At 39.4% G+C, this 106410-nt stretch overlaps 9 protein-coding genes across 13 annotated transcripts; 4 read left to right on the top strand and 5 right to left on the bottom strand.

The window, feature by feature from the left end:
* The first annotated feature begins 46030 nt into the window (after positions 1-46030).
* On the top strand, positions 46031-50827 carry LOC6564764 (inosine-5'-monophosphate dehydrogenase). Of its 2 annotated transcripts, XM_032737865.2 has the most exons (6): positions 46031-46087; positions 46293-46496; positions 46935-47085; positions 48240-48891; positions 49264-49804; positions 50629-50827. In XM_032737865.2, the coding sequence occupies exons 2-6, from the start codon at positions 46315-46317 to the stop codon at positions 50732-50734; spliced, it is 1632 nt and encodes a 543-aa protein (XP_032593756.1). In that variant the 5' UTR covers positions 46031-46087; positions 46293-46314; the 3' UTR covers positions 50735-50827. The 2 variants fall into 2 exon arrangements, with proteins under 2 accessions (XP_032593756.1, XP_001991340.1); XM_001991304.3 differs by lacking the exon at positions 46031-46087 and having other exon boundaries at positions 46098-46496.
* Positions 50828-51591: 764 nt separating this feature from the next.
* Positions 51592-57823, bottom strand: LOC6564765 (rabphilin-1). Its single transcript, XM_032738111.1, has 4 exons — positions 57698-57823; positions 52801-53818; positions 52339-52758; positions 51592-51621 (listed from the first exon to the last, which is right to left on the bottom strand). Exons 1-4 carry the CDS (start codon positions 57772-57774, stop codon positions 51592-51594), a joined length of 1545 nt encoding a protein of 514 aa, XP_032594002.1. The 5' UTR covers positions 57775-57823.
* Positions 57824-60608: 2785 nt separating this feature from the next.
* Positions 60609-65265, bottom strand: LOC6564766 (vacuole membrane protein 1). Of its 2 annotated transcripts, none has more exons than XM_032737870.1 (5): positions 65071-65265; positions 62618-63093; positions 62261-62542; positions 61642-61948; positions 60609-61543 (listed from the first exon to the last, which is right to left on the bottom strand). In XM_032737870.1, the coding sequence occupies exons 2-5, from the start codon at positions 63058-63060 to the stop codon at positions 61034-61036; spliced, it is 1542 nt and encodes a 513-aa protein (XP_032593761.1). In that variant the 5' UTR covers positions 63061-63093; positions 65071-65265; the 3' UTR covers positions 60609-61033. The 2 variants fall into 2 exon arrangements, with proteins under 2 accessions (XP_032593761.1, XP_001991342.1); XM_001991306.3 differs by having other exon boundaries at positions 60979-61543; positions 62618-63090; positions 65071-65205.
* Positions 65266-65717: 452 nt separating this feature from the next.
* On the bottom strand, positions 65718-68606 carry LOC6564767 (gamma-aminobutyric acid receptor-associated protein). Its single transcript, XM_001991307.3, has 3 exons — positions 68392-68606; positions 66468-66665; positions 65718-66405 (listed from the first exon to the last, which is right to left on the bottom strand). Exons 1-3 carry the CDS (start codon positions 68479-68481, stop codon positions 66334-66336), a joined length of 360 nt encoding a protein of 119 aa, XP_001991343.1. The 5' UTR covers positions 68482-68606; the 3' UTR covers positions 65718-66333.
* A 190-nt stretch (positions 68607-68796) lies between these two features.
* On the top strand, positions 68797-71379 carry LOC6564768 (60S ribosomal protein L22). The gene is made up of 3 exons (XM_001991308.2): positions 68797-68871; positions 69075-69728; positions 71004-71379. Exons 1-3 carry the CDS (start codon positions 68860-68862, stop codon positions 71268-71270), a joined length of 933 nt encoding a protein of 310 aa, XP_001991344.1. The 5' UTR covers positions 68797-68859; the 3' UTR covers positions 71271-71379.
* Positions 71380-72868: 1489 nt separating this feature from the next.
* Positions 72869-75515, bottom strand: LOC6564946 (basic proline-rich protein). Its single transcript, XM_001991309.3, has 3 exons — positions 75309-75515; positions 74312-75113; positions 72869-74199 (listed from the first exon to the last, which is right to left on the bottom strand). The coding sequence occupies exons 2-3, from the start codon at positions 75060-75062 to the stop codon at positions 73550-73552; spliced, it is 1401 nt and encodes a 466-aa protein (XP_001991345.1). The 5' UTR covers positions 75063-75113; positions 75309-75515; the 3' UTR covers positions 72869-73549.
* Positions 75516-76018: 503 nt separating this feature from the next.
* Positions 76019-78331, top strand: LOC6564947 (endoplasmic reticulum-Golgi intermediate compartment protein 2). 3 transcript variants are annotated; one of them, XM_032738521.2, is made up of 4 exons: positions 76088-76215; positions 76300-76471; positions 76537-77331; positions 77608-78179. In XM_032738521.2, the coding sequence occupies exons 2-4, from the start codon at positions 76351-76353 to the stop codon at positions 77994-77996; spliced, it is 1305 nt and encodes a 434-aa protein (XP_032594412.1). In that variant the 5' UTR covers positions 76088-76215; positions 76300-76350; the 3' UTR covers positions 77997-78179. The 3 variants fall into 3 exon arrangements, with proteins under 3 accessions (XP_001991346.1, XP_032594412.1, XP_032594411.1); XM_032738520.2 differs by having other exon boundaries at positions 76088-76236; XM_001991310.2 differs by having other exon boundaries at positions 76019-76471; positions 77608-78331.
* LOC6564948 (arginase-1) lies at positions 78332-103141 on the bottom strand. The gene is made up of 5 exons (XM_001991311.2): positions 102892-103141; positions 102200-102403; positions 101901-102087; positions 80074-80173; positions 78332-78782 (listed from the first exon to the last, which is right to left on the bottom strand). Exons 1-5 carry the CDS (start codon positions 103094-103096, stop codon positions 78414-78416), a joined length of 1065 nt encoding a protein of 354 aa, XP_001991347.1. The 5' UTR covers positions 103097-103141; the 3' UTR covers positions 78332-78413.
* LOC6564949 (protein elav) lies at positions 83236-91982 on the top strand. Its single transcript, XM_001991312.3, has 3 exons — positions 83236-83482; positions 87235-87553; positions 89478-91982. Coding segments are annotated over exons 2-3 (1548 nt in total). The 5' UTR covers positions 83236-83482; positions 87235-87552; the 3' UTR covers positions 91025-91982.
* Positions 103142-106410: the final 3269 nt, after the last annotated feature.

Below are 106410 nucleotides of genomic sequence, written 5' to 3'. Positions count from 1 at the left end.
AAGTCAAGCTTTGTGTTTGGTGGCGCAGCGTCTCCATTACTGTTGCAAATGCTCTTCATAATAAAACAAGAAAATACTTAAGATGATTGTACACGACTTGGAGATACCCCTTAATCATAATGTACATGCGCACACACACACACACACCTTGCTAGAAGATATAAATGAAATAACTTTTTACCCATTATCAAAACTGAATCGATTATCAAAAGCAATAACATTTTAATCACAATCTTTCTGCAATCTGATCTTAATTTGAGATGGAAATTCATGAAAACTTCTTGCTCAATTCATGTTTATTTGTTGCCTGTGGCATGGTGCATCCATGCCGGCCATTTGGCCATTTCAAATGGATACAGGGTATATCGAAAGCACAGCGCAAACTGTGCAGCAATTATGTAACATTTACCCAGTAACGCCAAAAGCAGCAGGAAACCTAGAAAAAAATACACAACAAATACAAAACCGTCCAATGAAAAGTGAAAAAACCGCATCACGAACTCTAAAAGCAACAACAACAGCAACAACAACAGCAACAGCAGCAGCAGCAGCAGGCAGGCAGCAACTGTTGCAGTTGTTTAGGCTACATAATTTTTCGCTGCGGTTGTTGAAAGGAAAAACTTGTCCAAGGCGTCAACGGCAACTGTTTAAGCCAGTTTTAGCCCACGTTAGAAGTTGGTAACAGCAACAGCAGCAACAGCAGTCGCAGCAGCAGCAGCAGCAACAACAACAACTCCTGCCACATCCAAGTCCAAATGATTGCAACAATGTTAATGTTGCTGTTGTTGTTGCGACTGTTGCTGTTGGCCGTCGTCGTCTTGTGCGCTGCCAATTCGCTTCCTTGTATGACATAACAGCCAAGTGGTGGGCAGCAACAGGCAGCAACAGGCAACAACAGGCAACAACTGGCAACAACAACAACTGGCAGCAACAAGCAACGATGACAACGTCGATCTTTACCTCCACAACGGCAGACCGTGTGCCATATTCCAGTTTTTCTTTTTCATTTGCTGTTGTTGTTGCTGTTGTTGTTGTTGGCTGAAAAATCCCGTTTGTTGCCCATTCACTGATTCGATCAGTCGGCGCGTAATGAAAATGAGAAAAATGGCAAACTAACTAACAATGCCAACTGCAACTTGTACAACAGCAACTACAACAACTACAACAACTGCAGCAACATTGCAATTTTGCCTGTTGCCAGTTGCCAGTTGCCAGTTGCCCGTTGCCCGTTGCCAGTTGCGAGTTTTACTTTCGTTTTTCACGTAACAATCAGCAGCAACAGCAAAAGGAAAATGGTGTTAGCAGGCAATGTTACCGCTGCATAAAGAGGGGCAAGTCAAAGGCAAACAGAGGGGGTGGGAGGTGAGGTGAGGTGAGGCGAGGCGAGGCGATCAATTGACAACGGTTGCAAGCCAAAGCAGGAAGTGCAACAGGCCAAAGATGCAACGATAGACACACAAAGAGAGAGACAGAGAGACAGAGAGCGAGAGAGAGGGAGACAGAGAGCGAGAGAGAAGGAGACGGAAAGCGTGATCAAAGCGAGATGCCAATTGACAAATGCATTAAACTTGCACGTTGCACGTTGCATGTTGCATGTTGCACGTTGCCTGCTGTTGGCGCATATGGCCAACGAGCTGATTTTCAATGGGGCATGCGGCATAATGGGGGTGGCTACTGAGATGCCAAAAAAAAAGAATCGAAAAACATATATGCAAATGTGAAAAAGGTAGCCAAGAAAATAACTTAAGATTGAAAGTTGAAGTTGAAATAGATATGGAAATGGAAATTGATAAAATGTATGCCTGTAAATTAAGCAACACTAATTTATAACATTATTTAAACGTATTTAATAAAATTAACTTGACTTAACTAAATAAGAGATCGGATCATAAATAAATAGAAATAATAAATAATCGAAAATAAATATATATTTTAATATATAAAAAATAAAAGATCAGTTCGAGAAAATTAACTTGACTTGGCTAAGTAAGAGAACAGATCCTAAATTAATATACATAATAAATAATCCAAAATAAATATACATTTTAATATATAAAAAATAAAAGATCAGTTTGAGAAAATTAACTTGACTTGGCTAAATAGGAGATCAGATCATAAATTAATATAAATAATGTATAAAAAATAATAAAAAATAAAAGATCAGTTTGAGAAAATTAACTTGACTTGGCTAAATAAGAGAACAGATCATAAATTAATATAAATAATAAATAATCGAAAATAAATATATATTTTAATATATAAAAAATAAAAGATCAGTTTGAGAAAATTAACTTGACTTGGCTAAATAGGAGATCAGATCATAAATTAATATAAATAATGTATAAAAAATAATAAAAAATAAAAGATCAGTTTGAGAAAATTAACTTGACTTAACTAAATAAGAGATCGGATCATAAATAAATAGAAATAATAAATAATCGAAAATAAATATATATTTTAATATATAAAAAATAAAAGATCAGTTTGAGAAAATTAACTTGACTTGGCTAAATAGGAGATCAGATCATAAATTAATATAAATAATATATAAAAAATAATAAAAAATAAAAGATCAGTTTGAGAAAATTAACTTGACTTGGCTAAATAAGAGATCAGATCATAAATAAATAGAAATAATAAATAATCGAAAATAAATATATATTTTAATATATAAAAAATAAAAGATCAGTTTGATTATTGTGCATAAATCGCAGTTTTTGGAAAAACATGACTGGTGAATTAATTAATTTAATGAATCCCATTCAATTCATATTCTGTTTATTTAGATTGCCATCATTTAATTGTCATTATCATAAAAGAGTCGATTTTTACAAATTAAAAATCGAATTCAGATCTGATCGGGAATGAAGGCATCTTCCTCAATCAAGCATCAAGTGCGCAATAGAAATTCGATAAACTACGAATAGAAAATTGATTTGAAGTCTGCATTCACATTTGCTATCGGATTGTTCGCTTTTTGGTTTGTTGAGCCCATCCTAAGCAGTTCCTGGCAAAAGTTAACCTCTTTCAATTCAGTCGCAAGACTTTCACGTCAATGCCTCCAGTTGTATTTGGCCAGCCCACATTTGGCCGAGGTCTAGGGCTTCGCCTCCTTAGATGCACTCTGTCCCTCTGTCTGTCTCTCGGCATGTCTGTCTGCCTGTCTGTCCGCCTGTCTGTCTGCCTGTCTGTTTGTCTATCTGTTTGTCTGTCTGTTTGTCTGTCTGTTTGTCCGTCTGCTGTAACAGTCGTCAAAGCCAACGTAACCGCCAGCCGCCGACTTGTGAGCCATTTTGGGACACACCAAAACTGTTCGTTGCGATCGTTAGGCAAAAGATAGGCCCAACAACAGCAACAACAGCAACAGCAACAACAACAACAATTATACACCAACAAACTGCAAGCTGCAGTTGCAAATGCAAAAAAATAAATAAATAGCAACAACAACAACAACATGAAGAAAACATGAAAACAGGTTTTCCATGAAAGCAAAATGGCAAAGTAGCAGTTAGAAAAACAAGAGTGAAATAGTCGAGAGCGCAGCAACGAGAAGATACCCTGTAAAGACCGAAAAACCAAGCCAAATTAAGCTGAATTGATAACCAAGTTGAATATTGATATTTATCGATATTAATCGATTTATTAAACAAGTGAAAATGATTGATGAAATTGAAAATAATTTACAAATGTTAAAGCAGAATATATATAAATATATATATATATATATATATATATATATATATATATATATATATGTATATATATTATTTATGTAATAAACCAAATGAAGTCACCATTCAAAAGTGGAAGCCCGACGATCAACTTACCCCGTGTGTTGCGTGTTGCACAGATGACAACGGGGTGCGGGTAGATGGGGAGACAGCGGAGAAGGGCGGTCGGACGGGTGGGGGTGGGTGGGTGTCTGGTGGTTAGTGTGTATTGGCGCTGGGGCAGTCGATTACTTCATCGCCGCAAAAACACAAAAGAGAGAGAAAGTGCCAGGAAAAACTGTTGCCAGTTGCCAGTTGCCAGTTGCCGTTGCCGTTGCAGTTGCAGCATGGTGGCGTGTCATGGCTGCCGCTGCAACATTTCCCCATTTCCCATTGCAATTGCGGCCGGTGAGTCGAGTGGCGTCGCGCCGCGTCGCGTTGCAACTTCAGCCATGATTATGTGGCATTAACTTTAGCTTACGTAACCTCCAATGCAATGCAATGCAATGCAATGCAATGAAAATTGCAAATCATATGATGGCCGACAACGACACCGACACCCCGGCCACACTGGTTATGCCCCCAAAACACCCCACATACCCTGTCCCTGTCTCTCTCTCTCTCTCTCTCTCTCTCTCTCTCTCTCTCTCTCTCTCTCTCTCTCTCGCTGGCAAATGTTGTTGCGCAAATGAAGCCAACAAGGAAAACACCACCACCACCAACAACAACAACAATAGGATAGACTTCAGACAAAGACAAAGACAAACACAACGGCGATCGTCGTCGTTGAACGTGAAAAGCGGAAAACTTTTGCAGCTTTGGCACATAAAAAAAGCACACACACACACACACACACACACGCATACACACACATAAATAGATAGACATTCAATTTAGATAACATCGAAGACAGCATTGGGGGCAGTGAAAGGGAGACGGGGCTAATCTTACAGAGAGTAAGTGATATTAGGGTGTAGTTATTGATGATCGATTAGCGTCAAATATCACATCTATATTTAAATATTCAACGAATATATAATCGATTTTGAAGCATTTCAAATTAGATTTCACATTAGAAATACATAAATCATGAAATTAACTCAGTTTTACTCAATAATAAATTATTTTGGTTTGGTTTTTAATTCAAAAAATGCAAATCAAATCATTAATAAAGACCAATTCGATAGCTGAATTCTGATCAGATTCTCATATTTAAATTGACTTGTAGGAAGAAAAAAAAAAAGAATAAAATACAAACAAAAAAAAAATAATAAATTTTGGCAGAACTTTATGAAGTATTTCTGTTTTTGATTTGGTTTTATTAAAGTGATCGTAATTTCAAACTAACAATTTGTTGGCTAAAAAATTGTGTATCGAAATCATATTTGCAATTTTGGGGCCGAAATAATGATTTTAAAAATCAATTTAATTCTAGCGAAATTATTTGAGGCATTCCTCAGCATCTTCCTGTCAATATTCCTATGGCAGCTGCATGACATATAGTAATACGATCCGACCCGACGAACTCCAACACAAAGCTTCATCAAAAACAGTCAGTTAGGAAAAGGAAAAAAGTCCAATCTTGAAGAAATCTGATCAGATCCTTACCGAAAATAAGCAAAGCTTCTATTAGACAGTAAATAAATCTAAACTGAACTAAAAATGAATAATTGAAGGCAAAAGAGATTAAAACAAATCCTAAAGCACTTGTTGTGGCGCTTGTGGAGTCAAGTGCCTGCCATTTGAAGGAGCGCCCAGGCACCTTGAGGGGCACTCGGGCACATTATGAACAGCTTATTGCATAAGCTGTTGCATAACTTCATTGCTTACACACACACACACAGAGGCAGACGCAGACATACATTGATCACTCACCTGTTTTGTGTGATCCTGCCAAACGATTGCATGCAATGTGCAGTTCCTCTGCCTGGCATGTCTGCAATGAGAAGAAGAAGAAGCAAATACACGAATAAGTATGGAATGTGGCATGTGGCATGGGGCACATGTGTGAAACGTGTGTGTATTAGCAACTAATGCTGCATATTGTCGAAATCATATAGTCATAATTGCACTGCAACTCCCTAATGCTCTCCCTCTCCCTCCCTCTCTCTCTCTCACTCTCTCTCTCTCTCACACACATTCACATACTAGAATAGCTAAATGGCAACTTGGATTGCATTTCACTCTTGTTTTCAATTTCATTTTCGTTCGCTCGGTCGCTGGGTCGTTGGAGCAGCAGTCGCAGCAGCAGCAATCGCAGCAGCAGCAATCGCAGCAGCAGCAGCAATCGTAGCAGCAGCAGCAACATGCGTCAACGTCATCAGCAGCAGCGCATTGGCAAAGCTTTTTCTAAGCTCTCTCGCGCGCGCTCTCCCACCACCGATGCTCTCTCTCTCTCTCACTTCCTCTCTTCCTCTCCCTCTCTTCGTCTAGCTGTCTCTGTTAACTGCATGTGCAGCGCTGCAGCTGACGTAGTCGTCGGCGCTAGCTTATGTTATTCAATAGAGCACGTTGCTGCTGCTGCTGCTGCTGCTGCTGCGCCTGTGTGCTTTTGTGTTTGATGTTGTTATTGTATGTGTGTGTGTGTGTGTGTGTGTTTGCTATCTGCCGCCATCGCCGTGGTATTGTACGTTGCCTATTGCCACTGCAACGGCTGAAACGACCTCCTACAGGTCTTTGACCTACTGCGACGACAACGACGACGACGACGACGACGACGACGTTGACGCGCTCTGTTCTGCTCTGCTCTGAACTGAAACCCCTCTCCCTCCACCATACCTACCCCTCCTCCTCCCCCCTTAGCCTATCGTCCCGCTTAGCTTTTCATTTGCACGTTGTTATTATTATTTTTCCTCAGTTTGGTTCGCTCGCTCTTTCGCTCGCTCATTCGGTGGACTCGTTCGTTTAGTTATTTGTACTGTTTGGCTTTGGCTTTGGCTCTCGTATGCGTGCTGTCTGTCTGTGTGTGTGTGTGTGTGTCTGTGTGTGTGTGGCTGTGTGTGTGTGTGTGTGTGTGTGTATTCCTTCTGTGTGCGTTTCCCCTTCTGCTTGCGCCTGCTGCAGCTACTTCATGTATATTTGTGTTTAGTTTAGTTTTTTTCTTTTCTTCTTTTTTCCTCTTGCCTTTTCCCCACTTGCATTTTCTATTGATGTCCGCAAAGCCCTCGCTGCCCCTTGCCACCCCGCGCTTCTATTAACCGCTGATAAAGCATCTACGCAGACTGCGCCTAATCGAAAAATTTGACTAAGTTTCTTGCTGTTTCTTTTTATGCCTCTTAGTGGCTGCTGGTTCTTGTTCTTCTTCTTCTCCCTCTCCCTCTCCCACTTCTTTTTCTTCGTCTCCATCGTCTTCTTCCTTATTTATTGCCATTAACTGGGTTAGTTTTCATTTAATATATGGCATTTGAATTGGGCAACTGTTTACATTGGCTTCCAACTATCAATTAGACTGGTAAGTGCAATGCGTTTTGTGGCATGTGGCATTTGGCATGTGGCATGTGGGCATATGGCATGTGAATTGTTGTTGCACGTGCAACGCTGACATCATCATCATCATCATCATCATCATCATCATCATCGGTATCATCAACACCTCATGAGAAACCAGTAGAGGCTTTTCCAATTTTCTTTTGTTATGTTATAATGTCCTGTCTATATATATATATATATATATATATATATATCTATACCGGATCGGACAACTATATTATATACATAGCTACCATCGAGAGATGAGCTTCAAGTTGTTGCATCATATATCCAAAATGTGACCACAAATCTAATGTGGAATCTTCAGTCGTGAAACAGAAATCAAATTTCTTTAAAAACCACATAAAATATTTAAAATTGTTGACTACAATTGAAATATCAGAATGTCAGCCAACCAATAGAAGGGTATAAATTGTTCGGCTTGCCTCAAATAGCCATTCCTATTTGTTGTTGTTGCTATTGTTGTCGCAAAGCCTTTTGCCGTGTGCTATCAACACTGACAAGAGCCTTCGACCATGCGACGACCATGTAACCACTTGAAGCAGCTGATATGAACGAACACACACAGATGCATACAGATGCAACACACACACACACAGATGCATACAGATGCAACACACACACACACACACATGCACGGAGACAACTTGCATTGAAATCTCTGCATTGCTCTATAAACTTTTAACCCAATTCTTATGCCTTATTTACAGAGCCAGTAAAGTTTTATTGTATGCCACTTGCACACACACACACACACACACACACACACATACACTGAGATATTTGTTGTTGTTGTTGCTGCTTGTAGGAGGGAATCAGCCGTTTGCCTCAGCTTCGTTTTTCCCGTTATTTATGTGCTATTCATTTTAGAAGCGTATATTTATAACTGACTCAAGCCAAACATGAAGATAGACAGAGACAGACATATATATATATATCTATGACATTTATATAGATAGAGAGATAGAGAGTGTGTGTGCGTGTGTGTGTGTGTGTGTGGCAAGAGAAGGTGACAGGAAGAAGCAGCATTCTCATTATCCCTTAACGCAATATCCCAGTTTTTCTTTTTTCATTTATCTAACATTAGCTGCTTGGCGAGAGATAAACAACAAACAATAAGAAAATAAAATGTTTTTCAAAATAAAAATAAAAAAAAAAACAAAATATTTGCATTGTTCAATGTTAGTTGCTATCGATAATATGATGAAAATGATGAGCTACAAGTGAAAATGTGAACGGAAGTTTGTGTTCAGCTTAAGTTTTGTTTGATTATTCAAATTGCAGCTGCAACATTTGTCAAACGTTTGTGGCATTTCCGAACATATTGAGTCATTTTCAATATCGATAAATGCCAGCGCGCTATCGATAACACATTCGAGAGGGAAGACGCGAGAGAGAGAGAGACAGAGAAACTTGGTAAAAAAGAGATGACGAGAGGCTAAATGAAATCCTCGACCTTTGCATCTTGGCTAACATTTAATCAACGGCCGGCAACATTAACAGCAACAGCAACAACAACAACAATGGCTTAACAAACAACTGCAACAATTTCTATGCCGAATTCGTGTGGCAGCCAGCGAAAAAGTCAATGACTTTGCCACACAAGCAACAACAACAAGAACAACAAAACAACTGCATTAATGTCTTGTCTATGTGTGTGCTAGTGTGTGTGTGTGTGTGTGAGTGCATCTATATGTGGACTGGGACATGAGCTGCACATGCAGCGTGCACCAAAAACAACAACAACAATAGCAGCAACAACTCTCGAGTGCCAACTACTGCCCTACATTCAAGGCAACGACTCGCGAGATAAGCGCAGTCACACACACACACTCGCACACACACACACAGTGCCACTGCCACCAGACACTTCTGTGAGGCCCCCAGCGATGCCCCCGCCCCTACTTCAACCGCCTGCTGCACACACAAAAACAACAACAGCAACAACAACAACGCAACAGAGCAACAAAATATTCCGCTTCAAGTTCCAGAGTCTGTTCCGCATGTGTGTGTGTATTGCTGTGTGTGTGTGTGTGTGTGTGTGTGTGTGTGTAGACATTCTAAGCGGTCATAGTCCCAGTAAACTTTCGCCTGCCGCATTTGGCGGCTGTCATGTGGGCGTACAAAAAAAAAAAAACAAAAAAACAAAAAAAAAGAAAATAAAAGCAAAATGTAAAAGCAAATGCAAATGCAAAATCCAAAACCCAAAATGAAAACACGACTGCAGCACTTGGTCTATCAGTCTGTCATTTCGTCAGTCCATCAGTCCGTCAGTCTGTCAGCCCATCAGTCTGTCACAAACAATCCGTCAGTCAGTCAATTAGTCAAACAATTGATCAATCAGTTGCTATTAAGTTACACAGCTAGCGACAATAACATAACATTCAATACTCTTTACTCTTTACTCGTTACTCTTCATAGGCCAACACGCCGACAGATACCCTGTAATACATCACATTAGAACTACTCAAACGGTCTCCATCTGTTTTCCTCAAATTGTATACACAAAATGAGAGCAAAGCAAATAATGTCTCCCTTTGCCACTCGCTCCTCTTCTTTTTTCAACGAAAATACCCCATTACGAATTGGATTCGTAAGGTACACTTTGTTGGCTACTACACTACTTTTTTTAATGCAGAAAGTATGCGTTGCGGAATGCTTTTTAATGCGCTTCACAGACTCGCTTGTCTTATCTGAGGAGCTTTAAGCGACTCCATCTATATAATCTATATACCCAAATACAAAAATGAGCGAGTAGAATATATCTACTACAAAATGTAGTTAAATGTATATTCAATATATAGAAAATTAAATTTATATTCTAGGATATATGACAATTGTGAAGTGGACATAAAGGTCCAAACTAGTATAAGCAATAATTAAAAGAGATAGTAAAACAGAAAACAGAAATCAATACATATTAAAAATAAGCTGGAGCTTACAACTTTGCAGACAGGAGTATTACAAGGTAATGCATTACATTCTATGCATACAGAATGCATACAGAATGCATACAGAATGCATACAAAATGCATCCAGAATGCATACAGAATGCATACAGAATGCATACAGAATGCATACAGAATGCATTCGGAAAAGAGTCGAAAGGGATCATTCATTAGTTTGCTGCCGGGCTAGCTAAGAAATAGGGGAAAAAATAGTAAGAAGGGCTATCTTAGACACGCCCTCGCAGAATGCAGTCAAATTTGCGATATCGAAATTTGACTAAGAACTTAAAAAACCGATCGATTGTCCGATTGTCAGCTATATGATATAGTAGAATGATTTTGCTGATATCTTGTTAAACAAAAAAGTCGTTTATACAAGAACTCAAATTTAGACGGAATATTCCTATGAGTTCTATATGATATGCTATATAAAAGTTCGATTTGTATATTAAAACGCATTTTGGGCTTATTTGTAATTGGAAATTAAAATACCTTCTACAAAGGCACTTAAAATGTGAAAATATTCAATTACAATGACAAAAACATTAACAAGCAAATTTGAAATGAAAATCTAAGCAGAGTTGAGGTGAAAAGTGGCTCCATTCGTTTGGAATGTTCATCAACAGAATCTTCAAATTCAGATTTACTCACGAAACACTTGTGCATCTGATGGCAATATACAGTTTGGACATTTAAAAGGATGTCTTCCTGGTTTTCTATATACAAGTAACAGTTGTTTTTGAAGAAGACTCGTTTTCGCACTTTGAACTTGCTCTTTCTCAGTGCAACTCTCTGCATCTCTCTCTCTCTCTCTCTCTCTCTCTCTCTGTCTCACACACACACGCATAGAGAGAGAAAGAGAGAGAGAGAGGCACTACTTCTCTGCTTTTGCATTTCATTTTGTGTTAAGCGTCAAATTTCACTAAACTTGAATTGAAAATTTTCATGATCAACGGCCAACTATGCGATGTAATCTTCCCCGCCAGCCAAAAAAAAAAACAAAAATCATCTGAGACAAAAGAGAAAAATACAATAAAAACAACAACAACAACAACAACCAAGAAAGGCCAACAGTTAAGCAGAGTCAGAAACAGAGAGAGAGAGAGAGAGAGAGATAGATTGAGAAGGAGAGAGAGGGAAGGAAAAAGGGAAAGATATGGAGTAAAAGTGAACGGGCAAGTTCAAGTTTATTTTCTGTAGACAACAACAACAACAACAACAAAAAACCCATAAGAAAGAAAGACTAAAATATGTATATAAGAAGAAGAAAAAACAACACGCACGAATTAAGCTACCAAAAAAAAAACAGCAACAACAACAACAGCAACCACAAAGACAAAAAATATGCGACAGAATAAAGCGCGAGGCGACCAAAAGAAATGAACAGACTGCAGCTGTGAGAGAGACAGAGACAGAGAGAGAGAGAGAGAGAGAGAGAGGGAGTGGGAGAGGATGGGGGTGGGAGGAGCAAGGTGTGTCAAGTAATATTTAACAGATGTGAGAGAAAAGGCGGCAGGCAGCAAAGCAAAGCAAACTAGCTGCAGCTGAAACACACACAGACACACACACACACACACAGACACACACGAGATGCGTATGTGTGTGCATGTTGACCCCCAAAAAAAAAAAAAAACAACAACCGTTTTAAGCAGTGTGTAACTGTAACCGGTTTCCATATTGACTCCAACAACAACGTTAACGTCAACGTCGCTGGGTCGCTACCCTCCACAGACCATAAACAAAACTCCAAAAATATACAACAAAATACAAAAAAATACAACAACAAAAAAGCAACAAACTAACAACTTAATGCAAATACAAATAGAAAAACCAAAAACAGTTAAGAGACCCAACCAACTAACTAACTAAGTTTGTTGGTGCTCGTTGCCCTTTGAAGTAGTTGCAACAACTAAAGCATCGTTATTATTTTGCATGACAATGTTTAGTGGGAAACTAATCTAAAATACAACTTACAATTACAACTTATTTTTGGCCAGCTAAATTCTCATTCCTTTTTATTAATTTTCCAAACTGCAATTAAGATTTGGAGTTGGAAAAGCCAAATCAAGAATGAAAATGAAAATGAAGAGTTTTCAACTTGAGCTTTGCGTAGTACGCTCAGCAAACTGTCATCAGTTCAATTTATCGATAATGTTATCGCTGCAGTCTGGATTTAAAATCAGCAACAGAGTAACAGGGTATTTCAGGTGCGACTTATGATGCCACACGGTGTTCAGCGTGCCCTTTACACTTTCTAGCTGAGGGTCGAACCGGCAAAGCCATTTAAGCTCCATCTCTCTCTCTCTCTCTCTTTCCCTCTCTCTCCAGCTTGGCTTTTCGCTGTCTATCTTTCTCTGTCATTCGCTCGACACGCTGCTTTACGGTCACTTGAACTTCCAGTTTTTTTTGGGCTTTGTTCGTTGCTCGTTGACAAGCAACCCGAAAAAAAAGCAATGCGAAAAAGGGCGTCAATTTTTGGCCATTAAGCGTTCAATGACATTGGCGCAGAGTAGCCGGTGAAAATAGATGGAGCGGGGGTTGAGTTGGAGATCGGCTTAAGCGGGCAGCGATTGAAATGTCCATTTATCTGAATCATATGTTGCAAGGAGCCATCATTCAAAATGTCCCAATAGCCAAAAAGAAAGCGACAAAAGCGAGGGGGCAAAGAGTGTTGTCAGCCTGACGATCAAGCTAGCGACTTGACAGCCATTTGAAGCGCACACGCACACATGCCACACACACACACACACACATAGAGAGAGGCGCGTAGTTGAACTTGTTCAAGTACAGTACTTCAATATGGCGTCGTCGTCGTCGTCGTCGCCGTCGTAATTGATGTGAAAGTGAAATTTTTGTTTTCGGTTATTTCTTTCTTCTTCGCTTATCTCACTCTCTCTCTCTCTCTCTCTCTCTCTCTCTTCTTCTTCTGCTTTTTTATGTGCGTTACACGGGCGGGTCGTGGCATGTGACTATATGGGGGAGGGGGCGGGGGGGAAGTGAGGTAAGGGTTTTTAATGCTGTAAATGCGAGTGACCATAACCTTAAGTTTTGGCCAAAGCGCAACGATGATCGCCGTTTTAAGCCGCTTTCGCAGTCAACGTCGGCGTCGCAGTTGGCGTCGCTATCGCCGCATTTAAACAGCAAGTCATATTTTCAATATATCAATATTCAATAAATACATTCAATAACAATTTAAATTAGAAACAAATGCGAAACTAAGTTGAAAAGCTCTTGAAAATATCTTCTCAACGATGATATGCAACATGCATGTTGCATCTTCTGTTAAAGTAAACCAATGACAATGCTCATGATTGACAGCAAAGTTCACATCATTTCAACAAATTTCTTTTCTATTTGGATTTGTGAATGTGAAAAGCTTTCTTCAAAAAAATTGAACATTTTACAATTTCTTAACTCATCAGCCAATTAAACTAAACTGTACATTTTTTAAATAAATAAAAAAAATAAATAAAAAATAAACAACTCGATCTAAACAGATCCAATTTGAAATTAATCCTTTATATATATTTCTAGTCGCCTGTAGAAGCCTACGTAATGCTTTGCCTATTGTGATTATCTAGAGATGTATGTAGGTATGTATGTATGTATGCATGTATGTATGCATGTATGTATGCATGTATGTATGGATGCATGTATGTGCAACATCTTTTGAGCCAAAGAACACGTGCTGGCTGCGGGAGACAGCGCACAGTGACAGCGACGCCAACGCAGCAGCAACGTAGTAGAGCAACCAGCAATGCTATCGTTTGCGTCTGCGTCGACGTTGACGTTGACGCGAACGTCGACGTTGACGTTGACGCCAATGCCGACGCGACTTCGTCGTTGCCGTTGTCGTTGTCGTCGCAACGGGTTCAATGGCTGACCCAATTTCGGGCAAAGCGTCGAATGAGTGTGGAAAGAAGCAGACAAGAGCGAGGCACGCACTGTGAAATAAAATAAATGTGAAGTGTACTGAAGTGGAGTGTGGAGAGCAGCGCAGCGCAGCGTATAGTGTGATGTGGTTTGAAGTAGTGTGTGTTGGTGTTGGTGTTGGCGTTGGGAATTTGGGGAAAGACAAGCGGGAATAGTTGTGAAAGCAGCAGCAGCAACAGCAGCAGCAGCAGACCAAGAGCACGTGAGAGTGAGAGCAGAACACAGCGAAAATGACCAAAATGTGAACAGGAAGAATGCAGAGAGCGCAAAAGTTTTTCGATTGCAATGACGACACAAGACGTGATGACGATCAAAAGCTGCTTGCGCTCTCTCTCTGCGCGCTCTCTTTTTGCGCTCTCTGGCGTAGTTTACGCTCTTTTGCGCTTGCATGTGCTTCTAAGCTAAGTTGAGCTGCTGTTACAGTTTTTTGATGTTGTTGTTACTGCTGCGATTGTAACTTTTGTTTGTTGTTGTTGTTGGTTGTTGCTTGATTGGCATTCATGTGATTGTTGGCTTTGGTTTTGTGGGGTTCGTTGTTACTTTTATGTAATTTCATTTTTATTTTCACTCTTTCCGTGTGCCTTGTTTGCTTCATACTTGTTCACTTTCTTTGCGCCCAAAAGGGAAGTACTAACTGGCCAAAGCGAGACAGCACTATTTCTACATGCACACTTATTATTATTGCAATGGGAGCGAGCGAGATGGATGCTTCGTATTATTGTTGTTATTATTATTTAATGGCAAAAAGAAAATTAACAATGCAATCGTTTATCAATGTTAACACACTATTACAACTATGTGTGTGTGCATATGTGCGTGTGTGCGTATGTGTGTGTGTGTGCGTGTGTGTGTATTTTCGCATATTATTGCACGCTGCATGGCGCTCAAATGTTATTGCTTGACCGTCAACCGCTGCGTATACGTAATGTGCAATGTAAATTACGCATACGCCCCCTGCTCCCAGCACACAAATACAAATATAAATGCAAATATAAATACAAATATAAATACAAATACAAATACAAATACAAATACAAATATAAAGTTTGTGCGTTCAGCATTGAATGCGGCCAATGAACAACAGCAACACACATATTGCACAGCTATCTGCTGCCTGGCTGCATCCTAACATCCAACAAAAGCAACAACAAAAGCAGCGCGCAATTTGTCGATTACGTGAAAGTTTATTGAACTTTCGATTTCGCTAACAAATTTTCAATTCAAAAGGTGGCGCACAATTGCACACCGAACAGAGAAAAAGCAAACTATACAAAGCACACTTGCATATATCTATGTACATCTATATACATGTGTGTGCCTCTGTGTCTGTGTGCCTGTGTGTGCCTCTGTGTGTGCGTGTGTGTTTGTGCACATAGTTTTGTTCAGTGAGTCGCTCGGTCAACGAGTCAATGGCGTCTGTTGGCAGTTGGCAGTCGACGCTTGAGGCAGCCGCCAAGCGAATCAAATGCAATCGTGACACTCACACACACACACACACACACACAAATCAAGTTTTCAATACACTCTGCCTCATCTCAAACATTAAAACATTTGCCTAAATAATATTCATAATTTGTTTATATTCGAAGCATTGATAATATATCGATATATCGATTAATTTATCACTGTGATTCACCTCAAACATGAAAACATTTGCCTACAAAATATTCATATTTTGTTTATATTCGAAGCATTGACAATATATCGATATATCGATTAATTTATCGCTGTGCATCATCTCAAACATTAAAACATTTGCCTAAAAAATATTCATATTTTGTTTATATTCAAGGAATTAAACTAACAACTGTTAGTATATCGATTGATTTATCGATTGATTTATCGCTATCAACATCAATGTTTGCTAGTTTTTTTACTGAACTCCTATATATAACCGATTATATATGTGGAAGTTGGAATAAACTTTCTTGCATTATATTCCAAATTTAATTACAAAACTAACTAATTAATTGATAATTTTTGAGCAACTTGGGGAATATATGTATGGATTTATGTATATATATATATATACTCCAATAACTGTAGATATAGAGTATATTTCTGCTTGTATGTGTTTTTGTGGTTTCTTTGTTGTTTTTGCTTCTTGCAATTTGTTTTTTTGTGTGTGCCTCTCTTTCTTTATTTATTTCTTTTCTTCTTTGTTGCTGTTGCTGTTGCTTTGATTTGCCTTGCCACTTTCCATTGCATAAGCAAAAGTTAATGAGAAGTTGAAAGTGGGTGAAGTTGCTTACACTAGGGAGGGTGTGGCGGGGGCAGGAGTTGGGTAGTTGGGGAGCAGTGTTTCGGCTTGCAGGTAAGTGCACTGTTCAAACACTTGAGAAATGGCCAAATGGATACTTGAGTCTCTCTCTCGCTCTCTTGCTCTTTCTCTCTCTCTCTCTCTCTCTCTCTCTCCATCTCTCTCTGTCTCGCTGTTACTGTTGCCTCGGTTTGGCGCTCATTTTGTATGTTTTTACTTCCTTGTTTGCGGCACAGCAATAACCATTTTACAAATAGACCAACAAACCCCAGCATTCTCTCCCCCTCTCTCCCTTTCTCTGTCTCTCTCTCTCTCTCTCTCTCTCTCTATCTCTCTCTCACTCGCTTGTAATGTTGACTCTATTAAAGAGGGGGGGAATTGTGGTAAGTGGGCTGTTTGAGTAGTTCTTGTCTACCTCCAACCACCGACTGTGCACCTTTGTCAAGTTTGCGCGCTTGTGTGTGTGTGTATGTGTGTGTGTTTGAGAGTGTGTGTGTGTGTGTTGCATGTCATGTTGCACATTGAAACAGTGACAACAGCAACAATGCCGGACTCGTCAACAACATCCATCTTGCTCATGCTGCCACCCTCTTTCGCAGTCTCCCTTCCTTTCTCCCCACCTCTCCTTCTCCCTCTCTCTCTCTTTGGCTCCCCCAACCCCTCTCGGCTACCAACCCCTTCCCCAAATCTGGCAAACATCTCTGCCCGCCCATCATTTCATGCGCTATTCGCCGCTGTTCACCGATTGCCGTTTGCCGTTTGCATCATCACCTTGTGCTGTTCGCTGTCAGGGCATTGGCACAGTTTTGCTTCTTCTGCCGCACACAAACACACACACACACACACTCACACTCACACACTTATGTATATATGTCTGCCTGCGCTTGTCTGCATGCATTTTTGATATTTGCCTTTTTATTTCTTCTATTTCGCTAATTCGATTTTGTGCTTCTTGTTGCAGTTCTCAATTCTCGTATTAAAGGGTATTCGTTATGTTTGTATAATATAATAATATATGTGTTTATATCTTGTAGAGTATAACTTAAGCCCAGCTTAATGTTATTGAATATCGTATGAACGTATGCGTGATATTTAATCAAAGGTTTACGTATACGTAATATTCTCTATTTGAAAGTGCACACTGTGTTATATAATCAATAATAGATTCTCAATCCTTTATTTTTAACTAAGCAATGCCTTTTTTAGATTATTTATTTAGATGATTAAAAAACAATTCATTGTTGCAGCAACAAGCAGATTATTAATACAACAAAAATATTTCAAAATTCCAATATTAAATCAAAAAACTAATTCCGGGCAATTCACAATAAAATTGTGATTTTTTTTCTTCTACCAAACGATGCACTTACAAATTATTTCAGCAGGATCAAGAGCTTTGATCCTTGTTGAGCATATTTAGCATTTTCCATAGCATACTTTTTTTTGTTTATTTATTATTGTGTATTTCATATGTATATATATACATGTATATTGTGCGATTGAGAGATTTACCATATGCATATATCTGATTGGGCAGATGCCACGTTACTCACCGATTTGACTGCAAGCGAGGCAGCGGCTGCTGTGGCAACTGCCGCTTCGCGGCGATGGAAATGGCAATGGGAATGACTGCAAGAAGACCAAAAAAAAAAAAAGAATAATAATATATATTTATATATATATATATGTAGAATACTAATAATATAATGATACGGCAGGTGGAGAGAAAGAGAGGCAATAATTGGGTGGTCAGTGGTCAGTGGTCAGTGACCGCAGTGGCAACTCTGGGCTGAAATTGTGGCGACCCTCGGTTTTATTTTTGGATAATCTGGCTAGGCTTGGTACTGCCTTTGCCTGGGTCTGGGCCTGGGCCTGGGCCTGGGCCTATGCAGCTGCTGCTGCTGCTGCTGTGCCCCGGCTGAAAATCAATGTCTCTGTCTGCGACGTACACCACACACACATAAACACACACACACATACACAGACGCACAGCGCACAGCTTTTGAGGGTCGCGGTGAGGGACGTCTGCACGCAATAATATTTGTTGCTGTTGTTGCCAGTGCATTTTATTTGTTTTTTTTTTTAAATTTTTTTATTTCATTTTGCAAATAGCTTTTTGCCTTGCACAGTGCAGTGCAGCGCAGTGTGCTCTCTTCGGCATGCAGAAAGCTCTCTCTCTCTCTCTCTCGTGTACTGCAAAAATAACGAAAAGGAAAACTTAACGAAGCATCATCGTCGTCGTTGTCGTCGCTGCTAACACAACCTACCGCCTACTCGTTGCTATTGGGATAGGTCCAAGTCCAGGCTGTGTAAGCATTTTGAGTGCGCGTGTGTGAGTGCTTTTAGTTGTTGTTGTTGTTGTTGTTTTGGGAGCTAAAAATAGCGAATGATTCCAGTTCGCATTTGTCGTTGTGTGCGCTGCTAGTTAGTCAGGCAGTCAGTTAGTCAGTCAGTCAGTCAGCCAGTCAGCACCAGCTCCTCACCATCCCCAATGGCCATGCACTTTGCTCGACTTTTCGCACACTGCATTTATGTTTATTTTTATTCAATATATACATACAATCTATGTATATATATTTTTTCTTTTTTTACCTCGCTACAATAAGAACAAAAACAAATGCTAAAAGCTCTACACTACAAAGGCATATACACACACACACACACATGTATATATATATAATAGGCCGCCCCTTTTGCCATGCACTGCACAATTTTGTTTTCATGCAAAAAGGTTGAAGACCTTTCACCTACTTTTTGCGGCGAACGTCGGGCACAGGGCGAAGAGCAAAAACTTTTTCGATGTGATAGCAGGAGAATATGGGAATGGCGGAGAGACAAGCCAAGGCGAGGCGAGGCAAAGGCAAAGTAAAAAGCTTCGGCTATAGACGACTATTCTATGCCCTTACCAACAATTTTATTATGGTGGTGTAAGTATATGTGGAATTCGTGTTCATGTTCTCAGTTGTAAAAACAAAATAACACAAAACTATAAAAATATAAACAACACATTTCGATTTAATTATGTTGATAATATTGAAATTGAAATAACTACAGCATGCAGAAATAGATGTAGCCAGCAGCGGACGAGAATTCTATGTATGTGTGTGTGTCTGAGTCTATTGGTGCGCTTACGCATGTGTTATGTGTGCATATTGAGCACATTTAGTTTTTTCGATTTGCAAATTTGTGCGATAGCTTGTTGTTGTTGTTGTGGTTCTTATTGTGCATTGAAAGCGAGATCGTTTAATGTTAGATACACACTCGTATTGTAATTCAATACAGTTCGCACAGGCAGAGGAGCTGAGCTGCAGAAATAACGGTGACTAATTAAGCAAGACAACAACAACAACAACAACAAACAACAGCTGACCCGATTCAGTCGCTTTCTTTGCTTGCTTTTGTTTCACTCATTCAGTTTGTTTTTGTTCTTTATGTGTGTGTTTGTACATATGTCTGTTGCTTGTTGTTTTTGCAAGCCAATCACAAATTATTTGGGTCAATTATAAATATTAAACGCAATTAGCAATGAAATTTCAATTTCATTATCACCAACGGCGACGGCGACAGCGACGCCGGCAGCATTGGATGAGAAATAACAACAACAAAAACAAAGCAAACAACAACACAAATGCGACAACAACAATAACAATAATAATTTGTTGACGACGCGCGCGCAACGCGAATGATAAGTAGCAGAGTGCGAGTGCGAGTGCGATAGAGACGCACAGAGGGATAGGGGAGGAGAGAGAGAAGACAGAGAGACGCAGAGAGGGGGGCGCAGAGACGCAGTTTCGGTGATGAGCTGGGCTTTTGCTCTCGCCGTCGCCATCGCCGTCATCATCGTTTTGTTCTCTCGAGCGCGCAATGTCAAGATTATTGTGTGACCTTAATTTTGGACACTGTCAAAAATTGAGCCATTGAGCGAACGAAATGCGTGTAAACAGCCGTTAGATAAAATGCATAGTCTCCTTTTCACCAACACACACTCAAATATGTAGCTGCAATGCGAATCATCCTAACATAAATAAAAATAGAAAAAACTACAACTTAAAAACCCATCCTTTGCTCCTTTTCGAGTCTTATTTAACCTGAACGGCAAATGTCAAAGCAGAAGGCGCATATTGCAGTAAAAATAAAGAAGAAGAATGTACTGTAGTGCAGAGTGTGCCCGACTAGCAGATACTCAGTTGTTTTGAGAGACCGATTATTTTTTGATTTCTAAAAACATAAATTATTTTTATGTTATTTTATTTATTTAACTTGCCCTCACTTTTTGAAGTCTCACTTGTAGAGTTTTCCATTATGTACCATTTAGTTTGTTAATAACAGGGTATAAGAAAGATAAAACAACAAGAACAAAAACTGTTCTATTGCACACATAAAGAAAAACGCCCGTCAACCCGACCGAGTTGTTGATTGTCTTTGACTTGGAAATGACCTTAAATTAGGTTAAAGCTCACCAAAGTTGCACAACTCGCGAGAAGGCGGCACTGGCAGTGGCAGGGGTTGGTTGTCGTCTTTGTGATGGGTAAACGGTCTCCGGGTGTTGGGGGGGGGGAATACGGTGCCGTGCTTTCGTCTGTACATTCGCTATAAATTTGAACTTTCTGTGCAGCTAAGCGTGACCGTAAAGAGAGAAAGAGAAAGAGAGCGAGAGAGCAAGAGGAAGAGGAAGAGACGTAATATATGTGCATACATAAATATATATGTAAATACACACACATACACACATACGCATATGTGACATGCATATTGAAATTATGCAGGAAACGATCCAATGCAATTTGATGCACAGTGGTCTGCCCACAAATAGAATGTGAATTAAAAAGCTCTCCTATATGCCTACACACATACGCACATTCAAGCGCGCATATGTATGTACATGTGTGTGTGTGTCTGTGTGCGTGTGAGTAATTATTTTCTATTTGCCAAGAGAAAGTAAAAACAAAAAAATACGAATAATATACAACAAAAAATAAACAAAACAAAAAAAACTTGACGCATTGCTCGTCAAAATTTTGATGGCAATGCTACGTTTTCTACTATTGTGTGACACCTCGTCGCTCTCCCTTTTGCTTTTCTTTGACTCCCCCCATTGTCATTGTGCCGTTTTGCGGCGTAGGCGTTAAGTCAGCTGCACAGCTGCCAGCGAGGGAGCGAGAGCAATAAAAACAACAACAGTAACGAGCATAACAGCCCATAACAAGGGCTAGCCAGACGCTTGCTTTGAGCTTAGCTTCCAAATCGGAAAGGGCGCGAGAGAGAGAGCGGGCGAGTGGGAGAGCAAAGCAGAACGTCATTTTAAGAGAACGCGAGAGCGCGTATACCGATCGCGAGAGCGTCGCGGGCAAAAGGTGAATGACTTGCTGCTGCTCTCTCTCTCTCTTTCTCTTTCTCGCTCATAGACTTTGCGTTCGTTAGCAATTCGGCTTTGACTTCGTTCATATCGAAAATGCAGACCATTAGATGTGGTTGCTGCTCTTGTTGTTGTCGTTGTTGTTGTTGTTCTTGTTGTGCTTTACATGTAGCTAAATTTGAAGCGAACTTTCAACAAAACAGTCGCACGTAATGCACAGAGCGAACGAGCACAGAACAGATAGCCAAAGCTTTTTGCAGCTCATAAAAGCTTTTGCTGCTACGTACGTATGTTCGTTCGTTCGTGCGGTCGTTCGTTCGTTCGTTTGTATGTTAGTCAAATGACTTCGGCAACGGCAATGACAGTGTAGCTATGCCTCGTACTTTACATTCTGCCTCTTAGTAGGTCAACAAAATTCCGGACAATGGCCTTTCGCTTTCGTCTGAACGTCTGCGATGCTTCGCTATTGCTGTTGTTGTTGTTGTTGTTGTTGCGGTTGTGCTGCAACTGCAACTAGAAGCGTTTGCGACGTTGGCGTCGGCGCCAACAGCGCCTGAGCAGCAAATGAGCGTGCAAATGTAAATAGAAGCGACGCGAAGGCGACCGACCGCCTGTCAGGGCAACTCACACACACACACAGACACACACACACACTCACACACATTTGCCACATGCACATTGCTTGTTTGCAGTGGCTTCAGTTCAGCCTGGCGACGATGTACATGAAGAATATGTATTTCAGCAGCACTCGTTGCAGTCTTTTATTTATTTATTTGTTTTAGTTGTTTTTTTTTTGTGCTTTTTATTTTTGTTGTTGCTGCTTTGGTGATGGCGTAATAGACATGTCCGCCTCCTGCTGTGGCAGCGTCTGCGTCTGCGGCTAATATTGATTGCCAGCTGGAAGCTTGTTGTACCGTGTACGCCATGTGCCGTGTGCCATGTGCCGTGTGCCGTGTGCCATGTGCCATGTGCCATGTGCCATGTGAACCGAAATTGCAGAAAGCATTGCACCGACCGGCCCCTTGCCACCCACTGTCCACCACAAATTATATGTAACTGTAAACAGACCGAAATTAAGATGAAGAAGAAGAAGCGCACACATTTTTCCAAATTAATTTCAGTATAAAATTATTTAACTTGAACTCGAATTTATTTGGGAACAGTTTGTGTCTAGTTTCGCAGCTAGTTGAGCTTTTTTCCGTGAATATAGTTGAATAACATCAGAAATATATATATATGCACATATTGGATAGTTAATGGAGAAACATCATGGTATATATATATATATATATATACCTTCTTTAAATAAATCAAAATTAAAAACAATAGCAAGAATGCACCAACTTTTAGATATGCTCAGAAAATAGTAATAATTATCGAAAGTCGATAATTATCGATAGGTGTTCGAGTCTTAAATAATATGTGTACATTGTAATGCACGGTTTACAGGGTATTCGAAAAAAAGAACCACCCTCTTTGCTTGCAGTTGGCTGTAATTTATGATATCCAAAGTTTTTTAGAGTTACTTTTATATAGTTAATAGTTTTAACACAAGTTGAGAGTTTGCCAGCAGTGCACAATGTGCACAATGTGTGTGTGTGTGTGTGTGTGTGTTTGAGTGTGTGTATGTAGGTTAAAGGACAGCGTTCGTTGCACTCGCAGACTGAAGGACAGCATGACGGCAGCATGGCGTTGAATTTGGACTGGGATCAAAGCCAGAACCAGAGCCAGAGCCAGGCCAACAGCAGCTGCAGCAGCAGCAGCTAATGGCTAAAGGATAAACACACATGCGAATATCCTTGATGCTGACGTCGACAGCGCTGCTGACGTCCAAGTCACGTACTGTGGAGTGTGTGCTTGAAATGGCGGCGACACGGCGACAAGCAGTGCGAATCCAATCCCCGAAAACCCCCAAGCCCCACACACAATATCCAAACTCAAACTCAAACTCAGTTTCAAATCCAAAGCAGTCAGCTGCAGACAGCAACTCGAGGAATTCAGAATGCCAACCACCAACCAGCAACCAGCAACACCAACAACCCCAAACCATCACAAACCAGCAACTCTGCATATTTATGAGGATGTAGCACACATACACATATACAATGTGTGTGTGTGTGTGTGTGTGTGTGTGTGTGTGTTTATTCTGCTTCTTGACTGGTCGAAGGTTGTTGGCACAGATATTCATGCTTTTTATGTCCGGGAGTCCATTGCACCCAGCGAAGGCTTCTCGCAAATCCTTCACAACAAACAACCTTGGTGGTGGCAGGCAACAGCCAACAGCCAACAGCCAACTAAACGGTGGCAACTGTGGCAACATTTTCCACTTTGGGTATTTTAAGTAGCGCAATTGTATTATGAATTAATCAATTCTAATTTAGTGCATCAAATTCAATCGATAAATATCGATAACAGCTCATTACTCAATTTCACACTCAATTGCGATAGATCTTCAATTATGAGTTATTAAATATGAAATATGATTTAATTTATATATTCTAAAATTAATGCATTTTGGATTTTTGAAGACTTTTCTATACTTTTATGCTTGAAGAAGAATATCAAGAATATATCCTGTATTTTAAGTTCACTCTATAACTCTAAAATATCTTGATTTTTGAAACAATACAATATCTGCCACAATAAAATTTTTCTGATTTTTGATTTTTTTTTAAATCATATTTGATTTGGTAATTTAATGAAAAACAGGGTGTCTGTGAGTCGGGCACTGTCTCTCTCTCTCTCATTATTTGGATTTAGTTGTAAGAGAATTATGATGATGATTTGTCGTCAACTTACCCGTTATCTCTGCTAGTCGCCGGCTTCCTCTGCTCGATGCTGCAGCTGCTGCTGCTGCTGCGGCTGCTGCTGCGGCTGTTAAATCTGAATCTGAATCTGAATTTGTCTCTAGTTCGTGTATTGTGTGTTGTTGTTTTTATAAATTGTTTTGACTTTGTTTTGGTAGCTAGATTCGTGTGATTAATGTAGCTGCCAATATTCGCATTGGCTCTGTGGACGCGGGCAAGACGGGTGCTGCACGGGGAGAGGGGAGAAACGGAAAGTAACGGTACAAATTAGTTGTTAATTAGCAATGGATTGTGTGTTGACTAAAACTAAGCATAGACTACAACCAGCAAGCGCAGCCGCTATTAACTAAACGTAGATGACGCCACAAAAATTTAACGCACACTGCCCCTGCATAGGCAACAGATGGCGTTAGTATAACAGCAAACTTTTATCCCAGCGCAAGCTTAGCGCACACTTAACAGCACTTGCCAACTAACATAAATGCCAGCAGCTTGCCTAACAGCACAAACAACAGCCGTAACGGCCGCTGCATACTTAACAGCGCTGTGAAAATCTGTCACTTATCATTGCAAATAACATTTGTATTGTAGCGCAGACACAAACCATGCACAACCAGCAACTTCGCCGCAACAAATATTGTTAAGTAAAGTGTTTTATTTTAATATGAATATACTTCCTGTATATATATCATTATGCATACTTCATCATGCATTCATCACACGAACCAAAATACCACGCTCTCCAACTCTGTTAGTTAGCAGAGAGCAGAGAGAGAGTGAGAGAGAGAGCTCCGCTCTCTTTGCTGTTATTGCTGCTGTTCTCTTAAAATGTGTTAAGCGCTCCCTTCGCTGACAAGTTGATTGACTTGCCTCTTGCTCAGACTCTTCTGTTTTGCTGTTGCTGTTGATGTTGCTGTTGTTGTTGTTGTGTTTGTGTGTCAATCGGTTTCATTAACCCGGCGAATGCAACAACGCCAGCGTTGACGCCGACGTCGACGTCACCAGCAACAGACACAGCTAGCGAGAAAGGTCAACAAAGTACGTTTCACAACACACACATACACACACACACATACAGATATGCATGCAGTTGGGGGCACACTTGTGTGTTTGGCCTATGGCAACTTGAACTCTAAAATGTCACTAAATATCACTTACATAAATGCAATCCACCCATCCCCCTTTGGCGGCACCTGCTGTAGCCAGCGACCCCGTCAACCTGTCGGCAAACAACAACAACAACAACAGCAGCAGCAACAATACAAATAGCGGAAGAATGTAGCGAAAAGAAAGCAACAACAATCAAAAAGAAAACAAGCTAAAATGAGCAAAGAGCATAGCAGATTTCCCGCTAAAAATTTTATTGGACAAGCTGACCCCGCCCACCGCCCACCAGAGAAGTGCTTGACACTGGAGATGAGCGCATGTCGTGACACGAAAACCATAAAAATCCATATAAAAATTTAAAGTGATAAATCGCGAAAATGATTTTATTTACGAGCTTTTTCGGAAAACCTTAACTACAATTTCTAAAAATCGATTACATAAGAAGTGAGCATGTTGTAATCGAGCCTAGCCGACTGCTGAACACTCTGCAACCGGTCGGCAGCTGATCACTCTGAGTCTAAGACTGTGGCAAATAAACAAAGATGCTCTTAGCAATTGTAGAATTGGGTAGATTACAAGCCAGGTTTTGGTAACTTTAGCTAGATCAGCAATCAGCAACCATTCAAATATGGGGACTCCATCGTAGGAAGGAAAATTGTTAGCCACTTTTAAGAGGGTTTATCGGTTTAACAAAAAAAAAAAGAGCGGCTGATTTAGAAATTTTAGATTTTAAGGGGATTCCATTTTGGAAAAGCTAGCTTTAAGTTTATGCTAAATATGTTTATCGATGTTCTCCATTTCATTTTAGCAAAGTTTAAAGTTGAAAACAGTATTTAATTTCTTGTCATATGGGGATGGGTCAAACCTTTCAGCTATATATTTATTTATTTATTAAATGTCAACTAAAGCCAGTCGACACAAAAAATATAAAAAGTGAAAAAATTTAATTTAATTAAATTTAAAATAAAATATAAATTATCATTATAATTATTAGAAGCTAAGTGCAAAATGGTTCAAAATTTGAGGAAAACCCCGAAAAAACCCAATCAGACCAACAAAAAAAAAGGATATGAATTAGTTAAAGTTATTCGCTAAATAGAACATTTAAAATGGAGTTGTTAGTTATGGAAATGGAGGACTCTGAATTGATTACACGATAGAGTTTGCTGTAGTCATTACAGAGTACTCGAAACGGTTCAGGAATAATAATTACAACGATTAAGATTAAGAGAAAACAATTATAACTATGTTACAACAGACGTAATCTGATCTAGAATCAAGCTTTATGTTCAAATATAGAAACATACTTTTTCCTCGAAACTGAATCGATGTTGAAATCGATGATTATATTTGTTAATGATTTCACTTCTAGATTGATTAGCCAACAAAAAACACAAACAAAAACAAAATGGAAGAGATTACTTAATCTTTCAGCACTTTGATTATAATAAATATTAAGCGAATGTTAAAGTTGCAGTGAAATATGTGCAACTTTGTATGCATCAGCTTCTGCCTCAGTTGCTGCTGCTGCTGCTGCTGCTGCTGTTGGCATCATTTTGTTTGTCAACAGTTGGCAGCGCTGCGTTTACATTTGGCCTTGTTGTTGCTGCTGTTGTTGTTGTTGTTGTTGTTGTGGGTTCGCATTGTGTGTGCATAACACAAGACAAACAAAAGTATCCGCCGTGTTCCGGCAGTCCTACAACCGTCCTCTGCATGTAACCATCAACAACAATGAGACGAAACGGAACGGAATGAAACGAAACGAAATGGAATGAAATGAAACGAGCAGCAGAAACAGGGGAGGGGGCAAAGGTGGTGGAGTCGACCACACGGCACCAAACAGTCAGGCCAGGCAGGCAGGCCAGGCCAGGCCAGGCCAGGCATGCATTCAGGCAGACAAGGCAAGTCGGCAGTTAGCCAGGCAGGCAGGCAGCCAGGCAGGCAGGCAGGCAGGCTAAAGGCAGGCAGGCTAAAGGCATGCAAAATAAAAATAGATTTTCTCGGTATATAGGATAACGACCAGGAACGACCCCAAAGCAAGCCGCACGGGCAACGACCGGCAAAAAAAGAAAACAACAAAAACGAGCGACGCAAAAGCAAAAGCAAAAGCGTCCCCCTTCCCCCACACACACCCCTTCCCTGGGCAACCCAACAGCACGCACTCTCTTCTGCTCCAACACTCTTCATCGCCCACTATTTCGCGTTCTCTCTTCGACAGCCCGAAGAGCGACAGATAGAGCGTGAGACGGAGACGGAGAGGGAGAGGGAGAGGGAGAGAGAGAGAGCGCGCCGGCTGTCGCTCCCTTATGCCCTGCTCTATGCTTGTATTCGCCTTTGTACCAAAACAAATTGTACCATTTACAGTTGTACACATGCACACATGTACCAAAATAGGTACATTTTGTGAAATATATTTAAAGTAAATTATTGCCATTTATGGTTTAATTATTACAACTAAATACAGCTAAATTGTTGCTGTAAACTGAACAAACTTGCTTAATTGGGTGACAAATGTATTTTATTTACAATTCGTTTTTTGTTATTTATTTATTTATATTTAAAATAATCGAAAAAATTACAATTTAGCTTATTTATTTAGCTTATTCATTAGCTGCACTATTTTTGTTATAAGCAGTCTACTAAAATATTACAAAATCTTGTACAATTTGATTGGAAATTGACAAAAAAAATCAAGATTTCTAGAAAATTTATAGAAGAATGTATTTTTATACAAAAATTGCTATTTCCACAAAGACAGAAATATTTATTTATTTATTTAATGTCAACTAAAGTCAGTTGACTCAAAAAATACAAAAAGTAAAAAAATTTAATGAAAATAAATTTAAAATATAATTTGAAATTACTTAAATATAAATTAAACAATAAGAAATATTTCGAAGATTTCTGCTTAGATTGAGAAAAACAAAAAAAAAATTTGAGGAAAAAATGAAAAAGTGTAGTTGAAATAAAGTCTACTCGTGTACCAAAAGCGTAGGTGCCACATATATTTTTGTACTTTATGTTGTACATTTGTACCATACACTTCACTGGCACAACGTGCTCTTTAGGTCCTACCGCACCACACACACACACACATACACACACACGAGAGAGAGAGAGAGAGAGAGCTGTTGTTGTGTTTTGTGTTTGTTTGTAGGGGTTGCTGACCTCTTCTCAGGGTCGCCAAAGGTTGTTCAACCCAAGAAAGGAGCTCAATGTATGCCGTTGCTGAACGGTTGCGCTTGTCTAAGCCCCCTCTCTATACCCTCTCTCCATCTCTCTCTATCTCCCTCTCTCTCTCTCTTTCTCTCTCTCGCTCGCTCTCTCTTTCTCTGTGCATAGTGTAGTAGGGAGCCTGTCTCGCCCAAGTTGGCCCACAACTTTGTTGGGCATCAAATGTGTGCTGGTCGTTGCCCTCGCTTTGCTAACGCTCCCTCTCATCCCTCTTCCTCTCTCCCTCTCTCCCTCTCACTCTCTCGTGACGTAATGTCGCAACAGGGCATTTCCCGCATCTCTCTCTCCCTCTCCCGCTCTCTCTCTCTCTCTCTCTCCCTCTCTCTCACACACTCTGTGTCGGTTTCGCTTGCCGGCATTTGGCTCGTTTGTTGTTGTCGTGTTTTTTTTCCTTACTTTGTTAGTTGGTTTTTGCGCGCGCGTTTTTTATTCCAACTTGGAGTTGGGGGTAGGTGCACTTAGGGCTGCTGCACGGTGCACAGTTCCATATATACATACATATATAGGTATATGTATATTGTCTGAGGTTAGGGTTGAATGCGCGATGCGAGCCTTCGTATGTCCTTTGCTTGATCTCGGTTCCTGTTCCTGTTTCTGCTTGCTATTTGTTTTTTGTATATATATTTTTTTCTTTAAATTTTTCCCCTTTTTTTCCAGGTATCAAATTGGCATTGTTTGTGTTTTCAGTTGTAATTCGTAATTCGTTTTGTTAGCCTATTCATGTTCTGCTTGTTTTGCATTTCTCGATCAATATTCTCTCTTCGCTCTCTTTCTAATTCGTTTATCTATTCGTTTTGCTTCTTGACCACATTCATATTTTCTTTTTGTTCCCCTTTCTCTTGCTCTTTCTATATTTTCTTTAACCTTTTTCTGTCTCTATTCTTTGAACTTTCTCGTATGCATTTCGATCCTTGTTTCTTGTTGTATTCTTCATCCTTAACTGCTGTCAGTCTATCTGAATCGTGCTCTCTCTTTCTCTCTCTCTCTCTCTGTCTATCTCCTCTCTATCTTTCTCTCTATCTCTCTCACTGTGTCTATGCAGGATCAGTTGCTGTTGCTGCGCTTGCAGTGCTTTGTCTAATCAGCTTTTCAAACGCTCGGCAATAGCGTGTGACTAACTCTCCCACTCTCTCTCTCTCTCCGTCTCTTTCTCTCCGTGCGTCCCACTCTCTGTCTGTCTGTAGCCATGTCTTAGATTGGCGACATATCAGCAATAGCAATAGCAACAGCAACAGCAACAGTATCGTTGTTGACGGCGCGTGCTCGTTTTTATCGGTCATTAGCCTCAACAGCAGCAGCAGCAGCAGCAGCAGCAAGAAAAGAGAAGGGAGTAGGGGAGAAGAGAAGGGCGCAGGGGGTTGGGGAGGGGAGAGGGAGAGCCTATGAGCTGAAGCGTCGCCTAGTGGCCATCATCATCAATGCGTCACATTCGTCCGTGGTCGCTATCAATCACACACGACGCGACGCCTACAAAAGCAGAGCAACAACAACAACAACAACTGCAACAACAACAACAACAACAAACAACAGAAACAGAAAACAAAAAAAAAACGAAAAGAAAAAGAAGGAAAAAGCCATGACCGTGAAGTTTAACGCCCTCCGGGGGCGATGCCATGGCTCCTAGCTCCCTGTTCCCAGTTCTCAGCTCCCAGTTCCCAGTTCAAGCCTTGCCTATCGCAGTTGTTGTTCTTGTTCTTGTTGTTGTTGTTATACCCTGTATATAAAATAAACTTGTGTGTATTAGATTCTGCATAGCTGCACATTTTAATAATCATATTATTTGCCCAACAACAAATCTCATTAAGCAAAAGGATACCCGAAGAAGAAAAATCATGATTCTTATTGCAAAAAATTAAAATTGACACAAGTAAAAATGATTACCGAAGATTTCATACTCTTGTCGAGCAGACATTTAAATTGTAGTCCGAAGTGCGAAATATTATTATTGTTTGTATATGTTTAAAGCTAATTCAATTTGAATTCTATTTGGTTTAACGACATTGAATATCCCACAACTTAGAAGTCAGCTTTCGACTGATTGAACCAGCTATATGATATATAGACGGATATACGCCTAGTTTCCTCTGGACAGCTTTAAAACTAAGTTATATCGACTCAACTGATTATATGGTATATATATATATGTGTACTTTATGTGGTCGATCAAGGCAAAATTAAAATGCCGTCTACAAGCGCCTAATTATTATATAAAAAAAATAATCCAAAAGAATAATTGTGAGTAAATCAAGTCCAATCGCAGTTAATCTAAATTTTAAATTTATTCTTGTTTTACATAGTTTTTTTTATTGTTAGTATATAGGCAGTTAGTAAAAATATGACTAAGTTTCAGGTGCTAAAATCGAGACCTCTTCAAAATCTTCAATATGAAGAAAATTTTCAACTCGGCAAAATAACAACAACAACAAATTATTAGTTTCCCATCTGGGAAATACAATTATTTTCCAAATACTAAACGTAGTAAAATATAATCAGATTTTGGAAAACTTCACTATTATTCCACAACTATTCAAATTGAATAAAAACAATTACAAAATAAATATAAAACTTAAAAGATTTAAGGACTTTAATTGTTGTTCTTTAGTAAATTGTGTAGTTATGCCAACTTTTAATTCTTAATTATTTTCCATATTGATTGCTTCTGTTTAAATACAATTTTTAGCATTTTTTCACAATATATTTTAAGTAAAATGTTTTGTTTTGTTTTGTTTTTTTTTAAACATTTTCCAAAACATTTGTGTTTTAGTGGCGCACAGTCAACTCGAACAATTGCTACTTATTCCAATTGTTGCTGCTGCTGTTGTTGTTGTTGTTGCTGCTGCTGCTGCTGCTGGTGTTGTTGTTGTTGCCTTTGCGTTGCCCACCCGCTTTGTACGTGGTGCGTTCTGCCCGCACAAAAGTGCCGACCCTCTCCCCTTTCTCTCTCTCTCTTTCGCTCGTTTTCTGTGTGTTTTTTGTGCATCATCTACATGCCTCGGCTCCCCTAGCAGCTGACTCGCGGCTAGCGTGTTGTCATCAAGTTCTTTTGCTGCCGCTGCTGCGGCCGCTGCTGCTGCTTCCTCTTCGTCTTCTGGCTGCGCTGGCTGTGGCTTTGTTGTTTTTGTGGTTTGACATTGAACTCGAAATTGACGCGAGCCGCTGGGCAAAAAACGCTGCTGCCCATGCTCCATCTCACTCTCATCGCTCTCTCTCTCTCGCTCTCTATCTCTCTATGTCTTCCTCTAGCTCTCCCTCTTTAACTCACTCGCCTCGCTCTCTACCTTTCGCTCTCGCTCTCGCTCTCTCTTGCTCTTTCTTGCGTATTTTGCTAGCTCACGCTCCTGTTTCCACATACGCACACACACACACACACACACACACACACACTACAGGCACACGGGCTCTCTCTCTCTCTCTCGCTCGCTCGCTCTCTCTCTCTCTCTCTCTTACTCTTTACGCTTATTAGCAATTTCGTTTTGACTATGCGACCAACTTTGTTGTTGTTGTTATTGCTCTGCTGCTGCTGCTGCTTCTTCTTTTTCTTTGTTGGTGTTGTTGTTGTTGCTATTTTGCTTCCTCCGCAGCTGTGGACGCTGCAAGTTCAGTGAACTTTTGGGTAGAAAGCGCTAAAAACCTTAATTTTTGGGTCTCTTTTTTTTGGGTTTTGTTTTTTTGGCTTTTACTGCCGTGATTTCTATGGGTGAGTGTGTGTGTGTGTGTGTGTGTGTGTGTGCGTGCGTGTGTTTGTGTGTGACGACTACGTGATAATTCGCGAGGTGGCCGTCTCGGAGAGTGACGCTAAACATCGCTCACTGATGATGATTAAGTTTGATAATGATTGTTATCATTCCACTATCACCAAACTCCCCATTTCTCTACCTTTCTCTCTGTCTCTCTCCCTCTCTCACACACTGTCTCGCTCTCTCGCTCTGTCTCACGCATATTTCATAGCTTTGGTTTGCTTAACGGATTTACTTAGTTTTATGGCCCGCAACGAACTGTGTGACCCCAAACGGGGCAAGCTCTCGCGTCACGCATAGCTTGAGTTACATTGCGTTATTTCCCTTAAGGTTTAAGGTTACGTTTTACGTGTCTCCTCTCCCCTCCTCTCCTGTCCTCTCATCTCCTCTCCTGTCCCACCCAACACCATTTTATTCCGTATTCCTTGGCATTAGTGTAATCGCTGTAGTTCTATATAGAAGCAAAGATCCATCAATTTCAGCTAGACACACACACACATACACACACACATGCATATATATCTCCCCTCGTTGTTCTGCTCTAATTTCAATTCCTTTTCAAGCCTTATACTTGAACGTTCTATTTACTTATTTATTAAGGTTAGGTTAGCAGTGTTGTTTACAGATTTGATTAGATAAGAGATTCAGATCAATCTTACAATGCATTCGTTTGGAATCGTTGGATATTTGGAATTCTTTTTACATTCTATGATCGGTTTGTAAGACTTACGATCCACAAAAGTTCATTGTCCAAGAAGACAAGAACAGAACTGCTTGTATCGGCAGATAACCATGCATGGCAAACAGAAAGGAATGCAAACTCGAACTCGAACTCGAATTCGAATTCGAAGCGGATTCCCGTGTAAAAAGACATAAATAAATATTGTGTTACATCGAACTGTCCACTTCCTTATAACATACATACAACATTATTCAGAGGTGATTCTAATTCTCAAATTAATTAAAAAGAAAAATAATGAAATGATTCTTCGACTGCAGAGGCTACAAAAGCTAAATACTTCCAGTTTTGAATGTATGCAAATTTGTTCAATGTTCAACTCTAACTACTTCCGATAGAAATCGATTAGCGATAACAATAAAAGCAACAATTTGTTACCAATTAGAACCACAACTATAGCACTTCCATACATATTACACAATAATATAAATTAGTCACAAGATATTTCGGCAATATATATAGGCAACGATGTGTATGCTTGTAAAAATAAAAGTTGAACAACGTTTAAAAATACTTTATTAAATGTGTATTCAAATGTGGGTGTATGTGTGTGTGTGTGTATTTATTAAGTATAACTGTCTGCATAGAATTTGGATGATGCCACCCAATAAAATCATCATTCATTCCTATTGCACTCTCCAAATTATTCCAAAACTGACTTTGTTACAATTTATATGCATATGAAAATATGTATGTATGTGTGTATGTATGTATGTGTGTATGTATGTATGTATGTATGTTGGATGGTGCAAGATGAAATGAAATTCATAAATGACGACACAAAGACTACACTAACAATAACAGCAAGAAAAGTAAGACAGCAACAACAGCAACAGCAGCAGCAGCAAGAACAACAACCAATTTTATGAAAGTCACAGTCAAGGTCAACATGCGTGCAAAGACACACACACTCACTCACACACATCCAGCGCACTGTGTTTGCGGAACAGAGACAGAGCTAAATGCATACATATTCATAAATACATACTTATGTATATGCATGTGTGTGTGAGTGAGTGGGTGCGAGTGGGAGAGTGCGATCAATAAATATTCTTCGTCACGCTTGCTTTCACGCACTAGCTGTTCTATGGATTGAGCTCCAAAGAATTTGCACGACAGCGCAAGATAGAGCAAGATCGCGAGACAGCAACATATAGAGAGTGAGAGAGTGGGAGAGAGCGCGCTTGAGTGTGGGTGCGGCGATCGGCTATATGCAGAAAAAAATGCAACAAGGAAGTGCATTGCGGCATTTTGGCATCGACGTTTGTCGTTGTCGTTGTCGTCATCGGGTAATAAAATAAAACAATAAGAGACTGTAGACAGCAGAGAGCTGAGAGAGCACAGCACGCCGAAGACAAGACAGCAAACAAAACAGTCAGCATTAAATGAAATCAAAGTAATTTCGTTTGCCCCTGTCGCAGCCGTGAAAAATGACTCACTTGCTTCGCAGTACCAGCAAAACACATACACAAACACAAACACTCAAAAACACACACACGCAAATGCAGATGCTCTCTCACACAAACACACAGACGCACACACACACACACGCACATGCAAGTCGCACAAAAGGAAAACAAATGGCTAGGTCGGTCGTTCACCTGCGTTCGCTTTGGCTTTGGCTTTGGAGCCTAAGAGAGCGTCGAACATTTAACTTAAGAGAGCCAAATGTATATACACAAATCGTGTGCGCGCCCCCAATGATGAGAGCAGCTGTGCTTCTTTATGTGTGTGTGTGTTGTGTGTACTGGCCGGCCGGCCGTTCATTGCTCTCGAATATTTGCCTCTCTCTCACTCTCTCAAAAGTTGAGTATTTCATAACGCTTCTGGTTTTTCTTGTTGTTGTATTCGTGTCAATGTTCTATCGCGTTTTGTGTTGTTGCTTTCGCTCTTGTTTAGGGTTTAATGACATTGCCGGTTTTCTTTCCTTTTTTTTTTTTTTTTGCGCCCGTTCGTTTGCCTGCTTGTTTATTTATTCTTGCAAGGCAAATAGCAGCAGCAGCGACGTCGACGTACAGGCGGCAGAGGAGGCAACAGCAGATTACCCACATATGTATGTTCACACATACACACACACGTACATACATACATTAATAGCTATGTTTGGACATACTTTCATACATGTACGTGTTCAAGTATGTAGTTTGTTGCTATTGGAGCAACTGGCAACTGTGGCCGGTTCCGATTTGTGTGTTGAGTTAAAGCTCGGCCAAGCGTGCCCATATCCTAAGTAATTTTTTTTTCTTAATTGGAAAATCATTGTCAATCCCAACAAAAAACCTTAAGGAAAATCCATCCATAATCGACAATTATTAAGAAAAAAATAATAATTATAATAATAAGATAGCCAGAGTGAGTATTGTAAGCCAGGCGACAGCTCTAAAAGCTCTATTTCTTAGTTTTGTTTTTTTTTTACCTCTGAAATAGAAAACAATAATACAGTTTGTAAAAAAAAGTGAGCACTCCCTTTGTTTGCTGGTTTCAAAATATCCCACAATCAAACATTTGAAAAAGCCAAATTTGACGGCTTAATTGGTCAAAAGGTACTGTTAAATTTGGAAGAAACGGGAATGGCAATGGCAAAACATAAGATTTGAATATAGAAATTGGAATTATAGAAAAGAATGAGTGGGTTCTTGTTGTTGTTGTTGTTATGTGCGGAAGCAGTAAAGCTAGCATTTAACAATAACGCAAGTGACAGAACTGTGGGGTGTACAGTGTAACAACAGCAGCAGCAACATTGATGACGACGCCAACCTACAGCGACGATGCAACTTTTCATGCAGTGCTGTATTTTTAATATTTCTGTACCCTGTAGACGCAGCTAAAAAGGGCTTATCATTTATATGATATAATCATGTCAAGCATGCATTACACACAACACACATATATGTGATTAATATGATTTTATTAATTATTTACTTGATTTAATTAAATGCGAATTAAATTTATTCATATGCCAATATTTGCACATATTCCAATCGTTTTACAGAGCATTTCATAGTCGAGTTGCCGCAGCAACAGCTGTTAATTCCTTACTTGTTTTACTTTTCAGTTGCTGTTGTTGTTGTCGGTCGCTTGGTCGCCTCGCTTCCTCGTATTCGTTGCTGCCGACGACGCGACGTCGCTGCTTTAAGTTTATTCTGCTTTTTTTTGTTTTTTGTTTTTTTGCTTTTGTTTTAGCGCTCGCACAAATGTGTGTTAGCGGCGGTCATTCACACCGAACGTGCCCTTTCGAGAGTAGTGCGCGCCAAGCGCGCGCTCTCCCTCTCTCTCTTTCTATATCTCTGTTGCTCTTCGTTCGTAAGAGAAGCATTGCGTGAATGCGTGTGAGTTGTGCGCTGCGTGCGTGTGCTTATATGTGTGTTTGTGTTTGTCAATGTGTGTGTGTGTGTTTGTAGTAGTGCAATGGCAACAACCGCAAAACGCTAACTTAAACTTGCTGGAGAACTTTCGTATATTTACAATTATTTATATGCAATTATTACACACGCATTATTCGCAGAGTGTGATTTGTTAAACTGCATAAGTATATATCTAAATATATAATTAAAGCAGGTGTCTGTGTAACTTTTAAGTGAAATTCGCCTTCCGCATCCGATTGACGTCACAGTTTGCAAAATTACGCAATTTGTGTGCCCTGGCAATGAGTGACTAATTTAACCATATCTTTAACACAGGCACACATACACAAATACACACATACACAAACACTCACACACAGAGCGAGAAGACATGGGCAGCGTGGAATAGTGTAAAAAGTAAAAGGTCATTGAACGAACATTGTACCTATTTCTACTATTTACACACAGGCACACACACATATATATATATATATATATATGTATATACATATTGTTATTACTACATACACATGTATTTGCAAAAAAAAAGTTAAAACAACAACAAAGCGAAGCCAAGTACTTCTTTCTTTCGCCTTTTCGCCGCACTAAGCGAAAATGGAGAAATTGGAGAAATGGAAACGGCACTGGTGAAATGCTTGAGCTAAAATGAAATAATGGGCAAGGGCAAAAAAAAAATTGTTGGAAAGAAACAAGCGCGAAGCAAATGATAATAGACAAATGAGAGCAGCGACAGACAGACAGCGAGATAGAGAGAGAGAGAGAGAGAAAGAGAGAGAGAGGGAGAGAGAGGCAATGTGAAAGACGAGGAGGATCAGCAGCAGCAGCAGCAGAGATCCCAGCTAATGACAAATGCACATTATGAATTGTACATATGTGAATGGATTTTATCCAGCACATTCCACAATCCACAGTCCACATTCGATCGATCAAACTGCATAATACCCTGTATACTCTCTCTCAATATCAATATTAATTGTACTTTCTCTATTAAATATCAGAATCAGACTTGACAAATTGTTTTCTTATCTTAGATCTTCAATGATTTTTTTAGTCCGATCTTATAAGGAAATTTTAAAACAGAAATTCATGGATAGATACATATATCAAAATATTTACATTTAATACATCCAAATCCATCGTATAATGTTATCATTTAATATTTATGTAATTAAAATTGCGCTTTCAATATCTAGAAGTATTAATTATATATACATATATTTATTGAAGCATCAATTTTAGGATGACAAACATATCTTGTAACGACTCAAAAGTATCACAGCTCTCAAATTGCGATTTGATAATCAGCATTAAACTATTTTCAAATTACGACTAGGAACACAAATTTTACGAAAATATCTGCCAAATTTGTATGGGTAGGGTATTCAATAGTCGGCAAGTCGCCAAGCTAAATCTGCATTCTTTCATGTCTTTCGTATTATTTTACCCACTTCTTTCGCTTCGAAGAAAGCAGCGAAAATTGCAGCAGACATCATTGCAAAGCGGCCAACTCGGCAAATATTCGGGCTAAGGTATGGTAAGGTATCCGAACATGATACGAAACGTATCCAATTTTCTCTCAGTGACTCAGACTTAGTCAATCACTTCGAATAGGACACTCTCCGAATGTGGAGGGGGGCAGATGTTGACACCGATGAATGAATAACCCAAATTTTTGTCGCTGGTTTCGATGATTTTGGAAAAGTAATAGTAATAAAAGTAGATAGCTGCGCATCGAGGAATATATATACTACAGTAATATACAAATAATACTACTAATACTAAATATATTACAAAACATTTTCAAAAACCTGTTCATGATTTCAGAATTTTGCTACTTCTTATTTAGTAATTAAAAATTGACATTTAGAAATCAAAATAGGTCGATTACCATTCAAAATTAAGCTAAAGCGTTAAACAAACTTAACTTCTCCAGTTCATCTCAAATATGTCAAGGTATATTTTAAATCGATTGGCAGGCTATAAATTAAAAATTGAGGTTTTAACTACCAACCAATCGATAGTCGCCTCACGAAACAAGTTATCGATCAAATTAAATAAATGGATATGGCTAGATCGACTCGGTTATTAAAATGTAATATGGTATTCTAATGAATCTAGAGTTTTACTAGAGTGGGTAGCTCAGTTGCTGTTCAGTAAAAAACCATGCTTGTAATGAGTATTCGAACTCATGAAACAAAATGCACTTTCAGACTTGAATTTAAAATAGCCTCTATCTCCGAGTGTACTTACTCCGAGGCTAGACTTGAATAGACGCAGTGGCAATTGAGGTAAGTGTGTGAATGTGTGTGTGTATGTGCATGTGTATATAGCCCCTGCCTCTGCCCCCTGCCCATGACGGCACAGAGTGGGTGGTAGAGGGCAATGGGGTTGGTCAACAATGCAACTAACGATGGCACGGGCTGCGTACTTCATCGAGGCGCTGACCCCACGACTAATGTGCGTATGTGTGTGTGTGTGTGTGTGCGTGTGTGTGTGCGTGTGTGTGTGTGTGCTTGTGTGTGCGTGTGTGTGTACCCAACGCATACTCCCCACGACTGGCAACACTCGAAATTGTTGTCGCTATCAAATAGGAACAACAACAACAAGAATCGAGATAACGCCAACAGAGTCTGCTGGGACCTTTGCCGATTGGGATCAAGCAACTATATATATGTATATAAATAATATATATGTATTTAAACGTGTGTATATTTATATTCATATATATATTATTATAGCAACTCCTATTCAAGTCCAAGATAAGCTACTGTGCACAGGTGCTACTCTCTCTCTATATTATTGTACTTGTAGCGAGTAATAAGAGCGAGCAGCGATCAAAAGCAGCGAGTGGGCAACCAGCACGAGACATGTGGACATGCGGACATGTATTAAATAAAGCTCAAGTTCATTGGCATCGATAAAAATGGAAAGCGAATTAAAAAAAGAATGAAATAAGAACAAAACAAATAAAGAGTGCACTTGTCGAGAGTGGAGAGTAGAGAGTGTTGCCCAGCTAGGGGAGATACCCTGTCCAGTATTGATTCATAAATAACTTCAATGTGAAATGAAATATAATAATATGTATACCAAATTGCCATATTCTGGGGAATATAGTGAGCAATATATGCGAAAAACAAGAAAAATATTATTGATCATGCGTATTCAATTTGATATTCCATATAATCGATCAAATGCGTTATTTATAATCAATTTTTATCGATACTTATGCGAAACTGGTCGAGTCATCGATACGATGAAGCACAGCTGATCTGCGTAAGGTATGTATTATAAATTGACTGGATCTAGTCGGCTATTGTTGGAGATCTCAACATTTTAGCTGATATGACTATAACGAGTAAGGAGACTCTAACTTGAAAGCAAATCAACTTCCTTATCAATTATAAAAAGCATTCGCGTGACAGCTTCTTCTTCCTGCTACATATGTTTATATATGTACATATATATATATACATATATATATATGTTTATATAAATGTATCTATGCAACCACAAGCACAAGGGGAAAAAAAGAAACAAAATGAAGTAGAAGCATCAGCAGCCCCGTCAAAAGTTTGAACCTTCAAAATTGGTTTCAATGTCATGTAACCCCCATTTTACATGTATATATGTATGCATGTAATGTATGTATGTATTTACATAAGCATTCACATACAGCAATTCATACATGCGTCTCTGCGTGTGTGTCTGTGTGTGCGTGTGTGTGCGAGCAAGCAAACGAGGGAGGAAAAGAGCACAAACACAAAGGGGCAGTCAGAGCACCCAATTATGTACGAGGCAGCAAATGCCCATGCACACACACGCGCGCACACACACACACACACAGCAGCAGCAGCGTTCGATATTCATATTGTTGCAAGAAATGATTTAAAAAAAAAAAAAAAGAAGCAAAAAAAACTTCACAAATTCCAGTTGCTAGTTCCCAAACTCAGTGACGACCAACGGGGGATGAGGCTAAGAAATTGACACAGGAGCAGAGGCAGAGGCAGGGGCAGGGGCAGGAGCAGAGCGACAAGGGCAAGGGCAAGGGCGGCTGTAAGCTGTAAGCTGTAAGCTGCTGTCTTCCCCTTTGCCCAACCCAATCCAACCCAACCCAACATAAACCACCCCTTCTTTCAAGCATTCGCAATATTGCGTATACGTTGTCGACTATCTATGGCCAAATAGAAATAGTGTAGAAATCTTAAAATCATTTTCATTTTGATAAGATGAAATTAAATGATTACAGCTTGAGTCCATACAAATATTACCAGTTCATTTCATGAATAAGTTAAGTGTTTTTTTGTTGGCAAACCAATTTTGGTTCTACCAACAGAAACAGGCAAGTACAAAATGCCAAAAGATTTCCAAATACAGCTTAATTTAAATATTTGCGACAAAATTAAGTAAGCAAAAAATCGACACACAAAAATGAATGATTTTTATAATTATTTTCAAAAACTTGGCACTTTTATTTAGCAGCATCCAAAATGTGTGGAATACCAAAATTTGAAGAAAAATATGTATGAATATGTATGTGTATGCGTATGCGTATGGGTGCCCTTGTCACTACATTCGGCAATTGCTGTGAACTGTTACCAAGTCAAACCCAATTAAATTAAACTCAACTAAATACATTCAAGCAAAACAGTTAATTATCAAAACCGAAGCAGAAGCAGAGCCAAAGCTTAAGCAAAACAAAGCATAATTCCCAGTTCAACTTTCTTCTGTCTCTCTCTCTCTCTCTCTCTCTCACTCACACTCCGCAAAACGTTTTCGAACACTGCGTTATCGTGCGTTCGCCAACCCACCCGCTATACAGACACACACACACACACACACGCATACACACACAACACGCACGCAAAACAATCAGGAAGAAGAATCGGACTGAACGAAATCGGCATGCTCTTTCCTTATTCAATCTACACATCGCTCTCGCTATCTCTCTCTCTCTCTCTCTCTCTCTATGTCTGTGTCTGTCACTGAGTGACAGGTAGAAATGCTGAATATCAGCAAAGGGTTAGATCATTATCTCAATCTGTGTCAAATTGCATCACATTACAATACACACACACGCACACAAGCAAAGAGCATACAAAGACAGCTAAACTCAACGAGAAGAGCTCGCAAGTCAACACTCGATAGTTTATCAATGTGTAAATAAAATCGCTTTAGTATTTGTATGCGTGCCCGCTATGTATGTGTGTGTGTTTGTATTGTTGCCCAAAAAATTTCAATAGCAAAGGTCGATGAACTCGCGCCGTGCCAATGCCTGGCGTTGTGCTTGCTCTCTTTCTCACTCACTCACTAACTCACACACACACGCACAAACAAGCGCACAGCGTAGCCAACCGTGTGCGTGTGTGTGTGTTTGTGTTGTTTATGAGAGAGTTTGGCGTTCCGCATTGCGCGCTCTCTTTTGGCGCTCTCTTGGTGTTTTTTTTTGTTGACTCTCTTTGGTTTTGTGCACTGCTTCCTCGTTGCGTTTCATTCATAAACAGAGAGCGCCAGATATCGGCCAGTCCAACGAACCAACGAACGGCTGTACGCGTTTCACATGTGCTTTGACCCCCACACATACAAACACACACACACACAGATAGACTTACAATGAGCTTAAACTGTTACGTTAGTATGTTACGTTAAATTTAATTCGGCTACTTACATCAACTGTTGACGTCCTTGCAGCGGCGGCATTTTTGTGGCCGGCTGGCGCTCATTTAATGTGTGCCTTTTCTTTGCTCTGCTTTTGCTGATGCTAATAATAATGCTGCTGCTGTGGCTGCTATGTTAAAGGTGTAATCCATGCTCTGTGGCTCTGCCAGCGAGCGACTGTAAGTTGAGCTTTAACAGTTGAGCCTTGCGTTTTAAATATTGCAGCTGCTGTTGTTGTTGTTGTTGATGCTGTTCCTGTTATTGTCGAGTTTTGCTCTTAAACTATGCCGTTTTGCACTCTTCTTCTTGGATTCACAATCCAACAGCAGCGATGTTTTGTTAAGCTTTGTTTTGTTTTGTTTTGATCTGTTGTGATTGTTTTTGTTATTTACACATGGATATACAATATATGTGTGTATTTATGACATATACTAATTAGATATATATATATATATATATATACATTTGCATTTGACATAACAAATTTGTGATGAGAATTTCCTTAATTTGTATTTATTTTATATTTATTTTTACATATTTATTATTATTTATTTATTTGTATTTTTTGCTGCTTTTGCACTTATGTTGAACACATTGCGGGGTATCTCGCTGATTCCGTTTCTTTTTATTTATTTATTTATTTTTTTTTTTTACATACAATTCATGCCTCACTTTATATCCTAGGCTTAAATTAAGGCGCTCTCGCTCTTGCTCTCAGCTGAGAACATATCTTTAACGGTTGTTGTTTGATTCTCGCTTCTCACTTCTCGCTTGTCACATTTTCAAATTTCTCACATCACGTTTGGCATGCAACAAAACTGCACAAAACTATCTGCAAAAATACACAATAACAAAAAAAATGCGTTCAATTTGTTGTTACCGCTGCCGCTGCTCTCTCTCTCTCTCTCTCTCTCTCTCTCTTTATATAAAGGGGAGTGGGGGGGGCGGTTGTTCAGGGCAGGGCAGAGAGCAGTGCATGCATTGCAACAAAAACAAATCCCGCTAAGGCGAAGTCGATGCCGGCAGCGCGTCCTTTGTGGGGCGTCTTGGCGCCTATTTTGGCCACTTGTCAATTGCTTTAGCCAAAGGCAAACACACACACACACACACACACGCACACAAACACGCACACACACACACATACACACTCACACACACATATATATATAGACACATGCAATTGCACTCTGTACACTTTTTATTTGATGCATCTTTTTGCAGTTAAAATATACGACAAAAAAAATACAACAAAAAAAAACCACAACAACCAACTTTTGAAAATATCGTTTATCCGGGCGCGAACGACAACAGCTCGCGGCGAGTGAAATTTTAAGAATGAGAGAGAAATTTTTTGTGTTTTCTTGTTTCGTTTCAAGCGCTTCGTTTCCATCTAGCATTGGGTTCGGTTGTTCGTTTCCCGTACGAAGTGAGCATAGCGCGCTTAAAAGCATGCAACATGAAACTGAATGCCATCAGGCCTGTTACATCGCTCTGTTAACGATTACATTTCCTCAATCTAACATAGCTGAAGCGGGGATTCACGTCTGATTGGATTATTAGCTTAGGAATACTCAAAATGGTACTGTTAAGCTGAAATTTTAAAATACATGCAATCAATATACGTACATTTTACAGTTTTACAAAATACACATGAACATGACAATTGTAATCCAAATTTCATCATAATATATAATATAAAAATAAACCAAAAACGAACACTTACAAACTGTTAACTCATAAACGAGCTAAGCAGCTACATTTCGAAAACATTTCATTGAGCACTTTCGTTAAGCTCTGGTATACTTACAAACGCGGTTTGTGTCGCGGCTAAGCTTTAGAGTGTGCACAATTCGGCTAAATATTAGGATATCAGTTTCAACAGTGCAGCCCTAGTTAGAAATATGGTCACATTTTATTTTAGGTACAGCACAGAGTCGATATTAAGCGCCCAATATTAACTTGAAAAAATGAATTAATATATGTTTGCTCTAAAAAACTATAATATATAAATGAATGTAAAAAAAAATAAGAACATATGGCTTAAATGCACTTATCTGTTCTGCAAGTCAAAAATTTCTGTATATCATAACTTTTAAATAAAATAAATCGTTTTTACAATAATGCGCCTGTTCACAAAGTAATTTTAAATCCGCAAATTCATTTGATTATTATTTAATTTAAGTAATAAAAAATAGTAATCAAATAAAAATTTGAGGGCAAAATCTGGCTGATTGTTAATGTTTCTTTTTGTTGTTATTATTATGCGTCGCAATTGTAAATCATCGATAGGACTTGCGGCGCAAGATTAGTCGATATATCGAAATATCGCTGACACGATGCGCTTAACTTCCCCAACGTGGAACAGTTTATGGCGATACTTCGACGCTCTTGGTTGGTAAGCAGCTAGACGGGTAAATATAGAAGCCACGTGTTCTGACCTTTCCATGTGATCAACTAAAGAACTCATTAAGCGCCTTCCTCCCCCTAAAAAGTTAGCTCGCTATCAAGCTGTCTGTTCGCATGAATGAAATTTATTAAATAGGTATATGCTCGTCAAAAATGTACCAAATCGGATATAAACGAATTTGGCTGCTGTTGTTGTTGGGTTACCATGTTTTCTACCTTCCCCGGCATTTGAACCAAAAAAGTATGTATTGAATGTATAAATATATATATGCATATACATATATATATATATATATATATTGGCATATTTCCCACAGTTTGCTAAGTCAACTAATTTAGTTGGTTGCATCGCCGTCAACAAAGATTAGTTCAAAATTATTTACTCACTGAATCATGTACAATGGTCGCTCGCAAATTTGAGCATTTAATGCGCATAAAATAAAAAAGAAGGCAAATAACGCATTAGAAATGTTTGACGGCAAAAGCAATATATTTAAAGTTGGCAACTCATAACAAATGTTTGAAAATAGTCTGAACTTGAAAACAAATTTATATATCCGATTTTATACTTTGATATCATACTTTGGTATAATTGTATATTGGTTATGTGCAATGTCGTCGCATGCTGTCTGTCCGTCTGTCCGTCTGACATCCTTAGAGCTAGAGACATGCAACGTTTTTTTTAGGGATATAGTCGTCAAATTTGATGGTTAGCTTGTTGGCGATGTCCTTCAAGGGTCGCCCAAATTGTAAGCTAAACTCACTCAATTTGAAAGGTATATATGAGCCTATAGCTCTCTCGCAATTTAGGAACTTTAGTTGTAGATATTCGTAATTTTGTAATTTAAGTGCTATTGTTACCAAACTTGGAAGGAAGGTTATTAAAAAACTGTGCCAACATTAAAAAAAAAAAAAAAAAAAACTTGTGCGATAAATGACTAAAAATCTCGTTCAAAGATGGGCCTGCAGATGATGCTATCAAAGTATTTCGCAGTCGTTTATACAAGAATGCAACGTTCTCTCTTGTTTATCTTTATATAAAAAGACGAAAAATGTGCTCAAAAATGGGGAAATGACGTTAAAAATATATGAAACAATCGTGACTCGAATTTTGGCACAACACACTTTTAATTTACCCAAATATTTTCCAATTATTTTCAATTCTTACGGTTGAAAATTCGATTCAAATTGCTGGATGCAACTAGTTCTTAATCATTTTGATTTTTGTTCTGTTTTTGTTTTCTTTTGATGATTTTTGATTTTCCGCCTTTTTGTATTCTAGGCACGTGATTGGCAATTGCAGTTTAACGGTTTTTAATTGGACGAAGCAACAGCAACAAGGCATACGACAAACAAATAATAATAATAATAACAGTAACAGTAACAGTAACAGTAACAGTAAAAAGAGCAATAAGAACCAGGCACAGCACATTGGTTTATTTGCGTTTGACTTTTTGAGCTCATAAATTGCGGTTGTTGTTGTTGTTGTTATTATTATTGTTGTTGTTGTTGTTGTTGCTGACGTTCGACCTCGATCGCTCCTAAGGTGAACGCTCTCGCTCGCTCGCATGGCAAACAGCAGCGCAGCCGCCGACGTTGACGTCGCCTCCAACAACCTGAAACCAAAAGTCAACGGGTTAATGGCCAACGGTGCCGGCGATGCCCAACCGAAACCGGAAACGGACCAGCTCCTCCAGGACGGACTCAGCTGCAAGGAGCTATTCACGAATGGCGACGGTCTCACCTACAAGTAAGTGAAGGATGCCGGATCTTATCACGGATCATTTTAAGTTCCCCACTCGAGTTCAATCCTCAATCCTCAAGCAGAGACAACTCCATCTCTTCCATCTATGGTATAAACAATCTTGACTAGTTGGCAGCATTTAATCAAGATTTTGAAATCTCAGTTTGCCATTTTACGTATTTGTTATTATGATTAAATTATTGAGCTCTTCAGGTGTCTCAAATGTTTAAATGGATTATATAATTATTATTATATGTTTTTTGTAATGATTTAATTGTAATTATAATTATATACTAAATAAGTTCATGGCTGAATTTACTAATATTATTGAATACTGTGACATTTACATAATTCCCTCTCTCCCCCTCCCTGTCCCACTCTGCCCTTTACATATGCGGCACACATTGTTGTTCTCATGTTACCAACCCGATCTTGCCACATTAGCGATTTCCTCATATTACCCGGCTTCATCAACTTTTCCGCCGAGGAAGTCGATCTCAGCTCGCCGCTAACCAAAGGCATCTCGTTGCGTGCTCCGCTCGTCAGTTCGCCCATGGACACCGTAACCGAATCCGAGATGGCCATAGCCATGGCGGTAGGTATCATAAAACTAAGCAGGCAACCAACTAACCAGCTAACCAAACCAAAACCAACAAGCCAACATCATCATCATCGTCATCGTCATCATCAAAATACTTGAAACTCTGTGAAAAACTGTGAAATTTTCATTTTGATTGTTTTCTTTTCATTTTCATTGTTTTGCGGTTTTTTTTTTTTTTTTTGTAAACCGTAATCGGAAACCCTTTCAAAGTCTTTACAACAATCAACGCGATCTTCAAAGAATTATCATCTGTGTGTTGACCCAATTAACATTTTAATATTTATTTGAAGACATTTTGTTTTTCTTATTATTTGCGCCGAATTATCTAATCGAGTCTTGAAAAATAGATATATTGAACATATAACCTTGTCGAGCCTAGTAATATTTTCAAGTAGATATCTCCGAACTCATAAACTATATATATATACATATATATATTCTAGATCAGCATCAATAGTCGTCTGCTTTGTTGAAACTTGGCATATATCCGATTCCTATTACTACCAGGAGACAGCCAGATCGGTTAAACCATTTGATATAGCTGCATAGCATAGGAAGAATCAGTCGAAAGATGACTTGCTGAAAAAACATTTTTCTTGAGATCGTATATATATATATATATAATTAATTTATAGGTAAATTTAGGCGGAAATAGATTCAGGTTAAATGTGTGCGTCAGTTAAAAATCTATGCAGTTCCTTCGTCTGTTTGTCAGTTTGGATATATATATATATATATATATGTATATATATCTATGGATAGATGTATGTACATGCTTTTCATGCTGTAAATGTCAGATTAACATTGCCATGAACATTGTTCATTAACCAACACCGTCGAAAATAGCGAGATAAGCGGACAACCGATAAACGATAAGCGATAACGATTAACAACAAATAGCCGATCGATGCACATCGCCAGCCTTGGTGCTCTAATACATACACATATGATATTGATTGATTGATGTTGATATTGATATTGATTTTGTTTGGTATCGCTGCCGCTCCAGTTGTGGTTGTAATTGAACACTCTTATGCGCCTCTATAATCGCTATAATTATTTTCCCTCGCACGCCGCCACCGCCGGATGAACAAAAAAACAAAAAACAATAAACAAAAAAACAATAAAATGATGGGATCCACGCGCAGCTGTGTGGTGGCATTGGGATCATCCATCACAACTGCACGCCGGAGTATCAAGCGTTGGAGGTGCACAAGGTTAAGAAATACAAACATGGCTTTATGCGTGATCCGTCGGTGATGTCGCCGTCAAATACCGTTGGCGATGTGCTCGAGGCACGGCGCAAGAACGGCTTCACCGGTTACCCGGTCACCGAGAATGGCAAGCTCGGTGGCAAGCTGCTCGGCATGGTCACGTCCCGTGACATCGATTTCCGTGAACACCAACCGGAGATACTGCTCGCCGACATCATGACCACCCAACTGATAACCGCACCCAATGGCATCACTCTGCCGATGGCGAACGCCATACTGGAGAAGAGCAAGAAGGGCAAGCTGCCGATTGTCAATCAGGATGGCGAACTGGTCGCAATGATAGCGCGCACCGATTTGAAGAAGGCACGCTCCTATCCAAATGCATCCAAGGATTCCAATAAGCAGCTGCTTGTCGGCGCCGCAATTGGTACGCGCCATGAGGACAAGGCACGGCTCCATCTGCTCGTCGCGAACGGTGTCGATGTCATCATATTGGACTCATCGCAGGGCAATTCCATTTATCAGGTCGAGATGATCAAGTTCATCAAAGAGACGTATCCCGATCTGCAGGTCATTGGCGGCAATGGTAACTAACCCCTCCCTCCCCCACCCACAAAAACTACATGTCGCAATAATAGTTCCCAATACATATATATATATATATATATAGAAATTGTTCTTTTCCCTTTAAAGTACAGCAAAAGAATTGAATAATTAATTTTGCTTAAAGTGAGTAATTAGAATTTGAATTTGGAATTGGAATTGGAATTTTACAAAAACAGTTCCTAGTAAAATATTTGTACTGAGACTTTATGTATATATATGTATATATATATTCTTGATTTGGAACTATTATTCGAGATCATAGCATGCTTTTATACCCAAGTTGTACTAACACACACTCGCACACACACACACACTCACACATTGCTTGCTCTCGTTGCTCCTCGTGTGGCAGTTGTGACACGCGCCCAGGCCAAGAATCTCATCGATGCGGGCGTGGATGGTCTGCGCGTAGGCATGGGCTCCGGCTCCATTTGCATCACACAGGAGGTGATGGCCTGCGGCTGTCCACAGGCGACGGCCGTCTACCAGGTGTCCACATTTGCCAAACAGTTCGGTGTGCCGGTTATTGCCGATGGTGGCATCCAATCGATTGGACATATTGTTAAGGCATTGGCGCTGGGCGCCAGCGCTGTGATGATGGGCTCTCTGCTCGCTGGCACCTCGGAGGCGCCCGGTGAGTATTTCTTTTCGGACGGGGTCCGCTTGAAGAAATATCGTGGCATGGGCTCGTTGGAGGCAATGGAGCGTGGCGATGCCAAGGGCGCTGCAATGTCCCGTTACTATCACAATGAGATGGATAAAATGAAGGTCGCCCAGGGTGTCAGCGGCAGCATTGTCGACAAGGGATCCGTATTGCGCTATCTGCCGTATTTGGAATGCGGACTGCAGCACAGCTGCCAAGACATTGGCGCCAATTCGGTTAAAAAGCTCAGGTAAGTCATCGAGCCACTCCGCAACTGGCAACAAGCGACCAATATTCGCAACCAATATTCAATTTATTTCTATATATATATTTCTTTAATACAAAACAACTTCTATATTGAAGTCTGCGTCTGCGTCTGCGATCCCCCTTAAATTATATATATATGAAACGCTTACTTCTTGTTGTTAGCAAGCAAAACTGAATCGTTTTGCTTGACTGCTTTATAATAACTGAGTTGGAAAACTTTAGCCAATCATAGTTAAGCGTCGGACTACTGACTCTGCTGATATCTTGGTGTCGTTGTCGCTTTGGTCTCTGCAGCTCTTGTCGCTGCTGCTTTGTCGCTGTTGTCCCATCTTGCTCACTCCCACGATGCTCGTCATGTGGAATTTGCTGACGAATATTTTGCAGGCTGTGTCCGCCGACGAAGCTGAACTATGCTGACGATAATTGATTCTGGGTACTTGCCGCCGAGTCGTCCAATGCCGACGAGGCATCTATATTCTATTATTCTAGCTTGTTGTTAGCTCAAGTTACTTGTTTCGATAGTGCTTAACTTAAACATTTATATTCTTGATCTGTCCTATGCAGAGACCTTAAATGTTCAATACACCTTCTCTGCCTTGACATATTCGTGATCAATTGAACAAATATAAAGATCCACACACATTCAATATGTATATATAATAATTTCTATATGGCTGAAATCAGTCTTTCAATCGACTCGATTTATATTTAACAAACGGATTCAGGGTATACAGCTAGTCGAGCATATTCTTACTTGTCTTACGATTGAGTCAACTGATTTAATTTTGTTGCTTTTCGCATTTGCAGAGTGATGATCTACAATGGAGAGCTGCGCTTCATGAAGCGCACTCACTCGGCCCAGCAGGAGGGCAATGTTCACGGTCTGTTTAGCTATGAGAAGCGTCTCTTCTAACATACAACTAGCGCTGCAGCGCCGTCAGCTGCCAGCGCGGTTGGCCAACAACAACAACAGCGGCGGCAACATCAATCAACAGCACAACAACAGCAGCAACAACATCAGCAGCAGCAGCAGCAGCAGCACCAGCAGCAGCACCACCACCAGCATCAGCATCGACGGCAACAGCAACATGATCAATCGCATACCCGTGTGCAATATCTTGTTTATCCAACGGGGCACGATTTGAGCGTTAAGCGGCACATGTGACATGTTTACCCCGGATGCGGACATCTATCTTTTCCACGTTTTATTTAGTTCTTAAGAGCCCTTCTATCTATTAGGCTAAGTGCACCTAAGCACGTTTAACCCACTGTCGAATCTATTTGTCGAATCTAAAGCAAAAGGAGTCTACTTGCAACAACAATGTACTTACACACACACATATACATACATACATATTCTGTATATATATATATATATATATATACATATATATGCTATATTTGCCAAACTTAAATTGTACAAGAAAATACCTTGAAGTTATTTTGCGTGCTGTTCAAAACAAAAACGTATCAAAAATTTTTAGAGGCACGTTCATTCCCCGCAAATGATTTCCTTTATTTCTTTTTCCAATACATATATACACCTGATTGTTGATTTGTTTATATATATGTATATATACATTTTTTATATATTTATATAATTAATTTATAGGTAAATTTAGGCGGAAATAGATTCAGGTTAAATGTGTGCGTCAGTTAAAAATCTATGCAGTTCCTTCGTCTGTTTGTCAGTTTGGATATATATATATATATATATATGTATATATATCTATGGATAGATGTATGTACATGCTTTTCATGCTGTAAATGTCAGATTAACATTGCCGTCGTGCTGTGCACCTGCAAAATAACAACAAAAAAACCAATTAAAGACTTGACTTGACTTGACTTGACTTGACTTGACTTGACTTGGCTTGACTTGACTTGACTTGACTTGACTTGGCTTGACTTGGCTTGACTTGACTGACTTGGATACTTTTTATATACTTTTTGTATATCATGTCCAAAATACAATATATTCATTTTGTAAGCATAACTAAGACTTTGTTTCTTAATGAAAATCGGACAACTTGCTTAATTTGTTTGGCATATTTCATAGTTAAAGTGGCATGCAATTAAGAAAACTTTAGTTGCAAGTGGTAAGATTTGAATGTATTCATTATATAAAATGGGCTAAGGACATCACTACAGTGCCAAGGATATAAGACAGAGTGTTAGCAATAAGATCAAGGAATTGCAACTGGTCAGTCTCGAAACTTTCTTTACTGCATTTAAATGCACTTAAGTCGGAGCAATCAATAATTGTCTGGTGTTATTCTATTTGATTAAACCAGGTGTGTCCAGGTGTGTCCAGGTGTGTCCTGGTGTGTCCAGGTATGTCCTGGTGTGTCCAGGTGTGTCCAGGTGTGTCCAGGTGTGTCCAGGTCTGTCCAGGTCTGTCCTGGTGTGTCCTGGTGTGTCCAGGTGTGACCTGGTGTATGTATCCTATATCCCCTGCCTTTTGACCCAACCTTTGTGCATGAATTGCATATGCTGATTGACACGACTACGACTTACTGTGGAGAGGCAAACTTTGGCGGCACCGAGAAAATCATGTCCATACTTATCATCATCGAACAGCGCCACGTAGAGCAGCGAATTGCCCAGCTCCTCGGGCTCGACGCCAACAAATTGTAGCGTCTCATTGAAGTCCGGATTGCGGGTCTTGTGCACAGTTTTGGTGCGCTGCCAACGCGTATATTTCGTATGTCCCTCGGGCGTTACGATATTGAGCTTGCAATAGGGATCGGCCAGACCGGCTGCATCCATTGCGGGCAGATCGCGGGCGCGCACCATTGTACAATCCAGACTGTGGTAGCTCTCCCGATAGCTAATCGCAATCTCCAGCCAGCCCAGCAGTGGATCACGGCAGTGTTGTTGCTGCTGCTGCTGTTGATGTTGCTGCTGTTGATGTTGCTGCTGTTCTTGTTTTTGTTGCTGCTGCTGCTGCTGCTGCTGTTGTTGTTGTTGTTGTGTGGCCGAGTTGCCAGAACCGGAACTATCGCTGAACGACCACGATGAGCTGACCGAGCCGCGACGCAACAGAAAGCTGCTCTCGCGTCGCAGCTGGGCGACAGTGGATGCATTCGAGATGCTAACGGTGTCATAGCCATCCAGGCACTGTGAATGCCTCGGCGTCGTCGTCATCGTCGTCATCGTTGTCATCGTCGTCGTCGTCGGTGGTCGACCAAAAAAGAATGAGTTCGACAGCTTCCGTTCGCCGCCGTCGATGAAGCTGCGTATGGAGCCGTAGGCACGCAAACGGAAACTTTCATCACGCTGCAGTCGTTGTTGTTGTTGGTGTTGTTGTTGCTGTTGGTGTTGCTGTTGGTGTTGGTGTTGTTGAGACGATGGCGATGTTGCTGATGATGGCATTTTGCCCGTTACACCATCGAGCTCATCCTCCGGCTCGGAATGTGCACTGCCACCGGAATGGCTGCTGTTGCTGCCACTGCTGCTGGTGTCATCGTTGACGCGGATCGTTAGCTTCTTGATGCGTGCGGCACGCGTCGGTGTGCCGTGGCAACTCTGTACGGCCCGGCCGCAGCCGACTGGTGTCGATGTGGGCGTGGCAGTGGCACTGCGCGGCATATCATAGTTGGGCAGACCTTTGAAGAACCAGGCGCCCGACTTCTTCCACATCTCGCGCGTCTCCGAACAGATGCGACACAGCCAAATCTCGCGGGTCCGCTCGCTGTTGTGATACCGTATATTGATATCGACGCTGCACTTGGCGCAGACAGACTTGCGGCAATCCTCGCAGAGGATGCGCTGCGGCCGCAGCAGGCCAAAGGCATCGCCGCACAGTCGGCAACAGTTTGGACCGCGCTCGACGGCATGCAGCTTGATCTTCTCGACACGCTCGACAAGTCGGCCGACCCGCTGCCGCTCCGCTATCTCGATCTCCTCGTTCCGCCGGATCACCGATATGATGGCCTCCTGCTCGTCGGGCCGCAAGGGTTCGTTGGTCTTTGAGCTGCTCCAGCCGGCTTTCAATCTGCAAGCCAAGTGTAAGCAATCCGTTAGTGCGTGAATAATTACTATATATATATAGACCCTATAAGCCCATAACTCATTAAGCGGGTATATTCGCTAACAATATTCTAATAATCTAATGTTTTAATTTAGTCAGATTTGAACACAAAAACAAACAAACTGCTGCTAAAACTATTCTAAATAAACAATTAAAACGTTAAAGTTCGTCGAAGTATTTGTGTAAAACTCAATTCAAGCTTGGATAACTTTTGCTTAATTTAACAACAGTCTGCTCGAAATTGAAGCACAAATTAAGCCAATCATTTTTCAATCAATTTTCCCCCTCTTCAAGTGGGAGATAGGAAAAAGTCGACATCTCGAGACACCAAAATTCGATTGCTATTTTCATAACTAACTAAAGGGTGTCTGTCTAGTCTGGTGAGTGTGTGTGTTATGTGTGTGTGTGTGTGTGTATGTGTGTGTGTGTGAGGGTCGGTGTTTGCCGAGTGAGCGTAATTAGTGCTGGGCTACCTAATGCGGTATTCATGTTGTTTTCGTTGTAGCTGTTTTTGTTGTTGTTGTTGTTGTTGTTATTGTTGGGGCATAGCCTCAGCCTCAGTCCCAGGGCCAAAATGTCAAGTTCAAAGTTAATTAAGACGCAAAGGCGTCGGGGCTCAGGGTCAGACCGGGATTAGGACCGGGCTTGCGCGTTTTATAGCCACTTTGGAATCACTTACACATCGCATTTAAAACGCAACAGCTATACGGGTACACACACACACACACACATATATATATATATATATATATATATATATATATACTTGAGAGTAAATATGTATTTATGTAAACTAGAATGGAGCGTTTAATGGAAATTGTAGCTTAATTATAATCTAGCTTTTATATATATACTAGATTTAATAAAGCAAAACTGATCCATCAGCATTAATTTAAGCAGCAGCTAGAAAATAATTAATAAATAATACAATTGTATATTGTTTATACGAAATAAAGCCTTAACTATTCGGCTATTGGCAGCAATTGTTTGCGATGATAATCTTTTTGTGGGGCGCATAGCCTCTAACTTTAAAGCTGTACAAATCAAGTCCAGCCCATGTTCAAATTGACACGCACACATGCTACACACAGACACACACACACACACACGCCACACACACACACACATACACACACACACACACACACACACACAGACACTTGAACAGTTTAGCATGCAACGTGCTCGTTGAATGTTTATGTTACGCTTACTGCTTGTGTTCGTTCGCATTCCTGGTTTCATTGCCTTGCCCGGGGTTTATTGACATGCAAAAACTGTCTGAATGTAACACACACACACACACGCTACACACACACACACACATTTGATAAACTGAGCCACAGTTGAAGCGCCTTTTGTTTTTGTTGATTGAGAAAAGTAAGAAAAACTTGTCCAATATTGCTGACAACATCATCAATAGTATTGACTCAGTTCATTATAGCCAATGCGCACTGTAGCCTTCGCTCCAGCGTCGCCTGTTGCCTTGAGCACTTCCGGCTTCAGTTTGGGTCTCAGCTGCTGCTTGTTGTTGCCATTGTTCTTTGCAAATGGAGTCAATTTCACATTGCCAGCATTGCACGCGTCGATGGCAACTTGCAACAAACAAATTTGTGAAAAGCAGTTAGCAAATGAACTGTAAACTGTTAAACAAAGCATTTAACGAATGTGCAAACTGTTAACACTTCTAAAAACCAAAAACAAAACTAAAAAAAAAACTAGTTAATGCTGCTTGGGCTCATAACAACTGGCAATTGGCAATTGACAGGCGTCAATGAAATTAGTTAATGCATTTGAATACACATATAAGAAATGGCTGGAAAATGTGTGTTTGCAAATACAAATGCAATGAGAGGCGAGGCGAGGCGAGACGAGGCGCAACAGATAGATTGGCAAGGTCCAAAACGTAGCCAGCCAATTTAAATGGAGTCCTTCACACAGCTGCCACTGGCACTGCTGTGTTGCAATTTGAATTTCAAGTACACGCCTATCACACCACCCCCTGTCACCCCCCCATCCCCCCACCTTCGCCCAGCCACGCCCAACCAACTATTTATATTATATATACAGTGTGCATGCGTCACGCACAGCCGCATTGTTTCCATGCTGCTGCTGCTGTTGCTGCTGTTGCTGCTACTTTCGTTTCCTTCTCTATATATATATGTATGTATGTGTGCATGTATGTGTGTACTTGCTGCAAAAAAAAAGAAGGAAAAATGCGAGCGAACGGAAGTGTAAATTGAGCACTTTGAAACATGCTGCTGCCACACAGCTCCCAGCTGCCAGCCGCTGTGCCGCACGCTGTGCGTGTGTGCTTTGGGGATGCGGCATTATGCATAAAATGTGCGAGCCTCTCACACTGAGTGTGTGTGTGTGTTAGTGTGTGTGTGTGTGCGTGAGTGTGTGTGTGTGTGTGAGTACTTGTATTTAATGCTGCGTTAAGCCTCAATTCGCAGTCAGCTGGGATTGCGCCTCGCAGTATGCCACACGTTTTCCACTTTGATACAAACATATGCTACTAGCTTGTCTCTCTCCCTTTCTCTCTCTCTCTCTCTCTCTCTGTGTGTGTGTGTGTGCTGTATCAGCAGCACTCCCCCATACCCAGTCAGTCAGTCAGTCGCCGTCAATTGCAATAAATAAGCAAACACGTTTTTCTTTTCTTTTCTTTTGTTTTTGTTTTTTGTCTAAATAAAACAAAATTCGAGCATTATTAAAATTTAATTAAGCTGTCAGCGGCGTTGCGGCTCAGCGAGCGGGCATGTCAGCAATTATGATTAGACAGCGAGGACGAAGGACACCATGTGAGCTTTGCCTGGGTCCTTGACAGCTCCCCGGCAACTCCAGGGTCACTCACACACACTCACTCACACACTCACACACTCACAACACAACATTACAGTGGTCGGCATTTACATAAAATGCATTCCTCGAATAATTCTAAGCATTTTTCGAATGATTCCGTTTTGCAGCAGTTCAAAAATCGTATGCAATTAATCCATATAAATCACTAAGTTTTAAATATATTTTTCGCAACATGAAAATTGAATTTGGCAGAAATTGAAATTTCAGTTTTCGGAGTTCGCCTGCAAATCGCAAGCAATTTAAGTTGCTAGAAACTGTAACTATTTAAATAAAAAAAAAAAATACAAAATTAAATTAAGCACGCTTTTGCTAATTGTGAATACAATAAAACCATAATTAGCAAAGAATTAAATGAAAAAGTTGACAATTCCAATTTGATGGAAAGTGAAAAATGTGCGATGAGCGATCAGCGTTAAATGAAGCGTTCAGCTTAGCGGGCGACCACTGTAGCTCGCTCGCTCATTTCCTGAGTATGTGGATGTTTGATTAAGCTAATCACACACACACACATGCATATGCATATGTATATGTATATGCATATGTATGGAAGAGACAGCAAGGACTGACGCAGTCAAAGTTAATTAAATTATAACTAAAGCTTTGGGCGACACATACGCGACAGTTGGCATTGTTCTTGTTATTTGTTGTTGTTTTTAGCTTAGCGCTAACTGTTGCGCGCCGCCTTATCAGCGCAAGTAACAAAAGCAACAACAACAACAGCAACAACGGGAGCAACAACAGCAACAAGAAGAGCAGCCAGTTTCTGTTTATGACGCGCACAGCGCACACATTGTTTAAGTTTAGTCAATGCTAACGCTATTGTTTAACTTGCACACACACACACACACACACACACACACACACACACAAAGAGAGAGAGTCGCAGACTAACAGACTTTGAGCAGCCAGCCAATTGTTGCATTGACAAATTTAGATTGGTTAGTTTTTTGTTTTATTTTTTTTGTTGCTCCTTTTTGTACTTACTTGGCACGCAGGGCGAGCTGCCTGTCGCTGGGACAGACAAATTTGTTGGCCGTATTATTGCGATTCGCGAAATCCATCTTCTCACATTATATATATGTTTGCAACATTTTTATTTGCGATTGCAAACAGCAACAAAAACAAATGTAAAAGAAATATATATAAAAAAAAAACAACACACACACAACAAAAAACCGTTGCCTGCCAGCAGGCGCGCTTTCGTTAAAATGCTTGGGTTTGTTTATTCAAACTGTGGTTTAGCCGCATGCATGCATGCAAACGCCAAGAACAACAACAAAAACAGCAGCAGCAACAAAACAAAACACAACAGCAACAGCAATAGCAATAGCAACACCACAAGTAACAAGAAATAAATGCGAAAAACACGTCTAAATGCGCACGCAGCTGGTATGCGTCTATGGCTATGCTGCAGCCACAGTTGCCAGTTGCCCCATTCGCAGGCCGCAACGGCCGCTTGCGATGTTCCCAATTGCCGCCACAAACTATCGACAGCAAATTATCAAACATCGATTGTCGGCATACTGCATACGTTTATCGCCATCCTCTTTTCTACTTTAATTAATATTATTAACAAACATTGAAATCGACGATTTGATATTATTTAATTTCATATCATTTATTATGTGTAAAAATGCGAATATATTAACAACAGCATGCAATAATTGTAAGAAATAAATGCATTTAATATAAAAAAAATATTTTTATTTTTATCGTAATCGGTAAACTTATTACAAGCATTGTAATTTTAAATGTGTGTATGAATGCGATGTGTGCAGATCGATAACATAGGCATATCGATAACACGCGATTAGCAATTGCAACGGGACCAGTTAAGTTTGCCAGCCCAAAATGAAACACAATACGTGTAAAGGGGTCTGCTTTTACGGGCCAGTTGAGGCTGCGTTGGGGGTTGCTTTGGGGCCGCCATTCAACAAACATCTTCAGTTCCAATCCCTAGTTTCGTGCATATTTGCACACGCCGAGTCCAAAGCAAAGCCCGTTTGGGCAACAGTACTTGAGCCACTCTCTACCTCTCCCTCTCTCGCTCTCTCTCTATCTCCTCGCTCTCTCTCTGTGTGTGTCTCGCCTTCTCGCAGTCACTTTAGCTGTTTCCGGCTGGCATCTCATATTCCACACACTTTCATTGCATACTTTTGAGCGTGGACAGAAATGCCAGCTTTGTTGACTACTGGCTGACGACGGGTAACGGGTAGATTAGGGATGAAGACTTAGTTCGTTTTGGCGACATAGCAGCTCAATTGTTATTGTGGTTGTTGTTGTTGTTATTGTGCAAAAGCGTCAATGTCCTTGCCTTGCCAAACACGTAGCAACCACAGTCATTGTCCTGTGCAGTGTTGCCATCTTTAAGCGAGCAAAAATTGACTAGTTTTTCGAACAGAAAAAAGCCAGAATCAAAATGTGAAAAAAGCTAACAACAACAAATTGGTTCTGCTTGCTATTTTTGAATGTTTACATTCTTAGTTCAAGACTGGCAGTTGCACTTTAATTGTTAAACAAAACAAGAAAAAACGGCAAAGAATAAGTAATTAAAATTAGTTAATGATCGCCTTAAAAAAAAACAGCTGGATTTGGCGGGCAAAAAATAAACGAGCCATGTCAACACTGTCTGGGTGTGGCCAGTGCGCGCCTTCTGTGCATTTAAACGGAATTTATGCGCGGGGCCTCCAATAGCCAACACCCAGCACTCAACGGACAACTGACAACAAAGAGAAACCTGTATGCGCTTTTCTGGGATCACACCATACATTATCCTTTGACACTTGACATGTGTGCGTGTGCGAGTGTGTGTCTATGTGTGAACGTTCATTTTAAATAAATGCTGACAGCTAAATGAAGATATTTAATGTACGTGCCAAAGTTTCTTTTGCACACACACACGGAGACATTTCGCACGTCCAGCACGCTCGTAGACCACCTACACATGTCCATCTACCACTTTCCTGTCCTCTTCTTGTTGACATTGTGCTTGTTAGTTGTTGCTGTTGCCGTTGGTTGCTGGTTGTGTGTTTTGAATTTGGCATTCGCAGCGCGTTCTCGCCACAGTCGCAGTCGGCATAATAATAAATAGAAAAAAATACGAAACGACAAGTGCGACGCCAGCAGCGTCAGAGGCAATTGTCCTTCGGATAAACTGTCAGCATCTAAAACACTTCAAGCCTCAAGCTTTTCAACTTAATGAGTTAGGACTGTGATAGGCCGAGTCCACTTTCTGCCACCATTAAATTGCATGAATGCCAAATCAATTATCTGGTATGGCTTCAGTTCGCATAAATATTGCCAGTTATTGCAGTTACTGCCTTCTTGCCTAGGTAAGGACTGCAGTTAAAAATCCAAATTTGTTGATGTTGAACAAATTATAATTTCGCTTCCAAATGCAAATGATATATACAAATTTAAGTTTTAGGAGGGGTTAGGTTTTACAAACGTACAGCTTTTTATACATAAATCAAAATATATATATAACAATTGTAAATATGCGGTAATGCGAGACCATCCATGCTAGGAAATAAATACTTTTGTATTTGTTTTTTGTTTTTTTGTCTTTGGGTCATCCATCATTAGGCATCGACAAAGAGGCAACAAACAGCCCATTTCTGTGCACAATACAAAAAGTGTTTGCTTTATATTTATATATTCGTAATTCCGTTTATTTTTCAGCATTTAGTTTCTTTCAGTTTGTTTTCTATTATCAATGTCTTTGTTTATCTTAAAGCAAATTTCTACTACACAACAAATTGCGTTTTGTTATTGCATTATCTCATTCTAGAAACGCAAAATATATCAAATAAATTACATAATCAAGGGTGCAACAAACAAAAATAAAACAATAATAATAATATATAAAAAAAAAAAGAAAAGTTCAACCGAATAGTTTCAGTTAATTTTTGAATTTTGTATTTTATATATTAATTTTACGTTTTTTAACTAGTCTATTCTAGGTTTCCACTACGGTCATTCCAAGCGTAGCATTATAGCTATCTCTCTCTCTCTCTCTATCTCACTCTCTCTCTCTATCTCACTCTCTCTCTCTCTCTCTATCTCACTCTCTCTCTCTCTCTCTATCTCTCTTACTCTTTCAATCGCTAGCACAAACAATATGTGTACTTGTACAAAATAAATCAGTATTTTTATATAGCATAATTTTAACTTATAACTCGACTCGATTCAGAATTTAAAATTAAAGTAAAGACCCCCAAAAATTAAAGAAATCAAAAACTTTTGTAAAAATTTGACTAACACAAACGCAAAAAATTTAAAAACAAAGGAATTTTGCAAAGTGGGCGTGGCAGTTGATGCCTATTCGCGCAGCGCTTTCTGCTTGTTATGTTTCTTCATGCCGCCGCCACTGACTGTGGGCGTGGCAGGTGCCGGCACTGCCACATTGCGGTGTTTCTTGTGCAGCCGCTTGTGATAGCTCTGTGCGAGCGAATTGACAATGGAGACAACGAAATAGCAGACCATGCCAATGACAAAGGTCTCAAAGATCTTGGAGATTAGATTGCCGGAATCGGCACCAGCGCCAGCATTGGCATTGCGTCCGCGCTGCTGTCGATGCAATCGCTGCTTCTGATTCTCGAGGAATGCCTTAAACGGCTGCTGCAGCTTCCGGCCAAAAACCGGCACCGTTGCGAGAAGATCGACGGCGCGCTCGATGAGCGTCTCATTGAACGCAATGATCACAAAGATCTTCTGTATATGCATCTTGATGATCGCTTTGCCAATTAGTGTGGCGCCAAAGAACGTCCAGAATGGCACCAGGAAATGTCCGCAAGTGATGCCCGCCAAATCGAACAGTGGATTGGGAATCTGCACAGACAATTTCAATTAGAATTCGGATTCAAAAATAAAAACTCTTTTGCAGAGATCATGTTGATCTCTACAGGACAAGAGCAAAATGGACATACGCTTGCACAGGCCAATATGCCAAAGAAGCCGACACGCTCGACGACGCGCTCCATGAACAGCTTGCCCTTGTCCATCAGGCTGAGGTTCTTCTGATGCCGCTTGGCATTGAGTGCCTCAAACTCGGCCAACTCCTCGGCATCGTCCGGATCGTAGCCGGACAAACGTGCCGCCTTGGCCATAAAATACGGCGGCAGTTCACCGAGGGCGGTGCCAGCGCCCCAAAGGAATGCCTCCAGACGCACCTTTGACATGATCGACCAGATGTTCGGCATGCGCTTCAAATACGGCTCCTCCGGACAGATGATGCTGTTCATAATAAGTCACACATTACACACATATAGATATATAGAGAAGATATAGTACATAAGTTATGCTCGTACAATGATCGCTCGCAAATTGAAATTCATTCCTCAAAAGTTAATTATGATAAATTACATAGACTATATAATTAAACATAGAGTGTGCTCGACTAGCAGATACCTCGCCTGCAGTCATTTTTAGCTTGGTATAGAATATATATTTTTTTCGTTTTCCTCAAATTTCTTGAGAGTTATTAGCGAGCGATCACTGTACTGTGCCTGAGATTATCAAGATTTGATTTTGTGATTATTCACTCACTCGTCGGGATAGGGTGGCTGTGGAAAGTCAAGTGAATTGCACTCGTAGCCGGCGAGTGTGACGCTGGCTATATGCGGTCCCAGATACAATAGAAACGTATGCAGCCCGGTGCCGAGGCCAACAGATGAGAGGACGCCGAGTCCGAGCCAGTAGACAAAGAACCAGGTGTTCCGACGCACCAGCTCAATGATCAGCTGATGGGGTCCATCAATTTTGTAAATTATGCTAAATACAATACCTATTACTATTAACACAGCCAGCATGCTGCGTTGCTTCATTAAACTGAAACAGAGAGCGACAAAGACAAAAATGATTTAGTTGATGCTGTAGATTATGTGGTGGTTGTGGTTGCCTCACCTGCTGCTCCATGAGCGGAGCAGTGCAATCAGTTCGAGTGCACAATATTTGGACGTTTGCATGGGTCGACGCCAGAGGACGAGCTGTGCACGCTCGATCCGCTCTTTGTCCTTTTGCTGTTTATCCTTTTTGCTTAACTGCATTCTATGGCTGCCGCCGCTGTTCGGCTTCGTGTGTGTCTGCAATTTGTTGCTGTTGCTGCTGTTGTTGCTGCTGCTAAATGAGGTGTTGCTGTTGCTGCTGTTGCTGTTGGTGTTGGTATTGCTGCTGTTGCCCTTGGTAGCGCTACCATTGGGCGACAGTTTTTTTTGGCTCTTGTTGCTGCCGATGCTGCTGTTGTTGCTGTTGCTGTTGATGTTGCCTTCGTCCTGCTGCTGCTGCTGCTTGCGCTGGCGTGTGCTACTCGCATGGCTGACTGTGTCCTTTTTGTTGTGTTGTGACATTTAAGCGACTTTTTGTATGGCCTCAAGCAGCTACTAAATGATTAATACCGAATTTCAATAAATTAAATTATAATTAAAAGTGTGCCCGACGAACAGATGCCCTGTATCGCACTTGTTTATAACAAAAAAGTTGCACAAATCAACAAATAATAAATATAAAAAAATATATATTTTTGTCATAATTAAAAATGTTGGTTAATTTTAAACATGGTTTGCAGCAACTTTTAAAGCCTAGAAAACACAACGGTGACTGGTAGTGGCTAATTTAATTCTATAAACAATTTGTACTGAAATATTTATTTATTTAATACAGCAGCAGCCGCAATAAGCAACTATATATTTTTATTTTTTATTTACTTATGAATATTTTTCGTGCTGGTAGATATTTGAATATTAAATATTGAGTTGTGCCTCTTTAGTGAAATGTGTGCGATATATGTATATATATATATATATATATATATATATATATACATATATCGCACATATATATATATTTAGACAATCCTTAAATAACTTCTGTGGCCTTAAAATGTATGAGTGAGTGCCAAATTGCACAGATCATATTTTTATCGATCATTTGCAGTTTTTCTATCTCTATCAATATCTACTTTTTTATTGCAATTCAACAATTTATTAACCAAATTGTTGCCACTATATCATTATAATCGCCTTCATTAATTACCCATACTGTGTAGGCATTAGATTTTTCTACAAAATTTTAAAGTGTACTCAATAGTTGGTGTGAATTAAATATATATTTCTACCTTGCCGACCTTTATTAGTTTGGTGGCATTTGCTACAATTTGGGTGCTAGTTGGCAACGCAGCAACTAAAAATATGCACGTATGTGTGCGTGCGTGTGTGTGAGTGTGTGGTGTGCGCGGGAAAAGCACAACAACGGATTATCATACGATACTTAAGCACCAATAAAATGAATCCACATAGCAGAACACACACACGTGTAAGTCTGATCACACACATACATACATATGTGGAGGTTCTGTAAAGCGTAGCAGAAAACGACAAGAACAACAACAACAGCAAGAACATGCTGATCAGTAACAAAAAAATGGACATTAACATTTTAATTTCACTTGTCATAACGGCGTCGTGGTACACACATAAATGCACAAAAGCGTGTGACAAGAGGCTGCGTGTTACTATAGCAGCGGGTACGGATGGGAGGCTGGTATGGAGGTCGTCGTTTACGATGGCTGCTGCTGATTCTGCTTAATCAGCTGTTTGAGTTTTGTTGTTGCCCTGCTACAGTCCCAACCAGTGCTGCCAGTTCCCATTTTGTTCGCTGTGAAATCTAACTTTTTGCAACGTACGATTACAAAGACAATTTTTAACATAAGTTAGCTTTCTTATCATGATAAAGAGTACAAGATTATGAATTGGCCAGTAAAAGTATGAATTTTTGTAAAATCAGCTTTTTTTTATGCTCGTTGAAAGTTGGCAGCACTAGTTTTAGTATCACCATGCACCACGTATGTTTGGAAGTGTATATATGTAAATGTTAATTAAATAAAACCGTGTGACCACAGTTTATGAAAGTTTCCTTGGCAGGCAAGAACCGAGACTGTAAAAGTAACCACTGCTGCATTTGTGCCGTTAAGTCTGTGCTGATGTTTTTCTCTGATGGGGGTGGCAAATGGCGCACTGACAGCAAAACCAATTTACCAATATACCAATACGAAATAACAACAAAGCGAACTTAAAAGCGACGACAAAGAATAAATGCGTCACACAAAACAGCTCGAAACAAAAATCAATTGTAATTGCTCTCGTTGCACTCGTTGGCTGCTATGACAACAATAATAATAATAATTATCTGAATACAATCTATTTACTTATGTGACACAAGCTGTACTTGGCACCGACAACAATAGCAACAGCAACAAAAAACACAAGCACTTCTTGATTTTTGCGCCTGTTTTGTAACTGTGGGCGGCCGAGAATTTATCGCCTTGTTAACCCGGAAAAAACACGCCGTTTTTATTTTACCTGATTTGTGTTCTTAGGTTTTTTTTTTAGCAAATCCGTGCACGTTATCGCTCTTTGGCCAGCCGTTCGCTTGCACTTTGAGTAATTGATTCTTTTCACATAAAACTAAGGACTTAACTACGAATAAGAATGTGCAAAGCCTACCTACTGCCTGCATAAAAAAAACACGTCTAAACTTCGGCTAAACAACAGTCGACGATGTTAATATGCCATGCTCAAAATGGTAATGTTATTGGCACAACCTTTGTTATTAAAAACAACTGTTAACGCGCTGTTGAGCTTTAAAATAACATGTCAATTACAGAAATATGGTCTCACTCGTATTCAAAAAGCAGTGTTGCTAACTTGCACAGGGCTGCCCTCAATAGTGCGTTAACATCGATTTTTAATTTTGAGATATATCGAGAACCAAACAAAAAAAATATATAATTTGAAATACTTTCTGGAAAGATGGAAAATTCAAATCCAAATGTATGTATTTATAAAAACATACGTGGCCTTTACGGTGTGAATTTTCACTTTCCCCGATCGCAAATTCAAGACCCAATGTCATGACGTGTTCATTACGAGCCTTAAGAAAATAAAATTAAGCAATTTTATTTTGGTTTTTTGTTTTTTTTTTTGACAAGTTATCCAACTTTTGTATATCTTTTTTTGTATTTATTTAATTAATAGTAGATTAATTACTGTACGCTTAACCAAGAGTGTCCTAATTGTAACCATACACACTAAATATGCACAACATTTTGTTGTATTATTACAAAAAAAAAAAGAAGAAAGATATTGAAGTACCTCACAAAAATTTGAAAATTGCACGGTACGCAGCTATGGCAAAAGAGTAAAATGAACAAAATGGTGCCAAGTAAATATTGTTAAAGCATAGGTAATCTGAAATACTAGCGCGTATAGAAAATGTTTATATAAAATAATTTTCACATAACATTTGTTTTTGTCCTATAATTTTTTTCGTTCTCATTTTCTATAGACAATTTTAAGTTGTTTTTGTGGGTTTTTGATTTTTTTTTTGTCAATAGTTTACCACCTTAGACCTGCACAATTTGTTTAGCTATCGTTCTTTTTGTGTTTTTTTTTTTTTTTTTCTGTTTTTGTTTTTTGTTTGCATTATATGTTAAACTGCATGCTAAACGTAAAATGTATGTATATTTATATATATATATATATATATATATATATAAAGAATTTTCTGTATAGGTTTTGTTGTTGCATGGTTTGCCGCACAATAGGGAGAGATGCAGTCGATTTTTACTTATCCATTCCATAGACATTCTCATCGGAGTAGGCTATGTACAGGAAATAATCCTCCTCGTGATGCTCCTGGAAAGGGGTAGAGATATGAGTGAGTTTAGATTTTTATTTTAGTTGTTATTAGATAATACCTGGTACAATGAGCCCATTGTTGCCGATGTTGGGGGAATGACATTGTTGACGAAAAAGAAGAGTGCATCCTCAGGACGCAGGTGGATGCGTTTACGGATGAGAAAGTAGAACTGTCCCACAGTCAAATCGGATGGCACCAGATACTTCTTTTTGTCCAAATCGCCAATGCGCGCCTTCGGTGCCTTCTCCACTATCACCTGTATAATGTAAGCAGCAAAATCGAAGAAGGAATTAGAGCATTTCATCAGTTATGGATGATACAATAAATTGCGTCTTCAAAAAAAAAAGTGAATACGTGACGACATACCGATAAATCAAGCACTCGCATATATGCATATATATATATGGGGATATAGATATATATATATATATATAGACATAGTACGTGTGTAGACTCATTCTCAAATATTTACTAACGAGTGTAATTGCATTTTTTTGTGTAGCATTGCAGCAATAGAGAACAAAGCGAACAAAAAATGCAAAACAATTTGACAGTGGCAAGTGGCAAATGTTAGCAACATCAATTAAAAAGGCATGCAATGTATGTATATACACACATATTTATACATATGTGTGTACACACTTAGAATTGCTGTTAACTAGCAAGAGCCAAATAAGAGGGGGGTGTCATTGGCCGTGCTCAAGGTGAAGACGACCAATAGTTATATATGTATATATATTTCATTTATATGTGTACACTTTGTATTTGTTTATACATATGTATATGGACATAATTAGCGAGCGACCAGCTGGCCTTGCCTGTATTTGGTTTCTCGTCAGTCAGCTGTTATGTGATTTTCAGTGCCTGCTGCTGCTTGCCAAAATACAAAACTTGTGAAACACAAAGCAAGTCAAGCAAGCACAAACCGTTTGTTAAATATATATATATATACTATAATAGAACGAGAAGTAAACTGAATAATATAATGAGCAAGGTGATTGAGCAGAAGGAAGTGAGGCGAGGTGCTGGCAGTGTTGCCACATTGTCATCATTAAGAATTGCAATATTTCTGCTCAAGCAAGAAAAATGGCTGCGGCTTCCTTTGCTGATAACAGTGGGAATTACAGAGGGAGAGGGAGAGCGAGAGAGAGAAATCTTTTCAATTTATTACATATGGTGAAATAAGCAAACAAAGTGAGCAAGTCGCTATGACTAATTGTGGATTCAAAGCAAAAACAGAAAAGTGTAGCACAAACAATTAACATTAGCCAAAATCATAGGCTGTTATTTTTTTTCTACTTTTTTAATGCGCAGTTCTAAAACAGTCTGGACAACCTTTTTGCAAATCAACAAACAAAAACAACGCACTTTACGCAAACAAAAAAACACACAAAAATTGTTGATTTCATAGAGAAAAAAAAAAAACAACTGTCAGGTTGGCCGTGTGTGCGTTGATAGATAACAAGGAGGGGGGAGCTGACGCCGTGGAGGTAAATAGCGAGCAAGAAGCGAAATGAAAAACAACAGCACAACAGCTGAGCAAGCGAGTCAGCTAGCAGCTCGTCTCTCTCGCACACACACACATTCATGGTCCGAACAAAGCCTGCTGTGTATGTGTTGGTTGATGCATCAATTTGTTTGATTTTCACTTGAGATTTGGCCTGTGCTGACTAAAAAAAAAAAATTTGATTTGCAGGCAACATATGTGAAAAAGTGCCGCTGATAATTAAGAGCAAGAAATGATCATCAAATTATTACCATTTGCATCTACAGCCAATTTGCGCATTATTGATTTTCCCCGCAATGTGTGTGTGCGTGTGTGTATAGCAAAAGCAACAACAACACACACATACACAAATTGAACGACGCAAAACAATCGCATACATATAAACAACCCAACACACACACACACACACATGCACAGTGTTAGGAAAGTCAAAAATACACATTTAGATATAAATACTCGATTTTATTATACTTACAGGCACACGGTCAGGATATTTACGGCGAATTTTGTCGCCTTCGGCGCGACGCTTCTCAAATGCATGCTCCTCTTTATATTGGAATTTCATGATTGTGCTTGCTAAATAATTGTATAAGAAACGCAGTTTTCACTTTACTTTTTAACCAACCCAATAAAAAAAAACTAGCTGTCGCTGTCGTCTGTAGTTCACTTGTGCTGACTGCTTAATTCAGTATGACCAATTCAAATGCAAACGAAAAGACCAAAAGTTCGTGCAAGTGCTAAAATTAGCAATCAGTGTGACTGTAAGTTTTTCCCATTAAGAGCCTGAAAAAAATACCAGGAAAATACCAAGCTGTACCTAAAATAGTGCTGTATATCGTGTTGGGAAAACAATCGACATTCACTCCAATAAAAAAACAGAATCGATGACTTTTGTATATTGCGATATATTGGTTCTTTTCCTCCGTGGTTTTCAAGTAATAGGATGGCTCCAACTGTAAGCGCTCATGAAAAATCGCAAATTAGTTGCACCATCACATGTAAATTATGTTCAACAAATGCAAAATATGCAGCCAAAAACTACTCCGCGTGCGCACACAGTGAGATTTGTACAAAAAACATACGTGTGATGGTGCAAATAATTCATTGCAAATAAATTGCGCCTAAAATAATTATATGTATACAAATCTCAAATCTTAGGCCAAGACCAACAAGGGAGATACCAAGGCGTCGGCTGCCAAGCCCGCCGAGAAGAAGGCTGCACCAGCCGCCGCCAAGGGCAAAGTGGAGAAGCCCAAGGCAACTGAGGCTGCTAAACCAGCGGCTGCTGCTGCTAAGAACGTGAAGAAGGCACCGGAAGTCGCTAAGGATGTGAAGGCAGCCGCTGCAGGCAAGCCCGCTGCCGCTGCGAAAGCAGCTGCTTCCGGCACAAAGGCGGCACCAGCTGCTGCCGCCGCCAAGAAATCGGCGCCAGCTCCAGCTGCGGCCAAGAAGGACACCAAGGCTGCTGCTGCTGCACCGGCGGCTGGTGCCAAGAAGGCTGCTCCCGCTGCCGTGAAGAAGGCAGCGCCAACTGCAGCTGCTGCTCCGCCAGCAAAGAAGGCAGCGCCTGCCGTTGCCAAGCTTGCTGCTGCAGCACCAGCTGCTGCCGCCGCCGCTGTTCCCGCCGCTGCTGCTGCTGCCAAGCCAGCTGTGGCCAAGCCTAAAGCGAAGACAGCAACGCCGGCGCCGAGCAAGGTTGTGAAGAAGAATGCGTTGCGTGGCAAGGGACTGAAGAAGAAGAAGGTCTCGCTGCGCTTCACAATCGACTGCACCAACATTGCCGAGGACAACATTATGGATGTGGCCGATTTCGTAAGTATCACACAAGTTTCCCACAACACATTCATGTTGCATCCAAACCAAGAAGAAGCAGCAGCAGCGGCTACTAACCATAACCTCAAAGATAGCGACAAAAACAGCGCAACAGTGACGTCAGTCCAGTGCTACCACACCAAGCTTTTCATTGCCGCAAAACACAGAGGCTCTGGATAAAAAGTTGTGGTTACAGCAAATAATTTCGGTAGCGATTAAACTGCACTTGGCAAAATTATGCCAGCCATTTGCGGTTAACAACTGCTGAAACAAGTCTAGATTCCAACTAGGAATCCGTCTCCATTTCTCGTAGATATCGCTTATCGGTATTATACGCTCAATGATTGTCCTTTCATTGTGACCCGACGCAACTTGTGTCGATCGTTTCTCTCTGACAAGGGGCTCTGGACACTGCACAACGGGGTAGCCACTGATCGCCAGTACCGGGTCTGGCCAGTTGGTGCAACCGTCTGTGAACAGCGTCAAGTCGTGCTATGTGTACCGCCACGTGGTGGGCCCTGGGTTGAACGTGCCACATCCGTGGTGCGTCAGGCCAAAATTCATAGTGCGCCCTGCTATAAAAGCGTGTACAATTTTGCAAATCTCGTCACGCTGCAGGTTTCTCCACGAAGCTAAAAAAAATATAAATAATGAATAGTTTAAAAAGGGGAAACCTTTTTGCGCTATACGCGCATATATACTCTTTAGGAGTATATATCTACCATATAAATATGTATGTATACTAGATATAGCAGGGCGCAATCCTGCCCAGCTGCTGTAAGTCATAATGTCGTCGCAACTCGGACCAGGAAAAAATTTAAAAAAAAACAGGTATATTGCTACTGCTCCTCCCTCTCCATTCATTCATCCATCACTTTAACGAATTGGGAATAAGTTCAATCGATACCCAGTATTATTGTTCATTATTGCCTGGGTTTTTTTTGTTGTACGCTTTAACTTATTCGTAGTTCGATTTATTACAACCCCCTCCCTCCATATAATGTATACTTTTAGGCCACGCCGATTTGCCGTCAGAGAGTGAAGGCTTCTTTTAGCCATTGGTCGCTCTGATGGCAGTGTACTCAGTGGCATATTGAAAAATTGGTCACTCTTCTTTATTTGGGCCTTTTGTTTTCGAATTTACTATTGACTTTTGGCCTTAACAAAGAAAGAGACAGAACAACAACGGTTCGGAAAGAGACAGAGAGAGAGCATTTTGTAATTGTAGTCCGTCCCTTTCTAATAACTGAATATTTCTAACTCCCCGTTTCGCAGGAGAAATATGTGAAGGCTCGCCTAAAGGTCAACGGAAAGGTGAACAATCTGGGCAACAATGTCACCTTCGAGCGCTCCAAGATGAAGCTTATCGTTAGCTCCGATGTGCACTTCTCCAAGGCCTACCTCAAGTACTTGACCAAGAAGTACCTGAAGAAGAACAGTCTGCGCGACTGGATCCGTGTGGTTGCCAACGAGAAGGACTCGTACGAGCTGCGCTACTTCAGAATAAGCTCCAACGATGATGAAGACGACGATGCGGAGTAAAGATTCAAAACAGCAATTTTTATACATGATCTGTTTTTAAATACAAACGCCACCACACATGGTTTACATGAAATAAAGAAACAAAATTCGAAAGTTGTCGAAACTCAAATAGTTTTTTTTCTTTCGCTTTTATTCGATCTCTGCGAATTTATATATATAAATATATATATATATATATATATGTGTATGTATGTATATGTTGGTCAGCATCAATTGCTGCATTTGTTTGCTGCCATGGGAAATTGACGCAGTTTTAAATCTTAATAGAGGGCATTATAATTTGGTCGTCTGTATATATATATATATATATATATATATATTGAACAGCATCATTAGCCGAGTCGATGTAGCCATGTCTGTCTGTCGGCCCGTCTGCTTTTTATGCCAACTGGTCGCTCGCTCAGCCTTGAAGCTTGGCATATGTTCGTCATTTTGCTGCAGACCTGATTGAATCACTATATCATATAGCTGCCATAGGAACAATTAGACGACAGATGGCTTTTTGTTCAACAAAATATGCGAACCCAACTCACCCAATTTAATTTATTATGTATTTTTATGCTGCTCCAAAAAAAAAAAAGAAAAAACAAATTGATGGTCAAATTTTAGATGTCGGCGGCTATTTGAGGCCGATCTACAAGAGAAGGGTTTGTTAATCTGGCCCAATATTAACGCAAAGCGCAGTGGAGAGCTGTGTAATCTGAGTCGGACCAACTGCTCTGCAGTAATCCAAGCTCTAACTGGGCACTGGTTGGTCGGCATTCATGCCAACAGACTCCAGGTGCCGTATAATGATTTCTGCAGAAGCTGCAAAGAGGAGAAAGACATTGAATCCCCGGGGCACTTCTTCTGCAATCCTGGGAAACTACTCCCCAACCGGCCTATCAGAGCTAGAAAACATGAGACCGGCCAGGTTCGCAAAATATATAATCGCAACTGGCTGGGCAAATGTCTAACTGTTCAGGATGCTTCCAGAGCACGAGTATAGAATAAATCCCCCCCAGATCCCATACGGCACGACAACGGGCCAAATATGGCCTAAATGTGTGAACCCATTGGGTTGACAGCCTAACCTAATCTGTTTTTGAAATGACGGTTGCTGAAATTCACAGATTTCTAAAAATTGTAGTAAAATTGTGTTTACATCAGCTCTGACCGAAAAATGATTTGTGAAATTGCCAAAAAGCAAATATAAATTGATTTTACAGTGGGGAAAATCCGTGGGTGGCGTTCGGCATATGAAGTTGATTGTTGTGTTTGTTTCACATCGTTGCCGCACCACAATTGTTACGGTTGTAAAAACACACTCCAAACACACACGCACACACACCCACACACACACATGCACACACACACATGCACACACACACAGTGCAACACACTCCAAACACACACGCACTGTTTGATTGTATTCGCTAATCAGTGAAAGTTTTTCTTATGTGTTGTTATTGATGTGCAGACTACTCAAAGAGAGATCTTTGCTGGATCGGCTATGCCCGATAACAACTGATAGATAGCATAGATATAGATACAGATATATGCCTAGAGTTGCTGTTGTTGTTGTTGTTATTCGATGGAAAGAAAGACGAGCTGGAAGCTTGAGGTGCGGCGTGTTGTTTAAGCTTTTATTGAGTCAATTGACAAGAATAAGAATAAAAATAATTAATAAAAACAAACAAGAAAACAAAAAGGAAAAATAATGGTTGACAAAACAATATTGTATAATAAAAGGGTGCAAGACTAATGAAAAAGCATCTACGAATAACGCTTAAGCAACAATTGCTACAAATTTAATATATCATATAATACATTCACTGAGATTATCGTTGTCTTTTATGGGTTGTATGTGGGCAGAGGTGTAGGGTATACGGGAATATGGGATCAATGCGATCAATGCCCTATAAAAATGGTCCACATTCGAATGTTCAATATATATATAAAGTACGAGATTCACAGTTAATATCTGTATTCCTTGATAGCGGGATAGCTGCCAATTATCATCATCATAAATATCATCATCACAATTGAAGGCCTTCTGGTTAATATCAGGCGTAGTCATCGGCAAAATACGGATTACAACGGTAAAACTACTAGATAACAATGCATAATTTCAAAGGTACGCTGCAATGCGGGGAGGCGGGTGTTGGGGGTGGCGGTGGGGGCGGGCACGACTAGGTTTGGGTTGTGGGGGTGGTTGTCTTTTTGCGTTTTGGGTTTGTTGTTCTAGTGTCGCAACTAAAGAGTGCTAAGCGCAATAATTGGATTTAATCGTGACCCGTTCAGTTCGCCACGATGACAAGGCGCCAGAGCCAGCCCCCAAGGAGGACAACGAGCAGTGACAACTGGCTACTGACCAACTGGCTGCTGACGCCACTGGTGCTGGAGCGTACGGCTGCCTGATCTGGGGGAAGCATTGCCGGTGGCGGCGGCTGACTGGTGGCCATCGGAGCCAGCGGTACGGGTGCACCGCCGGGCGCAGCGGCTGGCGGCGGTGGTGCCGGATAACAGGCCACTTTCTCCACTTCAATCATTTTGCTGCTATCGGCCGGATCTGTTTCGTTGACCTTGGTGGGCACACAAATGATGCCGCCAGGCGGTGGTGGTGGTGCTGCTGCAGCCGGATCTGTTCCATTGGTCATCGGCATGGTCTCATTAGTGGGCGAGAATGGGGCGAGATGTGCAGGCGGTGCATCCATTTGAGTGGCATTCATGGGGGCCATGGGGGCCACGGGGGCGCCATTTGCATTGATGACAGTGGTGCCATCGCTGGCATTCACAGGCACACCATTGTTGATAATAATGATGCGATCCTGACCAGCGGCAGGCGCTGGCGCCGCAGCCACCGGCTGCGATGAGCTGCTACCGCCCGACGGAGTCAATGCATGACCCAACAGAGCACCGCCCAATCCACCAGCCAGCAGACCAGTTCCTGTAAGAGAAGAAGGTCTCAGTTTTAAATCTTTACTTCGATTTGATTTTGAATCCTTTTCGATTTTTAATTTTATCGAGGTTTTCAGATTTTCCAATTGATTTGTGCTTACCGAAGCCCAGGCCGGAGGAGGAGGATTGCTGTGGTGCTTGCGGATAGTAAACGGCCCCAGGTGGCAGCGCGGCGCCCGCCTGGAGATATGTGGCGCCCGGTGGTGGAGCTGCAGCCGGATGATAACCGCCAGCGGGCAGGCCACCCGATGGATAACCGCCAGCGGGCAGGCCACCCGATGGATAGCCGCCGCTAGGTTGATAGACACTGCCGGCGGGCATATGGCTGCCAGCTGGATAATAAGTGGCGCCCGGTGGCACACCCGAATATTGCTGGCCATGATTCTGGGTGGCTGTTATCGGCTGATGCACATTGGAGCCGGGTGCACCATAGTTGGGCGCATGATACGCTGGCGGTGGCTCATGGATGTTGGTGTGTGCGCCACCAGCCGGATTCGAGGCGGAATAAGAGGGCGGCGGTCCATGTTGCGGTACATTCCAGCCAGCAGCTGGCGGATTTTGATTAGCGTTGGAGTTAGCGCCACTTGCCGGACGATTTGGTTGTGAATTGTAATTGGGATAGCTCAGTTTGGCAACATCAGCGTGGGAGTTGCCGCCGTTGCCATTGCCATTGCTGTTGCTGCTGTAGCTGGGCTGAGTCACATGACCCGAGTTGCTGCTGGATGATGGTCTGCGTTGGTTGCTGCCCTGGTTACGGCGCGCATCCACAACACCCAAACCGATGCCGCCATTAGTCAGCAGCACAGCAAACACGGTGACAACGACAATTGCGCATTTTGTACCCACTGCCATCGCAACAATCACCGTCACAGCCGTTTTTTAACGATTTTCTCTATATATATACTATGCATATAAATTATGCAAATATTTACATAGTATATTTGTGTGTGTGTATGCGACGAGTGAGTGGCAGGCAGTCAGCGCAGCAGCATGTAAATTGTTCGAAATGATATGATGATGATTATTATTATTATTTTGAATCATGCGACCAAATACACTCAAGTTAACAATAAAATTCAATATGTGCATGCTAATTACCCAATAAAGAAACTTGTTTCTCTCTTCCAATGCTATTGTTGTTCTTGCTGTTGCTACTGGTATTATTTATGGCCGATTGTTGAACGACTTCCACGTACGAGCGCTGCGAGTGTCGAGCGTGGTTTAATAATACTGCAATTCAAAAACCTTGCTTGGAGCTGCTGTTTGCTGATCAACAAATGTTATTTGGTGTTATCGATTTGATGCAATGCATAGCATTGCCGTTGGTGCTGCCAACTCACAGCGATGGCGTTGTGGCGCCAAAAGTTCGCAGGGAAGTTCAGTTTTCTTATCAATGCAGGTTCCGTTTTCTTATCATTGAAATTTGGATTAAATTGTATTTGATTAATTATATAATTATTGCGGATCTACCTGGAGCTGCTTGCTGATCAACAAATGTTATTTACTGTTATCGATTTGATGCTATGTATAGCATCGCCGTTGGTGCTACCAACTCACAGCGATGGCGTTGTGGCGCCAAAACTTTACAGGCAATTTCATTTCAGCTATTGCGAACGAATTCTAATATTTCTAAAACATCATGGTGCCTCAATAATAAAATTAAATTATAGAAAAATTATCAAAAAGAATATGAACACAAATATTTTACAATAAACGCAGTGTAAGCAGTGCAGTTGGCAACGCCAGCAGCACCGATTACAGTTGGCATAATAATGAGTCAACGATACAGACAATCGATATATATCGGCACACAATATCAACAATCGAGCCGGCAACGGCAATTATTTATATTTGCTTAGTCCAACTATTATAAACGAAAAGTGCATTACTCTGTACACGATTGCGATCAATTAACATTGCTTCAACTGCGCATTAGCCGTAATTAGGCTGAAGTGTGAACGTTATTTGGCTGGGTGCACGCAACTAACCCAGCCACGTGGGAGGAGTACGTGGCAATGAATATAATGTTGTCGTGAATTCCCATTCCCATTCCGAACTTGATATGACTAACTAGTTTCAATTATAATAGGCCGCACACTGAGAATATTTTAATTGACAGACAATATAATTGGGGAGAGAGATGACTGCCACGCTACGCTATCGGGGCGACAAGAGCAATTTGCTCGAGTTCGCCAAGAATCTGGATGCCTTTAAGAAAGTGCCTGAGAAGTACACAGAGACCACAGAGATTGGCGGTACACGTAAGTATCTCTCGCTCTCTTCATGCTCCTCTCATGTCCTTAATGTCTAACGATGTGTTTTACAGTCTCGCTGCTAAGTCGGCTGCTCATCGTCTATTTGGTTTATACGGAACTGCGCTATTATTGGAGCGAAACGAACATTATTTATCAGTTTGAGCCGGATATGTCGCTGGATGAGCAGGTGCAGATGCATGTCGATATCACCGTGGCGATGCCATGCGCCTCGCTCTCCGGCGTCGATCTCATGGATGAGACACAGCAGGATGTCTTTGCGTATGGCTCGTTGCAGCGCGAAGGTGTCTGGTGGCAAATGGCGGATGCTGATCGCCGTCACTTTCAGTCCATGCAAATGACCAATCACTATTTGCGCGAGGAATATCACTCTGTTGCGAACATACTATTCAAGGACATTTTGCGCGAACGCACACAGCCCAAGGAGAGCGAAGCACATTCAGTTCCTGCACAACCGGCACCGGGTCCATTGCAGCAGTTGCAGCAACATCCACAATTTGAGGCGAAATATGATGCGTGTCGACTGCACGGCACCCTGGGCATCAACAAGGTGGCCGGTGTGCTGCATTTGGTGGGCGGGGCACAGCCGGTGGTTGGCATGTTCGATGATCACTGGATGATCGAGTTCCGGCGCATGCCCGCCAACTTTACGCATCGCATCAATCGCCTCAGCTTTGGCCAGTACTCGCGACGCATCGTCCAGCCGCTGGAGGGCGATGAGACCACCATCACCGAGGAGGCCACCACAGTGCAGTATTTCATAAAGGTGGTGCCCACGGAGATTCAGCAAACGTTTAGCACTGTCAGCACATTCCAATACGCCGTCACCGAGAACGTTCGCAAACTGGGCAAGTAACAAATAAAAAGTTGCATGTGGCATGTTCGTATATCGATTCTTAATCCGGATAATCTGTCTGTTTTTATAGAAACTAGTCTCTTAGTTTTAAAAACTATCTTGATGAAACTAATATATCTTTTAGCACACATATACCAAGTCTAGAAATAAGTCAGGATTGGAAAATTAGAAACACACATTCTTAATTCAAATTCTCAATCTTCAAGCTAACAAATTATTATTCTTAATTGTGAATCTAATCGAATCTCTTGTCCCGAATCACTTACAGACTCCGAGCGCAACTCGTATGGTTCTCCGGGCATATATTTCAAGTACGATTGGTCCGCCTTGAAGGTAGTCATTAGTCACGATCGTGACTATTTCCTCACCTTTGTCATACGGCTCTGCTCGATTATATCGGGCATCATTGTAATTTCGGGCGCTGTAAATGCGCTGCTTTTGGGCTTGCAACGTCGCCTGCTGAACACCTTTGCGCCGCAGCTTTACCAGCGGCTGCCACAGGCTGCGACGGCGCCTCCAACAGGAATCAGCGTAGCCAGGAGTCCAGCGATGGCGCCAACGATGCCAGTCAACGAACTGCTGAATGCCGCCAATCTGATGGCCAACGTGGACATATCGGCATATCTGCCGACGGCTGCTCCCAAGTCTGACATGTAGCGTTGGACCCTGGGCCAGAAGTGGCCATTTAGCGTCAAACGTAATCTCCTTTAAAATCAAATCCAAAATCTATTTTTAATATTATTACGCCGCAAAATGCAATCGCTGCTTAAACATAATTTACACTAAGCCAAAAACAAAACAAAACTGTACATAAATTCACATAAATGATATAAATATATATACGCTATAGATATACATATATATTCGCTCACAGACTAGAACGAGTTAATTTCTAATCCTCCAAGAATTGCTTAAAGTTCAAAAAGGAAAGAAAAAAGATGCTGCAACTATTAGTGTAAAATATATTTAAAAAAGAAAAAGAAAGAAAAATGTTAAATTAAAAGTAATATTTTAATTGGACTTTTCGAATTCTGCAATGCACAATATATATATACTATATAGATAATATATCGATTAGTGCTCGTGTCCCAGTATGCCCGTATCCAGATTGCTGTAGATACGCGCACCGGATCGTCTATAGCCGAACATGCTCTTGAGTATTTCCAGGCCGGATTCAACGGTGGTGCGCACATCATGTTCGCTGCCCAGCTTCGGATTGATCTCGACCAGATCCATGCCCTGCACACGTTTCGTGTCGCGCAGCGCCTCCACAATGCTGATGCCCTCTCTCAAGGTTAAGCCACCGCGGACCGCAGTGCCCGTACTCGGCGCCACATTGCTGTCCAGGGCATCGATATCGAAACTCACATGGATCTTGTTCTGCGGATTCAGTGCATCCAGCGTCATCTCAATGATCTTGGGCACGCCCACACGATCGATAGACTGTGAAAAAGCCAAGCCAATAAAAAATGTTAAACTGGAAAACTTTGCTTTTTGAACTTCAGGTAATATATCTGAACTGATATTTGATAATCGAAAATGATGGATTTATTTGTAAACTTGTAGAAGACTAACTTGGAAATTGGTTCTTAAATGACATATTTTTTGGCAAAAAGTTTGAGTACCCCTCGAAAAGCTAACCCACCCAAAAGACGTGCATCTTCTGGCAAAACTTTACTTTTGGTCCAATAACAATTATTGGCTTTAGATAAGATATCTGCGATATATGTTAAAGCTGCGAGTGAAAAAGAGTAATTTTAAAGTGCTAGAATTTTTCTAAGCTAAGAAAAAGTGAAATTGGTTCTTTAATGCAATCTATTTATTTGTTGGCAAAAAGTTTGAGTACCCCTCGCTAACCCACACAAAAGCCACGCAGCGGCTGTAACGGTACCAAAAGCTTAGCAGAGTGTCTAAGCCGCGATTGGTGGACTTCGTCGGACATCTGATAAGGAAACGGAATATGGCGCCTGGACAAAAATACAAATGGCGGCCATTAATCGCATTATTTAAATAGAAAGAAAGCAACCAAAAAAATAGAAGTAAAGTACAGCTGACAACGACGACGATGACGATGACGACGACAACAAACGATTTGCGCGCCGCGCATATTGGGATCGAACTAATGAGCTATAATAAATTTTGCAGCTCCGTAAGACCATTAAACCATTTTTCAACAGATGTCGATTTTGCACGAGCCATAAATAATAGCTGGGCAACAACCAGGCACAGCCGGATGTGGCCAAGCACGTTGCAAGCGTTGCATGCGTGGCAAGCAAGCAACCCACCCTGCGCGATCGGATGTTGCAGGCGCTAAATGTAACAAGGCTGTCTGGCTGCCTGGGAGGGATACATGGATATGGATATATGCTGGAATGGAGGGAGGATTGGGTCGCCGAATGTTGCTGCTAGGGAGTATTCTGTAACTTTGCCTTTGGCTGCAGAAGGGTGCAACTAGATTCAATTTCTCTCACTCTCTCTCTCGCCTGACAACCCCTATAAATGCCAAGCTTACACTTACAACAGACACACACACACACACACACATACACAGAGTCACACACACATTGAACTATTGTAATTCTGTTGAGGCTGTCACGCACGATCGTTATTTGATCCTGCTGCAAAACCGGAATTTTACAATTTTTACAACAGCAGCCACAAAAGAACACATGAGCATATGTATATGTATATATATGTATATGAATATATGTGTTTATACCTATTTCCTACTTACATCCATGGCATAGTGGCGTATTCCAAACTTATTCAATATGAACGCCTCGTAGGGGTCAATGTCCCGCAAGCCAATGTAAACCAATTGATCCTTTGGCAAACTGAAATGAGTCACAAAAATAGACAAAAAATAAAATAAAAAATAAAACGAATAGAGTCATTTAGCGTGTGAGAAATAATTTAGTAATTAGAGAATTAGCCACAACAGCTGTGAAGCGATGCCTTTTTCTAATATATAATTATATATTTATATTTATAATTTATATTAATATTTGTGTACTATTCACTTAATTGTTAAATTAAATAAAATAAATGTAATAAAAATAAATGTAAAAAGTACAATTTTCCATGCACTGGGAAAACCCAGAAAAATCTCAATAATACTCAAAAATTAAGTTGAAGAATCGTTTTTAGTACAACAAACTAGTAAGCCAGACTAAAATCAAGAAAGAATTCACATTTATATATCCATTTGAAAAATGCATATAACTATTAAAATATGAAAAGTAAAACAAATGGGAAACCCCAGAAATAACGCAATAAGACAAAAATACTAAAAAGTTAAGTTAAGGCAATGTTTCTAGTATAGCTTTTGAGGTTTTCCGGTTATTTATTGTATATTTGAAAGACTTAAATGTGAGCATAGAATTCAAGGATCTGGAATAGCAGTCAGATGCTGATTAGTAGGCCAGGTGTGGCAAGGGCTCGACATTGAGCACTGAACTGTGGCATTTGTAAGAGAAAAACATAAAGCGGCAACAACGGAAACACATGCCACAATTTGGATGGCAAGGCAGCATATCCTGCTTCCCTCTGCTTTAGTCCCTCTCACTGAAACTCTCACCCTCAGCGATCTCAGAGCGAAAAACTCTCTCTCTCTCTCTCTTTCTCTTTCTCCGCTCGGTGTCTTATGGTAATTTGTGTGATTATTATTATTATTAGGATTGGGGTAAAAAGTGCATCTGTCGATCGCAGGGCTGTGCAGCGATACGTGCAAGGGTCATTAAGTATATATATATATATATATATATATATACTCGTATATATATATAATATGTAAACGCAGAGTGTCGCCCCAAAAGGAAAACTCTGGCATCGCGGTTCGTTGGGGGTTGAATGAATCACCAGTTCTGATCCTGCTGCCGTTTCCAGCCTGGCTGATACAATTGCTGTTGTTGGTGTTGCTGTTTCTTGTTTATTCGTAAATACAAAAATCGGTTAAGGGTGAAAAGCCGAACAACATAAAAAAAAAATACATAAATAAAATGCTGGGTTTTGTTTTTGTCATCCTTGCTTTTTTAATCCTGCGGCTGTTGTTGTTGTTCCTGTTGTTGTTCTTCTGTTTTATTTTCACCAAATCCAAAAGGATTAGACATGCTCCCGTGTACCGAGCCCTTTTCCCAAAGCCGTTGCCCATTTTGAAATTTGTCAAATGTGTTGCATACCGCGTGGCGAAACAAGAGAGAAAGCGTGAGAGAGAGAAAGAATGAGAGCGAGCGAGAGAACGAATGAGAGAGAGAGAGAGAATGAGAGAGCGGGCCGAGCACGTGAGCCGTTAGTTAGATAGACAACTTGCACACCCAATTTATACATAGCTGAGGAGCATGCGTCAGCAAAAACAGAAGTTGCCGCAAATTAATTATTATCACAAATACTTATCGCTATAAATATATATGTGCACAAACACATTCACATTTACACACATGTGTGTATGTGTGTGTGTGTCTGTCTCTCTGTGTGATGAGCTAATCGCCAGCCCCCATTTTAGCTGGCAACGCTTTTCCCTAAGTGGCAGACAGTGTTGCCAATTTCGTCTTTTTTTCCTCTGCTGCTTTTCAGAAAATGTTATAGAAAATGGCGCGCTTTGGAAAGTTCTTCTTCTTCTTCTTCTGCTTTACTTATTGCTATTTGATAAGCGATATTAAATATTAGATAACAAGTTATTTGACTGTTTGCAGATAAGCTATATATATCTATATTTCTTTCTTATTCTTTTAATTTCAATAGGAGTTTTAATTTAGTTTAATCAAATTTTTTACTTTAGTTGACATTAAATAAATCAATAAATAAAATAAAAGTAAATATTATTTCTTATGAATAAAAGAGCATTTTACAAGCGACAAAAGCTAGAAATAAATAAAAAAATAAAAAAGTTTTGATTCACTTTTCATTGCATCATTTTCAGCTCCCTTAAAAAACTAGCTTTTCTTGCTCGACTTTATTATATTGATGTACGTATGTATGCATGTGTGTGTGTGTGTATAGTTGCATAAATTATTCTTATCGTGCGAAGGATATGTAGCAACTCTCAAACACTTGCGCGTCGCCGATCTGTCTCGTCTGGCCATTACCCTCCCCCCACCCCACCCACCCTTTTGGGCTTAGACTCACCGGTCTGGCAACCCAAATCTCATCAAAAAGTCCAAGAACCACCCCAGTCAAAAAAAAAAAAGTTGAGTTACTTTTTCGGTTTTTGCAAGTAGCAACAGCAACAACAACAGCAGCAGCAATAACAATGTGTTCACTCTGTGTAAATTGGAACAGACAGGCGGCGACGCCGTCGGCATACTTGTAATGTTCTTGAAACATAAAAATCAGCACATGAAACCGGTGGGCAGCAGAACAACAGGAAGCATACACATGACACGCATACACACACACACACACACGCACACATGCTGAATACGAGCGCAATTAAGCACACGCACGCATGCCAAAAAAAAAACCCTCTATAAGAGTCGCCAGATAGGCGCAAATGGGGGGTGTATGCTGTACAGAAACCACCCCGGCGTTGGTGGTGGCTCTGCACACGCACACACACACACACACCACACACACACGCACACAAGTCAAGCGAACAGCCCTTCAAGGATAATGTGCATGTAAAGAGAAAGCAAGCGAGAGCGAGAGCAAGCTCCAGCATACAAAGAGCTTCATAAAACGGTTGTCGACCTCATCTCATCTAATACAAAAAACACACACAAACACTACAAAATGTTTGCAGCTTTTGCACAATTTCAAATTTCAAATTAGAAACGAAATTTTGCCATTCTCTATTAGCGATGACGCTTCCATTTTTCTGGCCACACTTTTATTAACTGTGTCATGCAAGACTCTTTTGCTTGCTGTTAACATGACAGCTTCATAATACAGAGATCAGCCATTTTGATTTGCAGACTTGCAAACGTACAGATCGCAGCTAGTTTTTTAAGCAAATCATGCAATTTTATGGCGCTCAAATTTGAATTGTTAATTAAGTTTTCGTTCAGAATTGAAATTTTGTACACTCAACGAACGATCTGATCGATTTGACTCCCGATAAAACAAATCACCCACCATCAATGGGCACCCAAGTTAACGAAGACGGAGTGGAGTACCTGAAAAAACGCATTGAGAGAGAGAAAAAGAGAGTGAGAAACGCAAGCAATGTAGGAAAAATATCAACAAAACGATCATTCTCCCATGCTCGCACTGACGCTCTCCCAAATCTGACTGTTAAAATTACATACATACGCACACATAACGATCGCGTTTGCACATACACACACACATGCACACACACACACACACACACACATGCAGAAATAGAGACGACGTATGTCGACGAGGGTAGCAAGGTTTGTGTTTGCGTTTGCGTTCGCGGCATTTTATTTCCACGCTAGACGTTGTACGCCGCAGTACGTTTGAACGCTCGTGTGCGCTGCCTCAGCTCTCGTGTGCCCAGTTCAGTTTTGCAATTGATTTTTTATTTTTTTTTGTCGAAAAAGTACTAACGACCACAACCGTTTACAATTGTTGAAAATACACAAAAATACAAGCATTGCCATAGAAAACTACGTAAAGTGCAGGAACAACCAAAACAAAATCAAAAAATACAAAATAAAATAATAAAACAACAAATATCAACAACAGTAGCAGCCGCAACCAAACGTAAGAGTAACGAAAAAAACAAAAAAAAATTCTACGGAAATTGCCAAACGTTTGCTACGCGCTGCATAATTGTGCAATTACATACATACATATATACAGACATGCATGCATTTACATACACATATGTATGGATGTATATTTTTTTTGTTTTTGCTTTCGAGTTGGTACCTGTGTGTTTGTGTGAAACAATTTGATCATGTATGCTAAAACGCAAAATTACAATATGCAATGGGTATAACAAAAAAAAAAACGTAGAAAGACGTAAAGACTACAAACAGTTCAACAAACTCAGAAGAGAGGCGAACGATGATCGGTGCCTGGAAGGGGAGGGCTGCCAGTCAGTGCTGGGCAAAACGACGCAAAATAGTAGTAGTTGTAGTAGTAGTATTAATAGCTGTGCGTTAAAATCTACTGCAAAATGTTGTCGCTCAGTCGACTCTCTGTGATGTGTATCTGTAAAATGAGCGCTGTGTGTGTGTGTGTGTGAGCGACAGAAACGGCGCAGCAAGCATATTGATTTTATGTGCAGGAGAAGGAGCATTGTACGCCGCCGACAACAACAACAATAGCAACGAAATAGTAGTAGAAACACACTTGATTTGACTGCAATGGAAGAACTAAAACAAAAAAGCCGGCTGCGATAAATAAACTAAAAAAAATACATTTATTTGTATAAACTAATAAAAGAAAACTTTAACTGTAGTTGAATTTGTTTGTTGCCTAAAAGTAAATTAGTATTCGTATTGTTGGCTAGAGCGTAGTGTTTGGTTACCACAGCAACACTGAGCCTGAGCTAAACAAAAAAGTTGTGCGAAGAGCAGAGAGAGTTGCGCGGAAATACAAATTAGAACAATTCAACACAGCACAGGAAAAAGAGAGTAATAACAAACGCGCCAGCAGCAGTGAACAATTCAATATTAATTTTTTTTTCGTATTTTGTTGTTTTCAAATTAAGCAAGAACAACAACATACAGCACAGAAACAATAACTGAAACAGCGCGTGTTTTAATTTAATAAGCGCGATGTCTAGCAACACAAAAAAACAACATAGATACTAAGTGCGTATGTGTGTGAGCAAACATGTACAGTGTCTCACAGCTCAAAAGACCCAGTGTCTAGCAAAAAATTTAAAGTGCTATAAGGTTTAAACAAAGGAACGATCGCAAAATGTTTAAATGCCAATTTGTTTCATGTTATATCACGTTTGAAAAATTAACTAGTTTTTATTAAAATATTAATTAATTAATTAAAATTAGTCAAAAACTGAAAACATGTTCAAATACATGTCAAAGCTCATTTGGCCCAGTCTTAGAAAAGTAACATATTTGGCGTATAAAAACTTAAATAAGGATGTTAATACTTAGTATGATATCCTTTAGCCCTAATAACTTCCCCTAACCTATTATTCATGGAAGATATCAGCTTCCGGGTCGTTTCTGGACTGATTTTGCTCCACTCCTCCAACAGAGCATTCTTGAGATCGGATCTGTGATTCCTGATGTTATTTTCCAGCAGAGCCCACAAATTTTAAATAACATTTAAATCTGGAGACTGGGCCAAACACCAAATTTCCGACGCCGGCTTCCGAGATAGATACCCATACCATGACACTACCTCCGCCGTGCTTCACTGTTGCCTTTAGGTGTTTCGGATTCGACTCAGTATTGGACTGTCGCCACACATAATTCCGTCCGTCTGAGCCAAAAATTTTGAATTTGGGCTCATCTTCAAATATGAATGTGTTCCAGAACTCCAAATCCTTGTCCAAGTGGGTTTTGACGAATGTCATCCTAGTCTCTTTATTTTTTGCGCTTATAAAGGGCTTCTTCCGTGATACACGGGAATTAAAGTCATGGTTGTGCAGAACCATTTCCCCATTTCATCCTGCACCTGTTGAATCAATTTTGGAGCCGATAGCTTGGGATTTTCCCTTATTTTCCTGATGATCTTCCGCTCCTCCTGTTCGGTGAAAATCTTGGTTGGTGCCATTCTGCCCTTGTTCTGTATCCGATTTTCGTCGACGAAGCGCCGAATGATGTTGAATACAGTTGTGGTGCTTAGATTAACCATTTTAGCTATTTGGCGATGTGAATATCCAATCTTGAATTGTTCCAGGATGAGATTCCGTTGCTCAATGGTAGTCTGTTTGTCCATAGTCCTTGTTGGCTGGTGGCACCCGAGATGCAGGATATAACTAAACTGACTACGAAGGATTGGTCTATTTATTCCGAAAATAATCAACCTGATGTAAAAAATCCGGGTTTTATGGCACCCAGGTGTCCATAACGCGCCTGGTCCAAATTCTATGTGACCATAAATTAAGGTACTTTTTTTATATAATCCGACCTAGCAAGTGGGGAAACCCCAGTTTATGGGGGTCATATAGTCATTTAGGTGGTTAATATATCTACCTGCCATCGGTCTTTGGAATTTTTGAAAAATATTGGATAATTAGTTTATGGCAAGCAATTACATTTTTTGCTAGACACTGGGTCTTTTGAGCTGTGAGACACTGTATGTGTATATGTGCATGTGGTCAAATATATGCGCGCTAGTTAAAAACATACATATGTATGTATGCATGCGTGTGTGTGTGTTTGCATATAAACAACAACAAAATACAGACATTCTATGTAGAAAGGGAGCAAGAGCGAGAGAGCGAGTGGTGAGGGCGGTCGGTGGGTCGCTCTTTCCGTTCTCCCTCTCTCTCTCTCGCTCTGTCTCATCCGAATAGCGTTCGTCGTAAATTAGCACAGTGTCAGAGGAGACGCAGCAGCAAAAACTGAGAGATACTGTTATAATAATCAGTATTATTGAACAAATACACAATAAAAACAAAAGCAAAATTACAACAACAATAACAGCAGAAGCAACACATACAATGTCAGAAATTGTGTAACAATCGTCGTTTTGTTTTAAATAATAAAATATGAATGCACACATTAAATGTGCATATGGAAATACACACTTAAGCATATACATATATATGTATACATATACATATACATATACATATGTATATATATACATAGATTTGCTAAAATTGATGCGTTGCTGCTGTTGTTGCTGTAAATGTGCTCGTAGTGATAGATAGCTCGGGATTTGGGAAAAATCGATATGATCGATAAACACGATAACAGCAACGCCCAAAGCCACAGACGAGCAGACAAATTTACCGCTTTTTTTGTTTTTGTTTTTATCCAAATTCTCTTTCATACAACAACAACAATAGACGAGGAAGACGAAGACGACGATACAACGTCGGCGATTGTTTATTATATCCAAACTAGCCGCAATTATTTAGCCAAACAACAAAACGGAACTCAAAAAGGAACATCTACTGCAATAAATTGAGGCAAACCCACATTGCCCAGGTTGAGTACATAAGAAGTGAACAAGAGAACAAGAGGAAAGGAAGGGAGACGAAAGCAAAGGAAAGAAAAGGATTAGCGGCGTGAGGAGCGCGCGCGCGTGTTTAACGGACATCAAATCAAATTCAAATCAATTTGTTTGGCAAACAACATACAACAGCAACTTTTTAACAGAACCAAGTGAGTATTTAATAAATACATATATAGCCAAATATATACATATCTGTAACTGTGTGTTTGTGTGTGTATGTGTTTGTGTAGTGAAAAGGATGAAGGAGAGCGTCTCTTCCAGCCATGTTCTAATCTCGGCTGTTAACGAAATTTAGAGAGAGACCCGCTCCGCTTTTTCGGCGTGTGGGCGTGCGAATGTGTGTATGTATATACACAATTATTTTTGTGTGTGTGCGTGTGTGTATGTTAGTTTTCGTTTGACCTTTTGACTCGCGTGTGTCGTGCCAAAGTGACGCAGCCAACGGTTAACATTTAGCAGTTAACAGCGAACAACATCCACCCAGAGTGCAAGTTCACAGATCTTGCAGCAGCGGCAGTGTTGCCAGACTGTTCAAAAACGCACATGCATGATGCACAGTTTAGTCTGTTGTTTTCAAAGCCAAAAGGGGGTGGCATTGTTTGCGCCGCTTGATTTAACCCTTAGCAGTGCCAAGCTTTCGTATTGTATTGTATTTTTGCAAAAGAATTATTACAACTTGTTTTTTTTTTTGCGCTTAAGGGTTGCTACTCTCGTCTGGTTGGGCGGGTGGCTAGCGTTGCTCCTGCTCCGCGCTTCAACGAACATGGGGGATGCTCATTTTTAGTTTTCAACATTTTTTGCTTTTCGGCTTTTTTTTCTTTTCTTTCACAAGGGGTATGTCCTGCTGCTGATGCAGGCAGAGTTCGTTGCCTGTCGCTCTGTGCGTGTATGTATGTGTGTGTGTTTGTGTGTATGTATTACATAACTGGGTTTGGCCGGGAACGCGTGCTTTGTTACAATATCCAACGACAACTACAACAACAGTCATGTTAACGACAGGGCAGGAGCAGGGAACAGGCGAAAGAGACAGAGAAAGAGAGAGGAGAGAGAGTGAGAGTGATGTTAACGCCAGCATAGCACGAAAGCATTGCAAGGACCTGCGCTCAGTAGCATCGCGTGCTTGCGACGTAGCGGGTCTCGCAGCGGCAACGACATATTCAAAAAAAAAATAAATAAAAATACAAATAAAAGAAAAAGAAAAGCTCATCGTACAAGCAATCTCTCCATCTTCACCACAATACAAACGCTCTCTCTCGCTCACGCTCTCGCTCTCTCTACGTACGCCTACACGCAGTTCTAGGTGTGTTGTGTGTGTGTGTGTGTCACAGTGTGTGTGTTTGCTGAGTGGTTTTTGTCTGTGTCTGTAATTCTAAGTTCCAATTCCAATCACATCTCTCTCCTATTCTTACTCTCTCGTCTTGTCTGTGTGTGTGTGTGCGTGCAAAGGAAAAAAGTAAGTTTTGAACGAAAGTTGCTCGTTAAAATGGGCAAAAGCTTCGACTAACCGTTAACTAACCACTGACCAAAGGAAACCTGACTAGAATCAAGAAAGGATTGCTGTTTAAATATTCATTTTAAAATTAATTAAATAAATTAAAAATGTATGTTAAAAATGTTAAATACGTTGGATCTTAGCCACACAAAACAGTTATGCAAAAAAAATTAATAAAAATAATAATTCAAGAAATACTAAATACTCAAAATTGTTGATAATTTTGTTTCCAAAAAAATACATAAACCTAGTTTTGTCAATAATCAACAATTTTTAGTTTGTTGTTCAGTACGATATATGAGCAGAATATATATATATATATATATATATGGGATGTGGGATGTCTTTCTTTATGAGTATATATATATATATGTATATATATATGGAGGGTAGATTTAATTGAAACTAACACACAAAAAGTAACCATTTGAAATGGACCAAGAATGTTACTAACACATCTAGCAAATGGTTTAATCTTGACATCAAATCTTTATTATATTTCATGTGCTGCGCCTGCGTTGGCCTCCTTCTGAACAACTTGAAACAATTCAACAACAACAACTTAACAACAACCATCAAAGTGGACTTTATGATGGCAAATACGGGCGCCACTGGCGTTGATACACAAGCGCAACTAATGCAAAATGCGGCAGCGGCTGCAGCGGTTGCTGCCACAAATGCTGCGGCGGCGCCCGTGCAGAGTGCAGCGGCTGTTGCCGCCGCCGCCCAGCTGCAGCAGCAGCAGCAACAGGTACAGCAGGCGATATTGCAAGTGCAGCAGCAGCAGACACAGCAAGCGGTTGCTGCTGCCGCAGCGGCTGTCACACAACAATTGCAACAGCAACAGCAGGCGGTCGTACAGCAAGCGGTTGTGCAACAGCAGCAACAACAACAGCAGCAGCAAGTGGTGCAACAGCAGCAGCAAGTACAGCAAGCAGTTGTCGCCGTGCAACAGCAGCAGCAGCAGCAACAACAGCAGCAGCAAGTGGTGCAACAGCAGCAGCAAGCGCAGGTGCAACAGCAGGTGCAACAGCAAGTGCAACAGCAAGTCCAGCAGGCAAACACAAATGGCAACACGGGCGGCGCCCAAAACGGCAGCAATGGCAGCACAGAGACTCGCACAAATCTAATAGTCAACTATTTGCCACAAACGATGACAGAGGATGAGATTCGTTCGCTATTCAGCAGCGTTGGAGAAATTGAGTCGGTTAAATTGATACGCGATAAGTCGCAGGTCTACATTGATCCATTGAATCCGCAAGCGCCCAGCAAGGGTCAAAGTCTTGGCTATGGCTTTGTCAACTATGTGCGACCCCAGGATGCCGAACAGGCGGTCAATGTGCTCAACGGTCTCCGTTTGCAAAATAAGACCATAAAGGTATCGTTTGCCCGACCCTCATCGGATGCGATCAAGGGCGCCAATCTGTATGTGTCTGGACTGCCAAAGACGATGACCCAACAGGAGTTGGAGGCAATATTCGCGCCGTTCGGTGCGATCATCACATCGCGCATTCTTCAAAATGCCGGCAACGATACACAGACCAAAGGTGTTGGCTTCATTCGATTCGATAAGCGTGAGGAGGCGACTCGAGCGATAATCGCACTGAATGGTACAACGCCCAGCAGCTGCACCGATCCGATCGTTGTCAAATTCTCAAATACACCGGGCAGCACCAGCAAGATCATCCAGCCGCAATTGCCCGCATTTCTCAATCCGCAGCTGGTGCGACGCATCGGCGGCGCAATGCATACGCCAGTTAATAAGGGACTGGCACGCTTCTCACCGATGGCCGGTGATATGTTGGATGTGATGTTGCCAAATGGTTTGGGTGCTGCTGCGGCGGCAGCGACAACATTGGCCAGCGGACCGGGTGGGGCATATCCAATATTTATATATAATTTGGCGCCCGAAACAGAAGAAGCGGCCCTCTGGCAATTGTTTGGGCCCTTTGGCGCTGTGCAATCGGTGAAGATCGTTAAGGATCCCACAACGAATCAGTGCAAAGGCTATGGATTTGTGTCCATGACCAATTATGATGAGGCAGCAATGGCCATACGTGCCCTCAATGGCTATACTATGGGCAATCGTGTGCTGCAGGTCAGCTTCAAGACCAATAAGGCCAAGTAAAGTGTTGCCCGCACTGCCCCTCGCAACCTCCTCCCCCTGCCCCCACCACAAACAACAACAACATCCATTGCTCCCCCAAAAAAAATATACAACAACACCAAGGAACACACACACTTATCTAGTTTATACACACACTCACAAACACACACACACACACAACTCACTTATATACATATATAAATATGCATGGACTAAATGGTAACTAAGCGCAACAAAAATGTATGTGTTTAACACACACACACACACACACACACACACATTACACACACTATACACACCGAGAGACACATACGTCATGAAACCATGCAACCAGACAAGACATCCTTTTTGTGTGGCGTGTCCTTTGGCTTCAAAACGCGTCTAAACAACGAAAAAGAAAAACAAAAAAACAAAATAAATGAAAAGAAAACGGCGGCTACAAATGTCAGCCGTTGCAATAGCAAAATTCTTCTTAGCATTTAAGTAAAACAAAAAGCAAAAATACAAAAAACCAAAACTAACCTAAACAAATATTTAAAAAAAAATAAAAAACGTGTGTCGAGTGCAATATATATATTTGGTAGACACGAGAAATGGAAAAGAAGATAAACTTCTGGCTGTCCCTATTGGGCGCCCGGACAGGGACAAAAATCCAATTGCAGCCGCAGTCAAATTAGTCGCAAGCAAAGCAAAAAAAAAAATAAAATAAATAAAAAAAAAATGAAAAGAAAACAATAAAAAACAAAGAAATCTACAAAACAAAAATAATGAGATTTAACTAAAAGAAATTAACCTAGCAAAAAGAAAACAAAAACGAAAAGAAAAACAATTTTTTAAAATTATAACTAAGTAAGCAGCAAAGAAATCTTCCAGTAACAAAATGATAAACAAAAACCCAAAGCTGTTAATTACACTCCAATTTTTCTACAACAAAACGAATACCAAAAACAAAAAAAAAAAAAAAAAAGTAAAGAAAAATAAGGAAAAATAGCATAGCAAACGAAAAGTGAGAGAAACAAGCTTAAACATTTTCGATATATATATATAAATATATATATATTTTTTTTTCCTCAGTTTTGAGTCACGGACGTTAGTTTTAGTCTGTTTGTTTTTTTTTCTTCTCTTTTATTTCGACAAGGCTTACAAAGAAGTATTTAAAAGAAACCCATAAAATGCATATAAACACAAGGAGGCTGCTACAGTATTACAAAATGAAACAAAAACAAAAAAAAATGTATGGAATTAATAATTATTATATATATACAATACATACATACACATATATGCATCCGTATATATATATATATATATATATATATATATATGTATATACATTTTAATGTTTTGTGTTTGTTTTTTACATATATTAAACGAAACGAAAGCCAAGCGAAAATTTCAAACAAAACTAACTTCCGACTCGCACACACACACACACACTGACACTCACACTCTTAAATAGATTCACGTAAGCAGCTAGAAATTTTGGGACAAGTGTGCAACATAAAGCAACAAAGAAAAAAATAAAATAAAGGAAAGTCAAGTAATGAATGAAAATGCGAAAGTAATACAATAATTTATGCGCAAATTTGAAACGTTTTACTAAAGTAAATAATTGTTAGTGAATATTATACTATAATATATATAAATATATGTATATGTATATATATTATTACATATATGTATACATATATCTATATATATAACTTATGTACTTTATATAATGTATAGTTCAAGCCAGCAAGTAAGCAGCGTTAAAACCATTTGCAAACATTTTTAGCGTTTAAAAAAGCGTAGCACAAAAACTCAGTTAACTAAAACCAGAACAAGATGAACGACCGGAACATTTTTTATATGTCAGAAAAGTTTGACAACTGAAAAAAAAAAACAAATAAAAAAAAAAACCAAAATGACAGCATTAGCAAAGCGTTTTTCTAGCTATGTAAGTGATCTTTTTGTTAAAAGCGACAAAGAAAAACTAAAAAAAAAAAAACATTACAACAAGTTAACGAAAGAGTACCGTTTGAGACGATAGCTTTTGCACTCTGGTATGGTACACTACCATCCGCAGTACTTCTGAGTACAGTAGTGGTAGTGTACCATATTATCAAGCTCAGTACAGTATATGGTAGAGAATGGTACACTGTGGTACAGTACAAAACAGTGCAGTACATTAAAGTACAGTACACTACCAGTACCGGCACCAGTACCAGTACCGTAACAGGCTGAATGGTTGAAAAACTGTTGTTTCCAATAACTTGAATCGTTTCATTACCGATCCCTTGTCCCCCCATCTCCCCTACACATTATGATCTGTACTCTTTACTTTATCAGTTAAAACTCTTTTCAATTTAACACAAAAAAAACACATTCGGTTTTTGCCTTCATTTTGCGAATTAATATTATATTCAAAAAGTTTAATTTTCTATTGGATTCGGTAAATATTTATATATCTATAAGTTTTGTATGATTTCTTTGTTTCTTTGCATTTGAAAATATTCAAAAAAAAAAAAGAAGAGCGCTCGTAGTTAATTAGAGCCATGCATATTTATTTATAGTATATCAAATGAAAGATACTTATATACTTTATCTAACATGTTTCTGATTTTATTATTATGTACGAAAACCAATCAACATATACATATATATTCATATTACTTTCAATGATGATTTTTCTTTATAGTAGGTACAATATATATATCTAGTTACAATTACTTTATGTCAACTATTTAAGTTCAAACACATACACACACACACACACACACACACACACATGCGAAAAGAATACCTTAAAAAAAGATCCTTAGCAAAAGCAACAAAAACAAAATGAAAAAAGTTATGAAAATTATACAAGTGCAAAGGAAAATGCTTATGTATAAACAATATTCATAATTATTATTATAAATTTTTTTTTATAACAATTTTTTGTTTGAACAAAATTTGCAACAAGAAATCTAGTCAGCAAACTGAAGTAGAAAAGGAAGAAGATAATGAAGAAGAAGAGGCAAACGCGACAAAAAAATGAAAAAGAAAAAAACAAAAAGAAAAACAAAAAACTTGAAAAGAGTCAACAAGTGTAGGCAAAAATAAAAAAATATTTTCAATATACAGTATGAATAATGCAAATTTATAAACTATATTCTAATTAAAACATACCATAAAAACTACCATATAGCAAAGAAAAGAATGAAAATCCCAAAACAACTCATGTTGATCAGCTATACAAAGTTGCGATCCAGCTTAGAAACTCCTTCAAACAATACTATAAATAATATTAAAAAAAAAAAACAAAAAAAAAGCACTTAAATTCTAGCTAAAATTTAAGCATAGCAAAATTGAGCGCGCCAACTTAAAAAAATAACTTGCAAATTTAATTTTTTTTTTTTTTTTTTTTTTTTATATTCACTCACAAAAAGCACATTGAAACTACGCGAAATTATAATTTATTTAATAATTCTTTCTCATTTTTTGTATAATATCAAAATATCCAAAGATTTAGTTTCTCTATAGTTATGTATGCCCCCCTTAGGATACTCACCGGTCTATTGACAGGACACTGTAGACTAAGGAGTCACCTGGCAAAACTGGGTATATATAGTAGCGACCTGTGCAGGTTTTGTGAAAGAGAGGAGGAATCCTCGATACACATCCTGGCAGAGTGTGTCGCCTTAGCTAGAAGAAGAAGCAGCCTTCTAGGGGCGCATGTTTTGAAGTGCAGACATAGAAGACCTCAACCCAACAAAGATCCTCGTATTCGTGCGGGAGTTGGGGCTGATGGAAAAGCTATAAGCTCAGAAGGGGGCACAATAGATCTAATAGGTCGCGGTGCAGTTTTTCCCCCCTAGTAATAATAATATGTATGCCCCGTCGTAACTGTACTAATTTCTTCATAGAAAGAGAGCGAACGAAAAACGTATACGCAAAAAGCAAAGAGAGAAAGCGATTTTTTATTATTTTTTTTTTTTGCTTAATTTTTTGCTTTTTGCATGCAACTGAAATTTGTGTTTATGCTTATGTACATGTTTATGTATGTATTCGTATAGCTGACAAAGAGCAAAAAAAAAAAACAAAAAGAAAAGAAACAATGAAATGAAGAAAAAAAAACTTTACTCAATAAGTGAAATTATGTACTTGATTTTGTTTAATTTATTTTTCAAACTATATTATTTTCCTTTTTTTTTATATAAATATTATGTAATTCTTATACTGTGCAATAGTTTTTAAATGCAGTAGCAGCAGTAACAACAACAATAACAAAACATGCATCTCAGCTAAATTACAATTATAATTTCCTTAAGTAAAAAAAAAAAACGAAAACAAAAAAAAGTAAATGAAACTCAATGAGTAATTGAAGCGAAAGAATCATTTATGTTTATGCAACTTAAATATATTAACATATACAACAACAATATAACAATTATTTTTTCCTGTAATTTTCGCATTAAGCAAATTTGATATATATATTTATATGTAACTATGAAATATATTTAATTTTTTTCGTAAACTTTAAGTGCAAAACAAAAAAAAAGAGAAAACAATGAAAAACAAAGCAAACAACAACAGAAACAAAAAAAAAAAAACAAAACAAAAAACAAACAAGAAAAATATGAATATTATTTATTGTATTTTATAATTAATTTAAATTCAAAGATAAAACGAAATATTTTGATTTAAACGAAGCATACAAAAGAGAGCGCAGTGCGACTGTTGCAACAGAGATGAGCGCAATCTCACACACTTAACACACCCATCCACCCACACACACACACACACACTCACAACAGCAGCGGTGGCACTGCCAGATCTCCCGCTCTCTTTATCAAATATACACATACACACTCACTCTCTGTCTCTCTCTCTCTCTCTCTCTCTCTCTCTCTCTATCTCTTAGAGCCATACTTGCTTTGGAGTTTTAAAAAATTAAAAAAAATTATAATTTGATTTCTTCAGTTATTTTTCTTTCAATTTTTTTTTTTTGATTAACTTTAAACATTTATGTATTTGTTTTTGATTTTAAATTATAATTTTTGTATACCCTACACACATTTATATATATACACATACACGCAGCTCGTAGCCGGCGAATATTATATGTAGATACGTATCTAATATGATGTTAAGGGAGAAATTTGTGTATTCAAAGTGTGTTTATTTTTTTTTAGATAATTTTTGTTTCTTTTCGATGAATTTCTTTCGATTTTTTTATGATTATGTTTATTACTCATTAAATTTATGTTTAATTTTATGATTTTTATAATTTGATTGATTCGCCAAGAACAAGCAGCAGCAGCAACAATAATAATTTTTCAATAAAAACACTTGATAAATTTTTGCATAATTTTATCGTTTTTGTTTTAATTTTTTTGTTTTTGTTTCTCTTGCGTCACCTATGTTATTTTTCGGTTTATTTCTTTTCCATACTTTATACTTTATCTATTTGTCTCTTTGCCCACCCCATTCTTAAACGTCCAATGTGTGTCCCTGCCTCACAGTCCCCCCCCTATCCAGTCCTATACTCAGAGCAACACAACCCACAGAAATGGTGGTCTGAGCCCCAAGAGCATATATATTTATATTTATATATGGCAAGCTAGTCAAGCCAGGAACTTAATGATCTCAAAAGCTCGGAACATTCCTATACATACACACACACACACGTATTCATTTTGGAGGCGTGCCTAGTCAAAATCGCGGCCGTACTTAGTTGTAATTTATTTCGTTAATTCTCTTTACTGTCAACAAAACACACAACACACACACACACACACACACACACACATATATATACATATATGTATATATATATATGTACCACTCTCTGTCTCTCTCTCTCTGGCACATTCCACGAACCGGGACTTAACGAAAATGGACGAAGAAAACTTGCAAATTTTACCAAATGCGATATTATCAATTTTGTTTTGTGTGCAAACGAGAATACTTTGATTTTAATTGAATTGATTATAAATTATGATTAGTTAGCTTTAGTCTTACGCTTAGTTAACATATAATCTATAGTAATATGCGCTTATTATTTATGTGTATATATATATATATATATGTATATAGAGATATATATATATATATATGTATACTTATTTATACAACAACAGAAACAAGAAAAATGTTCGTTCAACCACAAAATACTTGCGAGAGAATACGGCGAACCTAAAACTTTAACCAAAAACATAAATGAAAAAAAAAAAATAAAATAAAATAAAAATAAACAAACTATAAAACAACAAAAATTTTAAATACCGAACCAGAACAGCATAACATACACAATACGCGAGATATACAAATATATATAATGTATAATATTATACATGCAAAATGATTATGATTACGAAGATACTGATGAAGAAACTATTTAATTTTTTTATTAACATATTTATATCAATTAATTAATAATATTTATTCAAACATTTCAAATGATATTTCAACAAAAAATGGAAAACAATGCAACAAAAAAAAAAAAAAAACCAAAAATTAATATTATAAATGTATTTGCAAAATATATGATTATGAGTTTTTCTTGCTTTGCATATCAAATACACAAAACTTGGTTCAGTTTGTCCTTCAGTTCAAGTTTTCTTTTTCCCCACCATCAGTTCGTTTCTTCCGTTTTTTTTAGCTTGATTTCTGTGTTGTGTTTCAGTTACTTCATTTCTTTCCTCTACGTTCTTTTTCGCCTTCTTCATCATTTTCTACATTATTTTCATTTAGAGTGCTCTCTTTTTTACTCTTTCAACTGCTGTGCTGCCTCTAGTTTTGTCTAGCCGCCTCAGCTGCATCATTTCCAATTCTTATGCTTGGTTATTTTATGTTTTCTCTCTTTCTCTCTCTTTTGCTCTCTTTTTTTGTCTTCAGTTGTACTCTGCGCTCTTTCACTCGCTCTCGCTCTCTTTGTTGTACAACCGCCCGACGCTCTTTCAGGATACTCGAATATAGTATTTTTTTACAGTTCGTTTTGGTTTAACATTTGTGATTTGTAATAATTGAAAGTTGATTCTTTTTTACAGTGTAACTTGTGTTATCTCTCATACACCCAAACACACACATACACACACACACACACACACACACACACACACACACACACACACACTTTTTCTCCAAATTGTTTCAGTTGTTGTGCTACAGTCTCCAAAATACCAACAAAGTGTTCCGTGTTTATACAATTTTTATAAAACAAAAGCGTATATGTTTTTTTGCGCAGTGTATTTACATACGACTTGAGTTCATTATGATTTAGTGTGTAAGTAAGCCACAAAAAAGAAAAAAAAAAACATAAAAAATCTCGAAACTTCTTAAGATTGAATTCTCATGCAAGTTGACCCTTGTTTAAGCTCACAATTGATTTCTCTCAGTGTAAATGCCTAGTATATGCATTTAAAATTGATCTTATGGAACAAAAAAATCGTATCGTAGTTTTCATTTATATATTTTTCTTTCATTTCCTTGTATTTTCGAATCGTTCTTTGCTCTCCCATCTTTTGGTTCATTGTTGTTGTAGCTGACGCAAGATTTTTATTGTTTATCTGATAAGATTTTATTTCCGGTAAGTAGAGAGCAAAGAAAGTTGAAAGTTGAAGAAGCGGCTAACTGAGAGATAACACGGCTAATACTTACTTACTTATATAACCCAAAACATTAACGAGGCTAATATACTATATAATTTGATTTGCTTTCCTCTGTACAGCGTTAAAAATTTGAATATTTGATTTTCCTCAATAATAAACATCGCCCATGATGAGTTTTAACTTAAAAAATGTTTTTTTATACTCTTTTTTCTATTGTAGCTAACTACATAAAAAAAAAACATAAGCGAAAAACAACCGAAAAAATGATAAAACCGAGCCGAATGCATATTTCTAATTTGTTTCTTTCTCTTGATTTATTTTCAGGCGTGTGTTGTTGTTCGATTTTCAATTGAATTTGACATTTAACATTTACATTACTTACATATTTACCTTGAATTAGTTAATTAATTAATTGCAAACAAAAAAGAAGAATAACACAATAATTACTGACTGTATAATTATATATGATTCATTCGATATTGATTGTAATTACATACTTATTTACATATGCCTAATACACATGTATGTATATATGTAACTATGTGTATATAAATATATATATATATATATATTTATATATAGATATCCTTAGTCCTGTCCAGTGTACTGTATGTACATATGTGTGTGTGCGTGTATTCTCTGTCCCTGTGCCATGTACATACGTATACATACAGACATATGCACATACATACATGTACCCACGACCCATATACATGCATACATACTTACATACATACATACATACATACATATGTATTGCCATATTGCATACATACTCGTATTATAAACACACGATTATATATTGTAATTTCCTTGATTTATTTACAGTTTCCGCAGCAAAAAAAAAAACCAAAAATCAAATCCAAATATGAATAACTCTTATAAGTTTTGAATAAAACATCTTTAAAGTAATACTCCCCCTACACAACCCAAGAACAAAAAATTAAACCTAAAAGTAAAGAAATCTTGAATTTTCGGCATGCCGAATCTGAAATATCCTTGCACAATTCAACACACTTAAAAAATCTCTGAAATCGCCACAAACCTTTCCAAACTTGATTTAATATTCCCATTCGGGAACAATGTGATATAAATGTTCGAATTGCTCGACTTTCTTGAAATTTTCAATTAAATTGATTATTGTTAAAAAACAATTCTGTACTTAAAAGTATTTATTAACTTACACAACAGTTGCAAGGGTATGAGAAGAGAAGAAAATACAATTGTATAGAAAACCAATATTAAGCTAAACAATTTTTGTTTTCGTTGTAAACCTCTGCCGCTTTCAACGCGCCTCGGTTTGACACATATACAAATGAAAGAGAGGATTGTGTGACAAACCGAAAAGTGTTGTAGTTTGTATGTTTTTTGTGTTGTCATTTTGAGTTAGCGTACGCATCAAGATCTCCAAATAAAAACGAAACCACTACTTGTCTAGTACATGCCACACAATACCGATTCCAAAACGACAAGCCACCAATATCAAGATGTCGCTGAGCAAACAACTATAAAGCACTATCCACCACCAAAAAAAAAAAAAAAAAAACACCGATATATCATTTTGCGAATCGCTAAAAATAATAATTCTCGTCTTTAGTTACATTTCAATATGATCTCGAATTTCTTGTTGTATTTTTGTATATTCTGTGCAGTATTTGTATTGTATATAATACCAACACATCATGATTTCTTTCAGTGTAACTCTATTTGTTTCTCTCTCTCCCATAAAAACACACCTTCTCCCTCTCTGTCTCAATGTTTGTCTGCCTCAGACTCTCGTACGCTTATCCTTAGCAAGAACAGAAATAAAAAAAAAAAAAACAAAAAAAAACAATAAGAAGAAAATTTATGTTTTGCGTTTTAGCATCATATTTTCATCGGTTTTGGATTTGGATTATCGATTATTGTGATCTAATAATTTTAAGTTTTATATGAACCACATAAAATATACTCGTAATAACTTACTTATTATCTATATGTATGTACAAAAAAAAACAAAAAAAAAAAAAAGAAACTAAACATGCCAGTGACTTAATATTAAGTTTAAGCTAGAAATTTTTAAATTTACGGTTTTCGGTTTCGGTTTCGATTTGATTTGATTTGTTTTGTAGCACCAGCACCGTTTCAACGGTGTGCCCAAATAGACTCGGTTTGGGGGGCCAAGTATACGCCCACCATCACCCAAAACACGTCCTCCCAGCCATTATGCACCATACTATCTATACTAAACCAATAGATCAAGATTTACGTAGTGGGTTCTTACTTTTATTTCGATACTTTTTTCTCGATTCATTGTGTTTTGTTTTTGTTTTTTTTTGCGTGAAGACCAGAATATTGGGTTTGCAGAGCTGTGAATTGAGTTCATTTGTAGTTGGTTTTGCCAATCCAAAATTCACATATAAATAAGTATATATATATATATATATATTATTATATATGTATATATATATAGTTTATTAATTGTGAAGCTTGAATAGAACGCAAAACGTTCAAATGACTTAACTTGAATTTATGTTCGAATATTTTCGTAAATTTAATTTTGCATTCAATTTGATTTTGTTTCTCTTAGTTAACGCTAAGTTTTAATGAAGCACATGCCAAACAGTATTAAAAAGTGATATTTATATACATATGTATGTAATCATATTTTTATTTATTTTTGTTTTGTTTTTTTTGTTTCAATTTCATTTTGAGGTAAACAAATTTCTTATCATTGTTTTTCTTTAACTTGACATTGCTCATAGTGTGTTTTGATTTTATTCACGTTCAATATTGCCTTTTTTTTCGTATATAAGATATTTGTATGGTTAGGTTCCTAAAAGAAATCATTAAGCAGAAACTGCCAAAAAAAAAAAAAAAAAAAAAAAACAATAATAACAAAAAAAAATGTTATGTAAAAATTAGGTTGCCAAGCATAAGAGGCAAATAAAAGATAAATGAGAAATAAAACCAAAGACTGAGACCCAACGCAGCTCAACGCAAAATAAAAAACTGAATTAAGTTAAATGTGAAACAAACAAATCAACATCTATAGATCGAAAACAAAAATCAAAAACTTTGTACGTTAAGAGAACTGTGATAAAATAGAGAGAGAGCTCCGAAAATTAGCACTAAAAGTAGATTATAAGTTTTTTAACAACAACCACAACAACAACAAGAAGTATGTGTTTAAATTTAAGCAACGTTACAACGATAACGATAACGATTACGATAGCGATAACGATAACGATGACACTAATAAAGAAAAACTCAAGAGTACATGAAAAGTAATGAAGGTGAAGATGAAGATGAAGATGCAGATGAAGAATCGCAGCACTCACCAATTGGGCGCGATCTTGTCGAGCGACGCGTGCTGCCAGGTTGGCCGCAGCGGTTCCAGCAGGAACGAAACGGGCATGCCATGTATATTGCCCGACTGCGAGGTACTGTGCAAATTGATGTCCGCGTGCGCATCGATCCACACCAGCGACAGGTTCGGCGTGTGCTGCAAATGACCCGCCACGGAGCCTGCCACGAGCCCAAGCGTAGCCCAAGCACAAATCAAAATCCCAAAAAAAAAACCAAAAAAAAAAAAACCAAAGTCAAGGATACTGTGTGGCAAAGCCGTTTTACCACCCACCAAAGCCGATGGCATGATCACCGCCAATGGCCAGGAACTGTGCATTCTGCTGCAGCATCAGCTGCACCTGGCCAATTAACGCCAGATTGCAGGCCATGAAATCCGCATAGTTTCGTATGTGATAATAATGTTGGCGCTGCTGCTGCAGCAGTGTCTCATCCACGGCATACGGCAGATTGCCATAGTCCGTTATCACCAGGCGCTCTGCAACAAATAGATAAAAGTCAATCGAAAAGCGTAACGTATTCAACATATACATATATCTAATAAAAAAATCCAAGCTCGAAACAAAAATCTATTCGCCTGTTATTATTATTTCTTTTTACCATTGCAGAGGTTATTATTGCTGACCCGAGTCCCTTTAAGTATATATGTACATCCTTGATCAGCATGTTGGCTGTTTGCTCTCTTAGTCTTATGTTTTTGGATAATTTCGCCAAAATTTCAAAAATCATACCACATATATGAATTCTTGTATGAAAAACAAACTCAATGGAAACATTTAATGCTTCTATCAAAGAGGAAAAATCTAATGATTTTTTCAAATTTATGATGAAATCAAATGTTATGTTATATTGTATTAAATTGATAACAATTTTTATGTGTGGTTGGGTGGACACCGGTCTGCAAGGTAGATATGTAATCGTCGGCTTGAGTTTTGATTTTTGATTGGGTGATTTTATTTTGCTCACCATCGCTGTTTTGCAGCACCTGACGCAGTTTATTCTGGCGCAGCAAATCGGGCGCCAGCTCAACGCCCTGCTTTGCCTGCCCCTTGGCAAAGGGCACACCGATGATGCCCAGGGTTTGTGCCTCAGGCCCAGCCGCAGCCGCAGCGCTCAGAAAGCGTTGGTGCTGGAGGCACTTGATTACTATTCGTCGCGTTGTCCACCACATGGTCGCAGGTCTCGATGTTTTGTGTCTCGTTTGCCCAGCTCTTCACAACTGAGGCGTCATCTCACTTTCGCCGCTCTCAACTATCATCTGGCGCTGGAGCTGACGCTGACGCTGACGCTGAAGCGGACGCTGATAATTATCACTTCTTAATGACGGTTCCTCAACGCCCCGCACTGCCCCCAGATAGCGTCACCCAATGGCTGATAAGGCCGCATCGCGATAACCTTGATCCTGGCCATACAACATACTACAGTGAGCGCATAAAACTTGCAAACGCATCAATTCCGAAATCATAAACATTTATTTTTATTTATTTATTATATAAACACTTTTTTTTGGGGGATAAACTAAAATTGAACAATTTTCCAAAATAAGTACACGCAGATATATATAAATATTATTTTTTAAATAGAAAATATAATTGAATAGGAAATGTATCTTTAAAAAATATATTAGACTGAAAGTGTTGAATGCATTGACTTCCACACAATTCATTTTCCGTTTTGAATTTCTCAGTGCTTACTGTAGCTGCGCACAAAGTGCAACATAATTTGTCATTTGAACACTCTCCGCAGTCGTCATTTGCAGGGAAGTGAGTGAATAGTATTCATTGAATATGCACAATTTCTCAGCAACATAGTTGATTTAACTTTGAACCGAATTTGCGTTTTTTTTAAGTGTAGATATTTTCACTTCGAGTCTACCAATTTACGAAGTGTGTGATGTTTCTTTATGTGTTCTACTCGCAAAAAGTATTATAGTATTATTATTTATTATACGCGTAATATGGATGACTCTCACGATTAAAGATGACTATGTTACGTCAAAACGAAATACTTCGGAATAGCAATTATCTGTCGGAAAATTGGTATTTACAAAACCCATGCCAAAAAAGACATCATATATATTTGTCATATAATATAGTTGGCAATACCGAATGTAGTTGTGAAAGGGTATTTAGCCATCGTCAGCGCAAAATACTAGTTTGTTTTTATTTATTTGTTTATTCTAATGTATTAAATTTGGCATATCAGCCTAATACTTGCTATAATTAGTTTTCTTTTGTTGGGTTCCAAGCGAAGATAACCTATTGCATATCCATCAGATGGTTCAGTTAAGATTAAGTTCTGCCTGAAATATCAAATTTTTGCATTGTTTGTTTTTTAAAGTTTAAAAGTTGGTCAGAAAAACATGCACAGTGGGATGTGCAACTCAAAATTTGAGCAGACATAATATGACAAGCAAGCAAATTTAAGTAATTCATTTGAGGGACAGTTTTCCGTGAATATTGGATGAAAATGTTAATTTCGGGGGACCAACAATTTATTGGCAGAGCTGCTTAAGTGAATCGAAATATGGCATCTGATTTCTGCTCGGTTTGTTTTTACCACAGTAAACGTCATGGGAGCTTTTCGAATTAAGAGTCTTGTGTGTGTGCAAAATTCGCTAAAAGCTTTACATCACGAGTGCGGATTTCGGCTAATATTACCCTAAAAGTAGGCTTCCTTTTTGACACTTTAGCGGATGCAGCAACCGAAAAAGTGCTGCTGGTGCGTGTATATGCTATCTTGAACAACAAGCTGCAAAGCCCGAAGGCTGAAGGCCATAGCCCAGTTTTCATACGCTTGCAATTATTCCATATATTTTAAGTATTCAATGCTGAGCGACTAATTGTCTTTTAATCTGTCATGGGTATTTCCACACATATAAAATATAATTATTAAGTCTGAAAAGCATTTGAATATATATTCACACAATTAGATATTAATACAAATATTTATATATAAAGTTGCATTTAAAATATTAACAGTGCTACTCTTCACGTCACTTTTGATCTCATCTCATCATTTTTCTGTTTGCTTATAGCACCTTAGGAGCACTATAGAATTCCCTAAGACTTGATTTTTTAGCTTTTGTTGTCGCTGTATCTTAAGGATTTCACAGGACTATGCGTTTTTGTGCGTTCAAAATCATAATAGTGCATGGGAAACATTGCGAAAAGTATGAGGGTACCATCTATTGACAAGCTAGGGTTACAAAAGGTTCGAATTAATATTTGCTATCAATTTAAATAAATTTTTGATTGGCACTTTGCATTTGTCAAAAAAAAAAAGAAAATGGAAAACAAAGTGGGTTATTTCTCTGGAATGCCATACAAATTTTCCGACGGCTTATTGAGTTGACTTGAGTTTCAACCCGCAATCTTATTGATATTGAGGTGAATAATACAACATTTATAAAATAAATTAAAAAATTTTTTATTTTCTAATCTTGCTGATCTTCTATTGATCCCATTTTCTTGGCATGGAGTATCGGTAAGTCGTGCATAGCCAGACGGCCTGGCTTGCTTTAAAGTGGCTCAACTTAGTTTTGGCGTTTTGCCATTATGCACTATAATAAAGTGGCATCCATGAGCATGAATGTGGCCCGGGTACCGCCCAGTCCTTTCTTGCCCTTGTCCATTGAGTTCCTTATCGTTTGGGGCACCGCCCCCTGCGTCGTGTCCCACTGTCAAAGCCGCTCATCACTCAGCACCGCAATGGCAGTCATTAATCAAACAGCTCCAAAACACCCGCCCACTGACCAACAACAATGACACCCCCCTCACCCCTGGAGCCCCTAAACCGTTCTGGCCCACAATAACAATGATACTCGTCGCTTTTGGGTTTTTATTGCATTTGTCATCAGAGATAGACGCAGCACTTTCGGACCCTATGTTTCGATGCGTAGCATGCAGGACAAGGTCGACCCTCGTCCCTCGTCCTAGGCGTTGTCTCCTGATTTGATATGAGCTGGCGTTTTTTTTCCTTGACCGGCACATTATTAGTGTGTTCTGATTGTTGCGACGGCGACGGCGATGGTGACGGTGACCACCGGATACCCCTCGTCTCCCATTCATCAGCCACTGCTCCAGCTGACTTATGCACTGTAATCGCGATAAGTCACCACAAAAGTATCCAGACAATATCCAGAAGATTAGCCCAAATGCCATATGAGTTCCGGCTCCATACAGTTTGACCAAATAAACTGAATTTACAGTTGTGTTCACTTTTGAAGTCACTTACTTTTTAGCCAATGGTGTCTAGTCTGTCGAATCAATTTGAGAATAATTGCAAATGTGAAGAGGGCGAGGATTTTGAGGGGGAATAAGCCGGTCAACATTGGTGATAAATCGGACAAACATTTGTTCATAAAATTCGCTTTTATTTCCGTTTGCACTTGAAATCCACACGAGTTGCTTCAATGTAAGCCACATGCCACATGCCCCTTGCATTTTTCATGCTGCTCGGATCCACAGCGTCCGCCATCAGTCA

Source organism: Drosophila grimshawi, unplaced genomic scaffold (genome assembly GCF_018153295.1).
Source record: "Drosophila grimshawi isolate 15287-2541.00 unplaced genomic scaffold, ASM1815329v1 contig_848, whole genome shotgun sequence".
In the NCBI taxonomy this organism is placed as follows: Eukaryota; Metazoa; Arthropoda; class Insecta; order Diptera; family Drosophilidae; genus Drosophila; species Drosophila grimshawi.
The sequence above is the reverse complement of the archived record's forward strand: the minus strand, read 5'-3'. Positions and strand labels throughout refer to the sequence as shown.

Coding starts and splice junctions, on each gene's coding strand:
- LOC6564765 (XM_032738111.1), bottom strand. CDS start 57,774: ATGGATTTCGCGAATCGCAATAATACGGCCAACAAATTTGTCTGTCCC. Junction 53,819..57,697: donor CAGCTCGCCCTGCGTGCCAA/GTAAGTACAAAA, acceptor CTTGGCTTGCAG/ATTGAAAGCCGGCTGGAGCA. Junction 52,759..52,800: donor GTTCCGGTTCTGGCAACTCG/GCCACACAACAA, acceptor CAGCAGCAGCAG/CAACAAAAACAAGAACAGCA.
- LOC6564768 (XM_001991308.2), top strand. Junction 69,729..71,003: donor TTATGGATGTGGCCGATTTC/GTAAGTATCACA, acceptor CCCGTTTCGCAG/GAGAAATATGTGAAGGCTCG.
- LOC6564947 (XM_001991310.2), top strand. CDS start 76,351: ATGACTGCCACGCTACGCTATCGGGGCGACAAGAGCAATTTGCTCGAG. Junction 76,472..76,536: donor CACAGAGATTGGCGGTACAC/GTAAGTATCTCT, acceptor TGTGTTTTACAG/TCTCGCTGCTAAGTCGGCTG. Junction 77,332..77,607: donor CGAGAACGTTCGCAAACTGG/GCAAGTAACAAA, acceptor AATCACTTACAG/ACTCCGAGCGCAACTCGTAT.
- LOC6564767 (XM_001991307.3), bottom strand. CDS start 68,481: ATGAAATTCCAATATAAAGAGGAGCATGCATTTGAGAAGCGTCGCGCC. Junction 66,666..68,391: donor AATATCCTGACCGTGTGCCT/GTAAGTATAATA, acceptor TACATTATACAG/GTGATAGTGGAGAAGGCACC. Junction 66,406..66,467: donor CAATGGGCTCATTGTACCAG/GTATTATCTAAT, acceptor ACCCCTTTCCAG/GAGCATCACGAGGAGGATTA.
- LOC6564766 (XM_032737870.1), bottom strand. CDS start 63,060: ATGTCACAACACAACAAAAAGGACACAGTCAGCCATGCGAGTAGCACA. Junction 61,949..62,260: donor CAGCCACCCTATCCCGACGA/GTGAGTGAATAA, acceptor TATTATGAACAG/CATCATCTGTCCGGAGGAGC. Junction 61,544..61,641: donor GCATATTGGCCTGTGCAAGC/GTATGTCCATTT, acceptor TTGTCTGTGCAG/ATTCCCAATCCACTGTTCGA.
- LOC6564946 (XM_001991309.3), bottom strand. CDS start 75,062: ATGGCAGTGGGTACAAAATGCGCAATTGTCGTTGTCACCGTGTTTGCT. Junction 74,200..74,311: donor CTCCTCCGGCCTGGGCTTCG/GTAAGCACAAAT, acceptor CTTCTCTTACAG/GAACTGGTCTGCTGGCTGGT.
- LOC6564948 (XM_001991311.2), bottom strand. CDS start 103,096: ATGTGGTGGACAACGCGACGAATAGTAATCAAGTGCCTCCAGCACCAA. Junction 102,088..102,199: donor TGATCATGCCATCGGCTTTG/GTGGGTGGTAAA, acceptor GGCTCGTGGCAG/GCTCCGTGGCGGGTCATTTG. Junction 78,783..80,073: donor TACGCCACTATGCCATGGAT/GTAAGTAGGAAA, acceptor GCTTTTTCACAG/TCTATCGATCGTGTGGGCGT.
- LOC6564764 (XM_032737865.2), top strand. CDS start 46,315: ATGGCAAACAGCAGCGCAGCCGCCGACGTTGACGTCGCCTCCAACAAC. Junction 47,086..48,239: donor AGATGGCCATAGCCATGGCG/GTAGGTATCATA, acceptor ATCCACGCGCAG/CTGTGTGGTGGCATTGGGAT. Junction 48,892..49,263: donor GCAGGTCATTGGCGGCAATG/GTAACTAACCCC, acceptor CTCGTGTGGCAG/TTGTGACACGCGCCCAGGCC.